We start from the raw sequence: 144,179 nt of genomic DNA, 5'->3' as shown, positions 1-144,179 counted from the left end.
GTGATGAAATCACTGGTTTCCCATATTTTATTTCAAGAAAAGTTTTGCCACTTATTTTTGAATCACATGCACTGATTTTTTTATTTTTTTTTTAAAGATATATAGTTCAATATTTTGGTAAAGAAGTACTTACCAGTAATTTATCAAAAGTGTTTTGGTAAGACTGTATACGTTACAAATGCTAAAAATAAAAGTAATTCAAGTAGATCAAATTATAGAATTATTGTTACCATACTGTAAATGTCACTGTGACAGAATAACAAATTTTAAAATAGTGAGCCACAGACATCTGTTAGTTTCTGAATCGTTACCATTATTTTGCTGCAGTGAATAAGATTCTCATTTTTCTGTACCATTTTTAGGTTGTTTTTGTGCCATATGGGCATCTTTTGATATTTGGGAAAAACTTAGAATAGAGTCACTTTGATGCACAAACCCTGAATTTGAATAAATTCTTTGTTCTTTATTCCTAATTTGCAGGGAGTGTGGTCCATGCATACTGAGGGAGGACAGAAACTGGGCACTGCGTTTGTTTGTGCTATATAAGGCACTAGCTTCTGTTGTACCTTTGTGAAACTGTTTAAGATCTCCCTCCGAATTTCATTTGTTTGCAACCTGTCAATATTGTTGCCTTCAGATGTGACAGAGATTGTATTTTAGTGCCAGGTCACGGGCCCTCCTGTAGACTGCCTACTGCTTCTTCAGCACAGGACATAAAAGAAATTCTACAAAATAATCAAGAATCTCTGTCACCCTGGCAGTAGCGAGAGCAGGACTTTCTCCAAGCTGTACCACCACAAGGAGTGCTCCTCCTGCTATTGGGGTCTCCAGCACCCAGCACCACACCAGCACCGGTCTAAATAACGTCACTACTCCCAGTGCCACAAAGTGATGAGTACAAAAAGCTCCTTCTTTCCCGACTGATAGAAAATGTTAGACAAGACGCTCTGAGCCAGATCCTGGGCTGGTATTAGTCAGCACATATACATCAGCTGAGCTCTTCCTTCTTGTCCTCAGCAATTAGCTCTTAGAAATATCCTGCCATAAATAAAAGTGGTTGGTTCATTCTCACCTGTGCCATGACAGAATTGGCAGAGATTGTGCGTGGGGTGAAGGAGAGAGGGCTTCTGACCCCCGAGGTGTCCCCTGCGCACCCAGTCATCTTGGTATCAGCCCACGTGAACTAGGGGCATCAAACGTCAGGGACTGACGTCATGGCGATCCTCACTGGTCGCCTGGCTCTTGCAAGGTGGTCAAGCCAATGGCCTGGCCAGGGGCTCGGTGCCTGCCCTCGTGGACACATGTGCCGGGCACTGGTCCTGCTGGGGTCGGAGGGCGGGGGTAGGATCTGTGCACATGGCGGTGCCCAAAGCCAGCTCTGGCCCCTCACTGCCAGGTCTCAGCTTTTCTGCCCTGCTGCGCGCTTGCCGTGCATGTTGCACTGGTCGGGCTTACGGCTGGACTGAGAGGATCAGTGGTGCGTAAGCCCCACTGTCTAATAACTGCTAAATTGCAGTGTTTACTTTGGAAAATAATGGTAGTGTTCAGGAGTGCTCTTCTAAATACTCAGTGCAACTCTTTGCTTAAATTTAGTTGTTTCTTTTCTTGATTTTATAGTGTTAAATTCTCAGGAAGACATTTTCTCCTATATTTTAAGTCTAAGTAGAGAGCACTGGCTTATTTTTTCACACAGAAATATGCTTGTTAGAATGCTAATTTAATACACTCAGTTCATCAATGATTTCCAGTTCTCTGATTCATGTGATGGCATCACACTCCACTGGAGTAAGTGAACTGCAAAGCATAGCCTTCTTCCTACAACATGTATCTTCAGGCATTGGAAATGTACTGATACTGAAACAAAAATAAGTGTAAGCCCCCGTTGTGAACGAGGAGGAAGCCAAGCATGTTTTTGCTCAACTGACAGGCTTGGGAAGTCAAGAGACAACTTAATTGAACAATTGGTTCATCGACTGGATGAAGTCTTAAGTTACATGAATGACAAAACTATCAATTATTTTTTTAAAAATACATGGTACTTCTTGCAGCAGAAATAGCATGTAGTAATTAGGGGTTGGGTTTTCTTGCTTTCACAGCTCAAGCGAAGGACTAGACTCCAATTCCAATTGACACAGCATGAATTAATTGTGCTTTCTCACAATGCAGCTCTAGAAATCGTTTGCATCTTACATGTCACTTTGTGTTTTTCATAGGTTATAAAGAACAGTTTCAAAAGAATAGCTGCCTTACACCAGACAGAAACAATACCATCGTCCTCCCCTCCATCTCCCCTTTCCTCTTTATAGTTATTTTTCTTCTTTGCAGGCTTTCCCTGCGGCTGGTAGGCAGGTGGCTGGTGAGCAGAGCAGGTGAGTCCCCAGCAGAGCCAGCAGGCAGCAGCTGAAGCCCAGCAACGGGTGGTGGTACAAGAGCGATGGCTCCTGGGTTCCTGTGTGCTGCCTTGAAAAACGAGACTCCCAGACTTCACAGGAGAATCCGGGAAACGAAGGATTGGGGAAGTACTGAGGGATAGACTGGAAGCATGACGTCTGCTCTCAGCTCTGCCACCCCACCGACCCTCTGAGCTCCTGCAAGCTACTGCAGAACTCTGTCCCTCCCGCCTGTTTACTTGTCCCTACTGCTGCTTCTGGCAGTTCAAGCAGCGTAACCACAGAGTAGTCGTAAGCAAAATGAGAACTTTTCTTCCAAGCCACAGGTTTCTCCTTATCTACCTGAATTTATCTACTCTCTATCTACTTGGTGCTACCACCAGCTATTTCTAAGGGTGAATAGAAATCCCAGCTCTTTATTCTGCCTGCCTTCTGATTTATGCTGTACAAGGCCGCCCAAGTAGATCTATTAAATTTAGATTTATAGCCCCTTGAAATTTCCTAGTGTTGAGTCAGACTCCATAGAGTGAACTCTACTGGGAATAATCCTTTCAGATCCCTTGGCAGCAGTTTTTGAACTCCCAGGTGTTGGTGGACAGCAATTTAAAAAACCAATTGTGTTCAGTGAGTTTTCAGACTTGTTAATGCTACGAGTCCCATGGTAAGGGAAATTCCAATGTTTTTCTCTTTAAATCTTACCATAAATACAGGGAAAGCTGTCTCTTGTTTCTCTGTGTACTCTGTATTCTCGTGATAATATTTAAACAGAAGTTTGTGAACATAAATGAGACGGCGCAGAAAAGTAGTATTTTGTGAACACCCCATCTGCTTCCTGATGTATTCTTCTTGATTTCAGAACTTCACCAGTTACCATGCATTTGAGGAACAGACAGACCAAAGATGGCACCACATCTTTATCAGTTTACTAGCAATAACTTCTGGTATTCTCTTTGGTAAAAAAAAAAAAAAAAAACCACAACAAAACATTTTAAATTTGGGGTGCAGAGACTATATGTGGACAACTAGTTTATATAACTAGGACCTCAACATATTCTTAAATTTATGAGAAAATGGAGAGAATAGCAGTGATAATGGTTGCAGAAGATATAAAGTTATCCAGAATATTCTAAAAAAATATTATGAAGAGCTGCAGCACCGTCTCACAATAAGGAGTTTAAAAAAGGCAAAATACGCACATGGGGAAAAGGAATTTCAACTATACCCGTGTGTCAAACTTGCATAACCTACTAGAAACAGAGATGTTTGGGGAGCTGCTGTGATCTTGCAAAGTGTCAGCTCAGGGCTCAGTGGTGATGCAAAAGATACACAGATTATCAGGAATCCTGGAAGCACTGTCGAGAGACAGGCTCGTTTTTGTTATTATTATTAAGTTGCAGAAGTCTGTTTTGTAACAGGGAGGCAAAAAAAGTGCAGGACATTTGTGTACTCTGAAGCTCAGGAGCTCTGAAATGAGAAGACCAAAGTAAAGCATTATTGTCTTTGTCCTTTGAGATGTTATTAGAAATCTGATTTTGTTAACATATTGACTCTGAAATCTCCAGATTAAATACCAATTTATTTCAATGTTTCGTAAAATTGTAATACAGAAAAAAAAAAACCCTCTTTTTGGAATAAAGAGGTAGAGGCTTTAGGTATTTGAAGTGAATCATAGTCTTTCTCAGGAAAGACTGCAGTCCTCTTTTAAAAAAAAAAAAACCCAAGAAGAAAAAAAAGGGAGGTTTTAAACACTTGAGCCTAGTTGTGAAACCGCTTTGTTTTTTGCTGGTCTTACTGACATCTGTGGAAATTCTACTTCAGCCTTAAAAGCAATAAGCCAGTGGGATTAAGAAATAAATACAGTATTTGGCATTTGAATTATTGGTAGGAAGTTATGAGACATGAACATAATGCATTAAGAAGTGAAAGCTGAATTCAGGATGTACTCCTCATTGTTTATGTCAGAGTTGCACTGGTCTGACAGCAACATAAGAACTGAGACACTGTTTCCACATTTTTTTAAGAAACATATTAAGTGTTCTTTTTAGCTGATTAAAAAGGTTTCCTTTGAGATACACAGCCTGGGAGCTAAAAGTCTGTATTTACATTATAGAATTGCCATCCCTAGACATTCAAAATGCATGAATCAGAACATTAAAATCATGACATTTCAAAATACACTAAAATCCTGGATTTTTTTGGCTTCCTGGATTTTCTTCAGCTTGAAAATGCCATGGTTCCTGTCTTCTCTTTGTAAACACAAGAGACAACATTTTGGTTTTTTTTTTTCTTTTAATGCAATTGAGCAGCTTCAGGAGTTGAAGTCTCACTGTCTAGTGCCTAGTCCTAACAGATATGAATGAAACAGCTGTGAATATGAAACATCCCCAGACTTGCAATAGGAAAATACAAGCTGACAGCTGGATGGTTGACGTATAGGTAGTGTTAATAAAAAGGCTGGAGTCCAAAGCCTTACTCTCAGGGCTGTGCCTGGGAGGTTGACATGGGGCTTGGCAGCTGGACTTCTCCAGCCACCTCCAGGCAAGGTGCAGGGTACCACGCTCCTGAAGACACCGCGTTGATTGCCCCGCTGGTGGCCATGACCCCAGCATGCTGTCTAGCCATTCTCCTATAAGCTTGTCCCAAAAGTTCATATTTAACTCCAGAAAATTGTGCCTACAATAGTAATCAAGAATGAGGATTTGTATCCTAAATGTTGGGGTTTTTTTCAACCTCTGTGGTCAGGGGAAACCCATGGTTTACATTTCACTGTGGATGGACACTTCTAGAGAGATTAACAGTGTTTAACCACAAACTTGTGGGAGAGATGCATCTGGAGAGCGTTTCACCCCAATCTGAGAAAGGTGGTTTGAATTCTTAGAATGAGTTGTCTGATGGAGAGTCCCCTCTCTTCTCCTTCATGTCTATGGAAGGACCACTGACACCTTGCTTGGCCGTGATTGTGTGGGCTGCAGTGCTGTGGACAGCTGACCGGACCTGGAAAGGGCAGGAACTGCTCTCCCGCATAAATTCTCCCACTTTTCCCCAAGCCAAAACTAAAGCTGGTCCTGCTGTTCTCTAGTTTTTGGGATTCAAAGATGAACACATTATGCTATCACCAGGAGATTCTGCCTCTTGGAATTAGCTTGAGAAAAAGCTCCCATTTCTATGGAATTGTTCCTATTAGTTTCCAGAAAGCCGGTAGTGTAAAGACTTTTGTAGAAAGCTGGCAGTGTGCACCTAGAAATTATTCTGACATTGATTTACTTTGCCAAACAATATTCACTCTCTGTTCTTTTTTGCTTGGTGGTCTTTATTTGTGTGTTATTTCAAGAGAGTTATGAAAATCCCCTTATATGATCCTGCCAGACCCCATATATCAGCAAATGATCACACCCAGAGCGCGGAAGTGACCTGTAGTTCTGATCACAGCGCTGTAAAGCAGGAGGATGCTTATCTGCCGTCCCACTCAGAGTGTTAATTTGGTTGGGCAATGCAACTTGGTTTAATGGTTGTGTGCACACTCACACACCTGGGGTGCATCTGCGTTTTTCTCTAGGATGCCTGCCTAGTAGATATGATTGTGGTGGAGGTTTCTATTCTAGATGTAGAGGTAAATTTCTACTTTGAAACATAACATTTGCAAAGGAGACTAAAAATATATAGCTTTGAGGAACTGCTTTATTTTGAGGATGCACTATATCTTACTAGAAAAATTGTACTGCCAAAGACAGGCCTAGAAAAAGGTTCAATGCAAATACTCAGCAGAAGTCTGCCAAAGGGACTAGGTTGCTGATGCCAGTTAGCAACGCTGGCGTTGTATTAATTTCTCTGGTGCTGTTTTGAGCATGAAAGCACCAGCCTGGTAATACCAAGATTTTGATTCCTCTTGGTTCGGTGCCCTGAACTTGTGCCCCAAGGTGTGCTGCGGAACGAGGACTACGTGTTTTCGTCTAGACCAGCTGTACAGAGAGTAAAAATGTGCCGCACTTTGTGGGAAGAGCATGCCTGTGATTTGGGTGTACAAAAAGACTTCACGCTGGGCATTCAGCACTGCCCAGTTATGAGATCAATTTATTCAGATTTCTGCCTTTATTTGTCTATCCCTTACACGTATCACTTAAATACACCCACTTCCAGAAAGAAATGCATCAACAGATTGAAAGCTTGTAGCATCCTACGTAACAGTCTCTGTCAGAAAGTAACGAATATCATATTAAGTTGAAGCCGCTGTGAGACTGTCACTAATGTTACCTACAGAAAAATTTTGGCTAACATGTTTACCCTCCATTTTGGGAGCAGCATCATGAGATCTATATTGATGACAACTGTCAGACTTCAGTTAGGAGTGCCTGACACTTTGTATCTTCAGCATCTGTTCCCCTTTCTTCCTACGCAGTACTTTCATTTAAAAAAGACATGAAGATCTGAAATACTTAATAAAGTAGTTTGCTTTTTTGCATTATATAGAATAACTCAGGGGATATAGAAAGGAAATGTTAAGAAGTTGAACTCCTGATGGGAAAGTAAATTTCTTAAAGTACAAGGCCAGAATAAATCTGGATCAACTTTTTGCCAAATTTCTTTATGAGGGTCTCCATCACTAGGTACAGAAGAGATAATACACGTGACCTTTCTCTGAGAACCTCCTGATTACTGTACCATGCAACCTGCAGGAAAGCATCATCCTAAGACAGGTCTTTTTTCACCCATCTTTAGCACAGGATTGCTTATAAGAATATATCTAAACCATTTTTCATCTTGGACTGGTCATGGATTTTCAGAAACTCACTCTGCTTGAGTGTTCGCTCCAGTGAATTTGAAGTAATCTTATCTGAAATGTGTGAACAGTCATGCATTTAGACATTACAAACATATTTTTTTTCCCACATAGGACTTTCTGAGCAGGCTGCCTAAGGAGGTAGGGGAATTTGTGTCCCTGGAGAGGTTTGGGACCAGGCTGAGCAGATGCTCTGAAAGCAGCATAGGTGCTGCTGGTGCAGTGTGGCTGTAGCTGTGAGACGGGGGCATGAACCTCTTGAGCTTTCCCCTTGAGATCCTTTACAAACTGGTTTTCTGTGAGGCACCCTGATGGCATCACTCTGATGAGCTACGAGATAGTAACTTTCAGCTGAACCTGTCCTGGGTTCCTGGCAGAAATCTCCATGTTTTTGCGTGGGAGCTGAGTGTAAAGGCACCTGTGCTGGCTGGAAGTCTAATTACGTTCCATCCTGGAGTGATTTGCAGAAGAATTTGAACTACAAAATTCCTAATTCTTTGAGATAATACCATCTACCATGGATAAACCATATTGACCTGGTCATTTCTGTAGCTAGAATAAAAAAGTATTTTATTCATATAGTAGTACTTTTTTACATACTGCGGGTCAATGCAATTAAATAATATAATGTATAGAAAGATTGTATTTTTTGAGCTGAGACTGAAGAACACCCTAAAATATGTTTAGATTGATTATCTGACTCTCATTTAGGAGAAGGTCACATGGATATTAACTTAGATGCAAATAAATGTTTGATGATATGGTCACTGCCAACATGATAAGGGGTTTTACATTCATCCAGTCTTAGGATGTACATTACAGTCAATAGTCAATGAATACAGAAATATTTGGTAAGTTTTGAAGGGACTGAAAATGTATGTAGCTGTTACAGAGTGATTCTTTGCAATTTTTGCTTTCATGGCTTAACTTGCTAAATATTATTTTTAAAATGGGCTGATCTCCATTCTCTCTTCTGCCAGTAGGGTGAGCTATGTGCTTTTTTCCTGCTGAATACATGTATGAAATATCTCATTTTAAATTATCCTGATATGTTGGAAACATGTAATGCAGAGACATCAGAAAATAGCCTCTACTTTAAACACTTCTGTAAGCATTGGCAGGACTACTCAAACCTATTCAGGTATATTTAAAAATCCAGAATGTAGAGTATATAATTTGGTCTTTGAATGCTAAACTTGGTCCTTTTTTGCATGAGAAACTTAGTCCAAGTACTTACAGTAGCTTTATGGGCTTGAAAGCTTTGATTGTTAATTTGCAAGTAGGCCTTTTCAGATCTCTTCGAATTCTCTTTTCACAGCTAGATGGAGACTTGCTATGAAAAGAAGAGACCATGTCCAATCACATCAACCAGATCAGCTGATGATCCAGTTTCTCATCTCAGTAATGAGGACGCAACTTTTCTGAAGTTCTTAATAGCCTTGAGATGAAAAATTGGCTTAACAGAGCTGCCCATGGTTTGTTTGTTTTCCTGAACAGTGCTATGCTATGCTGGACCCTCAGGATGGCTTGAAGCTAACAAGTAGTACCAATAAAGTAATGATAATTACTAGCAGTGATTTGAATTCACTAATTATTCCCAGTACTAGATAACTATTTTACTGAATCAGAATGTGATCAGACCACCAAATGTTTTTTTTTCCTTCCTATTATAGCTGCGCTGATGCTAATGCAACTCCAAGCAGTGACGACTCTGAACAAGCAGAATCAAAGGTCAGACCGTACAAGCAGTGAACGTACAACTCTGGTATGGATATCCTGTCATCCTGTAGGGCCTAAGGTGGAAGATACTTTTCATGTTCCCACCACACCTGCAAAAGAATTGAATTCAATTGAAACAGGTCCTGAAATGGGACCAGGGTCTGTTTCTGAGCTGGATGCTCCCTGCCCAGCACACTCATGGGTGCACCAGGGAAGCTGCAGACAGGGGACCTGCCAGGGACACGTGTCTGCTCCCAGGTGGGAGCTCCTACAGGGTGTTTTGGGTATGCTAAGTACATTTTTCCGGACAGATAAATTTTATGGCAAAAATCTCCTGCCGCCTCCATTATTTCTAAGATGGGAAGTTGTGCTTTCAGATACCTCAATGGGACCCCTGAGTGCAGAGATTTCAGGACACCAAAGAGCTCCGATGCTAATTGCAATCTGCAGTCTTTCCGGTAGAAGAGCTTCTTGGGTTTGGAAACAATGGTGCCCGTTTGCTTAGCTCACCAGCTTTACGCTCTCCCCTCTCACTGTCTCACGGCTCCATCTGTTTCCCCGATTTCCTGCTTGTGTGCTCTTCTGGGCTGATCATTAGATCTGCCCCAGCCAGCCCCACCGGGGAGAGCTCCTTCAGATGTGTTTTCTCTAGCTCGGCCTCGCTTTGCAGTAGAGCAGGTTTTGGAGCCATTTCCCGACAGCTTCCCATCCTTCTTGCTCTTGAGGAGTTTCTAAAAGTAGGGTGGACTGACAGAGACTGCTAAATAAAACCATGAACCCTTTGTTTCTCAACTGAAAAGGAATAAAGTAAAATTACACTGGGGAAAAAAAAAAAAGTTGCATCTTCAAATAGACTCCAAATGGTGGTAACAAAGAAGTAAATATTTACTTGTAAGTTCTACAAGTGAAGTGTATGCTGTACAAAATAAAAGTATTAAGTCAGTCGCATCCAATCCCATCCCAGAGAACTTGCCTCTGCTACTGCTCTGCATGTCTGGCTGCTTAGCAGGGTCTCCGATAATAATAAATTTGTCAGCATGGTCTCCCTATTGTCATATACACCCCCCTGCCCCCCGGCACCCTGCACCTGAAAATCCGTGTTGTCTGTGCACTTTGCCAGCTTAGCAAGCAGCTGGGTGTTGTTGCTGGGTTTTAATTTTATTTTTTTTATTTGTGGTGTTAGCTGTGAGCATGTAGCCTGTCATATTTCACAGAGAACTGTACCCTTTTGTATCACTAGTTATGCATTTTCTGTGCAATCATTCGTTCACACGTATTAATCTTGTGCAAATAATATGTGACTACACTCCAAAAACATCAAAAAGAGTTAAAATACAAAACAATGTGAATTTCTATCTATCAGTATTCATCCTTCTCTTTTTAAAATTTATTTTAGGGCACAAGGGGAAAAAAATTACTGTTGTTTAGCTGGTTAGTAACAGCTGGTGATACTTTATTTAAGTTGTCCTATCATTAACACAGCAGAGAGTCACCCTAATAACATTCATCAAAATAAATTCATGAAATGTTCCCATCTTACATGCTTATCTGAATTTCATTGTAATTTAGCACAACTGATGTTCATTTGAGCCAAAGTACTGTTAATACCCGAGTTAAACGAAATAATTGTCTTTACGCCTGAGCTCTGAGATATTATTTGCACTGGTTGCTTTAAAGTTGCACGGTCCTGAACTAAATATCCAAAAATGTTGAAGAACTTCAAAGGATCATAATGCTCAAGTAATCCAACAAGTATTAACAGTCTCTCCTCCCTAAAAAGAGAATCATTTACGTAACTAATTAATTCGCCATAGTAAATAATCCACTGACATTTACAATAAGCATCCCTATTGGAGGTTGAAATAAATATTAAGTTGCACATAAAACTATAAATAGTAAGAATTTTGATGCCAGACAGTTTCAAAATACTATGGAAAATAAATGAGTGCTGGCTACGTGAAATAAATTTGTAGATCATGCGAAGAGCGCTGCTTTCTCTAGAAGTAACGACCGAGCAGACCTGCCCAGCACCCTCTTGTCCTGCCCTGCCCGTGGGGACCACTGGTCAGTGTCTCCTGTGACTGACTACAGCAAAGTGTCTGAAGTTTGTTTTTAACATCTTTAGCTTGTCTCAGCTGGAGGGACTCTCAGCATGAAGTCTCCATTTAAAGGCTGAAGCACAGTGTGTAGGGGCCTGAGTCTCCTCCCCACTGCCATGGATGATATGGACAACCCCTTGTAGGATGGAGACAGACATGAGTAGCTGGGGGAGCGTGGGACCTTCTAGGCAGGGTTGTTGTGTAATTTTGGTTGCTCTCACATCTGCTGATTTTAGCTGGTGTGTGAGGTTGCTGGCCAAAGCTGCCCATCATGCCCCCTTCCTCAGTGGAGGTTATGAACCCCTTTGACTGGTTTCATTGCACGGATGGTCTTGTTCTGTTAATGCGCTCTGGGTGCTGGACGCAGCAGCCTCTAAGCTCAGCTGCAGGTGAGTTGGCAGGACTTGCAGAGTGATTTTAAGTGCCAAGTATCAAAGCTGCAAGCGGAGAGTGCTCCTGGGTGTGGGGAGGATGCTGTGCAAACTCCAGTGCTTTGGGGTGTTGTAGTAGTATCATAGACCTCAAATTACTGCAGGTTGTGTCTAGATTTGATCAGTCCATGCTGATGTGCCTCCTGACTTGTGCGGCTTGCACTTCCAAAACACAGGCGTGACAGTCTCAACTTTCTGGAGCCCCAAGGAGAAGCATCATTCCCTGCAGCACAGAGGAAACCCCCTAGTTAATCTTTCACATCATCCTAATGCATAAAGACACTACGTGCTGCCTCACTCTCCAGCTGCCACCGTAAACCTATTTTTGTTTCTGGCAGAAGATGGGGACTAGGCAGGCCCAAGGCTTGACTGCCACAAACCAGTTCCCGAGCAGCACATGGACAAGGTCCGCAACCTTCAGGGGATCCACCTTGCCCAAAACTCAACTTGTTCTTCTTTCCCTCACAAAAATATGAGCATTTTTTTAAGCCTTGTTGCATATAATTTTCTTATGGTTTGTAATTATTCATATATGTTAGTGCTGCATATATACAGATGTAAAGATAAGTAAGAGAGAACATTATTGTACTTATTTTTTTCACAGACTTTTGGTGAAAGTTCCACATGATACCTATTCTTAGAAGACCAGCCAAAGACCAAGATGAGGACGTGTAACTGAACTCTGGTCCCACAGAGGTTTGAAGATGGAGCCCTGTGGTCCTGCAGCTCACAATGGTTTCATTGACCCAGTATGGTTTAATTGATCCAGAATGATGTCATGTCACAGCTAAAAAGGGGAAAGCCAGGAGTCAGTGCACTCAGCGTGATGTAACCGGAGCACAGGGAGCTAAGCAAGCTCTGCAGTGAGCGGCACGTGCGAAGGGCGTGTTCCTGCCGAGAAATGAAAGCTAGTGTGGAGGGCCACATTAGTATAAGAAGAATTAGAAGTCAGATCCCTGGGAGCTGTAACACAGGTCGCAAAGGAGAATGCTGTGTCACAACAAGACAGGGATAGAGAATAGTCTTGAACATGCTGGTGTTTAACTAAATAATATTTTTTATTGAATACTAAATAAAAAATGATACTGTAGGAGCAAGGGAGCTGAGGATGAATGAGAAGACTAGGAGGTATGGGACATCATATGAATATCGAACTTAAGCAATAAGACGATTTGGCACAAGCCAAAGAGTGAGACAGAAATGTACACAGCTATTTAAAAGACTGAAGAAAGTGAATTATTCTTCTAATTTACTCTTTCACTTAGTGTAAGAGCAGGCATACATATCTGATGCCTAAGATACTGACAGTTTTAAACAAAATGAGCAGTTAGAGAGCATCTGAATTCGTACAATGCTTTATAAATTAGACTCAGATCCACCGATGCATTTAAACCAGATAGGCATACCTGTAGATATAGTCTGGTTTGATACTTGGGTCTGTTAGCCTAGTCTCTTTGATTAGTTGCTACTCTTGAGCATTTTTGTCCATTGGTAGTGGCTGTGCAGGTGAAGGGGATGTGGCCACTGCAAGACAGTGATTTGAGGACTGACATTTATTGCCTTTATATCCTGCTCATGAATCAGTGAAATCTCTGACACATAAAATAAATTATATCTGAGATGTTCGGCAACTCCACTCCTTTGGGTAGGTGTGGGAAGCCAGTCATTAGATTTGGACGGGCAAATGGCTGGAGTGCTCACCACGATATGGGCTGTGGGCAGAGAAGACTGAGTCTTGCTGGCAGCATGAGCCTGAGTTCTCTGCACACAGAAAGATAGGTAGGGGAGACGTGGGACTTGGAGTCACCCAAACTCCTCGTACCGCAAGGCTGTGATTAATGGCAATATTCACAGTGTTACTCAGCAGAAAAGGGAGATCAGCACTCTCCTGCCATTGAACATACACAAGTGATTACAAGAATTAGGAAGAAATTTTTACTTTCTTGCTTCAGGATTTTGTTTGATACCTCTGGTATAGGTCACCGCGATATAATTTCCTGCTTGCTTTTGTGGCTATTTCATGTAAGATTTAAATGGTGCATATGCCCATTTTCTTGTATTGCTCTTTCTTTAAACGGTGTGTTGCGAGGGGCTGAGCTTTGGGTAGAAGTGGTACATGAAGTCCTGCTGGGTAGGACTGTTTCCATAGGTACTTTGTTAAAATGCAGGATGATGAAGGATCCCAGGCAGAAGCAGCACCCCACATACTGTCAGAAAATCAAGACATTGCCTTGAAGTTTCATGTTTGACTACACTGACATTGGCACAGATCCTGTTACTATGAAAAGGTGTAAAATATGCAGAAGTGCCTACTCAAGAATTGAAATCTCATCAGTATCATGTATTTTTAAAAGACACAAACATGTAAAAGCTCACATCCCTCTCCTTTCAGTGAAATATAGGTCCCTTTGCAAATGCTATCCCAAATTTGTTAGCAGAAAGACTTCAGTTTCGGCTTCAAGGATGAGCATCCCAATGTTTACCACGGTGTTGACCCAGAGTTGCGGATTGTTGAAAGCCCTACTTGAATTCTACTGAATGTTTAGGAACGGTTTTATTAAGGATTTATTTTCCAGAGGTAGTGAAATACCAAAATTCGGGAGGTTTCACTGAATCTTGATTGAGATCTAATCTTTAAGCAAACAAGCTGAAAAAGTCCTGTATTTGTCCCTTTGCCCTCAAAAAAGAGTGTTCCTGCATTTGGATGAATGTTTGTTTATTCATTCATTGCGGTAACACCATGATTAAGCAGATCTTAATTATATGCCTAATGCAATTGAATTAATGTAATAAATTATCATCTATCTTTTTATTAGATTCCAAGTAATTACTTATGCCCTCATCATACTCTGATTTTGTTTACATGGTATAAAAGCTTAAATTTCCTATTCTTTCTGGTGAAAACTGTAAATTTGTCAGTGGGAGAAGGTAAGTCACCTAATGTTTTGGACTACGTGAACTTTTCAAGTGGATGAGTATTCATTTTGAAGTCATATGATCCTGACAAGAATAGTGTCTGTGAAGTCAAGGAGAAACAACGTCTAGCATCTCGGTGTCCTTAAACAAGCTGTACATTTCAGTAAATATCAGAGATTTATTGGTGAGCCAGAGGAAGATGAAGGAAAGGTTAAGGTTAAGACTACCATTTGTAACTTTCAAATCACTAATGAGCGGGATGAAAATTTAGCCCTTTGAAGTCTCCCAGGCTGAATGGTGTGAATGTTTACTACCGACCCCTTTGCTGCTCCCCTGTGGAGCCGTGCCAGCGCAGCACATTTTGCACCCGTGTCCTGAGTGAAATGCGTCTCTCAGTAGTTAAAAGGAACATTAATGTAGAGTGGAACCTTTTGCATATTCAGTAATAAAATGTTACATTTTGCATTGCTGATTCACCTTTATTTTAAAGACCAAAAGACCAAATTGTGTGAATCTCTGAAGAATGTGAAAAAAACTCGGGAAACTCAGGTGAGACAGGTAGACCTTAACATGTCAGGAGAAAAGAGGCAGCTTGTGCTTCTGGTCTGGCTTTTCTACTTGTGTTATTCATCCAAAGCTGCTAGTCAACATTCTTTCAAAATCAGGTAATTTTTCCTTGTAAGAAGCAAATCAGCTTGTAAGAGCTCCTATCCAGCTACAGAGTAATTGTTTACTGCAACTGCATTTTCTAGAGTTTATAAAAGGTATTGGTTAATCACCATTACCACTGAATTAGAAAATTAATTTTCTCTCATCTTGTGTGATTTGAGTAATGCAAGAGAGGTGGGTTAAAACGGGCTCTCTGACGCGGAAGTGCCATGAGCAGCACCTGTGGCTTCCAGGAACAAAACCTCTTCTTCAGGAAAGACCCAGTGTCTTCTCTAAGAGACACGGATTGCTAAGGATCTACAGGTCGTTCTGGAGCGATGTGGGCCAGGCTGCTCTATTAGATTTGATCTTATGCTTGACTTCGATTACTTCTGACATGGTGAGTATTAAGGTTAGAAATATTGGAACGGCGTTTTAAAAAAACAAAAAAGAACTGCTAAGGGTGGAGGAGAGTAGGGCTTATCCCATTCCTAGTTCAAGTAGGTCTCTAAACAAAAGTGGTAGCTCAGGTCTGAAAAATCCATTAATCCATTTCGTAAATTCTGGAAATAACAGATTTATATCAAAGAGGTTCAAGGATTTCTGTCATGAAAAGTGACTAATGCATTTTATTTCTTATGCTCTGGTCAGTAAGAGAAATGCGGGAGGATGCAGTTGTACAGCCACCATGGACACCAGAATGCCACTTTTCACATTTTCTTACCTTAGCTTTTCTCAGCTTTTCCCTGTGTCTCCACAGCGTGTACTCCAGATGCATTTCAGGTCTCTACTGCAGTTATTATTTGGGATAATACTCCATATGTAATTCAACTGAAATACGTTAATAAAATTAATATACTGTAAATACATCTGCAACTATCCCCGCTGGAATACTTGATGTGCTCTGAAACAGGCTTGTGTTTAGTTCCCTGATACGACGAGAAGGTCTAGAAGAATAGGAAATAATAATGCAGCCTGCAAGCCCATGTCATGCCAGCTCTTTCGTGCCAAATGTTGTTCTCAAGCACCTGGCAAGCACAATTCATTCACTTTCCAAACGTCAGTGGCCAGCCAGCTCCTCAGGACATTCCCTCCCAACGCAGGGACACTCGATAGGCGCAATCGGGCAGCTTCTGGCCGCCAGCCTTGCTCCCGAGCCACGTGTGCGCACTGTAAGGACGGAAGCGCCTCTTGTTTCTGTTTCTGTCTTGCAAGCGGCAACTTTTTCTGTTATCCTTCCTGTTTATTTTACTTGGCCATCAGTATTTCGCGGTATTTCAACGGGGCTTTGACAGATGCATATTTGGAATACTGAAAATACTCCATAGGTGCCTAGATGCAACAGCTGGTTTCTGCTGTAATATGCAAAATATTAATGGTATGCCGTAAGCACCTAGCTTTCAGGGGCCAGCACAACCGTGGGAGTCGGGCACGTGTGCGGATCTGCCGTACGCGCCATTGTTCATCACTGCCCTCTCCAGGATACAGCGCTCCAGACCCAGCGATGGTGTCAGGAGGCCTCTACTCGACAGCGGCTGAGCCCAGGGCGCTGCTCCACCACCTCCTGCTTTCCAGATGTAGGTCACATCACAAGTCCTCTACCCTAAAGCTGGTACCCATGGTCAGCTGGCAGCTGTAATGTCGTCCAAATAGTGAACTGAAAGAAGCCTTGTCACCAGGCAGAGGGTGTCCTCAGTAGGGTATTTGTGTACAGCCTGTCTAGCCAGCCTTTGAGACGCTGGCTTGGCTTCAGTGGGCGTAATACGACTGTGTACAAACGGCCTTTGAGGTTCTCTGACTCACAAAGGTAACCTAAAAGCTCTGGTCATTTCCATCCAAAATAAATTCAAATAATGCTTCTTCCTATGCCTGAAAACACATTTTCTTCAGTGTTTTCAACATCTCTCATTTCAGTGTGAAGAGCACAAGATGGGTGAACACAGGGGTTTTGAAATGTCAGACAATTAGTTAGTAGTCATAAGGTGAATTGAAAATGGTTTTCCTTTTTTTTTTTTTTTTTTTCTCCATAAGAAGGCACCTCACATATCTGAACACTTAGTGGTCTGCATCTCTGGCAGCTGAAGCCATCCTTTTGTTTTTTGTGTTGATCACTACAAATTTGCAATTTAAACAACTATTAGAAACACTCTGATGCTTAAAATAAAAAAAAAAAAAATGTTTGCAAAAGTGGCCAGAAGCATTAATGATAGACTTTACATCTGGCTATATGCTGTATGCATCTGGTATTTTTACCTGTCTGGCAGTAAGGGACTATAGAAGTGCTCAGTCTCCTGGGTAAGGGATGAAGCTCACATGTCCACGCTGAGTCTCTGAAATGTCTTTGCTGCCTTCAGGCCACTTGATTGAGAGAAATGGTCACAGTTACTGGCAGGAGATAGTAAAACTGCTGTTTCTTTCTGTCTGAGAAGAAAGGACACTGGACAACAGCGTGCGTGCACATGTGTGTGTGCAAAAAAACCCAACCAATCCCCCCACCTCCATGAAGAGGTGGGGCTTGGGTGAAGCTCCAAATCCTCAAAGGCATGCAGGTGTCCACATAGCCTTTTGGGGACCTGGCATAAACTAATTAGCACTCAGGTAAATTGGAGGAGATTGAGTGAAGTCTGGTTTACTGGAAGGAATCCTTGGCTAAAGGTTGTCCTCGATCCTGCATTTGTTCACCTTTAGGGAAAAGCTCATCTTTCCTCTCGGCGTGGTCAGGCAGGAGACAGGCTGAAAGGTGCATGGTCAGAGAGGGAATGCTGATGCTTTGGAGAACTGACGTTTGTTTGGAAGGAGGGCTGTATTTATGATCGTGCCTTTTACTGGTCATGTTTTGTAGCCATTCACTCTGTTCATGTTAACATTTGTACTAGTATGCAGTGCGGAGTAGTACTCTGGATGCAATAAAACCCCCATGCAATAGATGGCTTTGTCAAGGATGAAGCGATGGCAGTACCTGAATCCCAGCACATATGGCCATTGGTGCCAACGGAGCATTATAGTTTACTCTCCAGCTGAGTCATCTCCCCCTGAGGAAGTTGCATGAAAATAACACTTAACAAGGGTGATAAAGACTGTAGAGATAAAAGAGGGTGAAGAATTTGTTAGCAATATTTCTCTAGCAAGCAGATGACTGAATGTATTTCCAAATGTTACGTAATTTCTTGCGTGACTCACAGCAACACAGTCTATAGAGCATATGCAACATTTGGTACAGCAGCGAATCAGTGTAAATACCAACATTTTGGTAGTCTTAAGAGATGTTCATGGAGAAGTAAACCTGCAAATTTGCATTAACGTTCTTTCAAATGAGGAGCTTGTATGATTATATAGTGGCTTAATTTTTTTTCTTGTTTTATCACATCTTTATTAACAGAAGGAAAATCCTGTTGTATAAGGTATTTTCCTTAGAGCAGTTTTAAGTAAAGAGTCAATAAAATGTACTGCTACCATGTCTGCATTATTGACTTCTTTCAGCGGAACTCAAGCCAGCCTGCTGTAACAGCAAGCTGTTGTTTTCTGCAGTTTTTGGACATGGATGTTTTCATTAACATTTAATAAAAGGAGGTCTCCTGATAATTTCAATTATTCCCACAATTTAAAAGCTGTATGAAAGTCCACTGAATATCTTCAGCTGAGGATGAAGGAGATGGACACCTGTGCTGTCGTTGAAGACCTGACGCTTCCTTGGTGCTGCTTCTTGGGTCTTCGGGCTCCTAAGCCATCTTTGCCGTGCTTCAGTGTGGTGTTCTTGCAGGACTGCCTGAGGCTTCCCAGCCCAATTCTTGCCTGTAATCCTTCCTGCACTACACACCCTCTTCAGCTTAGCATTTGTGGGCTTTAGCCAGTTATCGCTTCCACTCGCGTATGCCTTCAGTCAAAATCCTTGCATTCTTCTTGACTCTCTACTGCTCACGTTTTCTTCTTCCTACCATCTGTCTTGTCCTAACATCCTCCTACCTTGTTTTTGCAGTACACCCTCCGTTAAGTTTCTCTTCCTCTGTGTAATTTATGTGTTCCTGTAAAGAAGGGCTCATTCCCCAGTCCCGCAGCTCCTTCCCATCACACTCTGCCTAGTGCACAGATTCCATAATAATTAGCATAATCGCAGAAAATAGGCCGTAAAGGACACTCAGCAATCTTTCAATCTGTAATCTTGTCCAGAGTAAGAATATGAAATCCTACCATTTCCGTAGTAATCTAATTCAATGGTATTATTCTTACAATTAGAGAATTTTTCTTGATGCCTAACTTGGATCTCAATTTTCATGCAATTTAAGTCCATCCGGTTTTGCCTTAATCCCCGTGGGCCCGGGAAGCAGCTTTCTAGAGCAGCTGTTTGTGTACTGAGGACGGTTACTTAGTCTTCTACCCTCTTCATATTCCTATCTAACAAACTTCACTTTCTTCTGTGTTCGATATTGTCCATTTCCTTTGTATTTTTTGTCTCCATAAAGAGTCTTTTCCCCTCTCTTTAGCACATATTGATCCCATTGGCTTCTCCTTTCCCCTCACTTTCTTCCCTTTCCCCATACTTCCTCCTGTTTTTGATTTCAACGTGTCTATACCTCCTTGTTCCTAAACACGGGTTTCCAATCCTTCTGACAATGCCTGTTCTGCTGTATATCACGGGTGCATGTGGAGTCTTGTTGCAATCTATGCCAGGAATGTGTTGCCTTGGTATGACAGGAATGCATGGAAGCCATCCGCTGGGATGTAAATGTCTTTCAATTACCTTCTCTTTGCAGAATGTCTTTTTTAGCCCCTGTGAAATGCTGCTGGTGCTCTTCTGCTTTCACTGTTTCCATGGTAGCCGATCCCATCCTTTCATGACTTTCTCATCAGTGGCCTAAACAAAATCTAGAACTGTCAGAATTAAAATGGAAGGCAGTTTACAATATTTTTGAAGACTGGGTGGTATGTTACATGATAAAAGTACTTTGCAGCTAAAATTGGATAAGTAATTAAGCACCATTATCTTAAATTATGATACTTTTGGAGGTATTCTGTGGAACATGTCCTGAATATAGTAAAATTGCAATGTTAAATACAGTTAATGACACTGTTCCAGAAGTACAGAACGTAATGGTTTAATTAACCCAGAGTTACTGCAGCCTAGTTTTAACTAACTTTTCTCCCTCCTTTCCTTAAAAGCACTGCCGGTTCAAAGCATTTCAGCTGTGTGCCCTTGGAATCAGACCCGGATCTGGATTCTGACTGAAATCCCACACTTACAGCCTGTAGCTCCAATGGCTGATTCAAAATCCAGATCGAAATGCTTTCAACCTTTGGCATATTTGTAGGCCAGATTCAACATTTTCACAGGCTGCAGTTTTCAGTGTAATACCTGATTTCCTCTCGCCTCCCTCCTTCCCCTCCCCACAAATGTCTTTGAATAGTAACTGTGAGGTGTTCAGGAGCTGGAAAATTTTTAAACTTTGGTCATTCAGCGTAGACTAAGAACTTTAAATATAAGCAGCCATTCTCAAAAACCTTGGTCAAGATCTGTCTTTTGTGGTGGTCTAATACAGTGTCTCTGCCAAGGTGCTATTCAGTGAACCACAATTTGGAAACACGAGAAAGACATGTCTCCTCTCTCAAATTCATGTAGAGATCTCAAAGGAATTCAGGCATTGTCATGGATTACCAGACAAATTATTATTGTGAAAGAGAACACCTGGAATTCTACTCTTAACTATATTCTGTATTTGCTTCCAATTTGGATAAATCCGCATTAAAAAAAAAAAAAAAAAAAGCAGAGCTCAAAACCTATAGCTTAAAGCCTATAATTCACCTCTCTGTCATTTGTTGCTCTTTCCTTAATTAACTTTGAAGCCACTTATGGAAGTAAAACCTAGTCCTTGTCTAAATGTATGTGCCTCAATTTCCATAGAGCTATCTGATTAATCAGTGTAAGACATGGAGGAAGACATGTGAAAGCTCAGGCAAGTGAGCGAAACCAAATTTCCAACACAGAGTGTATTTTATTCCATCTAACGATTGACATGTTTGTATATCAAGTCCAGCAATCACACCATCCCAGTAAATCACAACCCTCAACAGCACTCCTTGGTCTTCTTAGTTGAGAACCAGCTTCAGCTGTATGACCAGTCATTTTCACAGTCTTACTGTGGACATTTGTAGTGGATGGAGTTCATAAACCAGTTGACACCAGATTTTTTCCTCAACGATGACATCACGTTGGTTTCCATGAATTAACGCAGCACCATTAGAAATCTCTGCGTATAGTTTTCAGTAATTTTCTTTTCTCTTCAATTCCCACATACTGTATTTAAATCATTGCCCTGATATTGGAGACGATGGACATAGATTTGAAATTAGAATACAGCTGCATAAACCAGCATCAAAAGTATGCAGAAAACTGGACCAAATGAAAATTGTGACATGACACGTGCAATTTGGTGTAGGACCAGCTGCAAGAGAGATGGCTTCCATAGCCAGTGAGCTAACCTCGCTGCTTAAATAAGTGTCCAATAGAAAAATCATGAGTTACTGGAGTAACTGGCTGAAGTTTGGGGGAAAACGGCTGTGTGTGGGGAAAAGGAGAGTAAATTGAATTTGCTAGAGTTGTGGGGCGGGTGGGCAGTGGAGGATAAAAGATAATTAAAAAAATAGTGGAAGCACAGAAAAAATACAACCAAAACCATTTCAAGGGTGATAAGGAGAATCCTGTTCTTTTCTATCACTGATAAAAATTCAAAACCTTCCTCTCGGAGAAATGGCACTCAATAGACTTCCAGTCTGCACCTAAAATCTCCGAGATAACCAGTCCCAAGTGATTGAGAAAAACATTAGCTGGAACAAACACATATTGACATGATGAAATTTATATTATCAGATTAAGAAAAAGGCTGTCTAGTCTCAGTTTCTTTTTTTTTTTTCTCTTCCTAGCAAACAAAAGGAAGCAACATGAGAGATTTTAACAAATTCTGTTACCAGCTTCATTTTTGCTATTGGGTTTTATGGGGGTGAAGGATTTGTTCAGATGTTACAGCAATGGTCACAACATAAACTCTTGTGATGAAGTTTTTGCTTTTTCCTCCTAGTCTAAAAGCCACTGACATTATAGACAATTTTTCCTAAAGATAATGTGTATGGAAATCATATTTACCTCCTACAGTGGTAGGAGGTGTAATGTCTTTTATTTTGCAGTTTCTGCATCCAGTAGGAAAAAAAAAGAAAAAAAAAATGGATACTGTAGATGGCTCAGCTACAGCATGTTGCCATACACAGCTTCTTGATCAGACTTAACATAATTTCTATTTTTTCCTGTTTCTGTGAATATTAAATGAGAGAATGAGAAGACTACTTCATTTGACAGGGTTATTTAATTTCCCTTCTCTTCATTTGCTTTGTTTACTGAATTACATTTCCATAGGAGAACGGTTTGTAGAACTGTCTCCCCTGACTAAACGGTTCAAATGAGCTATGAGTAAAACCATTTAGATAAAATCTACAGCCATGTTTTAGTAATAACAACTAACTAAGGATATGTTACTGTAGCTCAATATGCAGTGAATTTCTGCAGGCTTTTATCGTTGCATCCACATTATTGTCAGAATCTTTTAACATTGTGCAACTGTATCTTAACAGAGCTTTTAATAGCTATGTAATGTGTCATTAAAAGTTAATAACTATTTCAAGACTTTTAATCAAACGTTCGTTTTAAAGTCAGCACTCAGATGTATTAATGATTTTTTTAATGTACGTCTGTCTCCGAAAGGCAAGTTATATGTCATGAAATTTCTGCTTTCAAACCGAATCCCTCCTTTTGGAACGTAAATGGAACAGATTCCACACTGTGTTCCTTACTGCTTCTCTGATGGAAAGGTAAAGTAAGGACTATATATACATACTAAGTAAAGAAAGGACTAGACACACTAAAAAGGAATGATAGCAGAAGATTTTTTTTCTTCAGCCTTCGGCACCTCAACATCATTCATCTGCTGTTTTTCTGTGTACTATATATATATATATATAGTTTAATCAGATAAATGGAGTCGCCCAAGAAACCAGACCTCAAATTCGAAGGTGAGAGCTCGCTGCCTGCTGGCATCCGTGGGTGAACACACAACTGTGCCAGGAGAAACTACTCTGCCTGGGAAAAAATTTCCTTGCATTGAAATGGGGTAAAATTTTCCATGCTAGAGCAAATCTTGGAGCATTAAGTTGCATTGTGTGTCCATGGGGTTTTTTTACCCCCTTAGGCATAGCAGATGCATTCCCACGTAAACCCATTTGTAAGTTTACAACTGCTATAAACCACTGGTAAAAACATCTCAGGGGAGAAATGTCCATCTGCTTTCAGACACCATAGAAAAATATATTTCTATGGACACGTTGATTTTTGAGAATTATGAAACTGATGGGCAGGGAAAGCTGTCGTATTTCTCAGCTGATTACGAAAGCTTTGTTTTTCTTCTATTTCTGGGCAAATCCTTTGCTTCTTGCCATTAAGATTTATATATGCCTGAGTATATTATCACATTCATAGAACTTACATTTCCTGTCAAATTTACTTTCATTATTGAACATGTTATACAATGTAGATCACAAAATATCAGAGAAGAGCTGTCTCAGTGAACTTGACTTTAAAATTTTCTGGCATTACAGTAATTTCTGTTTATTTTTCTTGAGAATGTATTTTTCTCTACTTGCAGAACCAAAAAAATTTCTTTAGGGAGTGGGTTATTGCACAGAAAATACAAATTCTTAAATTTAAGCTTTATGTTGGTAGAATTACTTTAAAGAATAAGACAGTAACAATTACTTGCTTACTAAGAACACCTGCTTTCCTTTTCAACTAAACATTAGGATTTCAGTACAGTGGGCTAGTAATCTGAACCGGAATCACAGAAAATAAAATTCTCAGCTGATTTACTTGTTCAGCAAATGTGGTGGTTTTAATGCAGTTGTAATGGTGAATTTTCTCTGTGTAGAATATTGGTTCACAAAGTTCATGTTAATTTTGAACCTACAAAGACCTTGAGAAGGAGTGAAGTCTATAAAAGTTGTTGATTCACTTACAGGAACAGCTGTTAATGGACCAGTCACACACTGATTAAAACAAGATTGATTATACCATCCCTGTAGTGGGAGTATAATTTAACACACTAAATTTATAAAGACACAAAAATCCCATATCAGAAGATAAAAGAAGACACATAAGGAAACTTGGGGGTTTTTTGGTTGTTTTTTTTTTTCCTTTAAATTTTTTCCCAGAATCATTTTGTTGCAAACAGTAACTCACAATGATTTCAAAGGGGCCAGGACTTCACCCATTTTCCTGCTTCACTCCTCGTTATTGAATTTGTTAGAGAAATTGTTTCCAGAGAGTGAAAAAGGTAATTCATAAACAGGAAAAACTAGTCTGAAACTCTATTAATAATCAACTTATTTTTATTAGAGCAAATACAGTTGTGAAAACTGTACATTGTACATTTTGGGTCAAGAATTATAAATAGAGAAACTCATAGATAAAGAGTTCATTCTTTGACAGCAAGAAACTTTAAATAGACAAAATGACATTATTAAGTACATTGGCAGGCTTCATTGTGCTGTCCAAAATGTAGTGTACAGTATAACAACCAATTATAAATAGCCTTTCATGTAAAATACAGCTGTGCACATTTTAGAAAAATACCAACAATTTGTTTGAGCTTTGTTTTAAAAAAGCTTATAAATCATACATATTTATAAATGGTACTAACATGCTTACTTAAATTTATAAACATTTTCATAAGCTTTGTTACCCATTATTTCCAGAGCATAAAGTATTTTAAATAAACATTTAATAGGAATTAAATAAGTCAGTTACAAAATTACCTCTCCATGTAAGGAGACAGAGGGTGATTTCACTGTCGGATGGAACATTTCGTCCATTATGTCAAGGCTTACACAGTAACTTTTAAAATTTTGTTCTTATTTAAAAATTACTTTCCTAAATTTAAAACACAATTTAAACTTTTTTTTTTTAAATAAATATACAAGTTTTATTTTCATTTGCTCTCTTTCTGCTTTCTTCTTTATCCACACTGGTCAAAACACAGGATTCTCAACATACTTCTGTAAAAAACACCATGGTGTTACTGCCCTGCTCGGAGCTGCTTCGCTGCACAATATTCAGCCCACACCTACGTTACTTTACTATGCTGCATCAAAAGATAGCTACTGTACTTTGTAAGAATGTTGCCCATTAAACCATGCAAACACTTAGAAAGTTTACAAACAGGTTCCAAAACTATATTGTATGAAAGATTTTCTAATAGAGATAAAATAAACTATAATACAAGCCCTTTGCTTTCTGTAGCTTTAAATTAAAATATTTACTTGCCAAATGATCACACCACAGATTTTCAGTAAATAAGCATGCTTTTGATTAATATAGGGTACAATAATTACAGTATAATGGCACATAAAAAGAAACATGATCACATCATTTGAACAAAGGGCTGTGAAACTGCTTAAGACAAACTTCCCAAATGAAAAATTTTGAGGCTTTTTTAATGCTGAGGTAAAATTATAAATGGACTTTAAAGACACTGAAGGCATCAAATCGATAAACAATCACTTAACATTTCTAAACGCTCTACCTGAATGTATTCAACACAAATCTAGTATTTAAAGTTATGATAATTTATTATGAGCATTAACTAGCTTAACTGTCATTGGCATTAATGTGCACTCAGACAAGACTTTATTTTAACTGCTGGCGAAATACCTCAGTGTTGAAACATAGTAATTCAAATCACCAATTACCACAGCACCAGAATTAATTAAAAAAAAAAAAGAAAAGAAAAGAAAAGGAAAAAAAAAATCAACATGCAAACCCTGTATCTCGTCTTTCTTGGTTTATTCTGATATTCCGCGTCCTGTTTAGAATGTGCTGATATCAACTTAAGATTCTTATTCTTTTATTACGAAAAGTTTTGCTTGGCATAAACATTTGAGTACTTTTAGGAAGATATCAACACCTTAAAATTTTGCAGTCATGGTATATTATTTACTAAACCTTACAGCGGAACGGCTCTTCAGGTTTAGGAAAATGAATTTAAGAATTTTATCTTCGGATTAGAAAAAGATTTCTTTTTCTGCTTCTGCTGCTAGGCAGAACTGGTAGCTTTCTCCAGGTTGGACTAGACACTACGTTATGGCTATACATCAAATTTCATAAACAACGAATGAACAGAATCATGCACAGGCAAATGAAATTCGATCTCCCAGAACGCTGTGGGAGATGTTAAAAGCAGCAGGTAATGGAATAAGACTGGTGACTGATGCTGCTAGCTATTTCTTCTAATGAGATAGGAGTGAACGCTGGAATCACTTCCACAGCAACAGAATCCTCTGACCACATTCCTCTGGCAGTCGTTTTCCCATCTCCCCACTAAAAACATCAGACGGTAAAATAGTAAGGCAGCTGTTAGCTTCCATCAACAAAAAGTGCAGCTCCGTACATTTCCAGTTTAGTCACACTCTGCTGGGACAGATGGAGAAGCCAACGCACTTCACTGGCGGGGCTGCTTCAGCAGATTATTTTGTTTGTTTTCCAACATGGCTGCTTGCTTCAGCTTTCAGAGGACCCCAAAGCCACGAGCCATCAGCAGAGAAACTGATCTGGGCCCCTGGCTGAATTTTCCAAGTTTCATCTCTCTTGCGTCCCATCCTAATTCCAAGCCTCCTTCCCTGTGTCTGAGTATGACAGGTGCCATTTAAAAGGCTGATGACACAACTGCAGAGAACTGTGGGCTAACACCACTAGTTGTCATGACTTCACTGAAGGGTCAAAACAGTTACATTATTAAATAACTATGTTGAATCACATTCAGGCATAGCTAAAATTAAAGTAGGGAACGTTAAAAGTATGCAAAGAAATTAAATCTTTATCATGTCAGGTGGGGTGGATATGGTGATTTTTATATGAAAACAAGACCTTTCTTACCTTTCCTAATTCCAATCAAGTTAGAAAATGGACAAAAAGAATGGCTAAACCAATATTCAACAGCATTACCAGGGCGATCATGACTGAGTTAGGGCCCTGAAAATAAAAGACAGATATCAGAATTAATGCAATCTCCCACACAGTGCACAGCAATGAACGTGACCTGACTTTATCAGTTCCATCCGTTTTGACCTTGCTCTGAACGATGACCTAAATATTAAAGACACAGACTCTGGTCCTGAAACACAGCCATTACCTGTCATTTTCAGGTGAGCTAAATACCGTGTGTGGAAATGAGCTGGATAAATACAGCTGAGAGTATGTTATTACACTGCTCTTAATCACACTGAGATTAAACCATCTGACAAATATGACTGCATAAACAAATGAAAACAAACCCACCAACACAAACCCAGTATCAGCTTAAAATAAAGCGAAACAAAGAACTTGAATTACTTTAGGAAAGATGGACCACCGGTCCTCATCCTTACAGCAGGTTCCTTCCCTGATTCCAACCCATTTCAAAAGAGAAAAAGGGTTTTGCATGACAATGTGTTGTATGAAAAGAATTCCCTTTTTTTGATAATCAAAGGGAAAAAAAAAGTTACTTATCACTGCACTAACATACCTAGCAATGCTTCCATTACAGACTAAAACCAATTTTACACCTGCAAAATTACAAGTTTGCTTTGATTTACTCTGACATTTAGTGGTCATAAATCCTTAATTTATAGACCTATTTAGTGAAGAAATGAAAAGTCAAAATACTCCTTCCCTTCCTCGCTAGAGATAACCTTGGTTAGAAAACTTGATCATTATATAATTTTAGTCTTCCTGTGAAGCCAGAGAACAAAGTTTTTAATTCTTTTCAGCCGTTTTGGAAAACTTTTTTTAAACATGAATGCCTTCTGATGAACAATTTGAAATAATGTCCTGAATAGAAGGAAATTCTCGATTCTTCCATTTTCCTGTAGTAAACCAAACATATTTGGTTTACTACAACGTATTTTCAGAGATTTGTTTATGCTTATATATTAAGATTGCATATTTACTGTAAGTAGAAACGGAAAAACTCTTCACTCAGACAATACTTTCCTAAATCACAAGAAAGCCCACCAAAAAATCTCTGCAGAAAACTATCTTCTGAGCTACATAAGGATCACTGGCTTGCATAAGAATGTATACATTTCATTAAGAATGACATAATTTTTTTCACTTTCCACAGGAGGCATGCCTTGTAGAAGTTCATTATGCTTCATGACAATGCTAACATTAGCTATATCATTTCTGGAATGCTAAGGTGTAAGAACTTGCTATTATTAATTTGCTGCAGCAGGGTAACTGGGAAGCTATTGAAGAGTACTTGTGTCATTATTATATCATATATATATATATGCTCTCATATATATATGCATATATATATGCTCTCATCCTGAAACAGTCTCATTAAACACTACCAGAACACACCCTTACACAGCAGTTAAGATGGCAGGCCAGATGTGGACTGCTAAGTTCTTGAATAAGTCACAAAATAGGTTATATCAAGTACTCGTTAAATCTCTGGGGAGTCTCAACCCGATCAGCACCTCTATCCATAAAGCCCATGAAGTTCCCTTCACACCTACTCAGAGGCATCTGTTCGCATGCTGAGGAACTAAGTGTTCAAGTTCAAACAATGATGGAGACTATCAGGATGCTCATTAAATGTTGCCACAGGGGTAATAGTATTGGCAGCAACATTCACATTTTTCTTAATGTCAGAATGTCTAAAATATACACTAGGAAACTGAAGACTAGGTTTAAGGTCAGCTTAGTCAAAGGGATTTTGAATAGCAAGTTCCCACTTACCAGGGGTATGTTTTAACCATCGGGTCACAGAGCAGAAGTGGCACCATGTTCCTTCCTTTGTTCTTACTGGAAGTGAGCCACTATGTGCCAAATAATACGAGACACTTGATGACAGAGAATAGGCATAAAAGGAAAGCATGACTCCAGGTATGGTTACGTTTCTGATCACAGCACTGTAAGCAGCCTTGCCGTAGTAGTGTACAACTCAAAGTTAATTTCTTCTTTCTCTTTCTGGCATGGTCAAAATTGTGCTAGTTTGGGAACTTCTATGCTTTTCTACTGTGAAGGAAACCCAAGTCCCCACCAAATGCAGTTGGTAATCATGAGATTTATGCATGAAAGCCATATTGGAAGACTGTGAGCAATAAAACACATTTTACTTGAAAAAACAGCTACTTTGAGAATCCCTCAGTTTTGCTGTCTTGGAATGTCAGTGTCAACACTCTTAGAATGAACCTTCCATTTAATGGTTTCCTCATTTGCCAAAAAAACAAACTAGGATCTCATGACAAACAAGAATAGTACATACATGCTAATGTTACATATCTCTCATCAGGAAGTGTGATTACACTATGAATTTCCACTAAGATTTGGATTTAGCATCTTTCTCTCTGGTGGTGAGACACTGGAACAGGTTGCCCTGAGAAGTTGTGGATGCCTCATCATTGGAAGGGTTCACAGTCAGGTTGGATGGGGCTTTGGGCAACCTGGTCTAGTGAAAGATGTCCCTGTCCATGGCAGACAGGATGGACTAGATGACCTTTAAAGGTCCCTTCCAACCCAAACCATTCTATGATTCTGTTAGGGACTTTATGTGACCAAAATCAGGTCAATAGTTCCTTTATAGTTTGGGATCCCACCTAAATATTTTACAGTTTTACTGCACCAGGAATTGCAAGGAACGGTAAAGGAGATCATTGCCTAACACCATTAAAATTCACTGGGATTTTGCTGTCTAATGCTTTGCATATTTGAAAATAACATCCATGGAAATCAAGTGGATTTACTACTATTGAAGAAAAATTAGGACCTATGGGGACTTCATGGGAGCCTGGAATTCATTCATTAGCTGAAATATATCCTGAAAGAAGCATCCTGATAGCTGCAAGACAGCTTTTGGCTGAATGGCAAGTTGGGACTGCAGCTCAAACAGCAACTCGGTATCATCAGTGTACATTCTTACAGAATTAAGCTTGGTGGAGGCGAAGGGATTCTGTATTGATGCATCTGTCAGGTTAGATAGAAGAATCTCACCACAATAACATAACATAAATTAGGCTAACAATCCTAGGGGCTACAGTGTGAATCAAAAGATCTCATCTACAAAGACAGGACACCTTAAGAACTGGGTTGCTGATTTTATTTGAAGATCAAAGAAAAATGTGTTATCTGTTTATGGTAATGGGTCTATGCTTTATACGAAGAAGTAAATCCCATCTCCTTTGGCCTGCTATGTGCATTTTGTTTCCTCTTCTGATAACTACATCTTTCAGCCCAAAGCAGAATTTCCTGATATACTAAAAATGATCAAACAATATTTGCGGAGCATGTGGTTATTATGCAATAAACTACTACCTGCTTTGTAGACACCTATGGAATGAGCATTTAATGCTTTAAGACAAATACCGTAAATAAGACTTCAGTGTCCTGCGTGGGCTTAAAATAGCAAAAGCCAAAATTAGTCTGAAGAGTCCGAGAGTGACTAGAACAGGTGCACTAAAGAAGCTGTAGCAGAAAAACTTGCAGTCCTGCTTAAAAACTGCCCTTTCAACTTCTTGTAAGTCAGACATTTACGTAGTTTAGTTAAAAATATAAACATATGATTAGCTTTCATTTGAGGAGGGAAGACAGTTATTTTCCTAAAATATAGTGCCAGGAAGCATTAAGACTAGGCTTGTAATCCCACTGCATTAGGAATGTCCATTAAATTTAGCATAAAGTTGTTGCTCAGAGGGTTTTTTAGGATCCAGCAAATACTGATCTATTTTTTCTAACATCATGGTAGTTATATCCCTTCCTAACCGGATGATAAGTGAACAAAGAGATGAGAGTAGAAGCACACTGGGTAACATTCAGGAAAATGTAATGATTTTAGATACAGGTAAAAACCAGGCTAAACACTCTGTGTGGCTTAAAAATCCTTATCAAGAAAACAAAATAATGTTGATATAGTAGAATACTTGTGCCTGGGCTTGTACGTCAGCTAGGGCAACACATGTCAGGCAAATCAAACGTGTATTCATGAACTACACCACAACAGTATTTTTTGGAGTTCAATTCTACCTTTTACTCAAGTCCAAGACAATCTCAAATTAGCTCACGTTCAAGGTGGGATAGGAGCTTGCAAGCTGATACTGGGGTAGAGGCTACTAAGGAGCAATTAGCAACAACAGTTAGTACTGGTTTGTGGTCAAGTGTCTCTGTGGACACGTCACACTGTGGTAAAGAGAAGATAATTTGAAGGTGCCTAATGCTTAGTGGAAAAAAGCATGTTTTACCTCTCACTAGAGTACATGCCTGCAAACAGGCAGCTACTCTGGAGCAGCTGATGAACAGTGACTTTGTCATGCTGTTTTATGCATGTTTTCACCGTGATAAAACTATGCCAGAGAAGCATGTTTTCTCATTCTCTTTTCATTAACGTTTCTTTTCTCTTTATATTTCTTAACAAATATATTTTTAAACTTTTATGGAAGACCTAAGGCAGACTTACTTTCAAACCACAACAAAATAATTTGTCAGGATGACTATAAAGCAATTGCAATTACTGATTTAAAAAAAAAATAAAAATTCCCCAATGCAGCCCTAGAATTCTGAAGTCTCTCAACATTCACAAGTGCTGGGGATAAAGAGAAGTACACTAATCTGACCTCTCATCAGTAACTGTGCGCTGTGTAACTCCAGCACACTATTCAGCTCAGTCCAGGAGCACCGCTGAACAGGCTACTGGTTTTCTGAAGTAGAAAGGTGATACTGAAAATTAAAAAGAAAAGTCTCCAGGCAGTGTTAACAGTCATTCTGTATTAAGTCTCTCCCTCAGCCTGCTAGGCCAGGAGGCTACTCCTTTCTGATTTAATTGTCTTAGGATTTTCACTCATTTCAGCATTTTAAAGAAATAAGCATGTAGGAAATTTATTCTGTAAGGGCAAATTTATAGACAAATATGGAAGGCATCTTTGGAAAAAACACATACATCGACATATATGCTAAAATGCCGTTACATTAAAAATGAGTTCCTAAACTGTACCTGCCTTCTTTATTGAAATGCTGATAATAAGAATAATGCAATTAGTGTGTTCCAAATGAAGCAGAGGGATAGTTCCCAGAAGACCTGTAATATCAGTAAACAAACAGTAGCTAACGTACAAAATCTCATCACTCTTCCACCTTTCCTGATAACAGGCTATAGGTTCACAGTCCTGATCAATAAAGTGCTGTTTAGGTGCCCTACTTGGTTTCTTAAGGTGAAGACTCGCTCAGCTCCAAAGCATACATTGGTTTGGATGGAATGTAGGAAAAACAAGGGCAACTTCTAGCCACTTATTTTCACCAGAGCCAAAAAAAAAAATCCAACTCAGCCTAAAATTCTGTGCATGCTCACTCAACATTTACAAGCCTGACAGCTTGGTGTTACCCTACATAGGAGTCATATCTGTGAGATTTGAAAGGTTAAAGGGTTGATATCAGCTGTAATACAGATTTTCAGATTACAAAACCACTGTGAACATCTACTTTGATCCCCACGAAACAGAATATAAGCTTCCTGCTGAACCAGAGGATATCATCTTGGCAAAATGCTCATTATCCAACTATTCAGTGACGGCTCCGAAAACTCGGCATCTGAAAACTGATGTTACATTTAATTAATCTCATTAAAAGCAACTTAAAACAAGACTTTTATCTAAATCTGTCCAGCTGCTGGATCTTCTTATACATTTGCCTGTTAGCTTAGGAAACTATTTTATAAAGTATACTTACAGAAAGGGATTTAATGTGTCAGATATTTTTTGCCTTGAATCTTTCATTGTAAGATATGTTTTAATCATTCTTGCAGCTCTTCATGGGACTTTTCCTTAAGGTTTTTTTTTATTTTAAATCCCTGATTTATGGACACTGTATTTTATTCCAGAAGTGGTTGCACCAGTGCCAAAACCAGATAAAACAGACTCCCATGTACTCTTGCTTAATCTTTCCTGTTGATAAATCTAAGGATTATATTAACATCTCTGAACAACAGCAGCAGACAGGGAGCTCATGCTCAGTTGCCTCTCTTGCTCCTGATCCACCAGCCTTTTCCAGTTCTGATCCTACACGGCCAGGCTCTATTAGCTGTCTTTCAGTGTATATGAACTTACATTTTGCTGTACTGCATACGGATAATTATTCTTGCACCTTTCTTATCAAGTGATTTGGATCAGTTTGTATTGGTGATCTGTTATCTTCATTATTTATCAGTTTCCTGGTCTCTGTGTTTTCTGCAAACTTTATGGGTAACACTTTTATGTCCTCTTCCATGTCATTAATAAGAATGTTAATAAAATAGAGCAGAAGAATTAATCCAAGAATGGTCTCACCAGAATAATACCAAATTACCAATGTTTTCCTAATTAGTTTTAGAGAACCATCAGTCAGTTTTTAAAAAAATATTTTAATGTGACATTTAGCCTTTCCATTACTCTGACTTCCTTGTCAGAATAAATAACTGCGTAAAAGCAAATCAAGTGACCTTCTTGATTGAGGATATGATTCTGCTGTCACACCTGAAGATGCCAAGCTTGTTTGACAAGATCTTTAACAATGCATGTTGGTTGGAAATTCTTACACCCCTTTATTTTTGAATTCTTTATTAATGAAGTCTAGTGTCGATTATTCAGCTGTTTTACCTGAGATCAGTGCTAGGCTATCTGGATCTCATTAAATGGGTCATTTTGTTTATGCCATCTAAATAATGACACAGTTTTTTTTTCTCCTGGAGTACCAAAAATGATTCAAAGAAACAATGCTCATTAAAAAAGAAACATCACAATGATCTAGACCTCCTGTTCACTAAAGGTTAACTTTAGGATCTACAACTAACATTTTCCTGAGTTCTTCTTGGCCCACAAATAATTTTACCATCATCATAGGTTCTGAATTCAATAACCTGGCTTTTTCTTCTAATATGGAATAGAAAAGCTATCTCTCCTTTCTGCATCTCTCCTTTTCTGCATAAGTATTGATACTTCTATTATTTCTAAATAATAATGAGACTCAGATTCACAGTGATGTGAATGTATAGTTTTAAATTTCCTTCTCCATTTTCTGATGAAACAGAAAGTAAAATTTTTCATGTCACTGTAAAACACAAGCATTGTTAGAAGTTTGCATTTAAAACATTTGTATTTTGATGCAAAATTGCCTGTTTTCAGAGCCTAACATCAACAGAAAGAAGAAAATGAAAATGGGAAATTGTATGGGCTGGGTCAGATCGCAGGCCAGCATCCTGTCTCCAACAGTAGTCAAAAGAAAACCTTTGGGGAAGAGAATGAGTGTAACTCCCGTTACTGACCAATTATACACTGAAGTACAAGGAAAACTGGGGGTTTTTGGGGGGAAAGATATATATACATGTATATCTGTAAAAACATATCTACGCACACACAAAACACACATATATATATACATACATACACTAACACACTTTTGTATTTATGGATGCAATAGGGATTCATGTTTCAAAATTCTGTCAGTATCTGGCTATGAGCTATCCCTTCCCAGGATAAGATAAAGGACTGGAATATTTGTTCCTCACTCCCGTCTGGTGTAGTGGGTTCTGGCTAGCAGACTGTATTCAGATGAAGCTTTGGCATAGGTTGCAAAGCTCAGTACTAGGAGGCAAAAGGGCAATGAAAGTGAAAATGTTTCTTGCAGTACTTACCGAGCTGTTTTCTACTTCTTTTTCCACTGCTGAATGTGACTCATTATTAGCTGGGTTCTTTGGTGCAGCAAATTCTGGTTTCTTAATTTTTGTGTCAGGTTTGTTTTCTTTGGCATCTGGCTTACCCCCAGATCTAGCAGGACTTGGCTTCTGTGAGGGTGGTATCCGTGCAAGTGTTGATGGTGATGGATTGACATATTCATCTTCTTCCCTGAGCTCCTGTGGAAGCACTGGTGGATTCACTTTTACATAATAACCATGGTAGTGACCATGCAGCTCCCCATTCTCTGTGCTGATGGGATTGTGATGGGCTGAAAACTTTGGCTGGTGTTTCACAGCTACTTCCTCCTTCATTGGTGCTTTTGAATATAAAGGCTTGTTAATTGTGGGTGTTATATTCTCAGTGGCTAAAAGCTTTTTTTCTTGACTGAGTCTTGCCCCAGAAGTGGAGCTTTGCCTTTTCAGTTGTTTTGAAGGAGAAGGCTCAGAAGAAAGAGGAGGACTATGCCTTGGACTTGCTTCTGGGGTTCGAGGGGGTGTAGTACCTTTTCGATAAAAGTGAGGTGACTCTTTTGGGGTAGGTGGTTTTTCCTGAACTTTTTCTTCAGATTTCTCTTTCACCTCCATTCCTTCTTGAAATTTTTGTTTGATATAATCAGGGCCTGAAAAATAGTGTAATAGAAATACTATGATTAAAACAAAAATAAGACTTCACAGTAAAACTATTGCATTGGCATGTCAGACTGGACTGCCTTGCTAAAATTCTGGCAGGGGCATGTGTTACCAAAAATTCACTAACATTGGTAGTGTTTTACTCTAAATCACTCAGTAGTTGAAGTTACTGTATTTTTTGATAATTGTTGTGATTACTTACTGATTTGGTTCAGTCACTTTATGTCTTCAGCTTTGCAAAGGGTCATGGGACATAAATTGTGTCTGAGTGAAGTCTGAGGGACTGAAGACTGACTTACCTTACATATCTGTTATTCTTTCTTTCTCTGAGAGGCATGTTTTGAGGTATGTTTTGCTTAATTACTCTAACCTATTTAACTTCTACCCTCATGATCATGGTATCTGTTTGACATGGAAGTATTTAACAATCAGAATGGAACGTCTCTTCTGCCCTTATTACCTACAGGAAATAGGGCTTGAATCACTTTTTTTCCCTTTGTGTGCATGTTAGCTTGTCTTATATACAGATATATGTGCCTTGAACTCTCACACATTAGCTTTGTCTTCCTAATCCGGTCACTTACCATATGAAGACCTAGGTTAACCACTCTAGTCCATAACAAAACTCTGATTAGAAGCTAAGAAGACAAATTCTCTCACATTCAGTAGGGAAACACTTATAGAGCCGCCAGTATGAAGAATATCCTCCCCCCAAATCCTACCTAACACCCATGACCACCCATTCATCATTAGGACTAAATTATCAAGGTGCATTTCTATGCAGCTGTTTACATAAAGACGAGCTGGCTGAGATGCTTTGCTCCAGGTTTTGATTGTCTGATTTAACAGTTCAATGCTAAGACTTGAGTAAACACTCTGACGAAGAAACAAAATTGCTGTAAAACTGTCTGTATTGTGGGCGGCGTTTTCTATTTTTCTTCCTGGAGGCTACATCCCAGATTCCAGGATCAGGTCCTGTAAGAAGTCAGAAGCTGGGGAGCTCTGTTAACAAAGAACTGCAATGATCTTTCTGTATGTTCAGTAATGGCTTCTGCCAAATACATTGCAACTGTTTCTCCACTTCTATCTTTGCTAGCGTCACTACTTTCCTTTGATTTTTTTATCTTCTCTAAGTGAAGTTTATCTGTGTTTTATGTCATAGAGAAATTCTGTGCGCAGAGAAGGTCTGCACAGATTTTTCTGCTTTTGAGTTTATAGAAGGCTCTAGCTGTGTTAGGCAGATACAGTCTTTTTACAGATGCCAGAAGCATATGCATCACTACACAGCGCTGAGATGAGAGGAAGGAAGGAAGGAAGAGCAGCATGAAGTTTTTGGAAGTTACTGAGTCATCTGGTAAGCAAGCATTGCTAAGAAGGAGAATTGCTCGGCATGCAATCTCCTTTGAGCAGTAGAATCACAATGTTTTTGGCACTCTGAAAACCAGGGGTGGAAACAGGGAGCTGTTGAGAAAGAAGGCTGGACGTAGACAAGTCAGGATTTGTTCTCAAATGACGTTTGAGGAGGAAGCTTTCAGGAGTTAAGCCTGCACAGAGGGAGAGGACTACAGGCTTGGTTCTTATGGCTTTTTATAATCTTCCTGGTAAAAGGGAAAGGCAGCATAACACAAATTAAAAGTTGCCATATATAAAATTACAGTTATGATCACCATTCACAAAATTATCCATCATGTAGGGGATTTCCTTCCATCTTTGTTGAGATGCATAAGGTAACACTGAGGTTTTTAAAATGCATAAACTTTGGTTTTCTTCTCTTTTCACATGGGATATAATTAGGGGTATAAAGGGAAACAGATAGGTAAAAGAGCTCTGCCTAACCTTTAAGGCCAAGGCACGGAGCTGTCAAATTGCAATGATTATTTATTATGGACGCTTCTACACTCACGGTAGCTTGCTCCTTATGACTGCTATGATGAGAGCATCCCAATTGGAATACCCTCTCTTCAGTCTTGCAATGCTGCTCAAATGCCACCTGCTCTGCTCCTGGCCTATCTAGAAAATCACAACCTGTGACAAGTCTCCACTGCCCAACATACATAAAGATATGACTTTTCCCAATATCTGACAGTGCTTGATGGACTGAAGGCACTTTCGTAAGGAACACATCTGAGACTCAGAAATGTCATCCCTCTCCACTGTTTCTTATGATCAACTAAAAGCCTCCCAAGGCTGGCTAGAGGGACTCTCACTCTTCCCAAGACCTCTGAACTGTGTTGGAGTTTCTGAAAAAAGAAAGGAGCTGCTCATGTCTCCACAAGAGACTGGTAGAGTGAAAATAAAAAAACTTAAACCAAAACAAAAATGTCATCTTTAACTGAAAGTCTCCAAATAAGTTAACTGTCCATAGGCTAACAATGCCATATTTTTACTGAGTATTCCACAGTATTTGATGCTAAGTGACCTTGAGCCCCACCAGAGAAGGCTGTAGCCATCTGCATCCAAGTAAAGTCTGAAGGTGTCTGACCAGACATTCAGCAATTGCCTTAACATAGCACAGCAGCCCTCCCTCCCACCCCTCAGTACATCACATATGGCTATTAGAGATACATCCCTTGCCTCCAGCCTTGCCAGGCGGGTCTTTCCAACACTCAAATTCTTGGCTCTATGCTGAAGTTAGCTTTGGAGATTGTCCAAGGACTTTTTTTACGTCTGTTCACTGTATTCAGTACAATCAGCTTATGCACCTGTCTGAACCACTGACTCCAAGCAGCAAGAACACAGTTCCTGCTCTCTTCTGGGGACTAAGAATAGTTGTCACGACCTACCTTGCCCCCTTCATTAAAGGCATTATCTAACAATACAGACATGGGCATCAGATTTTTCTGCAGCCATAAGTGCACTCTATGGCATGAGTTTAAAGGAACCAGGGCCAAGGGAATTTGAAAAGTCAGTCACTAACATCTGATCCTACAAGATTTCTCAGCTGCCTGATCTTAATGAGGAAGAGAATAGGATATGAGGGTGGAAAGAAGGTAAGGTGGGATTATCTATCTAGGAAATAAACACGGAGTTCAGTTCTTCAGTTTGCAGTTCAAGCAGTCAGTAGATATATTCCTAGACATGATATGTCTGAGTGCCTAAGGAAAACCTGGTCTGCAAAGCAGAACCAAGAAACATTTTCTAACCAAGTAACGATAAGCTTTCTTCGTGGATAAACCTGTGTGTTTTCTTATGGTGACATGCAGGCCCCGCTACCGCTGGTTCAAATTGATGCAACTTTGCTGGCTGAAGGTCAGCCATGGGGCGGTTTTGGCTCACACAGCCAGCAGCTGGATGGCACCATTAAAGCCTGAGTTAGCCAATATTTGGGGGGAATAGCCTCTGAAACCCAAAGGACTGTGTGGATGTGTGGGATGTATGTACATAAAGTCTCATACTGTCTGCTGGTCTGCTTGAACAGCATTTCATTGATGGCTGTGGGGTGAGGGAATCTTTGGTTTGGTTGCAAACACATTCAGTTGTTCTAAATCTAGAATTTCTTGTGGAGTTCTTGTGTAACATGTCCTTCCTCCTGGAAGGGCTCCAGTAAGTGACATGACAGCATGGTCAGCCCTGTAAATGAGAAGAGAACGGAGCCCTGGTTTTGCCACAGCATTTTTAGAGAGGTGACAGCCGCATGCTTTCCCCCATGGCCTAGTGAGGTACACACATTGGCAGCATGGGGCTGTTTCAGGATTGTGACTCAAGCAGTGCTTGAAAATGTCATCTTGCAGGACAGTGTGAAAGCAGCCAGTATTTCTCAAGAAGGCTAAGAAGAAACCTTGTGCCTTATCAGCTCGGGATGAAATCTGAAGCCTGAGAGGGATTGCAGAATGCACCTAGGGTGGTGAGGAAAAAGGCGTGGATATATATTTATATATACAAGCTTCAAGTCATACTCCTGTCTATTCCATCTAACCACTTCCACTGATTTTGGGCTCTTTGCAAAAGAGAAAATATGAGGATATGGGAAAAGGGTGGGACTGAAGGAGGATGAGTTCAGAAGGTGCCAAAGGCAGTAGGATACCTTATAGCAGGGCTGGTGATCTTTCAGGAGAAATTCTGAATTCCACAGTCAATACGCATAACTGAGTAACCTGCTGTAAATCTCATTTCCATAATTTAATGACCTTTTGCTTCATTTTAGTATAATGATTTCTATATTCTCAAAATTATTAAGTTAATAGTTCTTTTAACTGGCAAAAAGGACTTCTGTAGTAACATATCAACCGACTAAAAAATTTTGATGTTTTGTGGCCAGACTTTAAGGTCCCTTCCAACCCAAACCATTCTATGATTCTATGACTGCAGGACAATGCATTTTCAAGTAATCCAAGAACACTTCTGTAGTTTTCTAGTACCATAAAGTAATAGAGTAGTTAGTCATTTACAAAATTAAAATATACTAGAATATGGAATTAAAAATAGTACTATGTAAACTAAAATATACCATATTCTAGTTCTATATAGCACTATTTTCTTTATGATTTAATCCACTGTATCTTACTCTTTTGCAACTTTCCATGTACTCCTGTATGACCTTGGACACATTATAACGCCTTACTTGGTCCACGTGTGAAAAGGAAATATGCAGTGGACACTCAGGTTTAAAAGCTTTTCCCTGAACCAAAATTATTTAAGACAGGGAATTCTGCTCATATCAACAAGCAATTTCCACAGGAAATATTTTCATAGTGCCAGATGCATTCTTTCTTAGAGGGAATGTTGTGAAAAACTCCACTAGAACTCCACTAGAAAATCCACTCTCTGAGAGCAGCAAAAAGGTTTTCGGAGAGTAGCCAGACTCTTCTCAACGGTGCCCAGTGACAGGACAAGGGGCAACGGGCACAAACTGGAACACAGGAAGTTCCATCTCAATATGAGGAAAAACTTTGAGGGTGACTGAGCACTGGAACAGGCTGCCCAGAGAGGTTGTGGAGTCTCCTTCTTTGGAGATATTCAAAACCCGCCTGGACGCGATCCTGTGCAACCTGCTCTAGGTGATCCTGCTCTAGCAGGGGGGTTGGACTACATGATCTCCAGAGGTCTCTTCCAACCCTTACCGTTCTGTGATTCTGTGATTCTGTTTCTCTGAGCTAAGCTTGAGACACTACGCAATACAGATGACAGCCTCTCACCATGCTGTAACAGAGGATGCCTAGTCCTGCAACCCTGGACTCTACATGACTGAAGCAGGTTCCTGTAAGACCCTATAGATGAGCACAGGCTATAGGACTCTAGCAGCCTTGTCACCTGGGTGTCTCTGGTCCCCATGGTGTTATATACCCTATGAAAAATGCTAATTTGGGAATTACCTGGCATTACCAATGAGACTATACTTAATTAGGTCATCATAACCTGCAAAACTATATTTAAAACCTACAGGTTGATGTGTTCTTTACTGTAGAGACTGATTTTGTTCTTCAGACATGTCCTCCCTATTTGTTTTTCAGAGGAAAAGAAAAAAATGGCAAACCCACATTCTTAATATATGGAAATAGCATTTAGGCTCTTACTCTGTGCAATTTTACAGTAAAAAAGAAAAAAACAGGAAAAAAAAGGAAAAAAGAGAGACAGCTTCTCCTTAAGAAAAAACCTCCAACTTTATCAATAATTTTATAAACTTCTTATAATTTCTTCATACTACTTCTACTCTTTTGTCCCCTTAGCCTTACCATTCTTACAACTCAGGAAAACAAGCATTTCATATTACAATTTTATTAGTCTTTAGAAAGCAAAACCAGATTGCAGTGCCACTAATGCAGGCTCCAGAATATAATATTTACAGAATATAATATTTAAAGTACTGTTGATGCTCAAATGATGTGATTCAATTTCAAGGTATAGTAGAAGTAATTATTAGGTAAGCATGCGCTTATTTCTGCTTTTTAAGCTAGAGTACACATTATGGGATGTAACCTATCTATCTTTAGTGCTACATAAAGAGTTAACAAATATATAGTGCTATATAAAGAGTAACCCAGGTAACAAATCGCATTATAAATTCATGATTACAAGAAAATGTATGTTGTGCTTATAGATAAATTCCACCCATGAAGCTGATTCTTCACTCCCTAATTTTGTTTACACGTATGCATTGTTAGACGAAAGACTCAATTTTCACTGCAAGGTTTACGGATTGTCTGTGGGGTCATGGTGACACAATTAAAGCTATTTGCTCAATCAGGACACTGCAGTCTATATGCAAACCTTCCAAGATTAAAGGCCCCTTTTTACCAGACTACTGAACACTTCTATAAAAAAACCCAGAGCATTTCTGCTCTAAAAAGTTCACAATCTATAAGTACAATAGAAAAGACAGCAGAAAGGTTATACCAATAGCCCATTTTACAGATGGGAGAGCTAAACCAAAGGGAAATCATGACCCAAAGCACATGCTTCATCTGAAAAATCTCTCTGAATTCAGTGGTCAGTTGTCAATAGAGCACTGTCATGCTCAAAGCTTTGCTAAATCTTTGGTAAAGTGATAGCCTAAAGTTGCACAGGAAGCTTTTGTCAAAACTAGGAATGGAGTGCAAGTCTTCTGAGTAATCAAAAGCCAACACAGCACTTTGGCCATAAGTTTGTTACATATCTTCATAAACGTGATCTTCCTTGAGAAGCTGAGAACTGTCTACTGAATCAGAATTCAAAGATCGGGAGAAGGAAATAGTAAGTGATGAATAAGTTTCTTACTGCACATTATACCCTAGTACAAATCCAGGGCACAATATTATTCAAGCAAAAGCTGAAGTCTTTTGTGTTTAAATGCACTGTACTAAAAAAAGGGAAATAGATAGTTCGCTGTTGGTGCTACAGGTTGCTATGCACTGTTCAAGAAATAAGCCAGTGAAAACCATCTCGTTTGTTATCTTCTGATGTGATCAGTGGTTTTCTAAAGTATCACTGTTGGCAACAATATCTGTCTTCTCATAATAAGATTTATTTGCTACTCTGACGAATATTAATACAACTTGGAAAGCCTGGTGACCCATCAGAGGATCAGTTAATATAGGATCTTTTTTCCTGCAACCATCCAAAATGCTCTTATGTTAGGATTTTTCAGGATAGAACATCTATTTTATAATAATTCCTTAGTATTCAGGATGGTAACTGTAGGTGAAGGAAATAATAAAAATAATCATTTAAAAGTCTGCTAAAACAAGTCATTCGATGAGTCATTAGAAAACTGCAAATAACTATATTCAGTAAATTTTAGAAAGACAGGGTTTTTTTATTATTGCTTCATTGTGGAGATGTGTGTAGGGGGAGAACTATAATTAATGTCATTAGTACTTCCTCTGTTTTATTCTTATTTTTCTGAAGGTTATACTGGTAATAGGAAAAAAAAAAAGCTTTTAACTGCTAGGCTGCTGGCTTGAATTCAGCCCAAATGAATGGAGGGCTGTGCAATGTCATGTGTAAAATGTGTTGATGAACTCAGCGGAGCAGAGATATGGTTATAGTTTTAGTAATGTTTGGCAGCCCGGTCTGTGATCTTGGCAAATTGACCTGGGACTGAATGGGGCTGGAAATTAAGGTTTTAGGATTATAGCCATAGAGAAATTGATGGATATAATGCAAGACAGGGCTCTGAGAGATCATTTCTGCCTGACTTAGATATGGTAGTTTAAGAGGTCATCACCCCAGATGTCTGCAGTATCCTTCTGATGGACATAGTGCCCCAGCCATAGGGCATGGAATGGTGCAGCTCCTTCATGGTTGGGCCAATGTGCAGCAAGGTATGCAAGATTTCTAGTCCCCAGACAGTAAGCGGGCACCTGACTTGACTGCCAAGTTGGAGGTGGGATTTCCCTAGAAAGAAATGGCCTACTCCTAGTGATGCATATATATGTTATTTAATAATTACTTAATTCAAAATGACATATGTAGGCCCTGTTGGTCTGCTCTGGCTGGATCTAAAGATGGTTATGCCAGCTGGAATAATGGCTCTCCTTAACTGTGCTTGAGAATGCTTTACAGAAAAAAAATAACACATTTGCTAAAGCTTAAAAATAAAGCATGTCACAAAAGTGAAAGAAGAATTGAAATGGGATTGTTGACACTGACTGTTGAGATTTACAAGAAACCCAAATCTGGATGCCTGCTTTAACTTTCAGCCTCTAATGGCAACTGCATTTTGGTGAGTATGATCAGCACTTTAAACACTAGTAAGCAGCTTCCCTGGCAAGGGACAAATCAAAAATCTTGCCTGGATTAATTTTTAGACTCCATTTGGCTGCCTTACAATATCTCTTTTTTCCCCTGGATTTACTATCAGTAATATGGAAGTACTATGGCTGCCTAGGAACGCAAACTACGAGGTAAACATGAGGGAGAAGACTGCATGCTTTGCATAATCAAAAAATACCCTGAAATATAATGTTTACTATTTGAGGTGATTTGTAATCTTTCTTGATTCACTCTCACTCCCAACTCCTCATTTTCTCCTCCTTCCCCTTTGAAAATACCTTCCCTTTGTTGACATTTTCTCCAGCTTAAGACTTCTAGAGCTTCTCAATCCATTGTTGCTTCCTTAAGTACTACTCCTGGTGGCCTTTCTTGTCCTAATGCACTGGAGGCAACACTGAAACTAGCATGTGCCGACAGTTACTCACGCACTAGATCCATGAACGTCATGGAGAATTATGCCTACGTTTATTTATTTTATGGAGCTGTTGTGATTTGATCTGGCAGCCTGCTGTCCTTCAAACTGTATACTACCGACGTGGCCTAAAAATAAAATAGGAAGACAGTACATAATGTGATATTATGTTATTGCCATAACCTGACAAAGCCACATCATCATTTAGCAATGTAGAAGTTAGAATACACAAATCTTCCACCTAAGACTAACTTTCTGTGTTTCACACAGGTATTTGTTGGAAAGTATATGGCACTATGTTATTTCACAGTGCTGTAAGAAACTTCTTGAAACTCTTAAAACACCTATTCAAGCTCATGGACTTGAGTTGCTCACAACAGCAGTGACAACAAAAAAGGAAATGGACTTCCACCAAACGATCCAAATCATATGAGACATCACAAACTTGTTGAGTCCAGCACTAGGATGATAAAACAGAGATGTTAATGCAATTCCTATCTGTATGAAACCCAGACTGCTTCTTTTCTCCCCTCCTATCAGTTTCTCCAAATCTTGAATTAACTTGAGTTGTTCTGTTATTAACATATCTGAATATAATACATAAACAGTATTTTTGTATTCTCCAATAAATAATAAAAAAGTAATTAAGGATAGAAGAATCCCTAAAAGTCAGATTTTCTTTCTCAGAAGGTTTCTGAATGCATTGTTATGGAGTAGACATACACAAACTGAAGGATCTGAAGGCAGGAAAGAATAGACTAATGAATCTCAAAAACTGCCTGCAGTCAGCATTAAGTAAGAACAGTATATTTATTCTGACTGTAAATCCAATCTCTGCTCCACTTCTGTGACTGCTTTAGTAGGTGACTAAAGTAGCTGTGACATTTGTAAAACAGGGCACAAAATTCATCATTGTATCTGCATAGTAAATTACAGTGTGCAGGCCCTTATACTTTTGGATTCATTACCATCAGAAAAGTGTAACAGATTTATCCTACCTGATAGACGGCACTATGAGTGCTGTGCAGCTCTCTAACACCTCACTGGGACGTCAGCTTATGGACATGGATATTGCTCATGACCAGCAATCTTAATTAAAGCTTGCTTTACTTACCCTAACTCTCTGTTGATGAATGCTGACAGAACTTCAAAAAATATTTGACAAGATTATATGGTGTTGGCATATGGCTCCTGTATATAGGACAGGATTCATTTCTCCAGGCTAGATAATATACACACATTGCATTCAATGTGAATGCTCCCGGCTAAATAACACACGTACTATAATCTACTTGAACATTTCTGAGCCTGCAGGCTGCTTAACATGAGATAACTGAGAAGGTAAGTTAGCTTTTTCACAGAAAACCTAGAGCCTACTTTACTTCAGCCAAGCTGCACTGGGGCATGACAGAGACTGAAGCCCAGTGTCAGTGTATGTTTTACTGCTGTTATTAAGAACGGTACATGAGCCTCTGATCATGGGGACCTTTTTCTGAAAACTGGAAAAAAAATCCACTGGAAAATTTAGCAAATGTTAACGGCAGCAGTAGTGTTCTTTAAGCTCCTTTATATCTATCATAAAAGATGGGCAGAAGTTAAAGGCTGTAATTCTGTTCTCATCACAACTGCATATTCTCTGAAGTGACAAATTGTATATATATATATATATAAAGAGACTGTTCATGTGGCATAATAGCTGCCTTTACCCAGTAGAATCCCACTTCTTTATCTTTCTCCCAGCATGTCCACACCTTTCTTGTATCACGATGACCAAAGTTATAACACAATATTCCAAATTCAGCATCACAGGGCTCATGCAGGGAAGGGACCATTACCCTTCTTCTCCATGACGTGCTTCTTCTGTATATACGGCCTGGAACAGTATTAGCTGCTTCTCCTGCGTATCACATTTCAAGTGCGTGGCTATCATCCTGCTCCATGGGAGTTTGGCAACTGATCTCAACAGAAGCAGGTTCACGTCTCGTCTCCAACTGCCTGAGTCTGTCAGCACTTAAGGACTTCTCATAGCATTTCTGAGGAGCAAGTCTCTGCCTTCAGTTTAAATACTAGGTCTGATAATTGTGAGAACTAGCTTGCATTAGGTGAGTGATCACTGCTGTGAATGGTAGCACTCACTTTCAGCTATATGTGGAATGTTACTGAGAACTTTGTTTCTCTCTGTTCTGGCTTGTGTTTGCAACATACCGCTTCACTATTACCTGCTGATTTAAATAATATGCTGCTCACCATATCATACAAATACACAACATATCCATGATATTTGGCTAGTCATTAATGAAGACTCATCTGAGATGACTACCAAATTCCTTGTCATTTCATTAGGCTGCTCTCTCCCTGCTATTTTCCACTTCCTTTTTTTTTTTTTTCTTCTCATCAACAATCTCCAGTATTCCTATTGGAATTAGGCAGGAAAACTATCTAAACACATTTGATTCTCCTTTTGAAAACATCATAGATTAGTAACTGTCATGACTTGTCTTTTAGCTAAACAGAAAATACACTGTATTTGATGAAGTTCAGGATCAAAACTGAAACCAGTTTGGCAGTCACGCTTTACATTAAAACCAGAATATTTACGGCCCTTAATATTTATTGTTCATCGTTCTTTTAGTTTATTCTCTCCTCTTGCATATCAGTCATGGGTTTGCCTTTCTATTCCACATCAAAACGTCTAACATAAGCATCCCAGTTCCCAGTGAGAGACTGGTAATAGACTGTCAAAGTTGTATCAGACACATGGCCTCTTGTGCCACACACAACTATGGAGCAAGCAGTAGGTTTTTCTTCCTTGCATTTGATTGTCTTTGCAGAATTTGATATCATATATTGAGAACAATTTTAAACAAAATTTCTTACACAAACCAACCCTCAAGCTCCATCTGTCCGCATATGCAGGTTTACATAGATACTAGAAATTACTGAAATAATAGTAGTTGCTCTGCTTATATGGATCGAACATCTTCAGATTAAAACTGCATCCACTTCCACAAGCAACTTGAAACAACCATAAAATTACATGATTTAGAGATTTTAGGAGCAGCAGAAAAATATCATTCATAGCTGTCAGATGCTTATCAATACAAAGGTCTTGCTCTTCAGTAAATTTAATAACTGAGTGAAATTTTTGCCAAAGCCCTCTAACTTTTGGCTCTTTTAAAATCCTTATTTGTCAAAGCAACAGTGCCTGCACTGTTTTTCTCTGAGCACCTTTCCACTCTTCCACTAAAAACAAGCAGACCCTAGGATATGCACCCAAGGCTTGGGTTCCCGATGTCAGCACTTCTTATGCCTGTGGAATATGTGCTAATAAGGCTCAGTACTGGGAAGACATGAAATACATGTATGTCACCAAACAACTGAAATTACATTTGGATGATTTAGATGGGCAAAGTAACATGGAAATAACTAGACAGTTTTAGACCCCACTGATTCTAGTCTCAGATTTATACATGCATTATGGCTTTACTTAAACTCTAGATATTTCAAAGGGATTCATCATTATATGATAACATTAGACTTCCCTTTTCTTTTAGAAGTTTCCTTTATCTCTTTGTGTTTATAGGAAAATTATGAACTTGAAAGATGCAAAAGCATTTTTTTCAGATCTCTCTCTAAGTAAGTCTTGAGTCTTGCAGACTTTCTTTGAATAAAATGTCATGTATATTAGCCATCTATTTCTCTGGCCTTGACAAATGTAAAATGCAGCTGCAAAGTTTATTTTTCTGTAATGTTCTACCCTTCCCTCTGAAGTACATCTCTTGTTCCCCATTTCCTATAAAACCAACAGCAAAACAACAGCAAAAAAAGCCACAGCAAGTGTTAACTGCTTATGGTCGGGAAGTACAAGACACTCTATCCAGCACAGCTGTAGAGACGTCTAATGTAACCCATATCACATGTTAAAAAAATAACATGAGAAAGTTAACCTTTTTCAACATATTTTGAACCTTCACTACTATAATAAAATCCTTTCAAAATAAATCACCATACTCTAGTAAAAAATTAGCACTATAAGGAAAGTTCTCACAGTACAGACCTTGTTAGCTGAATTTCAACATGGAACATATATTTATGACGCAGTTATAAATAGGATTTATAATGGAAATGTTGACACTGTGATAATGCTCCCATGTGATAGACCCTACTTCATCTTGTCCTTGGCTGATGGACACTGCGACAGACCAATATAGAAATTTACTGGAGCAGGCCAACAGTGGGCAGGACCTGTGTCCTGAAAGGAATGATTCTTTTTGGAGCAAATGAATAATTTTGAACAGGAGAAAGGAGGCAATTAAAACTCTAAGGTAGCACTGACCTCTTTCTCTCAGATTATACCTGTAATTAACAATCCCATGGTGGCAGCTCAGATAGGTGTACCTATGCTAGAATTCAACAAGCCACTTCAAGATACCAACATAGCTGAGAAAGCACTGAAGCTAGTCCAGGCTAGTTGCATGACTATCTAGCTAGCTTCGTAGTCAGATCCTCTAGCCTTTACTAGTCAACCACAACTTGTATCTAGATGCAAATTAATTAGCTCAGTACTTAATGGAAACCTGTGGAAATTACAGTGATTGTAATGGCTTTATCTCTCTACAGGAAACTGGTTCTCTGTGATTAGTTTTAAAAGTTAATTTGCTCAAAACTAATTACGTGCATTTTTTTCTAAGCAAATAATTTGATCATGTGACTCAAAAGTATCTTGGAGAGATTGAGAAAGCATCCTGAAGAATTAAGGCTACTCCTTTGCAACCTCTCATTCCTTTGCCTTCTCCCAAGCACACACTCTTGTCCCAGAGGCATTCAGGAACGCTGGGGAGTGGGTTGAGCCAGCACGCGTGGATGGCAGTGGGGCAGGATGGGTGCAGGCTGCCAGCAAGCTGGATGGGCAAAAGGAAAGATGTGGAAGAGTTGGGACATCTGTACCTAGGGCTTGGTGAGAGTGGTGATAAATTTGGAAGTCAAGTTGTGAAGACTGGTATGACAAGAGTTATTAAAAGAAAGAGGAGAACAAGAATAAAGCTTGAAACTGATACCTTTTCTTTTAATGCACCTACTTTCTTTGATTACCAGATATAACAGAAGTGCCTTAGGATACTTCTATAGGCTCTGGCTTCTCCAGAGTTGAGTAGGAAGAGGACAGAAGCAATAAATTGTAGAGAAAAGATGCCATAGCAAGAATCCTGACAACAGTTGTGTGAGGATGATAAAGCCGTATGTCGAATAATTTCAGAAAATGAACGGGCTCTTGTATGACTAAGAATAACTAGTGAGCTTCCGTATGCTTTAAGGCACAAACTGATGGCATGGCTGGCAACTCTAATCAGGCAAAATGCTCACTGTAATTGGCTTTTTAAATAAAAATATCTGGCCTGGTCCACATGCATTTAGCCAGTACATTCCAGTTAATTAGCATCAGGCAGAAATCTCTCTTTCCTGTCCATATGGAGTTTGCATTTTGTGAACTGGAGGAGGTGGAGATGGCAGAGAGGGGGAAGATGGGAAGGATGTTTTTTCTTCCGAGGCTACAGACATCCACCACTGGTCAAATGAGAATGTAAAACACAGTTGCTCTTTAAGGCATTAGAGGCCATTAGAAATTGCCTTATCATAAGCTCAAAATGCTTATTTCTGAAACTAGTGAGGTTCGGCATGTTAATACTGATGCCGTAACAGGAACCAAACATTACAGGAAAAAATACTAGTAAAATCCAACAAATTCTTATTCTTTTCATTAGAAAATCCTTGTTCTCTGCTCATATATTTACTCTAAAGAAATTCCGTCCATCTCTTTAGAGAGTGTTAATTGATAAACTGCTCCTTGATTTCTCTCATGTTTTGTTCAGGATGTCAAAGGCTGGATGAATTGTTCTGGTGAGCCATGTATGTTCATCTGGCAGCTGGTTGGCCTGACAAATAATCTGCCATAAAGCAATTCAGATCTGAATTTCCAGACCTTAATTGTTCCATGGTAAAGTGCCCAGACTGCTCTTACCCTGCAGCAAAGTCGTTTTACCCCTCTTTCATTTAATCAAATGTTATTCATTCAAACTGAATGAAAGAGCAGTATCCATTTGCTGCAGGATATATATGCACACAGACAGTTATGGCTTAGCTGTCCAGTCTGTGCAAGTTCATACTTTAGCTTACCTCCTGATAGTGTGTTTACAAGACTATATCCTAGAGATGGCCTGTGGAATTTAGAATGAATGGGTAAGTCAAAGCATCCATTAACCTTGTGCAAAACTAGAACAATATTCCCCTTTTCTACTCCGTGTCAAAAGCCTTTCTTTTCTGTTACACCTTTGATAGAGCACTCCCATTAGTCATTTGCTCTTCTCTAGGTTTTAACAAGAGACACAAACCAGTGTTTATTGTTTTTCTTTACGCAAAGACAATCTCAAACTGTCCCTGGATGACTCCCTTGAATGAGGATATGACTCAGGTTTCATTTGTTTCCTGTCCTGGTATGCTCTCTTTTGACACATCTACATGTTTAGTGATGCCTGGAGGAAACAAACAGGTCAGAGCTGGGATTTCTCAAAATTCAATTTGTTTAGTGATAAAAGGGCCTGTAAAGTCTGACCTCTATAAAGACTGCAACATTTGTTAAATCTACAAAACATATAGCCTTGTGGGTTGGGCTCTGCAAAGATATACCATCCTCATGGCTATTAATCACTAGCCAAATCTCTGCTACAGCAAAAGTAGCAGCAGGGTCTTACCTGAGACCAGCATGAAGCAGCTTAGAGAAAACAGCTCCCTGTAACCTTTTAAGTCCTTACACCACGGCACGGACCTTTTCAATCATAGTTGCTTTCCTTACATGCAAACATTAAGGTAATAATTACTAGGAAAGCTAAATCTCAAGATTTCTAAGGTACCTCAATATTCATGATTCAGATTGGCACTATTATTCCTACCCGCTGGATGCTACTTTGCTTTGTTCTCCTTTCAATCTCCTTTTAAACTACATTACAAAGCTAGAACCTCTTGGCAGCTTCTGATGAATGTCTTAATGAACATAAAATTTAAACATGAGAGAAAGTAATTGGGAAGTAAGAACTGTCAGGGTACAATGAGTGATGAATATGCACTGTAATTATAAATTGTGTATAATACTAGGATATGTGGCCCAGAAGGTTGCTTTTTAAGAATCTGAAATTTAAGAGCTTTATCAAAATATTTTCAAATATTTAAACGGACTTAGGCTACAGGTAATGCAGATCAGTCATTAAGACAGAAAAAATGCTTAACTGTTGTTTACAGAGAAGTATTTGTATTTCACTTTTCCCCTCTCTCTTTCTTTCAAGAGGCTCGTTGATATGCTACATACATTTAATCGTTGCTGACAGCATGCTTGCCTACTGTACAAAGCAGTTCAAGCAATGAGAGAAAAATTACACTTTCCTACAATAACCTATTTTCAAGACAATTTAGCACAATTGAAAGCTTTCTCTTAACTATAGTTTCAGAGACTGAGATACAATACTTATCATTACCTTTTAGTAGCACTAACAGAAACTTATAAAGGTACTGTAAAAATAAAAAGCTCAAGCAGCAGAAGAAAACTAAGAAGTTGCTATTAGGAAGCAATAATGGTTACCTTGTTTTCATTCAAACATACGAAAAATGCTGTTTGAATAGCAGATACTTACTGCTGTTTGTGTGAGTGAATGTAAATATTTAAAAATATTTATCTATTTTATTACCATAAATGACAAAAGCTAATGCTAACATTGTCCAGTAACTCATAGTATGACACTTGGGAAACATATAAATAAGCAAGTATGTGTATAGGTGAGTCTCAGGGTCAGCTGGTACCAGAAAGAATGTATCTGAAAAAGGCATCATGAACACTGAGGATGGAAAGTATCTCTGACATGATAGTATTTGAAAGGGTCACAATGATGTATGCATCTGGTGTTTTTTTGTAGCTTATTTGGGATAACTGAAATTTAGTTAACATGTTGGCATCTTAAAGTTACTTAAGCAATGGGAATAGCAATTTTTTTCAAAAGTGTACAAATATGCTGTATTGGGCCATCTTGAAAATAACGAGGGAATTTAAAATTTAGATTCCAAAAGAGATATTTATCTTTTGATAGGTAGCTAGCTAACTGACAGACATTTCCACACAAAGAATAGAGTAAGTAGACTTTAGAGAAATGTTTTGTTACATCACTGTACGCATATACAGCTGGGTATGGTGAAAAGATACAAACTCTTCCCTTCTGCAATTGGAATAAAAGTTTTAAATGAAAGGAAAAGAAGATTCCTGCACCTCCTCTCCCCAAATCTCAGCCAATTTCTCAGCAATGCTACTTCACATCCTGTGGCAGGAAGTAAAAAAAGACACCTAACAAATTCTTGATCTGGGGGATTTCTTGGTGTCAAACTTCACACCATCAGATGTTTCAATTTTCTTTTGAGTACTCTAGCCATTTCTTTATTTCAAGGGTTTGGCAGCTTTGAAATACTTTCATTCCAAATGCTTTAATTCCCTCTCACTTCTATTCTCAATCAAGCTTTCCTTTGACAGGGTCCCTGTTACCAGTTCTTTGTGTGCCTAAGCTTATGACTTCTTAACTTATAACTGATAAGATCAACTGCTGATATAAATTGGGTGTTCATCAGTTAGCGGAAGAATGAAATAATGAAAAAAGAAAAAGACTTGGCTATCATAGGAGTAAGTATGGGCCCCTACTATAAGTCCACAGGAGAGGTTGTATTAAGGTAATTTCCAGGAGTGAAAGGTACATATTGATACCATTGTAAAGCCAGTAAAGTCTTACTACTGGAAATAGTTCTGTTGAGCTTTACCTACAGTTCTGGACAGCCGTGTTCACGAAAGATGAATTTAAATCAGGATGGCTACAAAGAAAGGTTACAAGACTAAGAAGGGAAATGGAGATTCTAACCTTCACGAGGTGACCAGCCCTTGACTTGTGCACTAAGCAAATAAAAAAGAGCACCCCAATCCTTCCAACCACAAAATACACAGATTGCTCTCTACAACTAAACACTTAGGAATAAAGAAGAAAATGCGTTCTTTTCTGTCAGCTAACTGATAGTAATAGTTTAGTAACAAGTTATAGATAGTGGACATTTATACTAAAAATTGAAGGAAATAGGTGGATTGTTAGAAAATGTTGAAGAATGTTGTTCTTTGATTTTGTGGTCATGATATTAGCCTGCATCCACCATATGAGTACATTTAAGGATAAAGGCATTTGTGGCTGAAACAAGGATGTGCAGAAGATGAAGGCAAGTGAAAATGAATCTCAGAGCTATAAACTATATTAGCATACAAGTGCAAGCAAGTTCTTGAAAAGTAATAACAAGATATGACTCAACTCATTTGACAGGTGAAAGAAAGGACAGACTAATGAAAATACATTAAAATGGCAAGTGGAGTTCCATTTTATCTATTCAACTTAAGCTAAAGAGTAGTACACAAGAATATTAGCCTCGTGGAAAGACATTAGAAAAACAAAGCAAAACCCACTCTGCTTCTTTTTATATAGCAACTTTCCAAACCACATTACAGGTGAAAATGGGTTGCAATGTTGATATAGGTGACACAGACTTAATTCTATGATATCTTGAGTATGGGACTAATGTTCCACAGAGCATCACAGGCATAATAGAGGAAGATTCCCTCACAGGTTATATATGTGTAATTCTCCAGAACTAACCAAGCTAACCAAGACTGCCAAGAATTCCCTTCGTCAGTAAAAAAGCTAAGGATCTTTCTTGTAATCAACACACTAAAATAACCCAAATTTCTGTTGATTTAAGTTCTCTGAAGTCTGTCTTTAACACTGTCCTGAAGAAGCTATTAATTTGAGGCAAAGTTGTATGGTTGATACTGACTTTTCAACACTCAACTGTTTTCATAAAAAGCAACAGTCATGAAATGATTAAAAAATGAAAACAAAATCTCCTTGAGCAATGTACACTCTTCATTACGTACACATGACTATTGTTTCTGTACAAATGACAACATTCAAAATGAAATCAACTTTTTAATTTAACAGAGAATCCTTTCACTGCAAGAAAAAAAAATTAGCCAGAAAAACCCCAGCGTATAATTAATTACCTGGTTGGTAGAAATTTGGTGAAAGTTCTCTGGCAACTGCTCTTGCAATATCACATTCCTGGCGAGCAGCCTGAGCAGCCTGATCCGCAGCATCAGCTTTAGCTCTTGCATGTGCAGTTCTGTACAGAGTAGAAAACAGTTTATATGCAGAGGAGTCTTTTATGAGTTGCACCAATAATGTGAGAGCAAAGGACTACTGCCCCCAGCTACCATACACTATACTGTATAGTGCACTCTTATGCCAACTTGCTGTGAGTAACTGCAAATCAGTCAAAGTATTTCAGAATCAACACATTATTCTACTCAGTTCTTCAGTCCCGTTCATCCTTGTATCACATCTACTTGTACGTATAAAATTTACAGTCCAACCTTAGAATTAAAATTTCTAAATAGAAAAAAAAAATAGTATCTGATCAAAACCTGGGATTACAATTTTAATATATGTCACCAGAACGTGTACAGAAGTGTACAGAAGGTCAGACTGGGCCACCACACTGACTCCTAAACAGGGGGCTGTGAGACCAGGATACACAGTGTTCAAGGGGACTGTGGAATGCTATTACCTTTACAACATTACAAAGTTAATGCCCAGTGATGGGTGCCACGTAAAATTTTTGAAGAGCAAAACTGAGGTAAGTTGGCCCAAAAATCTGAGAAATGTCTTCCACAATCAGACTGTGTTGGAAAGGAACAGGATGGAAAATGCATTTAACGCTTCAGTAGGCACTTGTATAAATGGAGACTTTCAAATTCTTGTAACTCACTGAATTTCAAATCCAAACCAAGGTAACTTTTCTGAAGTTAAAACAACAGTTTGGAATACTTTTGTAAAGTAATCTGCCCTCTGCTTCCACTTTTTCCTTCTGCTATTTCTTGAAAAGCCTCAAGAACAGCTTGTGCAAGTGCCTCTGATTCCAAACTGTGTAAATCGATACTTGTGTTACTGCAAGATTGCATCACTGTTTGTCCCATCTTCCCCCTCCCCCCAACTTCATTTTTTAAACAGACATCTGTTTAAAAATTCCTGATGGCAGTCGTGTCTCTGTGCCTCTACAGCATTAGCACATAGCCTAGAGCTACGAAATGGTTCATTAGAACGGAGGGGAAGCTAAACATGGCAAACTGGCATAGTGTTTTGAGCCTCTAGAGATATTAATAACATTTCTAAACCAGATATATTAAATTTCATGATCTCAGGAATTTTCTCATAACATTCTAGTAGAAAACTGACACTGAAGTAAGAAAAAAATTAGTTGAAGACAACAGCAGCAGCATCTTTGAGCTAAAGAAGAGTTCCATGTCTTTTAGATGAAGCAAGAATTAAATGTTAGCATTAACCAGAATGAGCACCAAGAGATTAACAGTATGGCAGACTTTGCATTTCTAAAAGGATGCTTAATCCCGTTGGGTACTAGTATAAACACAGACATAAAAAAACCACATAGACAGTTTCATTTGTGGTGCCTGGAGAAGATTTAAGTTACTTCCTCCCTAAAATGTGTGTGGGGATAAATGTTGAATTTTATTGCAAAGCTTAGCTTGTCATAATTTACTGGATAAATAGCAGTTCATGCTGCCTTCTCGCAGGTCCCTCTAGGTCACTGAGAGAAAAAAGATTAATGAGCAAAGAAGCAGCAACACCTTTAACTTGTACCCAGGATGGGGGAAAGAAACTGTTAATCAAAACAAATACATTGTATAATCCCATATGTGTTCCGAGCGGTTCATGAATGGTTGGACGGTATGTGCTCGCTTAGTAAGAGTAATCAAACCCGTTCTTTCTCTATAATCATTATTTTCAATTAGATGAGCTATTCTTAGCTCCTGCATAATTATGTCTATGTAGCATAAACTTAATGAAGCAATCCTAGCACATTGTTTTGTGAGACAATAATGTAGTCTGCACATAGATAAACTAGACACTGATCATCCTTTTGTGATGATAGAACAACCAGACTATTCCCATATAAAAATAGACTAATACTATTGCCACCGCTACAACAGACATTCTAAAAGCTAATATACTAAGTGACCAGCATCAGGAAAATATACTGCCAGGACAGTACAGTTATTTATTGATGCCTGTGAATTTTGTATGGTACTATATCCAAGAAGCAAATCACACATGTAGTCTAAACATACAGTATCAAAGAAGTGAGGGAACTAAATGGAGACATGAGTAATAAGCTAGTGAAACTTTGTCACATGGAGCTGGGCAGAAGCAAGCCACCGCAGGAAGAAGCTAATGGAACAGAAGGTAAGTGAACGCTGCTTTCCTTGGCTGCCTTATCTCCCACCTTTTTTTTTTTTTTTTTAAACTCACACTTCCTGCTATTCTGCCCTTTTTGTGCTCACAGTCAGGAGTTCCAGCAGCCCAGAACAGGAGCGAATGTTCAGACGCAAACGCTGCCAAGGCATGTCTCAGTGACACACTTAAGTGGAGCCTCAGTGCTGTACTGTCGCTGAGAGACAATGCAGCAAGAGGAACTCAACAGGCGCGGGAGGTTGAGGCGCAAGAACAGCGTTTATGCTCCTGAGCAGGCCTTCAACCAGCCAGCCACAAGTGTGTGCACGTGGCTGTGCTGAGACACTTCCCTAATGGCCTGTGCTGGTTTTGGCTGGGATAGAGTTAATTTTCTTCACAGTAGCTAGTATGGGGCTGTGTTTTGGATTTGTGCTGGAAACAGTGTTGTTAACACAAGGATGTTTTCTTTACTGCTGAGCAGTGCTTGCACAGAGCCAAGGCCTTTTCTGCTTCTCACCCCACCCCACCAGTGAGTAGGCTGGAGGTCCACAAGGAGTTGGGAGGGGACACAGCTGGGACAGCTGACCCCAACTGACCAAAGGGATATTCCATACCATATGACATCATGCTCAGCATATAAAGCTGGAGAAAGAAGGAAGAGGAGGATGTTTGGAGTGATGGTGTTTGTCTTCCCAAGTAACCATCACACGTGATGGAGCCCTGCTTTCCTGGAGATAGCTGAACACCGGCCTGCCCATGGGAAGTGGTGAATGAATTCCTTGTCTTGTTTTGCCTGTATGCGTGGCTTTTGCTTTACTTATTAAACTGTCTTTATCTCAACCCATAAGTTTTCTTACTTTTACACTTCCGATTCTCTCCCTTATCCCACTGTGAGGGAGTGAGCGAGCAGCTGCGTGGTGCTCAGCTGCCGGCTGCGGTTAAACCACGACAGTCTTTTTTGGCGCCCAACGTGGGACTCGAAGGGTTGGAGATAACAACAGATTTGATTGGAATGTGCTAGATCGAATTTATAGCTGTTATTGCTGTTTAGCTATTAATTGGCAGGCTCCTGTGCTTGCCATGGGGCTTGCTTGCCTTACTGTACAGTAGAGTCTAGTGCTCGTTAGTGGCTGCTTTTTGCTTTCACTGCTTGCTGTACTGCTGTACTGCTTATCGTCTTACTGCGCTGTGCCTGGGAACAATTTGACAACAGCGATGGCGATGCGCCTGGGCTGGCAGATGGCCAGGGCATCACTGCTGTTTCTGTTCTGCTGTACTGGACAGGCTGGAACTCCAGTGTGAACTTGAGGGGAAGGGACTGTGACCTGTGGATGAGCCCTTGCAGGAATAGGGCACACTAAAGCCTCTATGGCCGTGAATAAGTCCACACCAGAGCAGGTATATCTCAAAGTGTCTGGGGCCATGGTTATATCTGTGCCACAGCGGGCATATCTCTCAAGGGATTGTGGCCCAAGGATAAGTCCATACTGCAGCATGTACACCTTGAAGCATCATGGCTGTGCATGAGGTCATGCTGGAGCACCTCAAAGTGTGTGGCCATGGATAAGCTCATGACAGAGCAGGTACACCCCCGGAGGGACTACAGCCATGGGTAAGGCCATGCTGGAGCAGGTTTACTTCTGAAGGAATTGTGGCTGTGTGTATTGCCATGCTGGAGCAGGTATATCTCTGAAGGCATTATGGCCCATGGAGAAGGCCACACTGGAACAGATGCACCTCAAAGTGACTGTGGCTGTGGATAAGTCTATGCTGCAGCAGGTATACCTCTGGAGAGACTGTGGCTTATAGATAAGGCTCCACTTGGAGCAGGTACACCCCTAAGGAACTGCAGTCTGTGGATAAGTCCAAGCTGGAGCAGGAGCAAGGGAAGGAGTTCATTGCAATGTTAAACCCAATGGTCTGGTCCAAACTGACCAGTGGTGGAGATTGTAATGGAAATACCTTTAAATTGTTGTAACCCATAATTTGAGTTGCATGTTACAGGAATTACTACAGCAGGAACCACCTGAACCAGTGAAGGACAAGCCTTATAAGAAGCAGTGTAAGTGCAGCAGTGACACGACCTGAGCTGGCTTTGGTGTCCAGTAATTCCATACAAGACATCACCTCTCGCGTGCTGAGTGACCACCATAAGAGATGGGGCCCAAAGTCACGGGCTAAATGAACTCAGTGGACATTTACGGACATTTGAAAGACATTTTATAGGGGTGGTCCACAGACTAAAGGAATTATATCTGTGTATTATATCAAAGGATGGGAAGGGGGGTGGTGGGTAATGAGGTTGTATTGGATAATGTGGGACCTCAGCATGATGTGAATAGTATGGAATAAGGGGTGGAAAATGTGCTGGTTTTGGCTGGGATAGAGTCAATTTTTTTCATAATACATAGTACAGGGCTATGTTTTGGATTTGTACTGAAAACAGGGATGTTTTTGTTACTGCTGAGCAGTGCCTACACAGAGCCAAGGCCTTTTCTGCTTCTCACCCCACCCCACCAGCGAGTAGGCTGGAGGTGCACAAGGAGTTGGGAGGGGACACAGCTGGGACAGCTGACCCCAACTGACCAAAGGGATATTCCATACCGTATGAGATCATGCTCAGCATATAAAGCTGGGGGAAGAAGGAAGAGGAGGATGTTTGGAGTGATGGTGTCCTGCTTTCCTGGAGATGGCTGAACACCTGCCTGCCCATGGGAAGTGGTGAATGAATTCCTTGTCTTGTTTTGCCTGTATGCGTGGCTTTTACTTTACTTATTAAACTGTCTTTATCTCAACCCATAAGTTTTCTTACTTTTACCCTTCTGATTTTCTCCCCCATCCTGCCGTGGGGTAAGTGAGTGAGTGGCTGTGTAGTGCTTAGCTGCTGGCTGGGGTTGAACCACGACACGGCCTCTTCAGCAAATATCACTGACAACATATAGCAAATGTGAAAAGAACAGGAGAAACCGGCAGAGCCGGCCCTTCTGTACAGAATAGAAGTACTGTGCATTGCCTGTGAACACAGGCTTTTCATTATTTGCATTATTTGCTGTTTATCACCTTGGCATTCGGATGCTTAACTGGCTAACTTCAGCAGTGTGTACTTTATTATCTCAATTTGCAACTGTATATTCAGACATTTCTTTCACGTCCTGCACACTTAGTCATAAGTGTTAGAATCAAATAATTTTTCTGTTGCTATTTAATTTCCTTTTTTACTATTTTTATTCTGACTTCCACACTTGATTTGTGTCTAAGTTTTCCAAATTACCTGCTTACAGTTACTGCTGCTTGGTACTACATTTTGTTTGTACTTGTTTTACTCTGCCTTGCACTGACCCCCACACTATTGAAGTGTATCAGAGACTATATAGAAATATGTTTTTAATGACAATGTTTATAAGGGAGAGCTATCAAAGCAGGGTAGCCCCACTGAAATAGAATCCATTTGCTCCATTTATGTTTTACACAGTTTGGGAAAGCCTTTTTTACCTTTTGTTCCTGGAGTAATTTTGTCACTGTAAATTCTTGAAGTTTTGTTTATTATCAGTATTTACTCATGGCAATTTAAGTCTATGATATATCAAGTCAAAATGACCCACATTTGAATGACCACCATCTACTTGAGAATTGCTTTTTTTCCCAGAGAGCTCTACATCTTTTGCTGTGACAAGAAATCTTTATAAGAACTTTTGAAAGAGAAAACTAAAAAAAAAAAAGTCTCATTTCCTCTCCCCCAGCCAAGAAAAAGACTGCAGCAGGCTTTGCATGCTGTTGCACACATTCTCCAGGTAGGGTCAATCTGAAGTTTCAGCAGCAAAATAGAAACTATGCAGGAAAGTAGGCAACAATCCACAGAGTGCAAAACAGTATGGGAAAATGACAAGTGACCTGCTTTGCAATGCTACATTCAGATTCTTACCCACAGCAGAGGACCCTTAATGATTTTTCTTTTAGGTGAACAGGCAGTCCTTTGTAAAAATTCATTCTCAGCAACTGTAACACGTAATACACATTATTAGCTTTCAAACTGCCATGTGTTTTTACATGTATATCTACTTGAAAGTATTATCCTACCAGTAATATTCCACATGATGTCTCAAACACGTGCTTGAAAACCTTCAAACCAATATAAAATTAAAGTGTTTAAACTAAAACCAATTCATATCTAGAGGGACAGAATACACTTAACTAATTGAGTCCACAGTTGTGGTAAATGTAATCAAGACAGGGACAAAATTAAGTTGTATCTGTGGCAGGAATCAAACTGTAGTTGCATTAAAAAGGAACACGCAGCTGCAGCTCATGGAGAGTGGTAGTATCAGGTAACTGTATGTGGGGTCCTTATATCTCCAGTGAGCAAGGGCTGACTATATCTAGTGATATAGTCCCTGTATCAGTCTCTGTCATCAGTAAGCAAGGGCTGGAGGACCAATGGCTAACTGAATAACTTTGCTATTGTTAGAAATTTTATTTGGACTCATATCAGGGTGTGATTTTGAAAGAAGCCTGAGCTTTCTAGACTGTGGAACAACTGATATCACTACTGATATCTTCCCTTTTTGTGTTTGGTTGAGTAGGTAAACATATAGACATCATTTTAGCTACACTCAAGAGATTATGAGCACAGAGTTAGGGGCTTCTTACAAGCAGTATCCCCTTCCAGCAATACTACAATCAGATTTCTATCTACTTATGTCCAAAAAATGACTTGAAGGAAGAATATAGAGAGCTGAAGAGCTTAAACAACATTATCTAGCATTCTTCAGCAACAATGCTTGTATATAATGCCATGTGTCTAGAATGCATTATGTAATATATATCTAAATTTAAACCCTATTTAGAACTGTCTGTTACCCTCCAGATTATTTTGTATTGCCATGGTATCCTTCAATTCACCTGTAACGCTGCCTTGTTCAGAGTCAACTAAAAATGTAAGCAACATATGTTTATTTCATTTTCCAGCTTTTATTAAACATAGTGATTTCAGCATAAAGCTTTCCAGGAGTTTGCCTTCTATTTCTTAAAATGATACAAATAATTTTCTCTGTTTTCTATTTGCCAAATAGAAGAAACACAATTATGTTCCTATCAAATTATCCTAATATTAATCCTATTATATATATATAATAAATATCCTATTAATAATCTTAACAATGTTACTTATTAACAGATTTCCATATTGAAAAAAAAAAATCAGTAAAGGCTAAACCTACCTGAAGTTCTCAGAGATATATTTAATTAATGACAGCTCAGACAGGTTTGTCTGAGTAACATTAAATATGGTTCTTTTTGAATCTAGAATTCTCTAAAAACCAATTCCATCTTCCTAAATTCTAAAATTCAGTGTTTTTTCTAGAAAGCAAAGAATATTCTATTGGTTTTTACCAGGTATGAAACTTTCCAACATTTTTACATTTCTTTTTATCTATTGCAGGCTAAATTCTGCATAACCAAGCTCCGATAAAATCACTACAGAGATCAATAGCACTTCCAGGAAAAGAGGAGGTGGAGAGAAAGAGGAAAACTTTAAGGAATGATTCTTTGGTAGTTTAATTTTCTCCTTGTCCCCATTTTATTTCCATATTCTTCTGATACTATATGTCAGTAATGAATGCTAGATTATCTAGCATCTATGTGTTTTTTAACATTGCAAGTGAAAGACTGGCATTTATCAAGTGTGCTAGTCATCCTCCTCAACTTCTTTCAGTGATAATACTGGGTGAAAAGCAATATTCTGCTATAGTAGGAGTAAAAATACATACGTGCACAACTATGTAGAGCTACCTAAGAACTCTTGGCTTCATCACTCTCAGCAACTCATTGCTGTAATATACCTCAGAAGTCAGGGTAGGTCAGTGAATACCAGCAAGAAATGGGAGTCTCAGAGAGAAATGAAGAGAGGAAAAAGTCTGCCTTACAGATACTGTAATACCAGAGCCTCATGTCAGTGAGAAACTTAAAGTGTTCCTAAACTACAGATTGAACTGACCAAATGACATATATGTCCTCAATCAAGCAGTCTGAACTTAAAAACTCTTCATAGAATCATAGAATGGTTTGGGTTGGAAGGGACCTCAAAGATCATCTAGTTCCAACCCCCCTGCCATGGGTAGGGACACCCTCCACTAGACCAGGTTGCCCAAAGCCTCATCCAACCTGGTCTTGAACACTTCCAGGCATGGGGCATCCACAACCTCTCTGGGCAACCTGTGCCAGTGCCTCACCACTCTAACAATAAAGAATTTCTTTCTAACATCTAATCTAAATCGACCCTCCTTCAGCTTAAACCCATTACCCCTTGTCCTGTCACTACACTCCCTGATAAACAGTCCCTCACCAGCCTTCCTGTAGGCCCCCTTCAGATACTGATAAGCCGCAATTAGATCTCCATGGAGCCTTCTTTTCTCCAGGCTGAACAACCCCAACTCTCTCAGCCTGTCTTCATAGGAGAGGTGCTCCAGCCCTCTGATCAGCTTTGTGGCCCTCCTCTGGACTCGCTCCAACAGCTCCATGTTTTTCTTGTACTGGGGATCCCCAGAGCTGGACGCAGTACTCCAGGTGGGGTCTCACAAGAGCAGAGTAGAGGGGCAGGATCACCTCCTTTGACCTGCTGGTCATGCCTCTTTTGATGCAGCCCAGGACACGGTTGGCTTTCTGGGCTGCAAGCGCACACTGCCGGCTCATGTTGAGCTTCTCATCAATCAATACCCCCAAGTCCTTCTCCTCGGGGCTGCTTTCAATCCATTCCTCACCCAGCCTATAGTTGTGCTTGGGATTGCCCTGACCCATGTGCAGGACCTTGCACTTGGCCTCATTGAACTTCATGAGGTTTACACGATCCCACCTCTCCAGCCTGTCAAGGTCCCTCTGGATGGCATCCCTTCCCTCCAGTGTGTCGACCACACCACACAGCTTGGTGTCATCGGCAAACTTGCCGAGGGTGCACTTGATCCCATTGTCCATGTCGCTGACAAAGATGTTGAACAGTGCCGGTCCCCATGCTGACCCCTGAGGAACGCCACTTGTCACTGGTCTCCACTTGGACATTGAGCCATTGACCACAACTCTTTGTGACCATCCATTGAATCCATGTCTCTCCAATTTAGAGACAAGGATGTCGTGTGGGACAGTGTCAAATGCCTTGCACAAGTCCAGGTAGATGATGTCAGTTGCCCTTCCCTTGTCCACCAACGCTGTAAGCCCATCACAGAAGGCCACCAAGTTTGTCAGGCACGATTTGCCCTTAGTGAAACCATGTTGGCTGTCACCAATCACCTCCTTATTTTCCATGTGCCTGAGCATAGTCTCCAGGAGGGTCTGCTCCATGATCTTGCCAGGCACGGAGGTGCTTTACTTGATGAATTCCCTTTGTGCTTTGTTAGATTTTAGTTTCAACCAGCCACTCCTTCTTCATGAACTGACTTCACTCAGGAACTGGACTACCTTGGTACTACCAGTAAAATCTCATGTAGTGAAGCATAAGCAGATCTGTTATGTACACACTGCTAGCACATTGCTCTGTATCACCTTACCTAATGAAAACTCCTTCCCAGCCTAAATCCATTTCTTAGGTTTTTTTCAGTCCTAACACATATTAGAGGAACTGAAAAAATACTAACTTTCAGTTAACAGCTCCGGAAAAACTGAGGAAATTCCTTACAATTGGCAAACAGCCAACCTGATTTCAGTACTTGAAAAAATAAGCTGGGGGTAATGACTGGTTAGCCAGATGTCAGTCTTGCGCATAAATAACAGCATAAATAAACTGGGTCTACATCCATAAAGATTTACAATCGAATAGTATATTGTGCCAGACATCATGCTTTAACATAAGAGTATTTTGCCAAACACTTCATACACATGTAAAGACTGTATGTCCTGTACCTTATCTAGATTGCCTTGATTTAACATACTTGAATTGTTGTCAAGGTTTCTGATTTTGTGCCCTATGGCAACATAATTAAACAACAGCATAAATTACATGGAATTAACAAGGCACATCAAAATGGATTAAAAGCTAGCTCTCTGACACATCTCAAAACTTAATGGAGAAGACATCAAAGAAAAGGGTTGATATGCAAATTTTACCTTAGGACTTGTTTTTTGCTCCAGAGTTGTTTAGTATTTTACTTTTATAATGTCTCCATACAAGCTAAACCATACTATGGTAGACTTAGCAGATTACACAACTTCTGGATTCAAAAAAAACCCAAGAGGGTTTTTTGAACCTAAAATTCAATGATAACAACTCCAAAACCCATTGCATTTAACTGTACTGAAACAGAACACTGGGAAACAAGAAAATCTAGCCAGTGTGGGAGACTGTCATGGAAAGTAGCACAGAAGGATTATGTGGCTAGCTCCACATTACTGTGGCAAAAGGGAGGGTTAATGTGGACTTTATGCACATAGAGATGAAAATCAAGTATAAACAGGACTTTGTTCTTGCTGTACTACATAATCCAGAATCCATAAAACCACTAATGGAACAATGCCCACCTTATCTACATCTCAAGAAGGAAAAAGAAATCAGGACGGAGAATAATTGAGGTTCTAAAGAGATAAGCTTTTTAACTTAAACTTCTTGAGCCTCATGTCTACTCATTATTGAAGAAACACTTAGAAGCCACTTATGGAGTACACATGGGTATCTGACAGTGGAAAATGGGGAAGACAAAATGGGGAAGACAAGTGTTTCAGATAAAGATATAACAGATCCAATGATTAGAAGCTGAATTTGGGTGTAGTCAATCTTGAAATGTTTTGGGTATATTTTACAGAGAAAAAGATAGATCTTTCTCAGTCTTTAAAATGATATTATGCAGTGTACTAAAAGTCCTCTTTAATCCATTTTCTGAGAAAAAAAATGACATGGACTTTTGTTTACAGGAAGTGAGATTAGATGATTTAGGCACTGTTTACATTAGGTATTTCAGACATCTGATGTAAGTTCTGTCATCATCTCACTGGAGGCTGCCCTCTTACTCCATTAAAAATAAGAAACTTGAAATATTTAGTTTCGTCCTCTGAACTGCGTGGATGTTAGACTCCCGCAGTGGTCAGCATGAACATGCCTACAAATATATGAATAGTCTTATGGCAAACACCAATCTACGTGTTTGTTGAGGAATCAGCTGCCACCTTATGCGAAGATTCAGAACCTGTTGGCATTCTCCTTTAGACCTCTATGGTCCACATCAATAAAACCAGAACCGCTCAGCAACCCAGGGGTGCCAAGGTACATGTTTCTGTAACTTATACTAGTCACATGTGTACTCAGCAATTCAGAAAGATTTTAGGTGAATGAAGGACAGCATCCCCAAAAAAAGAGGGCATTTCTGAAAACTCACTTAAAATTGAGATAAGCAGTTCAATTTCCCTAGTCTGTCTTTCAGGCCCTCACTCTTGCTCACCTGTTTGGAAAAACACTCACACACAGACGTCTTAATTTAAAAAGTGTTTTAAATTCCTATTAAGCATCACTAGAGTAGTTGCATTTACACACTACTCTCTCTAACCTGAGGTGTCCCACTAACCTGGCATTATTTATGTGCACGTCAGATAATCTGCCCCTGGATAATGGAGCTGGCTCTCCATGTGATATATTCAGTTTTATCCATCATTCTGTCAGGAGCTTGAATGAATGAAGTTTTGCTTTCATATTGATTGTACTTGACCCTAGCACTGGCACAGAATTCTCGAAGATGGCACAGTCTTCAATTTCAGCAAGATGAGCAGCATCATTTCAAGCAGAAAGCAAGTTTTCCTGTGGGGAAATTTACACCTTGGGCAAGGTACCCTTCTGTATACTATGCTCACAGGGGGTTTTCCACTTTTTTGCTAATGGTGATTCACTGCCAGTATCTTTTCGTGTCACTAAGTGCCAAGTACATCTTGAGAAAAGTATAAATCTTGATGTGCATTTGTCTATCCTACTTTATAGGACAGACTATATCCTCTCCTACTTTACAGGATAGATTATATCCTATCCAATTTTATTACTAAGTCTCCTTAGTGAGCAGTATTTTCCTCCTGCAGACAGGAGGTTTTTTGGAAAGGGGTGAAGGAATATTTGCAAACAATTTGTTGTTTCCGATCACCAAAGCCAATTATATTGGTTGACTGAAGAGAGCTTCTGAATCTAGCTGGAAGCATAAAAAAAATAGATGCACACTTGAGCTTCAGCTGCTCTTGTTGACGTAGTCAAGTGAAGAAAAAAAAGGAGGTAAATAAATTTGAACCCCATATAGTAAGGACTGTGCGCAGAGAAGGCAAGTCTGCTCAAGGAAATGGGAACACATGGACTGTTGTGATCATTTGCTTAGAGAATTTCTAAGGTACATTTAATGCATTGGATTTCATCCCTGCCACACTTTTTTTTTTTTAAACTTTTCTCTACCTGGGACAAATGAAATAAAATAGTAGGTATTACGACTGCTATCAACAAAACTAGTATCTGGCAGCTATTCTAGACTCTGTGTGTAAGAAAGCAACAACAAATCATCATCACAGGGGTACAGCTAGATGAAAAATAAGAACAGCTTAGAGGAAGAGACTAGGAATTATTTTTGTATCAAAATGGACTTTTTTTTCAATTTAAAATATTATCTTAATATTTTTCAGTGTTATACTGATTTTTACCACTTTCAATTACTTGTAAAAATAAAAAAAAATCAGAAAATATGAAATCAAATGCTATTTTTTAGAAAACAATACATTTTTATGGTTTTTTTTGTTAGATTAAATCTAGTTAGAAAACTTTTGGACACTCTATTAATCAGTACACCTATTCAGGAAACCTATGTCAAAAGTCATCCCAGACAATGTCTATCTGTCTTAACTTCTCCTGTATACAGAGTTGAAGGGGTTTTTTAAAGATAAGGGGTTTTTTTTTAATTTTAGGGCAAAAAATGTACACAGCGTTACAGATATTTTAGCAAGGAATACCAAAGCATTTGTAGAGCAAAATACATAATATAAAAACAGTATCTGATCTCTCTTCACATTATAATATATATAGCTTGCAACACGCTAGTTGTATGAAAATTACATTACAGGAAAAATGTGAAAATTTATTTAAAATTCTGGGGGATTTGCTGGCTTCAAAAAATCTAAGATAAACTCCCCAATCATAAATTCTTCTAGGAGTATGCTTCATGCTTTTCCTAAGGGACTTTGGCAGTCTGTAATTTATTAGATTATAGTTCTAGTATCTGAATCCAAAGACTTCATTACTGTGATGGATGGAAGAAAATATACTAAGAAAAAAATCACAACTACAGGCTTAGTGGCTCAGTGCTTATTTGTCTTTCTCTCTTCCAAAAGCTGTAGCACACACATATTTATTTCTGCCATTTAATAATAATAACAACAATAACAACAACAACAATGACGACGAATTGAAATCTTCATAACGAATGAGAACAGAAAGGATACATTGACCATGGAATAAAGTTTTAATCTGAAATAGTTTTGAGGAGGCTTGAAAAAATATCTAGAACATAATGGCAAACAAAATAATTCTTTATGAGCTGTAATAGTGCAATTTATGCATTTATAACTAAAAAAAATATGGTGTAATTAAGCTGTTTAAATAACATACATATTGACATGAATTCAAATAATCTGTGGCAATGTTAGTTTTTTTAACAGTCCTTTAAATATCTTCAGGCATTAAAATCCAGTGGGGAAACAAAACTGCAGTATTTTCATCCTTTTAAAGGCATTAACTGTATGTGTTTAAATTTAATCTTTGTGCCCTTCACAGTCTGACAGCCAAAACTGAATTGGGCTTATCTTTCTTTGCATGGTTCATTTCTGTTCCCTGATCAAGTGTCAGATGTCTAAAACCCAGTATTGATAGAAAAATGTCTAGCAAACCATTCTGGGATTAGTTCTTCCGTTTTCAGTTGTTACAAATTCTCTGACATGTTTAAAGATAACTGTTAAAAAAAAAATCACAGAAATACTTGAATAACAGAAAAAACTGATATGTTATGTCTGAACAGCTTAATTAGTAAAAGACCTAAGCTCTCCATGAAAGACAAGTGTTCAAGTGTAGGGATGGTTGTATGTGATTTGACTTTTCTCCAGGCTGGCAGATACAAATCAAGCTGCTCCTATTACACATTAAACATCAAGGGACTGAACAGTATAAACAAGCAAAGGAAAGACTTTGATGATGCTTCCATCTGTAAACATGTAATTCCTCTTAACTGAAGAGCACTGCAGATTGAAAATAACATCAGATCATTTCAGACATAGAGCAGGTGACAGCTATTTCACAGGTTTTGTTGTCTCCAGCATGAAGGAAATGCAAAATCTGGGTTTATGACGAATGCAGTTAACAGCTTTAAAATAATCTTCTCTCATATATATACCTCCCCAAATACACATATATGTTTATATTTGCCCTCTGTAGCTACCTACAACTCTGCTAGCACACAATTTGAATAAATAACCAGTACGTCATGTCGGCTATCAGAAAATTTGAAAAACCAAGAACATTGCTCTCTGCTGGTTCCCATAGGACTGATGATCTTGCTTAGATGCCCAAAAGGCTTTTGTGGCATCCAAAGACTGCTGAGAGTTCACAGCAGCCTATTTATTTCTGTTTAGATCCATCCTTGACTGCTTTGTTCAGCTGAAGTCATGCAGATCTGCACAGTAAGGCTTAGGAGTCGTTGTATTCTTACATATTTAGCAGTAACCACTAGTGAGAGCAACAAATTATTGCAGACTCATGAAGTCTACTGTTTTGAGACCCTCTGAACAGAGCTAGTCATGGTCTATTTACTCCTTTCTTTTCCTTACTACAGTCCTTATCTGGAGCTCTGACATTCTTCCCCAGCCTCTTCTAGAAAGCAAGTATTGTCTTTTCTGAGTCACTAATAGCAGAATTTTAGTGTAAATACTACTGTGTGCCACGAAGGAGGAAGCAAGTCCCAAAATAATCAATCCTAATGTCTTCTTGTCTCTTCACATAAACACAGATTTATCAGACTTTCTGATCCATCTAAACGTTGACGGGTTTTACTGACCCTCATGACTGTGACACTGGAACACACAGTAAGACAAAAATCTCCTATTAGGCAATACTCTGCCCTCCCCCTCCCACCAAAGAGCTGTTCCTACAAAGGCCCAATCTTGAGATCTGGTGCCCTGATAGGCAATTCCTGAGCCTCAAAAATTACTCTCCCAGTAAAGTATCTTAAATAAGTTACTGTGTTGGGTTACCTTCCTAAATTGCAGGTCTCTGAGCTTTTACTAGTCTCAGAGAAGGGCCACATGCTGAATCCTCTCCCTTTTGCAAAGCAGGACTGCCATAGCTTGCCAGAAGCACCGGATCTGCTCTGCCTGCACTGAATGATGGTGCTGCACACACACAGAAGTGCTTTCCAGAAGTGCTAGGCATTGCTACATACATATTCGACTAAGTTTTGCACTATTCGTGTCTTCCATAAATAACACTACAGGAGTGACTGCTGCCACTACAGCACTTCATGTAGCTGGCAGGCAGTGGTAACTGCATGGGTCTGAACACCGAGTGACAGGAAAATATTTTCACCTGCTATTTTTCTTGAGGGCATTAAAGGAACCTCACCATGTCAAGGGCATGTGTCATGGCAGGGAAAGGGCTGATAAATCCCAGGAAAGCAGTGTCCTGAAAAAAGCCTGTGGACTGGATGAATTATTTTAAAATCATAGAATCACAGAATGGTTTCGGTTGGAAGAGACCTCAAAGATCATCTAGTTCCAACCCCCCTGCCATGAGGGACACTCTCCAGTAGACTTGCCCAAAGCCTCATCCAACCTGGCCTTGAACACTTCCAGGGATGGGGCATCCACAACCTCTCTGGGCAACCTATGCCAGTGCCTAACCGCCCTCACAGGAAAGAATTTCTTCCTAATAACTCATCTAAATCTACCACCTTTCAGTTTAAACCCATTACCCCTTGTCCTATCACTACACTCCCTGATAAAGAGTCCCTCCCCATCTTTCCTGTAGGTGCCCTTTAAGTACTGGAAGGCCACTATAAGGTGTCCCCAGAGCCTTCTGTTCTCTTGGCTAAATAACCCCAACAACTTTTCTTGTTAGGTTGCGTGTCAAGATAAGACTATCATTCCTAGAGTCTGTACAGATCCACCTTCACCTGAATATGTACCTTATTTTATGAATCCTACGGGGAAACATGAAGGTCAGCAACAGGGAAGGCCTCAGTCCTGCTGAAGCCTACATTGCTGGGGGCTTAAAGGAGGAATGGAGGACATTCTTGAAGAGTCACTGGAAGAGCAGGGAAAGTAAACACATGCTTCCTTGAAGAATTTGATAATTCAAGATGATCAGTGCAAGGTAATTCAAAGATTATCCCATTTTACATATTTAGCAAAATAATAACAATAATAAAAATCTCTCCCCCTTCAAACGATAGTCAGAATTTCAGCTATATCTATTGATGAAGTGTATGTCTACTGAACACGGAATTTGACCTCATGTTATGTTTAGCTGACAATATTTAATAAAATGTGAGGGTCTGGCCCATATAGTAGACTTGCTGGTCTGGCATAAGCATGCTCTGGCAGCAAGTGGATGTATATGGAATAAGATTTGTCATTTGAAAAGAGAAGTCACTTGATAACAAGTAGAGACTTACTTTGCAATCCTATTATATAAATAACATTTTCACTCTCTGTGAGACAGATGTGTAGCGAAAGGCCTGCTGAGATGATGAAAACTTTTGCTACAAAGTACAGTGCTGAAAAAATGACTTGCTAAAGCATTGCAATGGGTTAGTTTGCAAGGAATTCTGTCGAGCTTCTTCAACATAACTTGAAATGTGCTTGTGGCTGTTGCTTTTTCTAACTGAGTCCAGCTACAAAGTCTTACAATTTACTCTTTTTCTTGAATGGCTAACCTGTCCAGTAGTAAAGTACTGTTTTGAGTATTCAAATTGTTGCTGAGAAAATAGGATACAAAATGATCTCTTTTTGAAGGGTCAACATGGAAACTAGATTTCTACCAGACAATCAAGGTAGAATTCCACAGAACAGGCAGAAATACAAAGAAAGCTTTTAGGATTTCTTATGTCTAGGATTTTCTTGTACTTCAGTCAGAGTTCACTTGTGCAGAAATTCAATCTGTAAGTTTGTTAAAAGAGCCATCACTGGGGAGAAGAATGATATCTTTTGCTCATATTTAATGGGTTTGAATAGCAATTGAAACTGCAAGGCTGTTCAATTCCATAATATCTGGACAGAAAGCATACAGGTCACACCATGAATCACAGCACTACAGTTCTCTCTCATCACCTAGCTGCCTAGGTAAAAACAGAAGTGGAGTTCCTTATCTTAAACATATCACACATTTTGTAAAGAGTGACAGCATTGTGGAAAAGTTCAAGATACAGCATCCTTTATTGATAATTTCAGGTATATCATGCATTATCTTTGTAAAAATGCCAGAAACAATGAATCAATCTTATACTTTAAGTATGATATGATAAAATCAAGTATTACCAGCCTACAAGTGAGATAGCATGGGGACAACTTCAGATTTTTTTAGGACAGGAAAGAAACAACCTTTCTTATCTACCTTGAAAAAATACATGGAGTTTCCAGCACCAAGAAAGCAGGAACCTCATCTATAGATCTTACATAAAGCAAGAAGGTCAATTTTGTTTGAAAAGGCTTCACAGAGAAAAAAGTCTTTGGAGAAGGAAACGAAATAAAAAGCTGTCTCTGGCATGGAAGACTGAAACTAAATGGGCTGGTCATGAAAAATTATATTTAAGGACCCAGCCATCTGAGGTCCTAACAATTAGTCTTCAGGGAACAGGGCAAGATAGAGTCTGAAGGGTCACATCTACTAGCATGGGTTAAAAAGAGATCTCTGCTTTCTCGTTAAATCCATTGGGTTGTCCCAGAAGCAAGAATATTGTCAAAGAAAAAGGAAGGCTGACTCCCATGGCAGCGTCTCAGAAGCATCTGGCATAAGACTCTGTGTGTGAAGCTGGTACAATTCTTTTGGCAATTGTACAATCTTTGTTAAGACAGCAGATGCGTCAGTCCTCCACTGCCCAGGGTAAGAGGTCCCAGTTCTTTTGGTGAATATACAGCACCAAATCTACACACTGGAGAACCATGATCTCTAGAAGGGTCCCACTTCCTCCAGAGCACCTGAAGCTACACAGCTACACACTCCTGAATGGTCAGCATATCCAATGTGTCCATTTCTTCCTGCAAAGCTATGTGGCTAACAGTGGATCCTTTTGTTTGACTAAAATCAAGCTTTTCTCTGCTGTCGTGAAAACAAGGTTTCACCCCACCCTATATGAAAAGATGATTCCTCGCCAGCAAGACCTGGCAGTCAGCCAAACAGCTGTAGCAAAGCTGAGGTACAGTTTTCTCACAGTAAGGCTGAGTTGTTTGAGATCTTTGTCCTTAGGTGTGCTTTTGCTTGACAAAATTCCTCTATAAAACTAATACCACTTAGGAGCCTCAACTGGAGTCACTGTAAAAACATTCAAGCGCTTTTTCTTGCCTCTGTCTATAAATTACTCACATCTTCCATTGGCTGGTGTCTACTACAGTATTTTCATTGAATTTAGCACTTACTCATTACTGTGGAAGATGACCCTGCATAAATAAGAAGCTGACATGACTTCCCAGATGTTAACCATCCATGTGTGCCTCAGTCTTCTGAGTGTCCAGACACATTAATAATGTACCATGCTACCTAATTCTTCCACATGCACACTACTCAATGGTAAAGCCTCAGATCATGACAGGATGAAGATTCTCGTCTCCTGTCAGTGCAGACCAGTATCTAAAAGACAGTGCCTGGAAAAAGTGTGATAGCAGTTGACTGGAGGACAGTTGAATTGCCAGTTCTCAGTCAATTCTGAGTTTCACTCACAAAACACTCCCATAAGATGCCAGATAGGCTGGTGGTGGGTGCATGGGGGAATGGCCCCCTTTTCAGTGAGGAGGGTAGACACCAGAGAACCAAACCTCTTCCATGAACATTGTATAAAGCGCATTTGATACTATAATTTGTATTTGGGCTAACTGATATCTCAAAACTAGTGATGGACCAGATTAAGTGGCTCTATCTCATTATCTCTAACTTGGATCAATATGGAGACACACACTGGAGTAACTGTGGCTACTGATGTCCAAGTTGGGAGCATCAGTGGTGCTGTCATTCCGAAATTTTTATCTCAGCGGGGTGTAAATCATCAGTATGTTGCTAACTCTTTATTATTCTGTGACATTTTGCTATGGCGGTTGGGCATTAGTCTGCTCTGTGGTGTACTTAATGGACACTAATTCCTTACAAGAAAAAAGCGGGAGCTTACTTCAAGGTTTGATGAGGCCAGGAGCTGCTGCAGAAGATAGAGTTTCAGTCGTGAATCTCACATATTGTGCATTCCAGCAGATAAGGGCAGGCATATAAAATATCTGAACATGCAGATTCCCTAGCGAAAGAATTATTGACTTTTTAATCTTGTGCATGGAAGAGTATGTTAGGTGCAAGATGGACTAAATCTATTCTTATCTGCTCAGTTTAGGAATTTCTGGGTGGGGCATCTGAACCAGAGAATACTAGATCAGGACAGAATTCTGGATATTCTGGAAGGTTTTGGAAATGTTTGAGCTGAGAACAAGTGTTTTCAATACCCACCACATTCTCTCACTGACAGTGAGAAAGAAATACGTAAGCCCCTTCTATGCTATCCTTATGACACTACATGAAAGCGTGAACAGGCTAACCTAGGTGTAGGTCCAGAAAGAATGCTGCTATTAAAAACAAACAAAACAGCCCCCTAGTCTAAGCTGCCTGAAGCATATACACAACTAGAGTGACACACACCTGAAGAAGAAATGCCATCTGGTGAGACTGGAGCATGATGTACTGCAGTGCTCCAGTTGAATGCTGCTTCTGTGTGAATGAGATTTTTGCCAGTGTATGTCAGAGCTGAATTTAGCCCTGCTGGAGATGGGATAATTAAGCAAAGAAGAGTCCACCTCCAGCTAATTACTTTTCCTCCTACAATATCTCTGCATTAAAGTGTATGAATTACATCTAACACAAGCTTTAAAAACTTTGACAATGTGAAGTTTGGAATTCAGAAACTTAAACACCCTTATTTTTTTTTTTTAATGTTGGGTTTTTTTAAGAGAGGTGCTTGGTATCCATCTGTCCTTGAAGTAAAATAAACAAAAAAAAAGTCTGTTATTTGGGTCAGTTAATATGGCATAATGTCTAATAATCAATGCAAGCTTCATTACTTTTCTCTCAGTACTGGCAATGTCACAACTAAAACTACTCAAAAGAATTCTTTGCAGGTTATACCTACTTGCTCTTAATGTCCTTTCAAGTAAATCAACGTATCTCTAAACCCTTCTACAGTCCAATGATCTACATGGTAACTACAGTACTAATGTTTTCCATCAATTCTCTTTAGTATTCTCTTTGCCCACACATAACAATGATTCAGTATTAAGATTTTACATGTAAAATGTAAGTTACTTTGGAGTAAATCCATGAAGCCAACTGCCTTCTGCGTCAAGTACCTTTCACAATTTTGCAAAATTCAATCCACTTTCAATCCACGCTAGGAAAAGGCACTATTATCCTGAAAGTACATGAGAGAGTTTTGAATAGTTAATCCAGAATATTTTACATACAGAAGATTATACACAGCTAAAATGTAATTTAGCTAAGGAGAACAATCTCTACATTGGTATTGTTCATTGATTTATTTACTACAAATTACATTTTTTTAATTAAACCACTTTTTTTTCCTTTCCCTTATTATAATGCTTTTTGGATGGAGCAAATCATGTTTCTCTCATAATTTGCTGGGATGAAAGGCTGTGAGACACAGAAGCAGTGTCACTAATCTCAGATGAAAATATTTATGAAAAGTCTGACAGTTTTTCTCTCTGTTATCCTTCTGATGACATTTTTTCAGAGTGCTTAAGAGGAACAAAGCACATGTTGTTTAAGCAAGTTCCCTGAACAATGGTATTGCCTCTTAACAGCAGCAGGCTTAGGTCAGAGAACAGAAATGTTAAAAGGCAAGAAGACAAACAGGTTAGTAAGGAAATAAAATATCCTCAGCAGCAATTAAGCTGCGAAAGCAGCTAGCTGCTACATAGTGGAAAGACATAAGAAATGAAAGTATTTGAGAGTATCTGTAGAGAAATTGAGTAAAGGTGAAAAAAAATTAGGAAAAATGTATCTTCAGATAAATTTTACCAATAAATCTAAAAAAATGAACAATCCAGCTTAGAAAATTCCTTGGTATTCATATGGTCTTTCATACGGGCCATTTTTGTCTTTTTCCTTGTGAACTATGAAAGCAAGAAAAGCATCAAGGACAGTCCCTAAAATCAGGGGTGCAACTACATTCATTCAGACGAAACGCTGCATCCTTGACACTTCGGGTAGAAGACAGAATTGCAATTCTTGACCAGGTCCAGAGGAATCCACAGGTAAAGAGATTTTGGGGTTTTTTAAAGCACTATTTATCATTTCTAGCTTAAACTGGTTTTGACATATATATTATATGTTTCAATCTATAGCAACAGATATTTCTGGCAGGCACCAACAGCTTCTTTGTCTGTCTTTGCTTATATTAGTGGCAATGAGAGAACACTGCCTCCTTGCCAGCACATTCTTACTTAAGATGATTGAAATTATGAATTTTTTAAAAAATTTGTACTTTTTTGCACAAATAATAAATTCAAATATGGAACTTATTTATCAATGTAGCTGTATTTTCTAAACTGTTCAACAGTACTAAGAAATATGTTCTAATCGCTATTTTTTACATATCATAGCCACAAAGTCTCTTTACCACTACATGCAAGAGAATTTAGTACTAGCTATTTGAACTAATGGCTAGTAAAATAAACAGAATTTTGGCTACAGAAAACAAGTAGAATTTAGCAAGATTAACCAGACCAACTTGTGCACACTTTCACACATTCAAGTGGAATAAAGAACAGTTATCTTATGGCCTTTTATGTGGCAAATGTGGTTTTGTTTTGATCTTGTTTGTCTTTTATTGAACGATTTTTGTAGTATATAAAAGCGTTCATGGTTTCAGAAACAATAGCAATTGAAGCATTAAAAAAACCCCAACTGCTATAAAGGGAAATAATACAGAAAGAAATACTAGATCCCATGTGCATGGTCCTACTGTTCAGAGGATTCTCTTCTCTGGTTGGCATTTTGCCTGAATACATTTTTTCCAGGTCATCAAATTCCCGATTACACTCATACAACAAAGGAACACACTAGATCCCTTTAAGGGACTGTGTAGGACAAAAAATCCAGGCAAAGCAAGACTATAGTTTCATGCATGTTTAAATCTGAGGAAGAGCACAGCTGAAAGGAAACATCTTCTCTTCCCCTACTCTCAGGCAGTTATTCCCGCACTCGGATCAGTCCTTGTCTCATGTTTGCAGCTGATCCCTGGTACTGGCTCACTGGTGCTACAGGCTAAAACCGTTCTTGAAATCACAGGCTTTGGGAAAGAAGTAAGGAAGTGAGAAAGTTGAGTAAGTAAAGAACTGGGTTTAAAGACTATTCAAATATTTTTTTGGCACTGAGGGCTACTGAGCCTTGGGTCACTCTGCTCCTGTTCAGTGACGAATTATTTCTGGTTTTGTAGGAAACGTCACTCAGGAAAATGCAATAACAAAACATGGAGCAGCTGCTTCTCTTTTACAAACAATTTTTGCTCCAAATGCTGGAATTGTTTGTATCCCTCCCCCAACAAAAAAGGATCAGTACATGACAACAAAGTCTTTCTGTGGTCTATTCGCGTGATTGTGAAATACGTGCAAGGACTTTGTGCTTTATATGGTTCAGTAAATTCTTTTGCAGGTGCTCAGTTTGTACTATCAGACAGATTGGGTGATGGGAAATTAAGCAACAAGATAGTTCACGAAACTAAGACGAGCAGATTCACAAATAAATAAAATACCATACCTGATAAAGTTAGGCAAAGCAAACAGATACTACAGGAACACTGTAACGGCTGTTTTGGCTCGGGCAACTTTACAATACTCTCTCTCAGTAAGTTAGTTCTCCCCCTCTGCAACTGGAAGGAAATCTGGCATTCCTCACTTTCATGGAGTAGTTTCTGCCAGGCTACTTAGTGAACTGTGTTTTGGCCAAAAGAATTAATCCTTTGGTAGTCGTGCAGTAAATACTTCCAAAAGATCTAAGCAATTCAGGAATTCAAAATACCTTCCTCTAGACTTAAATTGTGCAATGATATCCTTCTTACTTGAAATATCAATCCAATTCCTAGTTTGCCTCCATAGGTAATGCACTTACGTTTGTACTATAACTCTCACCATATGCTTTATGAGATTGCTCTACTGAGATATGATCTTTGACATTGTTTAGCAAAACATCCTTTGCTGCAAATATAGGTCAGCAACATCTAATGAGAAGTCTGCCTACGGCAGCACAATATTTTGAGACATGAAAAATACTGTTTCATATACAGAACCCAAAAAGATTACTAATAAAGAAACCAAGATTCTTACTTCCATTTTAATTTCTGGTAATTGGGATGCTTTTACATGAAATTATAGACTTGAATACAGTCTTTGAGAACACTTCTGTATTGTGCAGGTCCTCTTCTGGACCATAAAACAGGTAATAAATAGAAAACTTCATTTGAGGCAGATATGATCTTCCTCTTTCGTTGATCATGACACACAATTTAAAACAGGGACGAGTAATGCAGATGAGATGTAGGGTAAAAAGTCACCCACAAAAAAAAAAATTATACTAGATCATGAGTAAAATTAGAAACACAGAGTTGCTCATATGCTGTCTAGCAATACAGGACACAACTTAATATGGTTACATTTATAAATGCTTCAAATCTTACATGAAAAGGAAAGACTGATTGTAATGAACAATACATAAGTGAATTTAGACAAATATTATCTTTTAAAAGCATCAATTTAAGTTCAAAGAGGTTATTTAAAAAAACATGTTTCTTGTGCTACACCCACCTATGGCTCCAAGGCTTGCTGTAACATCTGGCCCATTTTCTGAAAAACCTTGTGGTGGTGCTGAGAGAGTATATCTCCTGCTTCAGGGCATTATTTTGATAGTGCACAGACTCGTTCTGCCCTTTGTCCTGACACAAATCTGTTGTGTATATGTATAGGACCACATCCAGACCACATCTCCCTGGTTTTTCCTTTGGTGACTCTACAACAGGTCACCTGGCTTACTCTCACCACAGTGCAGGCCTCTCTCTGTATTTGCACTATGCATACCGATTTACACTGCAAGAAAATAAAGTTGTCCTGGGAAATTTTACTACAACTAATCTTGTTTTTATCATCTTAGCTAACAAACAACAAATTGCTTAAATGAGACCTTATTCAGGGATTTACCAAGTTTTTCCACATATTTACTATGAAAAAAAATTTAAAATCAACTGTACACACCAAAACCAAGCTTCCTTTAAGGATTCCACTTAAAGTTCTTGGCAGTTACATGAAGATTGTTTTAATAAGTGCACAGATTCATGTACTATAAAATTAGAACTATCTATCTTGCTTATATTCACTGCATCTTGATGCTGACGTTAAGTCCCAGGACAATAACTATGTAGCAAAACAATATTAACTGATATGAAAAAAATGAATAAAGATCATGCTTTGCTTGCAGCTATTCAGTTGATGTGGAAAACCAGGTTATAGCTGATGAGATGGAAAGAACGATCACCATAGCAACAATTTACCACTTAACAATGAAGGGGGAAGGGTGCATCATCTTTTCCTACTTGCACATGTAAACAGTTTTAGTTGAAAATTCTCAAGTTCAGCTACGTGTTTTGTTCTTTCAGCCAGATATGCAGTGAAAAAATTGTATTAGTACTGCAGCATTACATTCAGCATCACGTGATAGTCCTATTGGCAATGACAAGAAATCCAGTACCAGTAAAAGAAAATAATGATGATTTTAAATAAAAATCTTCCTTAGTAGCATAAGCTATCATTGAAAAGCTTGTCTCGCTGAGGAATAAAATATCCCAGTGAAGTGGTAATGAATGAAAAATATAAATTGCTTGTTTTCAGCAACCTAATTCACTTAAATAATGAATTAAAGAATTTATTAAAAGAAAACCTAAATTATATTATCAACTTATTTTAAATAAATATTTTGGTCAAAAGAAATCAAAGATTACATATGTACCAATACAACATTATCTATTACTGCTCTGGCTAATACAAAAATATGATTTGTGTGCTTTCCTCATCTTTGGAGTTATTTGTCCTGTGTCATAGAAAGCATGCGTATAATTAAAATACACTTTAACTGTTTTTCCTGTGTCTGCTTCCCCATGCCTCGCCCCGGGCACACAAGAACACCTCAACATCTGTAACTTGCACCACCTTAAAGTTTACTTCAATTATCTTCAGTATTGTCCATACTGTTCAGATACATTAAGATGAAAAGAGCACAGGGAGGAACTAACTGTTCAGCAGCCACTAAAGAAAATTGAATGACAATGGAGTCTTCATGAGCTGTTTTGGGTACTCAGCCTTTGAGGCAGGCACTAAGCTCATCCACCCACTCATTTTACCTGAGTACTTTCACCCCATCTCTGCAGCATGTACACTTTATCCTCAAAGTGCCTTGGTAAAATAGGGAAATTTAAACTACTCACACTTTACACTACACGGGGATCAGGAGGAAAGCATTATGAAGCTCAGCAATGCTCTGTTTAGATATGAGGAGTAAAAATCCTAATGCTTAGAAATGATGCTTAGATCCTCTCATAGTGAATGGGAGAGAATCTGATGTACAGATTAGGTACTGGGCAGCACATTAAACACCAGGAAGCTTAAACGTGTCTAAAGGAAGTGCTCAGAGACATATTCAAAATACATTCTGTCGTCTGCACTTAAGTGATTCTGTGATAATGAGTTTCAGGTCATAAAAATTTTCAAGAATTTAAACTTTAAATTCATACATTTAAATATGGATGAGTGGCTTATGGTCAGTATTCAGAAAACATTTGCCAAAGGCAGAATTTGCAATATCACATGTCTTTTGTGTCTCTATTGGTAATGGTGTTGGCACTGAACTGGGAAGCGTGAAACCTGAATTGTGGGTGCCTGCACCCCATTTGAATCTGCACTAGCCACATACCAGGAGAACAACAAACTGAAGACTTCTTTTGTAGACATCAGATACCGCGTTTTTGGTTGAAGGTGGGCCACTCTGCTGCTAGGACTACAAAAATAGTTGGGCCAAAGAGAAAGGAAGAAAGAGTGGAATGTGACTTAAGTTTATATTAATGTACATAGTTTAGGGGAAAAACAAACCAAGTAAAAAACAAAACAAAACAATGCTGCAACAGAAATATGCAAAATCTACACAAAAGCAACACTGCAGGGCACTAACAACTATATGAGTTCACAAGCTTTTTTTTCCCAGCAAATTTTTACTGCACCACATACTATATCTAGAATATGTGACTAAACTAAGAGCAGCAAAAGAAACATTCCCAACACTGCGCTTAAAATATGGTGCTGCAATAGAATGGATGGCTTTAGGTAAGTCACCAGCACAAGAGAGAGTTCAGAAGAAATGTGCGGAACAATAGAGCTTTGGACGGAAGGTTATCCACAATAGTTATACCTAAAAATGATCCAAAATCAGCAAAAGTCTTTTAACATTGCCTATGATACACAGGGAGTAAAACTTGAAATTCAGTTACAAAAGAATGCCAGTCTATGCAGACCTGGTTAATTACTCTGGAGACAGCTCAAGAGAGTCAGGAATGATGTACCCAAGTACAGCAAAAATGGCAAAGGAGTTCTCAAAGCAATCTCTCTGCAAGGAGGTGCCAGACTAGTCCTGCTGATCAAAGTGCCTTAAGAAGAAAAAAAAAAAAGCTTGCTAGCTGTACTATGACAGAAACATAAAGAGGATTTTCATGTGCAAAGGGTCTAATCACTTTCAAAAGCTAAACAAAACACTACAAAAAACACTACAGAAAAGAGATAACATAAAGCACTCATGGCTGTCAGTAGCATGGCTGCATGAAAGCACCCCAGGGGGAAAGGGATCAACTGTGCTCATGCTGTCACACAAAAAATGCATGCAAATAAAGTCATTATCTGCCACAGCACTCAGATATCCACAACACTACGGATACAGATATGGCTGCAGCATAACAGTTGAGATCTTCCAGAATAAACACAGCCACATTAGTTACGCTTAAAGCCTGTTTTTCTTTTCAGACAGATCAGCATAGGCACAGGGCAGGCACGGCTCTGCACCTGACCGAAGAACACAGCAGCACCTCATCTACTTATGCAGACATGGTTCCTTCCTGCCTGGCAACAACATGCTGTGCATCACTCAATACTCGGGAAGATGGAGAATGGAAAGGTGGAGAAAAATGCTTTTCCTGCTCTCCTAGTGCTTCTAAGTGACCATCACTGCCACAGAGCGATGGTGTCTAAATGCCTGCCATGGCAGGGCAGGGACTGTGTCACCAAGGCCTTGGAAGCAGTGGTCCCTCACTCCACTACTCCGCTGGATACACAGAGGTAGTCGGTGTGCGACGCACATGCACATCCAGTCTGATGTTTCCCATCCGCATTATTTCCATTCAGTAAATCCCTACCCACTCTCAGCTGTGTTTGAGAACCCTTGGGAGTCAGGAGTGGGCTGCTGTCAGCAAGACAATCCATCCAGCCTACTCCCAAGCCCTCTTGTTCAAGGACACTGAGGAGCCAGCTGCAGACAGGCTGAATGGTCACCCCCACTCCCGAGTATATTCTTAACAACTTCTAGCTTTTGCATTGCCAAGACTTCGGCACATGATCTTACAGCAACAAAGGTAAAAACTTGAAAGTGAAATACAACCCTGAAAGAGAAATTCCTGTGGCAGATCTTCTTTCCCTCACCCCTTCTCACCCTGCATTTTCATGAAAGGACAAGATGCAAAAGAGGAGAAAGATTTAGAGGAACAGGTGCACATCTCAGTACCAATCTTACCAGGGTCTACAAATAAGCTAACAGAAATAGCGACAGAAACATAGAACAACAATGCAACGAATCTTTCAAAATGAACAAATTTAGGACAGCATAAGCAAGTGTCTCCCCATTTCCCTTGGTTACTTAAAATTTCTACAGTGGAGAGAACTTGCAAAATAGCCAGCTACCACCCACCAAGGCTGGAAGGCACTACAATGGACAGGTGAGAAAATAAGATTCCATAAAAGAAATGTCACCCTCAGAAATGTTATCTTATAGAAAAAGCATTGGATTAAACATGGAGAAGAAATAATTAGGAACTGTTGCGTTTGTGTGACATGCCAGGACAGAGCAAGAAAAAACCCTGCAATAATTTGTCATACACTTAGCAAAGCCCAGCAGCAACAAACACAGCCACAAGCATAATTACTAGATGGTGCTGCAGCTGGTTTAAGTGCTAAAAAAGTTGCTTGGAGACACAGGGAAAGAATCAAAGCTGAGGAGCAGATTATGAATCTAATGCTCCTACTCAACAGGAATATCAGTATCTTTAATTGTGGCTGATTTATTGCAGATGGAAGCAAAGAGGGAAGGTACCGTGTTCGTGTACAATGAAGCAACTAAGGTGGTATTTGTGAGCGTGGCAGGAAGCAACTAAGCTTCCTAGTTACCCAGGATGTGTGGAGTTCAGTTGCTGACATTGCACTGTCTGAAAAGTCTGTTAATAAATATTTGCTTAGTATATTGTAACTTGAGCATAGGAGAGAAAAAGTATCCCTCCGTATTAGCACACTATAGGCAACCCTTACAAACTTCACATACTTTTCATAACAAAGGAGAGAAGAATATTGTTCTTTCTCTTAGGAGGAATAAGTTCTTAATAGAGAATACCTCTACTGTATACATTTAAAAGAACTATCCAAGTTTCTTAATCTTCCTTCACAGCCCCTACTGAAAATACCCCACAACATAAACTACTCCAAGGAAGCCAATTATTTATATAAGTTTATGTTTTCTATCACAAAAGCAATGAGATTTCTTCTGGTAAATTCAGCATTACCAGAAACAGAGGAAATATTTCAAATAAAGGCAACTTGTATGAGAAAGCCAGTCACTATACATCTGGAGTAATTTCATCTTCAGAAAAGTACAGATATGCACAAAGACAACAGTCCTTGGCCTCTTTATTACACAGGCTATGCACGCAGGACCTGTCCCTCTCATTTACAACAAGATGTAGTTTGCAATATATGCAGCAGAATATTCCACTTCCAGGTCTCAGGCTTAGTTACACAAAGTAGCACTTGGGCACCTTAAAGAAATGCTTTGGTGCCCCAAAGCAGAATTCGTGTTTACAACCTAAAAATTGCATCCACCAAAAGGTTAAAAGTTTCATCAGAGACAATAATGTGCCTGAGCAGGTCATAAAGTGTATTGAAAGGGATTCTTTTCCCGCCAGATTTATTTGTTCTATGCAAAAAGATAAAGGAATATGAACTACAGTTTTGGAAGTAAAAATCTATTTTTTTAATAGATTTCAGTATGAAAGCTTTCAAATTGGTTCATTTTAAAAAGATGAAGTCACATCTGCACATCACGAACTCTCTGCTTCTGGAGTTGTAGGATGAGCAGTAAACATTGGAACTCAATGAAGCAAATTCTGAATGGATTAACTACCACACATGTGGGACTTCATTAACATATAATATGATCCAAAAGATAAATCATAGCTAATGAACAGTAATGTTAAAATCACCTAAGAAAAGTTTGAATTTAAAAGTCATTAGAAGCATGAACTGCATAAAAGTACAGAATAAACTTTAAAGAGATGCTGAAAATATAGCCTCATCATGGCAAAGTTAGGTGTTTCACCTCAGCATAAAAATGTCTTCCCATGATTAACAACTGCCATTTTTTCTTATTATTATGGGCATCATACTCTGCCAATAACTTTCAAATTCTAATCTTCCCAGCAAAGGGAAAGTTGGGGTTTTTTTGAAGATTAAATCATTCTTTATATTTTCAAATATACTTGTTTGCCTTTTTAGTCAAAACATTTATATGTAATTCTGAAGTGATTATTAAAAAGAAAATATGATAGTGTGGGTGGGGTCAGGTAGAACATCTCAGATGACTAAACTCCCTTCTCAGAAGCATTTATTTTTTAGTTAGTGTTCAACACAAAACTAGAGTGAATACATCTCTAACACTAAAGTTAAGCTCTTTATCAGTCCTTGATGTATGACAAACACATCTGCCACAAAATGTGTTGAAAGTTGACACAGGATAAAAATTTGTAACTAAGTACAGCCTCTAAGCCAAGATAATGCGTTTCTTAAACTTCAGTGTAGACATGATTAACCAAACTACTACAAAACTAGTCATGTCTCATTTAGCAATTACAAAGCCAGCTATTGAATGGGTTATTCTTTAAAGTTCAAGTACTATTGATCAAGGTTTAGTTTCCATGATAATATACAATTAATAATGCATAATATGATAATATAGTTTGCCAAACTCTTGCTATTATATATGAATACATATTCAGGTATTACAAGGCAGATTTTGCAGAGCCCTGAACTGCCTTCAAACTTTTTTTAAAAAAAAACCAAAAACAAAAAAACAAGTGAAACAGCTTTCATTACAGAGCCAGTAAATTTGTGCAATGTGAAAACAACATAATAAAATATTTATAAAGACAATATCTTTAAAATAACCAGAAAATGTGAAATCATAAGTTTGCATAATTAATATGGTTACAACAACTAAAACATTTTCAAAATGTGTTTTCAGAAATTAAAAGTATAGAATTCATTAATAAAATTCCTCAAAATAAAGCATCTCTGAATGACTAAAGAATTTTAATGGCTTTACCATGCTTTCCTGCATAGTCACTGCACTTAAATTCAGGGCTACACCACTTCTGTATCTCTATGGACACATCATATTGCTTTCCATGCAGATCACACAGGTATATGACATTGCATCCAGCTCAGTACTGGGGGTTTGCAGACACATTCTAGAAAACTTAGAGAGTATTTTGGGCACAGCAGCAAAGTGTTAAAAAGGCAGCCTGGAAGTGTCCTTATTTGCTCTGTAAAAGTGCTCTTATTTTGGAGGGGAGTTAGATATAAAGCCATACGCAAGAGCTATTACACACATGGTAAACAGTCCATTACACTGTGCAGCTACTGCAAACCCTTCGCACGTGCTCTAATGGCAAGCATCCCAATCAACTGTGTATTCTCTCAGTACCATTATCTGAGACGGATTCAGAGGACAGAAAGACATCTCTGTCAAATATATTGCACACAACAATGCTACTGAATTGTGAATTCACATTAGGACAGTTAAGCCAGGCTCCTGAATTGAAGATGATGGATCTCCTAACTAAAATTGCAGGATTTGTTTTTTTTAAGCGCTGCACTGGGTATGATGAAAAGACATTTTGAAAACAACCAACTCTGGGAAGGAATTATAAGAATTTAATGTCTGATATTTTTCAGATATCCCTTAAAAAAGGCCACACATGCACGGACATTTACATTCATTCCCAGCATCAAAAAATATTTGTAGGTCATCAGTTTGATTGTTCTGGGACATTCTGTAGCAGGTTAGGTGCCATCAGATCTTAAAGATTATTTATTAGCCTAATAACTTTATTCATAAAATCTTCAAATCCCAAACTCTTGCACAACACAGGGACAAAATCTGACAACCAAACTCAGTTTAACAGGAAAACTGATACTGAAACAACGTTAAGGGTATTTTACTTTGGATTCTTTTAAAAGCACCTACAAACATGCAAGGAGTAATACTATTCCCAGAAAGGTCACTGGGAGCTTAGCCACTCATTTAAGCGGTATCAGTCCCTCAGAGTGAGAAGACAAAATCTGTCAGGACTTGCTTTTATAATGTTATGGATACTTTTTACAAGAATTTTTTAGTGCACAGCAGTACCATAACAGCACCCATGTGCATGAAGTTTCTTATTTATTTATATTATCAAACAATATTCACTCACTCTAGACTATTTGGTGGGAGAAGAAACAGAAAGGACAGTACATTTCTTCCCTAAACTTTGAAAGCTGATGACTCCATATACATTTTTACATAAATACAAATATAAATACATTTGGCTTGCTAAGGGTGTCAGCTCACTTGTATGACTTCCGATATAAACTAACTGAAAAGAAAAGGTGGAGGGCACAATCAGCAACCAAGCAGACAATAAACATACATCTATGTGCAGCATAGAGAGCCAATGATAGCACAGAAAAGATGGGCTACTGTATCAGCTGTTAGTGGACTATATTCCTGTCAAATGCTGATAAGCTCTACTCATGCATTGCCTTATTTAGTCAGACTTCTCTGCTGACACACCAATGCACAGTAACAACTGCGTATGATGTTTCCAACACAGAGAGGCTTCAGCTCCTTCTTTTACTAAAAGCACCACAAATATTAAATGGCTCAGTGTCATTTTCTGAGGCATACTGGAGGAGTCTTATTTGCCCATTTAAAAACACACTGACAGTAATGAAACTGCATTCTTAAAATTACTTAACATGGAAACACAATGTAGACCAAAAAAAAACCTGGTCATGAAAAACCTGCAGACTTTTCCATAATGGAGATACTTACTCTCTATTTTGAAAACTAAGGAATTTACTGGAACATATGAAAATATGTTCAATGACCCTGTAGCTTGAGAATTACTTCTTTAAGAATGAGCATAAATTAGCAGTTTAGCTTTCTAGAAGTAATTCAACCTGAAGATAAAACTTTTCATGCACTTTTTACCTACGTATATGCCTGCATACTACTACTATGCTAGTCAGGATAACTCTTTTCCCAAGTACCTTTAGATACATTTAGTGTATGATATGACACATATGCGAACAGAACATTTTTACTAATGCTAAAAACCAACATCTGTTACCTTCAAAACCACTTTACTGGTCTCATACTCTAATAACTAGTAGATTCATCCTGTTTCTTTAAGCTGTTTAATAATAGGCTGCTGCACGGAAGTAATTTCAGGAAATCATCATTGCTTTCATTAATGATATTAGTGTCCATTAACTCATATATTGCAAATATATTTACAACTAAATTGCTACTATCAAGATAAATTAGCAGAGAACATACTGTTAAAGTGTGCATATCTGAAGTTTTGTCATCGTGTTTCACTTACTCGCTAAGTTGTAAAATCAAGTAATCCGTAATAGGTCTCTTAAGTCATTAGCATGAATTAACAAGATTCTGCTGTATATTATTTCACAGCTACTGCCAAAAGGTCAGCTCTTGCATGCAAAAGATCCACTGAATGTCACATATTTAGTTTCCTTTGGAACTATAATAATATATTCTATTATAACTCACTCTGTATTGCACAATGCCTTTAGTCATGTTAGCTAAAGCACTCTGTTCATATCCTACTTTTTTTAGTAGAGGCTATATAGCCTTCACCGCTGCAGATGTATACCATTATTCTTCCTTACAGCAGACCAGCCAGATTAGGCCGTACTTTCCTTTGTACACATGGCGAGTCTGCACACAAGCTTGATTGAAGAATATATACCACATACTATGAAACACCCAACAAGTCTGCTCCAGAGCTGGAAGCTGTGTAGTTGTATGAGCACAGTCTCCGGCCTGAGCTAGTTAGCTCAGCTGGGAAAAGCCGTGAGAAGTAAGGCTGGTTTTCCACGATATAGTGAATTGCGACAGGGTCACAGCCTCAGACAGAACCCGAGCTTGTACGCTCCACGCATACCCCTGCTCTCATATAAACCTAATGGAGTACTCATAGCCAGGTCACACATCTCTAACATGGAGCCTCACCATAACTGATTCGCTCAATGAGCACACTGAAGTTTGTGGCATGCTTGGAAAGTAAAGTCACCTAACCAAGTTCTGCTGTACACCAGATCCACTGGACTAATGTGCAGCCTGCGGCCTGAGAGTGCACGCAGTTCACTAGGCCAGTTCACCAAACCCAGGGCTGGCTCTTGGCTGGATGAATACCCAGGGAAGAGCAGCACACAGGCAGACTGCTGACTGAATTATTCTGGAAGTAATAGCAGCCCACTCCTGATCGTCATCTTTCCCAGAGCTGCTACCTCTATCACAAGGCTGTCTGACTGCCACCACCAGAATTTCACAGCACATTCCATGCCCGCTCCTAAAGATCCTTTGGGAAAAAGCACAGCCGGGAGCCAGCTGTCTGAATGGCTCCGGTACCCTCTGTTCCTTGGAAGCCTCTGTCATATTGCACATGCAATAAGCCACCTAGCATTCCCTGTTGCTAAGTAAGTGGCATATGCATATAGCCAGGGAAGTTTGGCACCATGATCTAGATGACCTTCCAGAAACATGTGCTGAACAAGCTAAGCTGAGGAAAACAAATCATGCTTGATAAAATGCTTTTATCTGGTTAACTAGTACACTAAGGATCTTTGCAATACAAAAGCAGCTGCACTGCAGAAAGAACTAAGCAGCAGCAACCTGTATAATCAACTATTTCCATTGCAAACCCATGTAATCTGTTAATAATTTTTCTCACATATATGTAAATCCAGAAACCAGATTCTCTAGTGGAGCAATAACACACGAAACTGTTCTCTTCAGTTAAGCTTTTCAAAGCAACATCCCTGCCTCAATTTCCAGAAATATGGATATCCTCAGCAACTGAGCTGACCTATCTTTCTAGAATAAATTCTGTCTGTCACCCTTACTCATACTAAGCTGTACTATACTTAAATCTCAGAGTTTTTTGGGACAGCGTGTAGAATGGCATAGCATTCAGCATGAGTAACGGCAGACAGAATGTGACATACAGATTAATTACAGAAGCTTCATTGTTTGCAATGGAAAGGACTAAATCTCAGCAAGTTCTGTAGTTCCTTTGCAATTCATAAAATAAGCTCAGAATTTTAGTTTTTCTGGGAATTATGAAGAGTGGACACCTAAGACAGCATATGGAGAACCTAAAGGTTTCCTTCAGTGCTAACTGGACTACCTCTGTACTTGATTATCCCTTATGGTCCAGCTGGGAACTTCTAGTATCTCAGCTTTGGCCTTTTAACTACCTGTGACTCCCAGAAAACACGTAACTCACAAAGAACGCTGTTGCATCAGTGGTATCCTGCTATCACTGGAACCAGTGGGAGTTTTGCTGTTCATGTCAGCATGGCCAACATTTAATATTTCACCAATGGATTATGTGAAGAATAAAGTAAAAACCTGCCAGGTTCAGCTCACACTTTTATCCTCCAAAACTACAAGGTAAACTGACTATAAACCATTTATCTGTTCTTTGATAAGACTTTGGAAAGTGATGTTTTGTCTGCTCCTAAAGAGAGTAACATCACAGCAAGTATTTTAATAGTATGGTGATTTTTTTAAAAAACATTTGACCAATTTTTTTCCCCTTCATCTGCTGAGCAGCAAGCTGTATGCTCCTTTCCAGCTTCTCTTTACCTCAGAATTAGCTGAGTAATAGCAATGAGTTGCTGACCAGAGCATGTAAAGTCAGCTCATTGCTTCAGAATGAAAGGTACAATAAAAAGCAGCAAAACAGACACCTTACATTACTACCATAGTCTCATTATAATTTTTTGCATAATTGACCTCTAGGATTAAAATAGTACACTTTAAGGTGTCCTTCAAGGTCATGAAAGGGCAGGTTATTTCAAATGATAATATGGAAGCATTTGAGTGTTTTCATACTAAAATTCCACAAATTCTCTCCATTCTGATAGGAATTTTTACATGAATTTAATAAGAATTTTCTCATATTAATAATATTAATACACTCCTATGCATGACAAGGATCCCCTCCTACTGAAACTCTCATGCTTTCACTTAGAAATACCAGAATCTGAATCATGCCAATCTTTCCTTATTCTTGCTATTGAAGAACATAGGTCTTCTACTTTAAAATGTTTATGCTTGAACTCACTGCTTTATTCACTAGGTTCAACATAATCCTGTTATCTAAGGTTTTTTTTTATTTTAATTATAAAAAACTGTGACTATTTCCATTGGCATAAATATTAAATCATATTTCAGCAGTAGAAGGGCATAAAAGACAGCCATAATGCCTGATACTATTGTCTGTAGTGGCTAGCAGCAATTGCATACACCCCAACGTCCATGGGCAGAGACTAGTTATTTCCTTTTGAGAAGAAACTAGAGACTTGAAGCCTGTGATTTCTTTCCTGGTAAGTCACAGGGAAAAGAGAGAGTGAGCAAGAGAGTAACCCTTGTTTATTCTTACCAGCACAGTGCTTTTGAAGACTGTATTCTTGGATTTAAACAAAACAACAGAGTTCTAAAAAACCCCCACAGGAAATCATCTTCTCTTTGCTCCTGTTGTTGTTAGTGCATATATTTTGCTAACACTTGCAAGGTGACAAGCAGACTAGGTTCCACCATTTCAGTCATTTAAAACATATATAGTGCATAGGCCCCAGAGTCCACACAACTTAAAAATGAGACAGAACATGTGGAGACAAATGTTCCAGACAGAATGGAGTGAGAGTAAATAGATGAGCAATAGTATTTTGTTCAATCAGAAACAAATAGTAGCAACTTCAGCTCTCTAATCCTACTCTACAAGACACATGACTGCAGAGATGAACTCTGAGAAGGGTCTGAAAAAAAGATAGGCTTGTCCCACTCACTTGTAAAGAAAATAATGGGTAAAAGCACAAAAAAGCTTGCTGAGGAAAGTTTGAATCCTTTGTGTGCATACTCCTTCAGAAGCAGTACGTAAAAAATACTAGCTTTAAGATGATGCTGTATACTATGATAACCATTGGGGTTTTGGCACTGAATAAAGGGAAAAAGGCCCAGTATTGTGCCTCTGTCTATAGGCATTGTTTCTGAGCAACACTGAACAAGTTAATGGGATATATCAGGGTATTTCAACAAAAGGTGCCCAATTACCTTTCAGGATGTTCTCATGCCCTTTAGCCAGCTGATTATATGTAGAGTCTTTTCCCTTGCATGCAAAGGGATTGCTCTGATGGCATCATTTCCTTTTTTCATGCATTCAGGTTTTTTTCTTTTTCATTGCAGCTACACAATAGAAAAACAAACAGCAGGAAAGGATGTAACTGCAGACTAAGGTGACACTTGGTTGACCTTAGGATACAAGTGGACTTGTCTTGTCACATTCACAAAGAACAAAATCTTGCAGCCCTATCGCAGGCAATCTGATCACAGACAACAGTTCCAATGCAATACAACATGAGTTTTTTACTGTAAAGAAATTTTAAAAAGCCAGCAGTCTGCAAAGTCACTTCATCACAAACATTTTTGATGTGCATTTCAGTCAAACGTCTACATGTTTAAACTGAGACTTTTTTCTTCATTCACCAATGCAAAGAGAATTCTTTGGATTATAGCATCAACTTACTACTAGTCCTATTTATGCAGTCCAGTACTGCAATAGCGTCCCGAGAGATCACATTAGATCTTTAAGATAAATTTAGAGAAAAATCTTGAAATTACAAAGATTTAATTAATCTAAGGGAAGATAAACAATTTTCCTCTTGTTCTCAACTTACAGATGCCTCTGGAATAGATTAACTCCAGAAAAGCCTTTATTTCAAATGATACAGAAAGTGCAGAAAAAAGACAACACTTAGCTCTACAGCTGGTTATTGTGACCAAATCTTCTCTTGCATACGTAAAGAGCTTTCTAGATATATGACTCATCTTATTTCAGCCTACCATGGTCCTCAGCAGTGGTTCTGATCTAAATTACTATTCATTAAAAAATACTCCCCTGCCAAAACAAATCACAAACCAAAGAAAACATCAGACGTACTGCCCCTGAGTGACCAAAAAAAAGGAGGAATATATTGTATAAAAGCAGCAGCGTTTTCAGATTTTGAAGTGAAAATAGTTATCAGAAGTTTTCAGTAAATCCTACCTTTAACCTTTAGGGTGAAAAATGACATTAGTAAAAAAAAAAAAAAAATTGAAACTCTGAAAGAAAATCTGATATAAACCAAACACTTTTTTCACTTGATGTGCTGTAAAATGCTGATTTCTAAACCGCACCACAGTATGAGACCAGCAGCCAACAGAAATCGGATGGTTATATAATTTGGTGGTTAAGCAAAGATATTTTTAGTGCTTTGCTAATCCATCTAATGCATTTCTTTCCAAGAGAAGAAAACGCATTACGCTGACAGCAATAACAGGGTCAAAACATGGGAATATTGACAAGAAATTTACATTTTATAGAAAATAAAAAAGTATCTGAAATTATTCTTAATGGTATCCATTCCTAAGCAAGGCTTACTAGTGATTGGGAAGTGGGTGACACATATATATAAAAAAATTGAACAGAAGAACTAAAACAAAGAAGGAAAACTTTCACAAAAATGCTTCAAACAGCAATCTCATAATGCAAAATAAGATGACGACACCTCAAGACAATCAAGCAAATAGAAAATTAAGTGTGTAGGCAATTTCTGAGTGGCATATGAAGTTTATGCTACATGGGAATCCTGTAGCAACTCCTACTTTTTCTGAAAAAAGCCCACAGTACTTTTTGGAAAACAGACAGTAAAGCAACCATTAAGGGATACTAATACAATTTTATAATAGCTCTAAAATTCAAGACTTCCATTTTTTCTCTCAGCTCCTTTTTACTACACTGTTGCTGCATTAATAAATGCTTATTAAATAATAAATTCTTGATATCATTTAAAATCTTTCACAGAAAAATATGACTATGAAAACTCAGAAAAGGTAGGTTTACAATGCTTACTATTGGGGATACTAACAGAATGTTGCTATTCATTTCCCCTTATATTCTACTTCATATTCATCTCAGAAGGAACAAAACATATTTAAACCAAAACCATGGGAATAGGAGGGGCAAAACACGCCAAAAATATTTTTGGAAAAAAGTAACCTGAGTTAAAACACTCCTTACTGTAATCTGAAACAAAATACAGTGGACTTAACTGTTAAAAGGTCTTAATCTGCTTTAAAGTTTTATTTACTAATAGAGGGAAATGTCAAAGTTGCCTACAAAAAGCTTGTCTCAGCTGATTTGCACCTAAGCAAGTTCAATTTCCATCTCCCTTGAAACTTTTACTTGCCGAATGAGACAATTAAGTGTCAAAGAACAGAGGAAAAGATCAGAATCTCTTGAATATGCAGGTTAGTTTTATGAAGGAAAAATGAGAAATGGTTTCAGAGTCAGACAGATGATATCAAATGGTTTTAAGTTTAACAGTGAGCATTTATAAAAGCAGTATAAAAGCAGACAATCCAAGAGGAAACTGTCATCATAATTCTGCAAAGTGAATTTCTATGCAAAACCAGAACTAGTTTTTGAATGGATTAAGCAGTGCTAGGTTATACATCCAGTCGAATATGCATTTTCATATATCAGCAAAATTCAAGGCAAATTAATTATCTTTTTTTAGAGAAAACTATCTTTTTAAGTATCAGATTAGATATACTGAAAGCAGAACAGAGTTCCTTAGATTGTCAGGGGCCTTGAACAAGCAGGCAAGGTTTCTGAAGATAGTTTAAGCTGACTTTTCTCAGACTTGCCTATGAAGACTCAGTCAGGATGTTCTTTGAACTGTCAACCAAAAATGCCTGCATTATTGCAAACAGCTGATTAAGTATGTTGTGAAATAGCAAATAAATGAAAGGACTTTTGGTGTGAGGAAGCCAGCTCACAGGTTTTGCCAGACCAACACTTGTACAGCCCCTACTCAAACACTGGAGCACAATTCAAAATTTCTGAGGACTTCTGTTATACTAGTCCAAAATTTAACAGTGTTCTACACCGAAAGGATTCCAGTCTGGCTTTACCCTTGCTGGAAACAGCAAAAATCTTGGTGTGCAACAAAGTAACAGAGGTTTCTGATAGCTTACCTATCTGTACTGTATTCCAAGCTTCTTGCAAGAGACATCAGCTCTTTCACAGTGTTCACTCACCACTAAGGTCCATGGCCAAAGTTCATCATGTTACGCAGGGACTATGTCTGTCTGCAGTTAACTCACAACTATTATACAGACCTCAAGACCACTTTCATAGCTTTTTAATCATCATAAGTGCAAGGAGCAGATGAATTCAAATCAAGTATCAATTATATCTCAAAGGTGGAACTTACAAGTGAACTGTTGAAAGCCATTTAGAGCATATTTTGATCAACCAAACTTTGAAGAAAACATTAAATCAAATTTAGGACAACCCCTTGGTGAACTTAATCAGAACCATCATTTTGACTAGTTGCTCTCTGTGTCCAGACACCCAGCATGGCTAAAAGCTACCCACTTTTCTAATCCTTCTGCTAACACAGGTTCATCCCAGGAGCTTCACTAAGCAGTTTTTCCATCAGAAATGCATCACATCTGTGCATATCACAGATACAGGCTTTGACATGAAAACGCTGTGTCTTTTCTTCATAACAAGTAGTAGTATAGTAAAACATATTTTTTTTAAAGTTCAGTTATGAACAAGTAATATGACTATATTTTTTGCAGGTGATCTAAATTTTGAGCATAAAAAGTACACAGTATTTTTTTTTTCTGGTCCCATTTCAGTCTTTAAACAAAACCTGTTTCTGAAAGAGGTATCAACTCTGCATTAGAAAAAAGCAAACTCTTCATTGATGTGGTATACCCTGACAAACATTGCTTGGGATTGTGAAACATCTAATATGATTTTTTTTCTGATAATTCAATATCAGTTGAGAATATAACCCAATCAATATTCCTACTTGTACACTACACTGTTAAGAAACTCTGAATGACTGGCAACATTAGACCTCCCAAGACAAATTAGTTTTGCACAAATAATCTAGCCACCATGAGAAGAAAGGGAAAGCCTCTTCACCAAAACCTATCAACTATTACTTCAACAGATCTGTACAAATCAAACATTTTTGAACATTGGAAAAGTTCATCAACTTATCTATTCTGTTGATATTTATAGAACAATTCCCACCTTTGATGCTAATCCATAATTTCCAGAAACATACTGTTCTCTGAAGCACAAAACAATTCTATAAATGGTAATACATATATGAACATTCCAGAATGTGCATAATTATTGTATTTTTAATAAAATTTAAATTAAGCTTTTGGTCAACATATGTTAAGGTAAAAGCAGGACTCTGGAAAGTAGACATAAAAAAAAGTCTAAATGCTTAAGATGGTTCACCGCTACATCTGCACAAAGCATTCTGACCACTGGCATCTGCTTACTCACACTCTTAACTTTTAGTTTCCTTATTATTCCTGAAATACATTTTGTATCTTACTGCTTGTCAATATGTTCTTTGTCTTCAAGATATTCCTAAGATGCTTATACAATTAACATCATAAATTCCTGTAAGTGAATGAGCTTAAAAAGTGAAATTGGGCTGAATACACAGAGCCAGTTCCTATGAAGTCACTTCGGCTTAGTCATAACGAAGATTTATTGGTTTTATTTCTTTTCCCTATGGAAGTCAAGTTTCTAACCATGAACCTAAGGTATTAAACCTTAGCTCCAAATAGGTGCAAATCAGGGCTATGATGCATGCCCGCACCTGCCAAACGACCACCTCAACAGTGAAAATCTTTGTCTCTTGCCTGTTTCCACATTTGGATTTTAAGTCTTTTTGCATAGCTGTAAGACTGACATAATCCAACATACTTATTTCTGAAGCAGTCTAAAAAATTCAGAAAAAGAAATATCATTGAAGTGACTCACCCCACAACCAGAAACCAAATTAAAAGTAGCAGCAAAATGACCTCTCCCTCATTTATATTTGTCAGTAAACTGAGGCAAGCACAAAGTGGAGGTGCTACATTATAGCACTAAGGTAACTAAACAAGCCTTAACAGCAGCCTACCAGATTCAGAGTGGTAAGAGAAATAAATGCCTTTCTTCTTAAAGTCCTAGAACAAAAAACCTGAGAACTCACATTTAACTGACTTCCTATTAGATGCATAAAATAGAAAAATGTATTAATTGCCAGAAAACTGAACAGAAGTCATAATATGTGTCACTGATCAACTGGTATTCAAACAAACAGCATTATTCATTGGACTACACCAGTTTACATAAAATTAATCAATTATTATTTGGGAAATATACAATTAGATCAACATAGGGGGCATTAACTAAATAATTTAAATGAGCATTTTTCTGCTGTAGTTGTTCACTGAAAAACATCCTACTCTGTAAAATACTGATCAACAATGTTACAGTTAGGTCACAACACGTTTTCTTATTTCTTTGAAGAAAGAAGCTGGGAAGGTTCTGTATCAATTGGTTTAGTCTTTGAGCAAAACATAAAATAAATTACTCAAGCTCTGACTAGTACTACTAGCCATATGCATGTAGCTGTACTACATACAGTAGAAATATAAAATATCTTTTTGAGAATATTTTTAGAGCAATCAATAACATAAGTCTAATGGCTGTACACTATGGTTCATATGTGACTAACCAGTACAAATGACACAGATTTTGTTTTTTACACAGAGATTTATTTTCATTGCAGAAACTATCCTGAAAGTCAGTAGAGACAGATGCTGTTTGTGGCTTAGCTTTGGAACAATTGTTGTAATACAGATCAAAACTGAGTTGCTGTGTAAAAACTAAGGCAAGAATCTACATAACAGCTCGTCTTCCTTGGCTACAAAGAAATATTAGTCTTTCTTACTCTTGCTAGTGTATCTCAGTATCATCAAAAAAAGCATTAGTGTTTTCACATATATCTGCTGGGCTGCCACTGTAAAGATTCTTTCAGCTCCTAAATTAAGTATTCTGGAAACTGGGCAAGAAATCCTTACCCATCTGAACAAAGAAACATTTAAAAAAGGTTTGTATATTAAAAAAAAAAAAAGAAAGGTTTTCTTACATGGTTATTTTAAAAGCAGTGGTGCACAGTGTTGGTTCATTTATGTTTTGAGAGTAGAGAATATTTTCAATTGTAAACCAGCAGTCTCCTGATTTTAAACAAGTTAGAAAAGCAACTCTGGGGTAACAATTCTATGTCTAAGACAAACACAAAGTAAGATTGGCTATACTCCAGAACTGTCTTTTTTTTTTCTTTTCTTTTTTTTTTTTTTAATATCCCTATTCAGACTTGTAACTGTAGGTAGGTGGATTTAGATATAGGTAATTTGATCAAAGAGTTAAATACTTGAGGCTTTCTGAAATTTCCAGCTAAGGGACAGTACAGGAGTAATTTTGCTTATTTTCAGTCATGTAATCTTACTGCATTAAATACTAAGAAAAGAAATCAAATCTGTGTAGTGATGTTTATACAATTTGTATATTTCAAACAGATGTATTATTCATTCCCCAGCAAATAACAGAGGAACAGTCCAAGACTATATTCTTTTACCAAAAAGTTGTTTGTGAAATCTGAGTGAAAATGTGCCCCACTGAAGTTAGTGGTGTAACTCCCACAGGATTCAAGGAACATATGGTTTCTGCTAAAGAATGCAGAATTAACATTAAAATTACTATCCATAGTAGCTGAAGACTTATTTTAAGTTTTACCACAGCATTTTATTTGTTATCTTCAAATAGACTATGTAGTAAAATGATTAAAACTGATTTTGTTTTGAACCTAAGGCAGCTCTTTGTACTAAAGCAAGCAGTCTTATATAAATACCTTTGGTATTTGTTGGATCCTATTCCTAAACACAATGTTCATATTTCAGCTATAATAAGTAAAGCATCTCAAAGACGTATGAGGCACTAGTCTTGCAAGTGTTCAGTTTAGTTTCTTGAGTAAAGTGAGATTGGTAGAGTCACCTAAATCCATCATGCAAAGCTGTGTGTGGTGCACATAATTCAGTGCCGTTTGAAATGATTGGCAGCTGCCATCTAGTGTGGACACAAACTATACTACCACACTCATATAATTCGAGCTCTCCCTAGAAATCAGTTTGTTCAGGTCAAGCTGAGAGCACTGGTCACACAAGGCAACGAATGTAACAAAGGAACTGGCTACTAAACCATTCAGTATTCTTTCCCGATGGTTCCACACACTTCACATAAACCCACCACATGCAGCACAGCATACTGAAACTTACTTATGAAAGGTTATGAAAAATATAAGCACTGGTTTCTTATATAACCGCTGTACTGTGAACACTAGCGCTCTGGGGTGGACAACTGAGCTGCACTGTTCAGAAGCTCAGGTGCTGCCCAGTGACTTGAAGCCAACGCTAAGCACCCAGGCCTCAGGGTAAATCAGAGCTCTCTAAATCATCCTCAGCATGGAATGCTACACAAGCCAGCTACTGGCCCGGGGAGGCCACTATGACAGCGAGGGAGAGCAAGGACCCAAGAAAATCCAGGTTGTGGCAGCAGGCTCACTCCCAAACAAAATAAAAATTGTTATACTGGGTTTCCACTACCAAGTCAATGCTCCTGCGCCTCCCTCCACCAACTCGAGGCTCCTTTGCAGCCATGCAGAACAAAGCAGGCTGCTCATGACACAGGATCACAACCAAAGTTTTTGTAGTTTCTATTAAAAAAAAAAAAGAAAAAAGACTGAAACTAAGCCATAGCATCTGTGGACTTGGACACAAACATGTTAAAAATAAAATTGAGCTGTCTGAAAAAGCTACTCTGAAAAAGAAATCACTGCAGAAAAGGTAATGTCCCTTCAGTGCTCCCTTTAAAAGGTCTTCCCGACGAGAGGCTTGCTAGTCACTGCCATCTGAGCACAGACAGCTCATTAACAAGGAGGAACCGCTCTATGTTATTAGCTAGAAGATATTAATTTTACTGTTATCTTGATCTTGGGTCTTTTCACAGTCTTTTGCCAGTTTCTTTCCATTTGTTGTGCACTGCCATTTTCCCATACTGCAAGGTCTGTAGGCAGGGTAATTTGTACAGTGCCTAACACAAAGGCACCATTATCCTTCACCAAACCTCAGGCACTCGTGTAATGAAAATCCATTACAATATTGCTCTTAAGGTGGTCAAAAGTTCTCACAGCATATTATGACAGTAACCTTACTTAGAACTCACTCCCAACTTTGGAGTAATTAAAAGTATTCAGCTTATGTGGAAAAGAGAATAAAAAAGAAGGTACAATTCTTTAACCTGCTTGTTTTATAACCTGAAAGATCAATGGAGTATGACAAAAACACAAGGAAACATTTTTTCATTTGATTTCTTTCTCTCTTTTCCTCTACACAATATTTTCTGATTCATATTTCTTACTCAAATGTACTTTTATCTTGTCCCTCTGTGTCCCTGCAGTTTTCTTTCTTGGAGAGTCAACACTTAGAGGAGAATTTCTAGGTGCGCATTAACTAGAAAAAATCTGAAGGGAGAAAAAAACAAAAAGGTCTAGCTCTGAGAGCTCAATTCTGAACCCATAATACTGACTTTTCTAGAAAGAATCTGGTACATGAAGGGTTACATGTAAACAAACATGATTCCTTCTGTTTCCAGTGCTACATGTTTACTTACAGGACTGATACATTTTAAAACTCCCGATGATACTGTGTATTAGAAAGTAAGTTTATTCCAAAAATGTTACAGCTTATACTAGCATAAGTATTGATAAGGCAAAGTTAATGTAATACACTCCTCCAATGAGAACTTAAGTGATTTTCATACTAGGAAAGAAGTGCTTTAATATAATTCCAGTTCATATTGAACTGCAGAGGGGTATCTCCTTTGAATAAGACACATGACAGCAATGAAAATGAAGTTCAAAATCCCTACAGTGAGAATTATTTGATATCCTCAAAACAAGTTTCTATTCGACACTTGATTGAGTGGACATTTGGGGCTTTTTAACATCTTCCAAAGGGCTCTTCCAAATGTACACCTTCCAGCATTTGAAGCATTTCACATGTGCTTGAAATAACATAGAAAAGAATTTATTAAAAAATTCTTGCACGCAGCTTTTCCTTTTAGACACCAAGACCCAAAAAACCTGGCTGCTTTTAGCACAGATGGGTTAAAGATGGATTTGAACTAATTACTGCCTATAATAATGATTTAAAAACACAACTTTTAATATTTTAAAAGGGAAAAATATTGAACCTACTGAAATTCCTCAAATTCTGGGATTTATAGTTATGCCTTAATATTTTATCTCAAATATAGCTAGTAAAACTGTAATACAAAATCAAGACTTAAGCTGTGCTATCATTTTAAAAGCAGTTTTTATTCATTGCTAATATATAATCTATTTTGGATACAGATCTGTGTAGCAGAGGCTGGCAACTATTTCCCTGATACAGCAGCTTTCTATACATCACACTATTTTGTGATCTGATATCTTTTGAGAAATGCTGCTATTATATCTAAAACACCTCGGTACAAATGCCTCAAAACCCCAAAGGCTGAGTTAGGAGAGCCAATGTAAATTCAGGTTCAGAGAAGCACCATTTACTCCAACTTTTAGATTTTCCTTTGCACACCAAACTGCCATTTTAGATAAAAGAATACTACACAGATTATTAAGGAGAACTTTTAGACATAAAAAGACATCAGAAATATAAGCAAAACAGTGGTTGGTCTTGTTGATGACTGTGTGGACATCTGTCACAGGTCAAACTACCAGCCAAACCTGTCATGACCAGCAGGGAGCTATGAAGAGGAGTATGGTCTGGTTTCATTTGGCTGAGCAAACATTTTGGGAACAAACAATAAAGGAAAGAACAGCATACAACTCAAAGCTGTGTTGAAAAGGAAGGTATCTGGCTGAGAGTCAGGGTTTCTAGCTCTTTGGAATGGAAACCTGGACGTTCGATGTTTTCTGGAGTGAGAAAAGGTCTATCTAGAGAGTTCTTCCACTAACGGAATGGAAATCTATAGTAAGCACGCATTGTTGGTGACATCTGCCAGGTCTGAAACACAGAAGGTTTTACAGGACAGTGTGTGGTGAGGTTATGCCACATGGGCAGAACCACCTTTTGTATTACACATTGGAGAAATGAAAAAAGGCACTCCTCCTGGACTGTTTTGTGTAGTGGTGCTCATTAGGAAACAGACAAGACCACCATCCCCACATTCACCTAAGACATTGCAGGAATGTTACTGTCTGAAGGATTAATATATTGTTAATATATCAGTTTGGTAAAAAAGCAGTCACAAATCAATACCTCAAGTTTCAGCGGGACAGAAGCAAGTTCTTTCATCCTGAAACCATACCACTCTGGTCAACCTAGAGTTTAGCAACTGTTCGAAGCAGGAGTCTCTTCCTCAATGCTCTTCTAGGATCTCTTCCAGATGATCTCAGTCAGCGCTACTGACTCTGCCAGTATGACAGTCCCTTAGTTGACATAATGCCATGGACTTGCTCCCACTGGTTAATACTAATGGCAATTCTGAAAACTAGAGAGATGGGAAGTGTCGTGTCATCCTTACTAGGTGGGTCCAACATGCAATCACAAATGAAGTTAATGTAATCTTTATGCCTGATGGTGCCTGACTAGGTGTCAGGTCTCTTTGCCTTTGACTGAGTGTCAGTACAGTTAGTGCAAAGGCTACTAAAAGAGAGGAAATCTGAATCTGCAATCTTGCTAGCCATACTGGTAGTCATGGGACTGTTTCAGAGGGATTCTCAGCTGAAAAACCAAAGGAATAGCCCACGGTCACAGCTGCACTACAACTGATGCCTTTTGTAGTTGCACTTTCAGAAACATCTTTTCAAGAAATAAACATTGTTTTCATGAACTGCTCCAAAAGAATCAATTTGAACTCTGTACTTCACCTAAAATTGAAAGGAAGAAGCAGCAAAAGAAAACACTTCAGAGACATATCTCAAAGAGGAAGTGCATACGCTGTGCCTTGTAATGTAATGGTCTCGGACTACAGCTTTTCAATAGCTTTATATGGACTCAAAGTGGTGACTCCCCCTATCCACACATCCCATCACCTCAATTTTTTCAAAACTTGGGCTTATTATGTACTGACAGAACATGAACGGGATCCAGTAATTTCTTAAAGTTAGCTATTACTGATCTGTTTTTCTAATACGGTATGCTGTCATATAATGCCTTACATATATTTATAGAAGTAATTGAGTATATGCTACCCTCAAATTACTTAGGTGACATATGCTCAGAAAGGTTCTTTAACAGTATGCTAAATTTTTCATGTTTGTATCTCAACTACTTTTTGCTATGAGCTATCCATGTGTTCAAGCTTTCCCACTTACACAGCTTTTGGTCTTTTCTGTATTCTTTATGATGATCAGAAAAAGGATAGTCACTAAGCACACACTACTGACCACACTAAACCAGGAACCAGTTGTTCAGCTCTAAGTGACATCCTCTTTCTAAAATTGCATGAAGATTTTCTTTCACGCACGTTTCTGGGCTCTTTATTTGGTCCACAGCATATTTCAAGAAAAGCCTGCCTGAGGAAACAAACTAAAACCAACAATAGAGGAACTGCCACAGAAACTTATTGGAAGGCATTAAAAATTAAATAGCTTTTTAAAGAGCTCTCAGACTTAATAGCAAAACCTATTAAAATTGTCTGTATTGATTTAATTTGTAACAGTTCCATTTCAGATGACTTTGCTTGGTTGTTGTTTAGGAGTTCAAAGTGAAAATGACATTTTCTCCCACTACTAATACCTGTACACTTCTCCCATTTCAAACACTTGGCAAGGGGGTGGGGAGAAGATGACCACCACTATTTGAAGTGGTGGTCATAAGTTCCAGACAAATTCAGACTGCAGGAGAAGCATACTCCAAAACAAAGAGTCCTCATACAGAGCTCTTTTGGCAGATACTGCCCCGGCAACTGAATCAAGTCTCTAAGCACAAGAGTCTTGACCATTATTCTTACACTGTTCATACCACGGTCTCTCAGATAAACAGATGCATCTTAAGATGCTCAATGTCAAACGGGCAACTTCAGTGAGTCTCAGATGCTACCCAAAAAATCATCAAGACAATAAGTATAACTGGAGCATGCTTATGGGAAGATATTCAATCTTCATCTCACATCCCACAAATCATTCTCCAGCGTTCCTCATTAGCTTTATTTTCCAAACAGGTTTAAAGGCATAATGCAGGAGCTCTTGAGTGAAAGCAAAAACGTATGAGAATGGAAATTTACTTTCACAATGTATTATGGAACATATATGAACATTTTTACTCAAATGAGTTGAAGCTCTGAGTTTCATATGTGTAATGCCACTAAAGACAATGGAGTTACACATGTGAAACTGAAAGGTGAGCAAGTACTCACTAAAGACAACATTTACACCCTTCCACTTTTGAGTCTTTTGTCAACAATAAGAGCTCACATATTGTAACATATTTTTGTTTCTGAAAATTCAGTGATGAACAAATATCTTTTGTGATAACATACCTTGAAGTTGCAATTTCCACTTTGGTTCTTGCCATGGCAGCTGCTCGCTGTGCACCCTCTATTGCTCTATCCACCTTTTCTCTAGTTTTTGTGTTTCGTATTGGTATAAGTTGCTTTCTTATTCCACGGACCAAAACGTTATTTTTATATTTTCCCTCTTCTTTGGTACCATCTGGAAACATGGTACATCCATATCCATGCCTCCTGTTATTTAGCCATTCTCCTTCATATTTCATACCATTTGAACGCTCACTAACACCAAAACCACTGCGCTTGTCATTCTTCCATTCTCCCATGTAGGTTTCTGTAGTGGTGGCATCAACATGGTCTTCCATAGGGCAATAATCACAGTCACCGTCTCCAAAACTAATTGTAGAGTTGGCATCACTAGAACTAATTCTGCTCATAGCAGCATCACTCCTGACAGAGCTCCGTTTGCTAGATATCGATGACCTAGATTCAGATTTTCTAAGTTTTATACTACCAAGAAGGGATCCTCTTCTGAACAAGCCTCCTTTTTTCTTAATGCCCATGGCTTCTGGATCACTGTGAAAATTGAGCACAAAACCTCCTCTTGTTCCAGCCGGACTGTCTGAAGTGACATCATGCAGAACAGTGCCGTTGCTCTGCTCACTTCGAAGTGAAGCTAGAGACGTTCGGAGGGGTGAACGGATCACAGTTGCCATGCCATAGGGTACACTCTGACGTACACCGTATCCATGTCGCATCCCTCCTGTCCATTGCCCCTGGTATGTACCTTTTAAAGCAATAAGGAGAAATTAAATTCAGGAAGCTATAGAAGACCTAGCAATCTCCATCCAGTATGCTACAGGTAATACTATGTTGTCAGCTCCAGTTTTTGGTACAAAGAAATGCAGAAAAATCACAGCACACAAGACAGTAGATAAACTACTTTTGTTACTCATAAATTATTTTTCCGTTTAAGAAATCTTCACTTTCCCAGCTGAAGTAATTTATTTTGGCAACTAAGACACAGTAGCTATAATCATAAGCATTTTTTTTAATGGATCTGTCCGGGGGGGGGGGGGGGAGATCAAGAAGAATTTCTAAAGCAGGACTCCCTCAACATTTTTTTTTTTGAAGTGGTCAGATGGGGAGGTGATCAGCAGAAGCAGAGCCACATTATATACAGTCAGCTGGGGAGAGAGACAGGGACAGAGGGAAGGGACACTCATGGCTCTTGCCTCCAGCGGCTCACAGAAAGAGCAAGTAGGAGTAGTAAATGTTCTGTTATCCTGAATTTAAGGTGACTACAGACCTCTCCTTGTCAGGACATATTTGACAATCCACTAAATTGTCTTGCCTTCAGATGGGCCTTTGGATCCACTGTTATAAATGTCTATCGTAAAATTAAATATTTCAAAATTTTTGCATGTACTTGAAGGGAAGAACAAAACCTTCATATATCTTACTCTTTATGAACTCCTGATATCAATACTTTTTGGTATCCCCAGTATTGCAAACATGGCACTGCATTCAGCATTACATGATGACAGAACAATCAGAAACATGAATCCTTTAGCATTTTTTTGACTTTCATTTGTTCTGCAGTACATAAGACAGACAAGACGGTAATAAACAGAATATTGCACACACCACTATCATAAACACATTTCATCATTGCAATCATAACTATTTTTTAATTTTTTTTTTTTTAAACAGCAATATAAGGAAAGAGCAAGATATGAGAAGTCATGGATATCCATGTAAAGCTGCATCTGAGCCAAAACCTGGCACTATCAGATTACTATTGCAGACAATTTTTTTCTTGTATTCTCGAAAGGCATTTTTGTTTTGACGAGATACATACTCCAGTGTCTGGTCTCTGAAAGCCATTTGTTCCAGATGTTCCAACAGAAGGTGCCATGAACCCCACAACCGGCAAATACAAGATAATTTGCTTTCTAAGATCATTTCAGTCTAATTCCCATTAAACTGCTTTAAGCTCCTCAAAATGAAGTCTCTCGCCCACCTAGAGCTGCTTCTTGTTTTTTAAAAAAGCTATTTTGAGTCTGAATATTCTTACAGAGGGATGAATAAGCAATCTTTAAAATATCTTTCTTTGATTTTGATGTACTTTAATTGGAGCACCTATTAAAAACTATTCTTCAGAGAACTAAATATCAAATGTCAAATTCGGTGATTGACTAACTTTTTATGAAAATATTTGTGAAATACCTGCAGTTTTAGGTGTAGCTCAAAGCTTCAATTGCTTTGAGATTCAATCTCCTTTGTATAAGCATACTATTTTGGTCATGTACATGTCAATTATCTATCAATTACTGCTTTACTGTATTACCTCTTCTGCTAAGTTATATTTCAATGTCAACATGCAATTAAAATTGCCAAGTGTGCTTTCTTTATTATATAACACTAGATAGGTTCCATAACATAACTATTTTGTGTTGGTAGAAAATTCTACCAAGTGGAAGGTTTTTGTTTTAACAGATGGCTGCTGACACAAACAAACAACTTTCTTAGTTTCTTTCTCATTCTCTGTATCCTGGATACCTAGCGCTGCACTGGTTGTAAGGGTGCTGAATCTAGAAACATGATTATTTTAAAAAACTCAGCATATGGAGAAGAACAAATAGAAACATTAGCACAAAGCACTGGTATGACGTATTCTGTAAATATTTAAAAAATACAGCCACATTGTAATTTTTATCTCTATTAAACAGACATTTCCCAGAAATATATTAATATTTTATGAGCATAAATGACTACATTTTGTCCATAATTATATCTGGGATCCCCCTAGTATCGTAATGATATGCTGGAGCTAAGAATCTGGCTACGTATACGTACTGCTCCATACAACAATCTGCCTAACATTCTGCAGCAGTTAATTTCATTTAAAAATAATAAATCTAATTCTAATTTTGATTATATCACAATATTACATTAGAGCAGCAACTCGTAATTATGGCTCTCCACGTTGTTATTGGAGTAACAGACTCAAAGCAGAATCAACTTATTTCAGTATGGAATTTTATAAAAATACAAAAGCTCAGCCTTTTTTCTTACTAATATTTTGTTTTAATCAATAAACATAGAAAGCTCAAAAATACTTAATTCATTTAGGACTTATATTTTTCACTACTCTGTAGGAAGAAGTGGAAGTGGTCACTGTTGTCCATAAGGGCATTAAAATAAGGACAATTGATGTGCTGCTATTTACTTGCCTGATTTTTCTTTCTACTGGGGAAATAAAATCAATGCCAGCTTCTTCTAAAGAGAAAATAGTCCATGAGGAAATGGAATATTCGTACTGAATTGGTCCTTAGAAAGTACCAAAGATATTTAGTTGGAATTTTGTGCAATCTTGTAGGTAACAATTGTCTCTTCTATCGTTACAAATCCATTAAGGCAAAGGCTTCTGATACTAGTGCTAGAGAGTTGACTCATTTTCCTTGATTTTCAACTTACATTTTAAAGGAAAAATATTTTAATGGCATATGGAGGGCAGTGTCCAAAATGCAGATACAAGAGACTTGTACAGTAATTTGACTGACTGTATCAGACTATCTGTATCATCATCTTCAACAAAAGAAATTTTAGAAAACTTTAAATGAGCAAGATAAGGTATGTTAATATTGCAATATAATTAAATACTAAAGCATACGACATAAGACATGACAAAAAAGCTTTTCCCATATATGAAGATACAAACGTATGCAATATTTACCTATCTCTCTATATAGATATAAATATGAATGATTTATCAACAAGCACACCTTATCCTGCTTCACCTTATTCTGTAGTTGACCGTTCAAAGCAGTTCCTGTAATGGTCAACTGTTAAAATTTTAATTAACACTGTAATTACCAAGCTAGTTTAAAACTGTATTTGACCATAAAACAATAATGTTTTTCAGCATTAATTTTGCAAAAGCTAGGCTTGGTATCCTTTGTAACTGAAGAAACATTCAGCCACAACTTCTACTGACAATCCTTCTGGTGTTTAATTGGTTCCCTTGAAAAGGTGTTCATATTTTGAGCCTGAAACTGTTAGAAAGTGTATTTTTTCCTTTTATTTTAGTTGGCAAGTTGCTGTAAGGTATAATTTCACGACCTGTCTCCTTAGAGTTACATTGCACCATCCCTCCCAAAAAACCCTTGGTGTATCTTACAGCTGTAAATGTCATTGCCTACTTGCAGCTAAAATTTAAAACTACACTGTGTGAAAAAAATGAGAGGCCAAGGACCTATTTAACTACTCCACTTGCTCTTATCCTTTACTTACATCTTCTGTGGTTTAACAAATTCCTTGCCACATCAAGATTTTTGCATTGCAGACTCAAACGTTAGATAAGCATACATCTAGAAAGATTACTTAGAAATCAACTAACTTAAATACTATCAATGACCTTTGCTTAGGATACATTTGCCACTGACCTCTGTGGAACGACAACACACAACCTTACAGCAAGATGCCTGTTATTACTATTGTTGGCAGGACCATAAACTGCTAACTAATTTACACATACTGAAGTTTCAAATTAGGCCTTAGTCACCCTATAAAAAAAAGCTCCAGTAGCAGCATTCACACAGATTCAACAAAACCTAGGGAGTTTAAAGGAGGGACAGAAGTCCAGATTGTTGTAGGAAACAACCTGATGGGCCACTTGAAGGCACAGCATAAGCACATGCAATGAATGGAGGATCATGGTTTATAATTCACAGTGTTTTCCTCAGAGATTTGACTGAGTGACAATTTTAAGCATCTAAACACAGCATGACATACATTACTCATGTCGTGCAAAGTGGTACGTGCAGAAACACTGAGGAACGCTGTCAATGCTTATGTTCCTTTTCCCTCCCTCAACTACATCTCCTAATACCACCAATACATTTTAAAACCACATACTGAGGAAAGAAAAAAAAGAAGAAAAAAAATAGCACCAGAGAGGTCTGGATTTTAGTGAGTTTGAAAACAAATTGGCAATTGGCATAGTCTAAACAGGTATTTCCCTGTGCTAGTATTCTCAGGTCATAATAAAGGAAGAGCTTTCCTGCAAATATTTCACAGTATGTTAAAAACACATATGTAAATTTGGTTTCCTTGTAAAAACATTTCAGACATTCTTCTGGTGTACAAATACGGCTACTGTTCCCAGAGCATGAAAACAAAAACACATCTGCAAACATCTATGACGTACTGCTTTGCTTCATTCATGAGTACTTTCATTAAAATCAATGGGACTTCACACCCTCTGTTCATATGAACTGCAACACATAAAAGACTGAGGCCGTGGTAACAGATTTCAGTTAATAGGACTAAAAATTTCACTGCGTAAAATGCACACTTCCTATGTTGTTTTGAACAAAGGATTCCCTGTGGGGTCCAAGTCTAAAAATTTAGTAAATTTACCTCCAATTATCAACATTATACTATTTTAAAGTTTCCACAGGAAGCCTAAAGGAAAAGATATAAGGAACTTTAGTTTGAGAAAAATCACTCCTAAAAGATTTACTGTAATGGCAATTTGCTTTTCTGGCAAGGAAAAAAAAAAAAAAAAAAGATGACCACTGCAAATCCAGCTATTCTTTAGCTTCTGATTTACTAGCCAAAACAAATATAATAAAAATTGAAGAGTCTATCACGTGGTGAAATGAAAAACTAAAATTTGGATCTCTTTCACGCTTTAAAAAAAAAAAAAAGAAAAATCACCAAACACGTATCTCCACTGACTTTGAGCATCAGAACTTTCCACACCAGGAAACAATTTTCAGACAGCTACAAATATGTATAAACAAGGGGATTAAAAGAGTTTAAGGTACAAAAACCACAGTACATTTTGTTTTCTGAAGGAAATTAATCTTACCCAACTCACTACATTTTGTCTTTCGGAAAGGAAAAAAAAGACTTCCAACTGTAAACATCTCTGCTTCTGCTTCATAAAAAAAATACCTATTCTCTGACATGATCCTGAAAGTTTGACCACACATCTCTTAACAAAATTCCTTGAAGAAACCAGCAACAGCATCAATCAAGAGATCTGATACATGGCTTAGTCCTTTAGTTGCATCATGTGAACATTATATCTGATTTTGGCAAATTCTATTTCTTGCATGTTACTGAAGCACATTGCTCAAAGCTATAGCGAGCAGCATTTCTGTAAAAAACCCCCCCAACTCTCTAGTCCTAAAACTGAGACAAGGTTTTCCTATTACAATGGAACAAACCAAGTTGAAGAGCAACTCCACAGAAGTTGCAGGTGGCACTTCCACTAATGCCAATGCCGTTACAGCAGCAAAGGATGAATTAAAACTTATCAGGTGTATTTTTAGTCCAGTGCATGAAACGACAGAGGTACAATAACTGTAACTGACCATTCAAATAAGCTCCAGTCTTGAGTGACCTTATTGTACCTTGACTTCTTGACTGCTCTGAAGTTAAAGGCAGAGTGCCCAGTCCTCTCCGCACACTTACTAGGAGCTCAGCCCTAGAAACGTTTTCTTTTTTATGCTGAAGGGCGAGAGGCAAGGCCTGCGTAATTTCACAACACACCTTGTACTTACAGCAGTGTGTTATAAACTACACCATGTTTTAATAAAATATGAGTTATGACATGAGGGTGGACCCAAGTTTCATTGATTTTTTGCAAGTTGCATACCCACTTCGTTACCTTCAGCGCCCTGTTGACAAGCCGAGTGTATAAAGCTGCCCCTGCTAGCAAACTGACAAGGCACAGGGGCTCGCTTATTAAGTTCTTGCCGTTTCACCACGAAAACAGTGCAAAGGGTGCGAGGCGGCGAGCTCGCTTGCCTGCTCTCTGTCCGAGACAGGCGCTGCCGGCCCCGGTTATCGTTATCGCGGGCGGGGAGCCCGGCAGCCGCCTCAGCAGAGAAAAGGAAAGCTGTCTGTCTGCCCGCAGCCAGTCGTAATGCCGATTTATACCAGCTGGCCGAGAGTAAGCGACGAGTGCGGCAACGCAGCCCTCTCCAGAGCCCAGCCCGCGTCCCACCGCGGCCGTTCCCGCTCGGCCGGGGCCGGGCGGCTCCTCACGGAGCAGGGCGGGGCGGGCGCCGAGCACCTGTGGTGCTCCCGGCCCGCCAGCGGGGCCTCCGGGGCGGCGAGGCCGTACGCTGAGGAACGCACTCTCCCCGCCGGGAACGGCGCCCGGACCCGGGCAGGGGAGAAGGAGAGACCCGGCCGCGCCGAGGGGTGCCGGGCAAACGGCGCCCGGGCCGGTGTGAGGGCGGCGGTTGGCCACGGGGGGTGGGGGGAGGGGCCCTGCCCGCGGCGCGCGCGCCCACGCAGGCGCGCCCCCCCTCCTCCGCCGCCGCGCGCGGGGCGCCCCCCGCCGGCGCCCACCTCCGTCCCCGTAGGTCTCGACGCCGTATCCGTCCTGCAGCCCGTTGCTCCAGGTGCCCTCGTAGCGGGCCGGCGTGCTGAGGCTCTGCCGCACCCCGTAGCGCCCCTTGAAGCCGTGGGACCACTCTCCGCGGTACATCCACCTGCCCTTCGTCTCCACGCCCAGCCCGTGGCGCTTGCCCTGCGCCCAGTAGCCCAGGTAGGTGTTGCCGCTGGGCCAGGTGTAGCCGCCCGCCACCTCGAAGCCGTGGGACCACGAGCCGGCGTACTCGCCCTGCCCCTTGGGCCCGGTGCAGATGCCGTGCCCGTGGGCTTTCCCGTCTTCCCAGCCGCCGCAGTAGGTGCCGCCATCGTCGAAGTCGAACCGGCCGCCCGTCATCCAGGGCAGCGGGGCGAGCGCGGCGCCGCCGCCGCCTGCCTCCCGCCCGCCTTCCCTTCCCTGTCTGCCCTGCCTTCCCTTCCCGCCCGCCGACCGACCGCCCCGGCGCTTCCCGCGACTGCGAGCGCTCCGCCGGCCGCTCGCCCGCGCCCAGCCCAGCCGCAGCCCCGCAGCGGCAAGCGGCGCCCGCCCCCCGCTCCTCCCTGCCCGCCCCTCCGCCCCCCGCCCGGGACCGCCCCCGGCCGGGCCGCCGCTGCGGAGCAGGTGTGCGCCGCGCGGGCTGGCCTGGGGACGCGCCCGCTACCGCCGCTGCCGCGCCTGGGTGGGCTTGGTGCCCGGGAGGGACTGGGAGCAGGCAGGTGCCCCCGAGGGGGAGGTCTCCGTGTGCCCTCCCTCCCGGGGAGAGGTGCCCCCCCCCCCCCCCGTGCTCGGGGACGCGCGTGTCTCAGGGCGGGGAAAGGCCGGGGTGCGCGCAAGCCGCGCCGGGGCCCACGCGGCGTGCGGTGCCGGGAGGCGGTGGGGCACGGTCCGGTCCGGCCCGGCCCGGCGGGGCTGGCGGCTCCGTGCTGCGGCTCCGCTGCCTTGCCCTGCGTCAGCGCTGCCCATCCCGCGGGTTCCCGGACGGGTGGCTGCTGCCTCTGCGCACCTGCCAGCGCCTGCAACAAGTAGGCAAAAGGAGAGCGTTTTCACGTGGTACCTGTGATTTTTATTTTTTTTTTTTTTTTAGTTTTACTTTCTCTGAGCTTTAAAACTAGTTTTAAGCCGAAGTTGTTGCTGCAGAGCACAGCCGAGTTGCGCTTCGTCCCTTTTTCCAAACCCCAAACAGAGCCCACCTTCCCGAAGGGGCAAACCAGGTTGACAAACACGGGGCGCAAGGGACGTGAGTGCTATCAAGGCCTTTCAAGGACAGCGCTGCTGGGAACTTAGGGAGCTCTCATTATGCCTTCAGCCCCATGGCCGTTGGGTGACTGAATAGCTCTAAATCCTGCCAAGTACTCCTTTGCCAGATACTTGATAATCAGATAAAAATATAAGGGCAAATGACAGGAAAAACATGGAAGCATAGAAATAGCAGAGAAAATAGTGGAGAAGGGATTGAAAGCTATTGTCACTGAAGCCGTGGCTTTTTGTTCTTCTGCAGTTATAGACCAGGACTGGAAGAAAATCTGAAAGAAAATGTTCCTCTTCAATGGGGATTTTGTTAAAAGTGTGTTATGAATCATGGGGCATGGTACTATCTGGACACAGATGGTTTGGAAAAGTGGGGAAATAGCAATGGTTATGTTAATGAGTAAAAGCAGAAACTTAATTGCAAATGAAATATTTCAACACAAGCCGTCAGAAGTTGAAGCAGTTAAGCTTTAGAAATGTATGCCAAATTCAGCCCAGTTATAAGCTGTTTTGACTTAAACCTAAATGAAATTAAAATATTGCACATATTAAACATACCCATGTAACTTGGGTGAGTTTTCAAGCTTTGTGCTTCACAGGATCCCAGTCTGTGTACATTTTTATGCCATGCTCACACAGCTCAGTGCCGAAGTTTCTCTGCTCTTTCCAGGAGTGAGTTGAGCACTATAACTAATACATGCCCTGTTGTCTCCTCTCCCATCAGAGGAAGTGTGTGCTGTGAAGTCTTCTTTCTGTTCCAACAAGGGACTTTGGGATTTCTTGTTCTGCTTGAAAACGCGTAGGTAAAAGACTGTGCACACCTCTGGAGACACACATGCAAAGAGAAAAAGACAAGATCAAAGACATGTGGCTTGTCCATGAGAAGATGGGGGAAGCTTTCTCTGCCCCTTTGTGCCCTGGGAATTTTGTTCCATAGTTCTGGAGTGTGGAAAACCAGACAAGAATGTTGTTTCTGTAGCATAGACATTATGCAGTCTTTCATGCGTGTTTGGACAAGGCTATATATTGTGCTGAAGTTAGGAACCGAGACCTTCATTGCAATGTGAGCTTTTGTAGAAAGCCACTACTAAGACTGGAGGAGAAGTCTGAAAAGGTTGCAGTAGGTGGGGTTGATGAAGAAGATGCAGTTCAGTATCCTCTGAGTATTTCTTGAGCTCATCAGGTTTTATGCCCTCCATATAGTGCATTTCTTAGTCAAGAAAAATATTGGAAACAGTAGTGATGATGCTATGTATGCTTTGAGGAGTTAACTATTCTCACTCTATATTAAACTCTTTTCTATTTTTTTTTCCTGACACAAGATAAAGCCCTGTCATGTTTTAGCATAAAATTTCAGAAGAGTGAAATGTTTTATGTGGGTGCGGGGAACTACCTGTCAGAAATCAGCATGCCTATAGCTCATACTGGTATACAGTTAAACTAGTAATTGAGGTCCCTCGTTTATAATTGTGTGTTATTCTACGAGCAGATTTTTACATAGCACACGTAACTGGAGCTGCTGAACATTGGTTTTATCTGCTGTGGGGCTAGTATTGCCTTACGTGGCGTTTCTGGGTCCTGTGCGCACGACAGAGGTGTAAGGCCAGTATTGTCTTATGCGACAGAGCTGCGCCCCGTGCACACCAGGGACAGGACCGTAGGAGCAGAGGTGGGCTAGGATGACTGGTTAGCAAGTCCAGACAGTGGTTCCACAACTCAGCAATAGAAGGAGTGGGTCAGCTGAGGAAGTGTGAGACTCCCACAGACCCTCTGCAGGTCTGAGCCGCTCCTCTGAAGAAGCAGCTGTGCCCAGCTTCCTGCTGGCCTGGCTGATAACCGTGGCTGTGCAAGTCCTCACCTGCCTGAGTATTATGTTTGGCTCAGTATTGGTGAATTACTGGTTTTGCTGTCGTTTCCACCTGAATAATGGTACTACTGAATAACTGGATTTGCCGTTGTAATGTCCTGGGTAATTGCACTACTGATCTATATATGTTACTGTACTGTTACTTAGAGATAAATTGTTTATCCCTAAAGCTGTTGGTCTGATGTCTGTTATCATATCCCAAAACTATAACTAATTGAGGCTGCCTTAAGTTTTTACATCTGTATGCTAGAAGATGTTGTACCATTGCATTAATGAAATAAGTATCTGCCTGTGAGTCCTTTTTTTTTTTACCCCTTTGATTTAAATTTTATAGGTTTAATATTTGATCAGATGAACCAACAAGATTGGATGGGCCAGAGGTAAACAATGGAAATTTTAGGAAGGAATCATATAAATTTTCTTCTGTTATCACAAACGTGCCGGTGGGTCTTCTTTTAGTGACCTGCAAATAATGTTAAAATGCATGGTAATTTTGCATGTGGTTTATATTTCCAGGTCTATTCATTTAAATGAAGTGATCAATTTAAATGAAGTTGACGCTTGATGACAAGATGAATTCATCACTGCCAGCCTTCTCTTATTATATTTTCAGCAGTAGATAAATTTTGATAGATGTGAGGATAGAAGTGCTTTGCAGAGAACTCTTAGCATCACTCAGCCAGGTCTTGATGATGTAAGAAATCATGAGTTTCTTACTGTGGATGAGGTTGTAGATTTCCCCTCCTGCCCTGACAGATTTTACATTGAGGAGTCTCAACTTCAGTTCATGCCACTTAGTGTTTGCTTCTGGCCAGGGGGGTAGGTAATGATCACATGCAATATGTAGCACGTATGTGTTAAATACCTTAGATCCACAGATTTTGTTTCCTTGGACACTTCCACCCAGTATCAAATTGAAAATAGTTCTAAAACTCCATTGTATGCAGGAAGCAAGCAGTTACAGGTAGATGAATGAGTTTACCTGTTGTGTCCAAAATAAATGTAATTGCTTCCGCTATTTTCTTATCTGCCTTACAACAGTTATTTTCTGAAGTCTTTGATACATGTAGCATTCAGAAAATACAAGGTCCAGATGCAGTTTATTTATAATTTACAAATAATTAATACAATTTTTGTTCTATATTGGCAAAATAGAGAAAGTTTGCCTTGAGTAGTTGTGTTGCTGTGTAAGTCATCACAGCACTAGGTCTGATGATATTGTATGTATCCAAAACATGAGTGTCTGATGTATGCAAAAACTATCCTGCAGGGTTATATTTTAAAAAGTCCTTGGTGCAGGGATGGTAGATGCAGCAGGTGAAGATATTAAACTCTAGAGATTTAATAATAACTAGATACAAAACTGCTGAGTTTAAACTATTAGTCTATAGATATCTGATGCATGAATAAAAATTAGGCACATTTATTCTTACTCTTAAAAGCCTGATTCAGCAGGGAATTACTTTAAGTACTTTAGTAATCCCATTTACTTCAGTGGGACTACACATGAGCTTTAAATTAAACATCTGCAAGATATCTGTGCTCAAATAAAGAAAAGCTCCGAAGAATGTTCTCAAGTGCTTTGCAGAACAGAGGCAGGATGCTTAACCGATGAGCTCCATGAGCTGCACACATTGTATTGGATGAATTCACACACAAGACTGCTGTGTGGGAGGCAGAAATAGAAGAGTAAAGGTAGTACGAAAGCCACAGTGTAGAAATTTCAAAGACAACTAGGGTTTTCCTGGTTCCATATGAACAGTCACAACACTTACACCAATTTTTACGTCTAGAGTCTAAATTAACATTTATAAACATAGTTCTGTATAACATTAACACAAATTATGTTGCCTGACTTCTAGGACAGGAACATACCACTTTTTCTTATTATACTGTAAATTCACGAGTTACTGTGAATGCTGGAACTGTAATTCTACAGGATTTTGATTTTTTTTTCCAAAAAATTTGCTATAATATTTGAGAAACACTGTGTTATGAAACTATTCTCCTAGCTGCATCAGTGTCAGTTCCACCTTGCACTTGAAGTTGGGACCTGGCCAGTAAGATAGTATATTTAATTCCAGAGATATTATGCTTACTCAGTGAATACAGTTGTTATTTTCTTTGCAAAAGCGCTGATAAAGCTTATAAAAACAAAAATACAGATCCTTTTCTAACTTGAAAACAAGATGAGTATGTTCTGTACCCGGACTTTTATTTTCAGTGTTGTTCTAAACAACTGAGTTAGATTTTTAAATAGAAATGCAGTTTATTTTTTTTTTAAAGAAATGGAGCTTTTATGTTGATCTTCAGCGTTTCTAAAGTGATTTTAACAGTGACGAAACTCTCCATACAAGTAAGATACAGTGTATTGGAATGATATAATTTTTTTAATGTATAACGATATTTGGTTATCTTATAATGATGGTATGCAATAGTGTTATAAGTACCTATGAAATTATGGAAAAAATATGAAATACTGTTTCTGGGTCTTTTCAACATGTAGTGTTTTTGTTGTGGGTTTGTTGAGGGGGTTTTTTTATATGCCTGTAGAACAAAAATGAGTGCATCACTATATCTCCAAATGTGTTCAATTTTATAATGCTTGATTTTAAGAAAAGTGTAACATCATAGTGATTACCCTAAATTACCACCCACCCACATTATAGAGGTGGAAAAGATCTACAAAATCAGGTTTATGCCTGGCAAGTTTTTCCTAAATGTTGATCTGAATCCTGCAGCTGCTGCAGTTCAGGTCTTGGTTCCTCAGGGAAGATAGAAACCGTTTATTGCGTTCCTCTCTGCAGCAAATTCAGAAGTGTTTGAAGATGGCTCGTCATGGCTTGCTTCAGCCCCTTTCTTTAGCCTTAGCAGGCTGTATCTTTCATTATTTCCTCCTCGATCTCTGACTGTCACTGTTGCTCCTATCTGGACTTTCTCCAATTATGCTAGGTATTTGTTAAAGTCCGGTTTTGAAAACAAAACACATTATTTGGCTAATATTGTGCCGTATTATAGTAGCATAATTCCGTGTGACTCCCAAATGACAGTATTCTTTTACACTGGTGCCAGGATGATGTGTAACAACTTGTCTTCAGTGCGTGATTTGCTGTTGCCCTAATCCTTTCCCACAGAATATTATTTAACCAGTTGCTTCCCACTTTGTATTAGTGAAGCTGAGTTTCACTCAGCAGGTATTCACCTGAGCACCTTTTTTTCCCCTTAAGATTACTTCCCTGGGTTAAGTTCATTTTGAATTTTAATGCCATATTACAGTTCCTCCCTGGTTTCTAACAGTTTGCACATTTGCACATGCAATAACTGAACTCTTCTAAGATCAAAGTTATTAATTAATGTATTGAATGTTAGAGGATTTGGTACAGATTTAGCATTTGATACATCCTTCAGGCTCGGGACTTAATAATTAACAACCATTACTTAGTAACTGTAAACGATGTGTACTCTTTTACCACAGCTTTGCTTAGATCACCTTTAACGAATGTCAGCAGCTTTGCTGAAGTCAAAATACATAATATCTCGTTTAGTAAAGGCTGGAACAAAAAAAAAAGTGTTTGTTTTATCTCCATGGGGCATCTGAAAGCTTTCCCACTGCTGAGCAGAGGCACTGCCCTCCCTGTCGCCCTCCTCCTCCTGCTATGGGGCTGTCTCGTTTCCTTTTCTGTTCCTTCCAGGCCAGGTCTCATTCTGTAATTTGGCCTTTCTGATTTTGCCCCTACATACTTGCACTCTTCCCTAATACTCTTCCTTTAGTAATTTGACCTACTTTCTACTTGCATATACTTCCTTCTAGTGTTTCAAGATCATTGAAGAGCTCTCAATTTAGTCAAGTTTGTCTCGTGATAGTCATCTTATTTTCCCTTCACATCGGGGTAGTTTGTGTTTATGCCCTTCACATTATTTCTTTAGGAAAACATATTGCTCTTTTTGGAGTTTATACTAAAATAAAGCATAGGAGAGAGCAAATCTAAGTTTGTGGTTTTTACAAGACAGTCTTGGCTGACACTGGCTTGAGATATTCTCATGCCCCCAGCCCTCCATGCTGCCAGCACAACTGTTTCTTCAGTGAGCTGTGATTTGGATCAGGGAACCAATCCAGCTTAAAAATAATCCAGCAAAAAGACTTATTTTTATTTTGCTCTTTAAGCTGAATCGTTTGCTCTGTTTGCAGAGCATCTATACAAACAATTGCTCTAATGCAATGGAAAGCATTGGCAGTTCTACAGTTCACCTCTTTTGTTTTTAATTCCGTTTCATTTTTCCTAGGAATTACAAATCATATTTTCCCATAATCTTTCACCCAAGTTGCCTGCAGTCTTTCATTCTCAGTCACTTTACTCCCGTTGGTTAAAAGGAAAATATATTCCAGATTTGATGTAGTCACTCATCTGCTGGGTAAAAAAAAGTTTTCCCTGTAGCATGGTACTGTAATTGCCCTGTAGCACCTTCCCAGAGGGTTCCTCGGTTGTTGAAGTCCCCCATCTTCACCCTGTTCTGTGCTTTGAAGAACTAACAGCAGCACCCAAAATGCTTGAGTACTTTGATGTTGTGTCCTACAGATTTTCCATGGCCTGTTTGAAGTTCTTCCTGTTGTTTGAAGCATTTATATTAGCTCTTGTTATCAGATAAGTATTGGGATTTTTCCATGTTTTCTTAGCGATGTGCAAAGCATCTCTCTCTCCTGCCTGGATGTGCATTTTGTGGCTTTGCTTTGTTTTAAATTGTAGGAATGTCATACCTTCGAGATCTTAATTCCTCTGATAATTTTCATGTAAATTAGCTAATGAGTTAAATAGTTTTCATACAAGTTGCTTTAATACTGCAGGGGAAAAAAAGTTCAGCAGCCTTACTCACTGCTCACCATGCTGCCATTCTTCTGAATACCTCTATTGAGAGCCGCTTACATCTTCCCAGAGATCTAGGCCTTTTGCCATGCTTTAGGCCCCCTATTCATTGAAAATCCTCCTTCATTAGTTAGCAATTTCATTGCCAGTGATCACAGACTTTCCCAGAGGTTTTTGGTAAAGAGAATTTCTTCATCAGACAGACAGTCCCAGCTCTGCGGTTTCCGTCTGCTGCAGCACGACTCTGACGGGGGAGACCAGAGCTCTGTGGGTCACACCGGGCCACCTCTGCAATGGTGAGGGCACCTCGAGAAGGCACCCATCCCAGCTTTCGTAGGGGCTGCCTGCAGTTCTCCAGCCGCTCCCTGGACCTTGCAGTTCTTTATGATCTGCCTTGATTTTACCTGGCAGATTTTATCAGACACAGGGATGAGGCTGTGCGTCTGTCTGTATTCACCCCTAATTCTGTCTTAACTCAGGGTCTGTCTTGTGAATTTGTTTTTTCTTCTTATAAAAATTGAAATGCCTTTTTTTTTTCTTTAAAAGCGAATAAGTTAATGTTAAAATAGCAGTTAGAAATGTTATCTCTAATTTTAAAAGACATGCTGATGGCCACGACTATTAGCACACACTCTGGCTATGCCGTGCTGGAGCAGAACAAAACAGCTGTTGCATTTCACCAACGAACTGGTGTTGGTGCTTCTTGTACCTCAGATAGTTCATTAACTTTTTGTAAAAATCTGTTATTTTCTTCTGAGTGAATCCAAAGTGAAACAGATTGAAGATCATTGTCATTCTAACTATGAGTTATAGGTACAGCCTTGGTGGGTTTTGTTCAGGTTTGGGGTTTTTTTAAGGTGATGACAGAGAAAAGAAGGCAAATGCTACCAGAGAAGCAAAAGCTGAGCTTTTTGCTCTTTGATGATGAATATGATATGGATAATTTTATGCACAGTGTAGTCTCTTTTGAGATTTGTTTCTATTAACAAAGTCCTCAGTAAAGGAATTGAGCTCTAGAGGACACTACCACGGGGCTAAGTGGGCTGCAAAGACCTTTAATAGAAAGCCACTCCCTCAATCTGCTTAAACTTTGGTGAGGATAATACGGCTTACTCTAACTGATTTTTGATAAAACAGTAAAAGACAAACAGATGCTTGTTATGCCTGAGTTGATAAATGCACCCTGTTGATATTGTGCTTATCCAGGAATATTTGTCCTGGGGGAAAACAATGTTCACCACAGCTAACATGCAAGTTAAAACCCTAAATATATTTTGATGTTTAATTTTACATGAAGAAATACAGCAAGGGTTAGTGTATCATAATCAGCCTAACCAATGAATTAAAACTCCCAGCTGCTATGAGATTTATTTAATTTATTCTTGGTTTCGTTCTATTTCTATTTTTTTAAATGCTGGTAACATAGTGTCATGATGTTTTTGTATGATGAAGAAACCTGTTCACCATGTGGATTACATTATTAGCCCCTTTTGCATCCTCAAAACTGGCTTTCTTAGCAAATACACTTAAAGTAATATTGCATTGCTACAAAATAGTTTTCTATTTGTCCACTGAAATTTCAGCTTAAGGATTAGATTCTGCTCTTTGGAAGACATAACCAACAAGTACAATTTTGGATGGCTTGCTCTGTGTTCTGCAGGTGCAATACAGTTTTTATGCTCTTCTTTTGGTGAAGTCACATGAATTCCTGTTTGCAGCTCTGCACGTGAATACATTCTGTATATTTGTGCTTCTGGCAAGTGCAAGATGTACACTGGACAAATTAGCATTTGCTTTTTTTTTTTTCCCCCCTAAAGACAAACTGTATGATTGGGAGAGGTTTGAGCCTTAATTTTGTTTAAATTAACATTTTTTTTTTCTTTAGCAGAAAACAGCTCATGCTAGATGCGGAGTCTAAAACTGGTTTCCTAATGTTTTTTATCCAAGCATCACCCTTTAGTAACTGCAGTTGTCATAGTAAACAAAGTCCTTTTATGTAAAAGTTTATGATCTTGTTGCAATAGGTCCTTTATGAAAAAGTAGCCATTATTTGAGTTTGTGTAACCCAACTATACTGTGTATTCAGCATATAACAGTGAAGTTTAATCTAAGTTTCATACAGAATACAAAAATATCCCTTCTCTGACGATGTCTGCTCTAATCATTGAATATATATCTTCCTAATAGGACAGTGTGTTTGAAAAACAATTATATGATATTCTATTATGTCTGAATGCATAATAAATGGAATTGACTTATAATCAACTGTATTCAGTTAAGCACGTATTTATCATTAACTCTTTCACTTGTAGGTATGCCTAAAATCAGCTGTGCTATAAAGTCCATGGCAGAGATCACCTTAATTCAGGTTTTAGTTTATTAATTTTAAAATTTGGCAATGTCATTAACCTGCATGATATTTGGATATGTTAGGTACAAAGTTTATTTCAGCTGATTTGAGAACTAAAAATTAATTTTGAAATTCACTTGTTTCATATGACAACACTGCAAAATTTTTGTTAATTCACCCATGTTTAAAATTGTTGTATTTTTGTTTATATGAAGTTCTGCCACAAAACCAAAAAATGTAATAGAGCTGGAGGACTGTGGTTCTGTCATACAGCATGCTAAAGTTAGAAGTAGGGGGCTGCAGTTTTGTTTTCATGTATAAAGGGATATGGTTTTGGTTTTGTGCAAGTTTGAGACTGCAGTTTTGTCTAAGTAAAGAAACTTTTAATGAGATTTGATTTTTAACAGCTGGTTACTCAGCATTTGGAAAATTTAGCCCAACTGAATATGTAAAAAATGTCAGCCATTTTTGAAAATTCATGATATCAGGATCAAAATTTCCAAAATTACCCAAAATTTCAGTATCCAGCAGGTGAATGAATTGGGCAGTAGGCAACTTTGTGATTCTCCAGTTTTAGTGCTTAAGATTTATTTGTATAAGCTTAAGGGAAGAAAACAATTGTGATCTTTTCTGTGCCATGTCAGTGGCATGTTTCTAGAATTTTTTTTTGCTTAAATATATTAATATTGGCAAAATGATAACATTTGAAGTGTGAAAAGTGTGCGTTTCATTTTAATCTGAACTTTTGTTGGTTTTTTTTCCTCCTCTCTATTACGAAGTGTAGTACAGATCTTGCGCTAGGTTAGGTTTCATCACTCACTGGAAGTGCCTGGCTCATTCTGCTGGCTACTGAGTGAGTTTCAGTTTGTATACCTAAAAGCTACTTGCCTGAATTTGGAAGAGGTGATCCTATGTGCATGATTGCTTCCAGAAATGTGGTATTTTTTGTCCTCTGTTTTCACAGTTTTCGGAGACACGGCTGCTGTCCGCGTTTGGAGGTGTTGTGCAGAGCTGGAGCTACTGTGTTGCCACCAACCCGAGTTAAGATTTAATTTATGGGGACAAATAGGCTTGTGCCTCTATACTAATTCGAATTACTTTATATGGTAACACTTTATCTTCTTATGGTTTGATTATTTTTTTAAAATGTAACCTAAGTTTCTAATCTACCTAGACTACAAAATGTTTAACACGATTATTGAAATAAGCATGTGTGCGTGTGTATGATGAAGTTGTTAAAATGGAAGTCTTCAATATGCAAGTAAGCTTGCTACCAGTAAATTTTGTTTTATTTCATCCTGTCATGCTTGGAGTGAGTGTTGAAAGACGAACAGGCAAGCATTGCTCAGCCAGAGGGGAGAAGCATGTCATACAGCCCCCAGAATAGCATCGGCAGTAAATATGGTCATGCTGTTCTTCCCCGAGACAGACCCAGATCACATTTGTAGCACCCACCGGTTCTGCTGGTTACCAGACATTCAGGGCCTTTGATGAAACGTTTACAGATGCAGCTGCAGTTTGGAGGGACCTTCTGCCGGCAGCGAAGAAGCTGACATAAAGAAAACAGGAGGAAACGGGATCACAAGCCAGGGAGTTCAAACAAAACACAGTTTAGGGGGAATACAAATTTAATCACAGTATTAAAACACTGCTCCAAGATATGAACCATGTTCTTGTTAGATTCCCTTTTCATGTTAACTTGATTATGTTTTCCAGTGACTTAGAACCACTAAAGCGTGAAGCTTTTGTAGAGGAGGAAAGGTGTACTGAAAAAGATCTCTGTTCAACTGTCTTAGGTCGTACACAATGTCAAAACTGTTCAAAATTCAAAAGAATTAAAATGTCTTATAAAGTGAAGTCAAAGAGAGGCTGAGATTAAAAAGTTTTTTCCAGTTATTTCTCACTTTGTGCAATATATTGAAATAAAGTAAGATGGCCCTGAAGGTCTGTGGCAGTGGCCTATCTAGCATGTTAGAGGGGAAAATTTAATTATTCAAGATCAAGAAAAAAGCCCTATTAATTTCTTCATCTTGAAAAGATAGATTATTCCCTTTGGGCCAAATGGATGTTCTCACTTTCTTGTCCCTAAGCTCTGTTCGTATTGACTCTTCTGTTAATATAGCTTCTCTGTCTTTTTAATGTTTGTATTTTGCTGTGAGGACTGTAACGCACAAGTCAAATTCTGCCTTTGTGTGCCGGCCACTGGACTCGATAGGGTACTACAGGAATCGAACTGAGGCATTGAGTGTTCTTCCACCCCCTCTGTGAAATCTGAAAAGCTCGCTTCAGCTTCTGCAGCTTCTCTCCCCTGGCTTTGCCTCCCCACCCGGTGCATTAGCTAGGGTGTTAGTGGAAAGGGTTTGTTATTTCAGACACATACCATCGCCTGCTGCACTCGCTTCTCCCCTGCACTTGCACAGGGCACGGAGACAACTTCATACTTTCATTTGTATCAGTTACACACATAGGATTTAAATTCATCCCTTTCTCTGTATAGACTTTTTTTTTTCTTTTTTGTCAGATAACTCAGTAAACACTAAATAGCAAGTGTTACTGCCTTCAGCTGGCACTAATATACTACATCTATTTTTCTTAAGAAAGTCTCATTGAGCTAAGCGTGATGAGGGAGGTGTGTTTTCAGAGCAGTAGCTCTGGTATTTGTTCTCCATTTGTGAGTGACGTTATGCAGTTGAGAAAAACCCATGCCAGCGTGTTTCAGTTGGTGCCAAAAGAACATAGACAGCAACTCAGTGCCCAGATCTATTGCTGTCCAAAACCGTATCTTGTCCTATTTATACTTTCACAAACGAGGGTCTTGCTTACAAGAGGAGTTAGGTGAATATTGTGTTTGTGTGCTATTTGATAATGAGTTTGTCCAGCTGTTTTACATTCTGTTGTTCTTTTATTTCAAGCATTGAAAATTTAAGGTTTCAAGTGGCATAGATAGTTCGTAATAATCAAGTCAAAGAATCCCAGTTTCGTAAATTACTGTTACTCGTGTTGAGAGTTAACTTCACTGGAAATACCTGGCTGTCACAAAATACCTTTGTCTACAAAGCAGGAGAGCTGACCATTTCTTGCTGTTTAGTACACCTAAACCACAAATATTGATTACTAAACTCTTAAAGACTTAAACTATGTTTCAGAAATAAGACTTATCTGCAGATTAAAAGAGTAATTTAAATTAAAGTGGAATCAGTTTGGATCAGGATTCAAGTTTGGAGTTTACTAATTGGTATCAACTAACAGTCCAGTTCTTTTGCGCTTTTTCATCAACACTTGCCAAGGGGCTGAAAAACTCAAAGAACAATTATCAATCAAATATGAAGTAGCAGTTTCATTAAAGAAAAACAGGAGAAGACATTTAAATCTTTCTGAAGGCCTAACAAAATAGTATCCTGATGTCTGGCTGGAGAGAGTGGAAGTTATGTAGTGGGAGCTCTGAGATGCCCTTTGTCAAGCACAGAAATGAGAGCTGGTACTGGAAGTCGTGCACACAGAGGATCCTCCGCTGGGAAACAGCAGGAATAAAAATTCCATTTGGCTAATATGGATGTAGTGAGAAGTCGAATTAATGAACATTTGTCCAGCTTTCAAAATTCAGTAAATACAGTAACTTGATATATCATAATTGACCACCGCAATTTCCTTTTTGTTTCTGCCATACTATAATTTGAAAAGACACTGCAATACTGGTGCATAATTTATGTGCTTTAGATGGAGGGCGGGGGTGGCAGGCAAAGTGTTATTCAGTAAGAGAAAATATTCTAGCCATACTTATGGCCCGTGCCCCTCCACGAGCAATCATGAGCCAGGTTACCCAGCCGGCCCAGATGATTTTCCGGGGGGTGGTGTGGAGCCACGGATGGCGCAGGGCAGAGCAGCCTTCATCCGTGGGGCTGTGCTGTGGAGCAGAGGGAGACCTAAGCTTTTTCATACTTCCATCTAACACAGATGTCTGACTATTGCAGAAGTGAGATTTCAAGGAGGCTAACAAATATTTTGCCTGTTACCGTTTGTTTTTTAGACCAGGCTTGCACAAAGGTTATGAGCAAACAGCAAGAATTAAGGCTGAAGAAATAAGAATTTCCTTATTTAAATGAGAACTATGGTTTTCTGTTGTCTTAATGATTAATGGTCTTAAAAGTAATAGCTCTTCCTCAGTGGCAGCTCTTTTTTTACTTATCAATTTACTTCACTTGTTTGCAAGTAGACGATAACCCTTTAAAGTATTTTAAAACTATTTTTGTGAGCAGTTGGCTGAAAAAGATCAAATATTTAGTTTAAACTCATTTACAAATTAACTTATAAAAGTTTTCACAACATTTTTCAAGAAAAAGTCTAACTAAGATTTTTAGAAATTTTGGAAAATGGTTAAACTTAGGGCTTGTTTCAGGGATGGAAAGAATCTGATTGCTCTAATTTTTCAGGAAAGATCTTTTAAAATTACTTTCCAGTCAAAGAAAATACTGCATGAGACTTCAAAGGACATTTTACAAAATTGTATTTAACCCCTTAGATTTCCTTAAGGCTTTCTGTGCTCGATTGTCATGCCAGGTCCTGGATCTTTCTATTTTACAGTGTGATTACAGTAGAATTTGAACAGGCCTAAGACCTGACAGACAACCCATTGAAGTCAGTACCAATCACCCCACTAACTTTGGTGGACTTTGTTTCAGCATCTAAATAATCTATTTTACTAGCTCAAAATTGCATACTCTGTTTTTGGCCACAGGTAATAGCTGGAAGATAATATTTTTTCACATTCATTGTTTGTGCTGTGGTAATATGTGATATTTTTATTTTATTTTTTTTAATGAGCAGCCAAAACTCAAGGTGCTGGACAGTGCTGTGCAAGCATGTAACATGGTGGTGGCAGTCTTTGCTCAACAAAATGTCATGACCGTTAGATTAAAACCAGTATAAAAAAAAAAAATCAACACCTGGACGTTGTGCACAGAGGTACAGAGAGCAGGAGAACTTTTTAATAGAAATTTTACTGGTGTGAATTACACATCTAAGTTAATGTGAGGGAAGAAGAGCATGTGAAGTGATGATACAGAGTTGTTCCTAATAGCTCAGTAATGATGAAGTTCCTTAGCAAGCATATTACACACATGCATAGAGACAACAAACACAGGCAAGTACATAAAAACATGGTTTAGATCTTTTGAATTTGGCTGATATGTTGGATTTTATAGTTTGAGGATGCCATTTGTATAAAAGCTTGAGGAGTGATATACTAGATAAAGCTGTAATGATAATACCTAGATTTTAAGGTTTATAGCTAAGAGAGTGCCCTTTTTGAACCTTATGTTAATACATTAAATGTATTTCTGTGCTTGATTAAAAAGCCTGATATTTCAGGAAAATTTATTCCAATCAACAAAACTGTTGAAGTTTTTGTAGTGTTAGAACAATGAATATTTTTTGTTGTATCTCAATAACTAGAAATGTATGCAATCACTACTATTTTGAAATAGATTTATTATAAACTACTAAGAATAATTTTATACAGAAAAAATAATTATTAAGCAGTATTTCTGAAGTATTGACATATGGAACTCCTTCTGCATGGAACAGGTTGGACTATGGTATTTAGGGAAAACTTTGGCAGAATTTTGTGGGGAAATCCCTGAAGAAAACCTAGTATGATACGTTAAGTAACTTTGAAAGTGACTATATAAGTTCTATTAATAGGTGGATTTTGTTGGATGTAAAATGGTAACTCAGTAATTATATTTCTTGAGAATATGCATCAGCTATCTAGAATTACTTAGGTTGGCATCCCTCCATGGTTTTATACGTAGTTAAATTAGGGCACAGATAGTCTCAACTGTGACTGTCAAGATGTAACTTTGCTCTTACTGTTTCTAAAGAGTTGCATATCTAATTTATCATTCATATTAAAGACAGTTCTTGTGTCAATATTAAATCTCACCTGTGTATCTAAATTCAATGCTGTGGGGTTTTTTGACTCATGTCATCGCCAGTAATGCAGTGTCTGCAACTGGAATTTAGCCAATAACTATTGATGACAGAAGGTCCAGAATAGAACCCGTCTTACTTTCCCAACCAATATTAACTCCTGCACCACTGTCAATTAGGCCAATTCTGCACTTGGAACTGAACCACTGCATCTGTTAATGATGTATACACAGAATCCAGTTAATTTTCAGCTATAATGGTCCTGGCTGCATAGGAAAAAAGCAAAAGATTCCCCCCCTCCTCGTAATCTAATCAAACTTTGTTTTCAATAGGCACAAAAAAATGATCCGATAAGAAAGAAATTGTCATTTTCTACTGGCAGCAATAACTTGTATGACACATGTGGCCTAGATGTTTCCTGACAGTATCATGGAGTGAGTGGTGAAGTAAGGAAGAAAACAACCAGAATACTGATTTCCAGATCTTTGACCAAATTTATACATCAGCTTCTTAAGTTGATTTTGGTCCTGCTTATCTATTAGTAATATCTGTAAATGTTATTTTCTTTCCATTATGTACAAATATGTGCATAAAATAAAAAACTTGTAAAGGGATGTATATATATTTTAGTAAACATGTACAGGATGCTAAAAATGGCCCCAGAGAGGCCATGAAGAGAAACAGGGCAAGGATGTCAGTATGGTACGAAAAGTGATCCGTCACACGGTGCCAGCGCTCTGCTTGCACCAGCAACGTGGCAAGATTTTCAGATTTTCAGTTGTGTGGCTTTGTGCCTTGCACTGCTTTTGTATTGATGACATTTACACATTAAACAGTACCTTTACGGAGACTAACTTTCATTTCAGTTGTGTAAAACTTTGTGTCAATGCACGTGGAACGAGGTTTACCAGGATGCTGTGAGCTTTTTCATAACCCGGCCTTTTTGCTTGCTTTCCTTCCTGTACAAGAAGGTACAGGGGCTTGGGAGCAAACATAGGTGGATCGATAGGTGTTCGTCGTGAAGAAAAAGGCATCAGCCTTTTTTCTTCAGCATCTCCGGAGGGACAAGGTACTTCGCGTCCTATTTTTGGCAAAGGGAGGCCCCGTGTGGCCGGTCGTGAGAACAGCGGCTTGCCGGTGCCTGCCCTCCCTCCTTCAGCTCAACTCTTGTTTTTAGGCAAGCCAAGACGGTCAACATGGCCACGGTGGTGGGACTTCCTAGCAATATTGATGACAAGAGCAAAGGAAGAAGAAACACCCGAGTACGGTTGCAGCTGCTCTGTTATTGGAAAGGTCTGAAGTAGGAAATAACGTTCTCACTGGTCCTTTTTTCCCTTATTGCGTTAGAAGATAGATACCTTTCATTGCCTTGCTAGGCATCTAAAACAGGTAACAAAACATAACTCAAACTCAGAAATCCGTGTTTGGTATTAAATTAGTTAGTTAAACAAGAGAATTGAAATGGAGCAGTGGTCCGTCTGGTAACTGACAAAATGACAACATTTTGATTCAAAGGCAAAATTAAGAAAAAAAACTGAAAGAGCCTCTAGTCCATGTAAATTTTTAAAAATAACGTCTTAAGTATCCAATGCTCAGTTCTTTAGCTTGAGATATTGTAAGATCTAGCTGTGAGGAACTATACAGCGACCCAGGCAGAGACCTGTGAGAATACCTGTGTATCAGCGAGCCATAGGTTAAAGCCCTTGTGCATGAGGGTATTCCAGCAGTCTTACCTTAGACATATATCTTGGAGAGAAAGGAGTCCAATTGTAACGCATTTATCTCATTCCATTGACTGCATTATTATCAATTCTAAGCACATTCTCCAACTTTTCAAAGAATTACAATTAATTTAAATTCCCCAAAATGTAGGATTTACCATCAGTAGGACACTGACTACTATCAGCTGGGATTTGTGAGAAGCCTCTCATCGTGCCTGCCCCTCTGAAGAGATTATTTCTGTTTGTGACTCCAGGCTGGAGTAGTCTCTGGGGAAGGCACGGGGCTCGTGCCCACTCAAGCGAACAGTGCGGGGCTGGAAGCTGGCTTTTTGTTTCTTCCCTTTGGATTTATAAGATTTGTCCATTACCTTGTCTCTTTCAGTGACTTAAATCCATTCCCTTGCTCAACATTAGTCAAAATTTCGCTTAAAATCAAATGTACTTGTAATTGAGATGTAGCTCTCCACACACTAGGTTCAGGTCTTCACGATACTAATGGTGGGATTCATTTGGTATATACAGAAATTGCACACGGGAGTGGGTTATCAGGTTCTCCTGAAGTAGTTGCCTGTATTGCAGATTGAGCAGTCAGGATGAAGAGGACAATATTCTGGACTCTGTAATCTCACCACGGGTTTTAGTTTGCTCATCTCCCTGATGCAGCAGATATTGTCTAATGAATAAAGCACGTACTGTCAGCAATTGCATCTTCTAAAGTATCTCCCGTGTGCCTGTATTGCATGACGGAAGCTAGTGTTTGTTATCAGATGCTTTTCAGGACTCTATTTTACATAGGAAAAAAACCCCAAAACACTGCAAAAGTGTAATTTTTTCTAATTTAAACTAGAAAAAAATAATAATTGAGAAGCCTTGTTTCTTGAGATTAAAAGAACACATCTGGTGGCAAAAGAAGTGTATGTTATTCTAGAGCCTTATTTCTTCTTCTGGAACTTAAGTGTATTTTGCAGTGTTTATACCCATAGGGTCTAATTCAGGATCTCTTCTGGTAATATTTATCTTTTTTTTTTTTTTTTTCCTCAAGAGCGTGATGCCAATGTCCCTGAAATTCATAGTGCAAGTACTTGTTCAAGGAAAAAAAAAGAAAAAAAAGGAAAAGATAAAAACCAGAGGAAATCCTGCCATGTGACCTTTTTACCTGCGCATCCATCTTTCTGCGCTTCCCCAGGGGATGCTGTAGACGGTTTCGCGGGCGGTTTCCCCTCAGGAAGGGCCGTCCTCTGAGCAGTGCGGGCGGAGGCTGGGGAGGGGGGCAAGAAGGAAGTGTCCCCCGCACGCCCCGGCCACCCCCTTCTTTTCATTTCCAAGAGCAGGCCGACGCGGGGCGGGCGCGGCCGCCGCTGCGCACCCGCGCAGGCCGCCTTCCCTCCCCGCAGCGCAGCGTGCCGTGCCGCTCCGTGCCGTGCTCCGCCGGGCATGGCGCCGCTGGTGCTGTACCACTGGACGCAGTCCTTCTCCTCGCAGAAGGTGAGGGGGGCGGCGGGGGCGCGGGGCGGCGGCCTGCAGGCTCCGGGCTGCCGGCGGGTACAGGGCGGGCGGTGCCGGCAGCCCCTGCCTGCCCGCGGCGGGGGCCGCAGGAGGGAGGGCAGCGCGGGTGGCCTGCACCCGGGCGGGGAGCCGGGCCGGGCCGGCTGCACCAAGCGCGGTCAGCTCTCCGGGGAGGGCTTCTCCTGGGGTAACGCAGATGATGCCATTGCAGGTGCGCTTGGCAATAGCCGAAAAAGCCCTGAAGTGCGAAGAGCACGATGTAAACCTGCCGCTGAGCGAGCACAACGAACCATGGTTCATGCGCTTGAATTCCTCCGGAGAAGTACCTGTCCTCATCCACGGGGAAAACATCATTTGTGAGGCAACGCAGATTATCGATTACCTTGAAGCAACGTTTGTAGATGGTAATCCCATAGGCGTTTCGGTGTGAAATCCTTCCCCACGTACCCGTAGTGTGCAGCAGTGCTGGGGTCAGCTCCATATTGCTACATGTTGGTTCGTTCAGGACCAGAAAATGTGTATAGTCTCACAAGTAAATGGTCTCTCTTAATACTTAGTGTTATGGGGTAAAACCACGTTATTTTAAAATGAACTAAAGGCCTTCCAGCACCTTTACAAGCAGCTGTAGGTAGAAACCTGGCACTGACCTTACCCCTTCCGGAAGGATGGAACAGTCAGTAATGGCAGCACTGCTCTGTGCTGACCCTGGGGTGAGACTGCCGCGAAAAATTACGTGTTGAACAGAGAGCTGCACAGCTTCTGCTGTTGTGGGGCAGCTCGTGCTTCTCTGTGAGAAAAAAGATGTGCATTACACTTTAATTCTAGAATAATCTTGGAGGGAGGAAGGAAGTGGAATGAGTCTATTACTTTTGGAGCCAATACGGAGTGAAGAGGTAAAACAGTAGGAAGAAAAAACTCAGAAGTGATTACATGCAGGCTTTTGAAATTCCTTGTGTCTGCATTGCCGGAAAATAGACTGCCTCAAATTTTTGAAGAAAATGCACAGTTGGGTTTTGGTTTTTTAGGTGTGAAGAGGCAGCATTTTGTGTTTCAAGGCTTTAGTGCTGAGATCTCTAAGCCATGGAGAAAACTTCATTGTGAGGAACATAACATGTATTTAACGCTGGCAGGTTCATCAAATGAAGAGTCAGGGCCCAGACAGACTAAGGGCTGGGTAAAACTCAGTCATGTGCAGGAATACTTCTAATCGTGCTTTGAGTAGGATTTCTGTACTGTAATTCTGACAGCATTGCAGCTGTAGTAATGTTTCAGCCATAACAACTTACTAGAACCTCAGTTGTGCCCTACTATGAGAGGGCTAAAGGGTTTCATGCCGTGGTCGCCCATTTCTAGAAGTACAAAATAGATGCTGAATCTGGTTTTCTGATATGAAGGCCTCTTAAATACATGTTTATGTGGGTTGCTGCATAGGAATTGGAATTATTCAAATGTTTTAAAATGAAGTACATGTGAACAGTGAGGTGTGTTGAGAACTGGCTGAATGGTAGAGGTCAGAGGGTTGTGATAAGCGGCGCAGAGTCTTATTGGAGGCGGTGTGCCCCAGGGGTCAGTACTGGGTCCAGTCTTGTTCAACATATTCATCAATGACCTGGATGAGGGGACAGAGTGTACCCTCAGCAAGTTTGCTGATGATACAGAACTGGGAGGAGTGGCCAATACACCAGAAGGCTGCGCTGCCATTCAGCGAGATCTTGACAGACTAGAGAGTTGGGTGGAGAGGAACCATATGAAATTCAACAAGGACAAGTGTAGGGTCCTGCACCTAGGGACGAACAACCCCAAGCACTAGTACAGGTTAGGGGTTGACCTGCTGGGAAGTAGCTCTGCAGAGAAGGACCTGGGAGCCCTGGTGGACAACAAGTTAAGCATGAGCCAGCAGTGTGCCCTCGTGGCCAAGAAGGCCAATGGTATCCTGGGGTGCGTTAAGAAGAGCGTGGCCAGCAGGTTGAGGGAGGTTATCCTCCCTCTCTACTCTGCCCTGGTGAGGCCACATCTGGAGTACTGTGTCCAGTTCTGGGCTCCTCAGTTCAAGAAAGACAAGGATCTACTGGAGAGAGTCTGGGGAGGGCTACGAGGTTAATGAGGGGACTGGAGCATCTCTTGTATGAGGAAAGGCTGAGAGAGCTGGGTCTGTTTAGCCTGGAGATGACTGAGAGGGTATCTCAACAATGCTTATAAATATCTAAAGGGTGAATGTCAAGAGGAAGGTGCCAGACTCTTTTGAGTGGTGCCCAGTGACAGGACAAGGGGCAACGGGCACAAACTGGAACACAGGAAGTTCCATCTCAATATGAGGAAAAACTTCTTCACCATGAGGGTGACAGGGCACTGGCGCAGGCTGCCCAGAGAGGTTGTGGAGTCTCCTTCTCTGGAGATATTCAAAACCTGCCTGGATGCAATCCTGTGCAACGTGCTTCAGGTGATCCTGCTCTAGCAGGGGGGTTGGACTAGATGATCTCCAGAGGTCCCTTCCAACCCCTACCATTCTGTGTTTCTGTGATGTGTTTCGCTGAGCTGTGATAACACTGTTGAGTTACAGTGGGGAAGAAGCGAAGCTTTCTTAACTGAGGCTGTGTCATCTGTGCCGGTTGGATGTAGCTGAAGTAACATTGGAAATACTCCTTTTGGTCAATTACATGGTTCTTCTTAACTTTATTTGTAACTTTGTATTGCAGAGGAAGTACCAAGATTAATGCCAGAAGAAGGGAGCATGTATTATCCAAGGGTGCAACACTACAGAGAGCTTTTAGACTCCTTGCCTATGGATGCCTACACCCATGGCTGCATCCTGCACCCCGAGTTAACAGTGGACTCCATGATTCCAGCCTATGCTACCAGCAGAATTCGTAGTATGTACTCGTATAGCTCTGAATGCCTATCAGTTAATACGATGTTGCGTTACATTCATCTTGTGTCTTCAGTGCACCTTAAGCGGAATGTATTGGGCACGTATTTCCAATTTTAGTTGCAGTCCTTGGTAATTTGTGCATATACTTTTTATTGATTTTGTAGTCTGTTATGATTTGAAAACAGTAAAGAGGAAGTGACATTTTCGAGGTGTCTATGGAATTAATTTTCCTAATGACTGAAAATGTGCTTCTTGTGCATAACAGAAAATGGCAGCTGTGACAGCTGTGCATATTTTATTTTCTGATCTTGCTCTTTATGCTTATAAAGCAATTTCTAGGGAACACCTCTATTACTGCTCACATCAAACCACTACACTGAAGGAAACACATTTTTTTGTGTAAGTAAACTTGTAATAAGTTTACCTATGAAATTAAAGCAATTGCTTTTCTCTGCAAGTGGTGCAAATGCAGATTAGCCTCAATGAAACAGAGTCTGTTTATCTAATATATTACAAGAGAATCATCAGGCCCTTTTTATCTGAGGAATGTACTAGTGTCAGCTTGGTGCCAGAGGTAGGGAGAAAAAAAAAAGTGTGAAAAAGTAAGTGGCTTGGGTTCGTCTGACCAATGGAAATTGTTAAAGCACAATTTAAACTAAAATCCTGAGCGTAAATAATGCAACAATATAGAATTGGGATAAAGCATGAACTGGTGATCTGGTAGAATCAATGGTAAAATGCCCTTTGACTTCTTTGGGATCAGTATTTTACCTGATGGACTTTTATATGCATACCAGTCTCCCATGAAAAAATATGTTAAAGGAAGAGGAAATAACTGTAGGTTATATTGCCCAGTCCCCTGTATAACAGAGAACCTCCTGAAATGAACTGTTTCAAATCCAGTAGTTTGCAGAAATACTTAGTTTAAACAACATTCAGTGATACTCAGAAAAATCCTTGGCAAATTATCTTTCAGTTCTCATAGCTCTTTTTTTTCTTCTTTTTCTTCCCCCCCCCGCCCCCCCGGGTTTGGACACCAGAACTGGACAGCAGATTCTGTTCATTTTGTTATCAGATAGGGAGATAAACATTTAAATTTTTTTTTTTTTTTTTTTTTACTGTATGTATGTTCAAGGACTCCAGCGTTAATTTCAGCCACAGAACTGTACTTGGAATCCTTGTTCATCTGGTCATGGACCATGACCTCAGTCTAGTTTTTCAGAACTGCTTGCAAACTTATAGCTCTCTCGCCAAGAAATGTGGCCTGTATCTTTTCTGAACTATATCTTTTGGTTCAGTTTATATTTTAGGTTGGACTGTGTCAAAATATCGAGTGGTTGCTTAGGTCCAGTTTATCATCCAGTCCAGACTGCTGGGTATCTGTGCCATGATTTTTCTTGATTTACGTCCTTTCTAGTCTTTGTACCATGGCAAACTTTAATTCATGCTTTTATGTTTCCTTCTAAGTATTACGAAAGAGCTAAATAGTTCTAGGACAGGGATCAAATCCTGAGAACGTGGTTGGATGATGATTCCCTGTTTACAGTTATGTTCTGAGATGTCTGATTTTTTTTGTTAAAGTCAGTGCTTTATATCATGTTGATTTTTTTGGTATAGTTTAGAATGCTCCATAGAACAAAGTCAAATACTGCAGAGACTTTGAAATGGAGTGCAACTATACTATTACTAAATTCATAATATCAAAAGATGATGCTGTGTCAGTTTGAGAAGTTCTATTTCCAACAAACTGTGTTATCCTCCTCCTTAAAATTTTTGGCAAGACAGTTCTCTTATTAGCCATGTCGTTATGTTGTCAGAAGTGAAGTCAGGCAGTTAGTTTTCCTTATAGTTGCATCAGTTATCCTTTATAAAACATCAGCACAGAATTAGTTTTCTTTCTGTCTGCTGGAAACTTCTTGAGCATTGCAAAGTATTTAGAAGTCAGTGTTGGTGGTCCAATGATCAATGGTTATTTAAAAAAAAATTCTCTATAAAAACTTTCTAGAGAGATTTAGAATGGGTAATTTCAGTAAGAGTAATTAGCATTCTTTTTCTTTACTGAAGTAACATGAATTATTATCTTAAACCAGTGTACAGTCTGGTTTTTTTTCCCCAAATGTGGATGACAACTGTTTATTGAACAGGCATTATTGGTAGTTTTTCTGTTTTCACATGGTAATAGTCAGTGTTTTTATTATGGTTCACTTTACAACCTTGTGTTCTGCTGACTGTATGTGTTCTTCTTCCCCTCTAGCTTTTAGTTGGTATTAATTGTTGTCAGTTTACACACACAGATTCATATTGGTAGAGCTAAAATTACTGCTTGTCTAAATAGGGATGTTTTCTTATCTTTTTATACTTAAAGCATAGCCTGCTTTCTTGATTCAAGGCATTTTTTGAACAGCTCATGAATGTTCCTAAACAATTCCTTTGCTTGTTCAAACTTCTCCCAGATGGCTTAGTTTTCAGCTTTGAAAAGCTGATCTTTTTCAAAGTGCTAGATGTAATAAGCCACCAGCCAGTTATGTGTTATGTTTATGCATACCAAATCCAATTAAGTAATTAATTGCATATATAAGATTTCAGTTGTGTGATTATATCCCTCAATTTCTTCATATTCTACGTTGAAAGATGGCTTTCACAGTCATGTCAGCTTGAGACAAAGAATATATAAACCAGTGAGTTCATTATTCTCTAGCAAGAATTTTTTATGAGCTTAATTTATAAGACATAATTGGAACTAAACTTAATTATCAGGTACAAGTGAGAGGTAATTCATGCCCTATAATTATTCCTTTGTTCTCAGTTTATTAATAGAAATATTTATTTTTAGAAGTTAACTTATTATTCACTGTCTTTTGGTATTCTAGGTCTGTAAGTATGGCATTTTCAAGCAAAGCCCCATTTTAAGGAGATAAAAGGCTATACACATATAGTAGAAATCACTAAAATTATCTTAAATTTTTCACATAATTTCTTCTTTAAGTCATGTAATGAATGTTTTTCTAGAACATCCATATACTCCGTAATAAACATTTCTAAAAGGGATCACAGATTTTGGTGTCACATTTTAGCTAACTGAAAACACCTTGGTTCCATATTCAGTGATATTTAGGCTTTTGCTGTGGAATTATGCACATGACCTACAGTGACCTACAGAAAAACTCAGTATGGGCCTATCTGCACTTTCACAGCTTGAAAAGTGTGTTAGGAACCCGGGAACTGAGGTACAAAAATATCAGAGACCTAAGGTATTTGCAGTCAAATTTCATGATTTAGCACCGTTTTTGGCAGAAAAATGGTTTTATCTGAATAAGAGAGAAATATTAACAAGAATTCCTCTTTCTTGCCTGGCTTCATAGAGTTCATTGCAAACGGATGAGCAGAAGGTGTGGTGGGTCAATTTATGCAGCAGTTAAGTTTTCCAAAGCATGATGTTTTTGAATCCCAACTTGGTGATGATGCTTCATTGAAGTACCACTTCCCATTTCTTCGGTGCGATATTTGTACACAAGCTATTGATCAGTTCCTGTGGGTTGCATTATCGGTACATTTGGATATCTAATGTCATTCCTTTGGTGTTTTTGTATCAGGCCAAATAAGTAACACAGAATCAGAGTTGAAAAAACTTGCAGAAGAAAATCCCGACCTTCAAGATGCCTATATAGCAAAGCAGAAGCGCCTTAAAGTAAGAAAACTCTTTGTATTCTCCCCTTTTATTATAAGCTTGTTAGTGGCAGATTTTTTCTGTCATGATGTAAACATTTGTTTCACCTTTCGTTACAAGTAATGTCATGCAGTGGTTTAACCCTACAAGGCATGAAACAGTCTGTCCCCCAGATCAGCTACACACTTCAAGTGTGTGCTGAAGCATTGGACTGGTCCTGCTGACTTCAAAGGTAAGTACGTATCAGTGCTGGTTTTGGGATGTTGAGCACCCCTGCAGGGTGAGGCAAACCTCAGTACCTAGCATGTTTTTCTTCTGTTATCTGAATTGTCACCAGTATCCAAATGGTATCCAGCTGACTACATGGAGAAAATAATCACATTTTATGAATAAGCACTGTAGTATCTAAGTAAAAGTTTTTCTGATAAAAGCATAAACTCTGTACAATGATTAAAACACTAACTTGTATCTATATTTAGTCTAAACTGCTGGATCATGATAATATAAAATATCTAAAGAAAATACTGGATGAACTGGAAAAAGTTTTGGATCAGGTTGAGACTGAATTGCAGCGGCGAAATGAGGAAACGCCAGGTGAGGAAGCATTCTTGCTAAATCCTGTTGATACTTATGTTTGGGAAGACTGAGTAAACTGGTTGACAGCACCATCGCAGGATGGGTTTTAATGTGTCCGATTTGAATCTGTTAGCATATACTGGTCTAACTTCACAGAAGGAATCAAGTACTGTTTTAAATACTAGTTTAGGTTACTGCTGCTGTCAGTGAGTAGAAGTCTTATAAGAGTGCTTGATCACATTTTCAGCATAGTGAGTATAATTAGCTGCAGTTTTGCAATATTTTATTGGGGCTTAAGGGTTTAAGAAAACCCTTAACTACAGAATGTTATTCTTGATGTTGTAGCTGTAGGCCACAGTTCACTATATTGATCATGACCTTAATATTTAACACAGGTTTATTAAAAGCTTGTTTAAATACTGTGCTCATATTTGTGGTATATGCAGAATTAGCAATCTGGATAAGTGCTCTAAGTATTAAACAACCTCCCTCCCCCACCCTCTTGAAAAGCAGTGGTGTTTATGGGCTGTCCACCCAAATGAAAGTTGAATTTTGTTTAAATGGGATTAGTCTTCTGCTTATCCAGAGTCTGGTCCAACTGCCAGTGGTGCTAATAGGAATCCTTCTTCTGACTTCACTGGGAGCTGCGTGAAGCATCAGTCAATATCAACTGCATCTGCTCAGTTCAATAACTCTTTGCATTTGGCTCTGCAAATAGCTGTCCTAATAATTATCTGTTACTATCAAGGCCGTAGAGTTGAACCAGGAATTGAAAATCTAGCTTATATTTTCTACTGACTCAGCAGCAAAAGAGTTGCAGAAAATGTTTTAACTCACAAAGGATGGTGGGATTTTGATCAGGAAAGTCTGTCACCATTTCCAGCAGCCCCTTTGCTTTTTCTGCTGAAAAGCCTTTCCAAGTAGTCAACTGATACAGTATTGATGAGCTTACAGAAACCAACAGGATCACAGGATTTAGTAAAACATAGGACTATTACATGCCTCTTGGAATTTTGCCTGAGGTATTCACATTTTTTGGATTTGTGAACAATGCTTCTGCCAGGTCCTGGTCAACCTTTGAGCTTCTGCTTCTCTTGCTACTGCGCAAATCCCTCATTCACTTACTGATGCTGCCACTGCAGGCATCTTTCTTTCACACAGGTTAGCTTCTTTGGTCTTCCTTTCCATCGTCTTACTTAATGCACTGGATGAATCCCTAGGTATCCTTTCAGCAACGCAGGACAGACTCATTCTCTGCAGAGGCCTTTCTTCCAAACCTGCGTAACCAGCCGAAATGGACTGGTACCAGTGGTGTGCCAAACTATTGCTTTCCTCTGGTGGCAAGTGAGTTGAAAGGGACATTGCAAAATATCTCTGCTTCCACAGAGGTGCTGCTGAACGTTCATGCCAGCGGTTTTGTGTGCCTGTTGTGTGGGAAGAACTGCAAAAGGTTGCAAATGAGGAAGGAATGGCATAGACCTGTTTGAGATCTAGGCTAGAGCAGAGTACTCATGCTGGCAGCTATGCTAACTACCAAATTTAATATGCTGGGTTTCCAAAGCTCTTGATATCGTCAGTACAGGTCAGCCCTTTAGGTGATGGTGGTTCAGATCACTGAAGTGAGAGGTGTGATGCTGCCCAGCAGTGCCTGCTCTGAGCCATCCCAGGAAGATTCACTTCTTTCCTTTGTCTGGAGAGGGAGCCTGGGGTCTCCATCTGTGCTCCTGACTAGTGGTGGGCAAGGTGAATATCCATCACTTCTCCAGCTTCTCAGTGTGAAAGCCCCATGGTCTGGGGTTAGGAGGCACAAAGGAAGGATGCGTAGACAGACTCTGTCTTCTCACTGAGCTGGTGTGTTTGCTGCAGGTCAGTCATCTGTTCTGTATCTTTTTGACTTGAAAGTCTAGCAGTTCTTGAGTGAATGCCATAGAGCTGAGTGACACAGCAATATGATGAATTCTTCAGGCAAGTGGTAGCTTTTCAGTAAAAGCAGAACTGCCTTCCTCCTTTCCACTCCTGGTTAATTTAATCCAGATTTGAGAAATGTAGTTGAGGAAAATAAGTGTTTACTGTCAGTTAGCATAGAATCATAGAATGGTTTGGGTTGGAAGGGACCTCAAAGATCATCTAGTTCCAACCCCCCTGCTGTGGGCAGGGACACCCTTCACTAGACCACATTGCCCAAAGCAGTTCTAATGTATGAACCTGAAATGCGGTTCTTTTTCCCTTAACAAGTGTAGGCCAGGCTGCTGAGCCTAAGACTTTACAGTATTGTGTGAAGAATGGACATGGATTAGTAAAATGTTCATTGATTAAAGTCATATCTTAGCTGACGTGTTGGTGGTGTTTATTAGACAGCATTTTGAAATAGCACTAAACTAAATGTTAGGCCATGGAGGTTTCTACGTGTGCTTGTATTCTGTTAGCTCCTAATTCTTTATGTTTTATCTCTGCTTAGAAGATGAAAATCAGCCTTGGCTCTGTGGTGATTTCTTCAGTTTGGCAGATGTATCACTTGCCGTCACATTACATCGCCTGAAGTTTCTGGGATTAGCAAGAAGAAACTGGGGAAACGGAAAGCGGCCCAACTTGGAAGCCTATTATGAGCGTGTCCTGAAGAGAAAAGCATTTTACAAAGTTTTAGGACACGTCAACAATATATTAATCTCGGCCGTTCTGCCAACGGCATTCCGCGTGGCCAAGAAAAGGGCGCCCAAGGTTCTTGGCACCACCCTGCTGGTCAGCGTGCTGGCAGGAATGGGTTATATTGCTTTCATGTGTCTTCGGAAGAGGTTTACCAACATGATGTTATCAATCAGAACCAGGCAAAATTATTTTTAGACCCGTCTGTCCCTGGTGGTGAGTGAAGGGCATCTCTACCCCCCAGGAATATAGCCCCAGTAAAATATAAACGTAGAAGAAAGGTTATGTCTGTGAATTAGAACATTGTCACACAGTAATCATCTCCTGCCGTTGTATAATTGGATTGGCAATGCCAAGATATTTATGGAACATATATGTTGCGGGGACAATGAAGGAAAGAAGAGACTTTCTGTTCAGTTGAGGACCTATAAGGGCTGTGACAGTGCTTTGTTAAAGTGATTATTGTCTCCTTTACCCACTAGCTGACCTAATTATAATGCTTTTATTTAATAGATATGCCGCAATGTGACAGCTTTTCACTGTGGGTGAAATGCATTACTGTGCAGAAACCAGCATTGCTGAAATACTGAAAATAGCACTTACTTTAAATGCTTGGAGTAGGATTTAAGTGGAACATAGGCTGTGGGTCTGTCGTGTACGAGAGTGAGCGTCTCTGTACTGATTAATGTCTGTTGATTTGCAGTTGGACCTTTAGGAATGTGTTGAAAAGTAGTCTTGTGGAGCCACTTTTGTCACTGTATATTCATGCAGTGGTACAGGAAGAGACCTGAAACATATAGGAACATCAGTGATTTGCAGGCCACATGAGTGAAATTCTCCAGAGGCATCAGCAATCAACAGATGCTGGACTTCTGCTGAAATACAAATGGTACTGAAAACCCTGACATTTGTCTTTTGAAAGCCTTTTGGGTAGCCTTTGGCCCAGCCAGGTGCACAGCTCAGCTGTAAGCACTGGCTGAGTCAAACCAAACTATCTCGGTGCACATTTCCTGGTTTCATTGGGGTGGCTTGATACGGTTGTCTCCATATTAGTGTCCTAGGTACCCTTTCACGTTTCCACTCAGACTGCTACTGTTTTTTGCACACTACTTGGCTCTATTAGCAATTGCATGTGCCTCTATGAAATTTTTGCCTGCAATGTGCCACAGCCAACTAGAAAACATCTGCACAACAATGCATTTTGTAAAAGTAATTTAAAATAGGCCACTATTTTTCAGTCTGGTTAGGTACCCTATATTGAAGGTGAAACTAATTTAGCAATCTGTTTACTTTTGAAGAGGTGTCGTATTGGTGGTAAGTGAAAAATAGGTCAGTTTGGAGACATGATTTGTACTGCAGATTTTTTGCAAAGCTGCACTCTTGTAGTATGTAGGAAAGGTGTAGAAAAACATTTTGATTACTTCCCACTACTCAGCAAATGCTCAGAGTTTTACTATGTTTGAACTAAGCTCCCATTTCAATGAGAAACACAATTTACCTGAAAGCAGACTTCGAATCATTTTGCAGCAAGAAAGCATTTGGGAAGGGCTGAAAATTCTCGTGACAGTTTCGTAAGATTTTTGTATTCTTCATGAATGTCTGAAAGCCTCAGAGTTTTGTTTACAAGCTGTAGATAACTGCAACAAACAAGACATAGCTTTAAATGTTTGCCTATCAACAGCCAGCGCTAACAGGCCTAAGTACATTTTAGATCCGGTGCTGGTGGCTGTGGTCTCTGCACAATTGCTTTTGAGCTCCAAGAAGATCCCCTCTCAAGTTTGCTGGAGAGAACTGAGGCAGTTTCTGTCTGGGCAATCTCACCATCTAGCAGATATCAAAATGGATAAAATTGTTGAATACTTCTGCTTATAATTTAATATTATGTTAGTTGTCTAGCAAAAGAAGACCTAAATCTCATTGCTCCTTTTCAGTAATAAGAAACATCTTACCTAGGAAACAATGCTTTTTTTTTTTTATTTGTCAAAAAGACAGTTTTATATAATTCTATTTCATGACCCAGTTGTTCTCAAGAACTTGTTGAATTAAATGTGCTCTATTTCGGAAAGCTTTATTATCCCTATTAATGTGCTGGCAGCTTTAACTGAGTTTGTTGTCTGTATATTACAGTTCATCTGCATTTACTTGTAACGAACAAATTCCACTAAGTTAATAAACACAGAGTAGGGTTTGCAACTTAATGCTTCCCTGGCATGCATTTCTGTCAGGCCATCTGTAAAGTATAATCTGATCAAGTCACAGTAAAATGCAATATATATTACTTTTTTAGAATTAATTTATATTTTACTTTTTCCTTCCTCTTTTTTTTAATGTGCTAGTTCTAGATAAAACCACTTATATTCCCAGAGGTGCACCAGTTTAGTTCACACGAGCAGCCCTGTGGGCTGTGACACAGGCTAATTATTGATGAAGCAGTTTTACTTCCCCCAAACCCTGGTGATCTCTGCGCTTCAGCTAGCACTCATTGCCTGCCAGGAGCTGCAGGTACTGTTGGGGAGGACTGAAATGACCACCAGATGTCAGTGGTCCTCCAGGGCTGCATTTTGTTGTGCCTTGAGATGTGCAGGAGAACACTAGTTTTCACGAACAAAATGCTTGTGACCTCAGCATCAGATGGATGGAAGCATCTTCATCAGACTAGCGGTCTTTCAAGAGCTTTTGAAACAACTGCTTTGGTCTGCTACAGGTTGGTTCTCTGGTACCTCTCATTTATGTTTGTAGTTTTTACACTGGATAATTAAGAGGGCAAAGTTGAAATAATATTTCACATTAAAACGAATGTCACTGAACAGCAATTAAACTTGTCATCTGCAGGAATAAACATGGATAAAACTTTTACTGGGGAAAAGTTTGGATCCCTGGTTTCATTAATGTCTGTTAGTTCACAAATTTGATAGCCTACTTATTTTCACTGCCCTGAAGTACTCTGTGAGACATCGATTTCTGTACAGGTGGCAGCAAAAGGCTTATCCATGATTAAATTCCTCAAAATAGGATGAGATTTAGAAGCACATATGCTGTATATGTCTCTGTGCAGGATAGCTTTTGTGTGGTGCTTGTAAAGTTTCTTTTCAGCCTGGCTTATTTTCTTTGCTCTGGTACCTCTGGACGCTATTTAGATTGGAAACACAAGCAATCTTCTGGTTTTCATTTACTATTTGCTCTCGTGTCACACATCAGATATATTTCATATCATAGCTTTGTATGTGGGACATGCACAATAAACATCAATTCTAAGACCACTTTCTAGACTGGTTTATGTCTTCTGTGTCAGTAAAAAAAAGCACATTTGAGGATCAGACAGTATTGCTGTAAGGAGCCTGATGCTGTTCAAGGAGAGAAGCCTCTGGTATTTCAGTTTAGAAGGTGTTCAACAGACTGTCTTGCATCTATCTGGAAACAACAGTTACAATGATAGTTTTCTTTGGTTGTCTGTCTGACGTGTATATGCATGAGGCTCAACAGAAGCCCTTTAATAATGTTAAAAACCCATTTAAAGAAGGAGGGCAAGCAGGTTTTGTGCTTTCAATTAATCCATGCAAAAAAAAAAAAAAAGCTTCCCTTCTGAGTGTGACCCTGTTTCTTGCTTTATACTGTTGAGTTGGAGAAGCTGGGAATCCTTTCTGTAAGGTGCAGGACAAGCACATAAGCTGTGTCCACACTGATATTGTCGTTAATGAGATCAAACAGTGTGCTGGCTGTAAGGTTTTTTGGGGGCTTTTGGGTTGGGTTTTTTGATTTTTTTTTTTTTTTTTAATTTCATCTTGCACTCTAACAGTCTGCATTGGACCTTCTTTTAAGCAGAGGAAGAGACAA

General features: G+C 39.2%; 2 protein-coding genes across 7 annotated transcripts; one reads left to right on the top strand and one right to left on the bottom strand.

The window, feature by feature from the left end:
- Positions 1 to 24,386: 24,386 nt before the first annotated feature.
- JPH1 (junctophilin 1) lies at positions 24,387 to 111,612 on the bottom strand. Of its 5 annotated transcripts, none has more exons than XM_054816850.1 (6): positions 111,087 to 111,612; positions 103,746 to 104,502; positions 54,108 to 54,226; positions 34,711 to 35,372; positions 26,946 to 27,041; positions 24,387 to 26,838 (listed from the first exon to the last, which is right to left on the bottom strand). In XM_054816850.1, exons 1-5 carry the CDS (start codon positions 111,463 to 111,465, stop codon positions 26,961 to 26,963), a joined length of 1,998 nt encoding a protein of 665 aa, XP_054672825.1. In that variant the 5' UTR covers positions 111,466 to 111,612; the 3' UTR covers positions 24,387 to 26,838; positions 26,946 to 26,960. The 5 variants fall into 5 exon arrangements, with proteins under 5 accessions (XP_054672825.1, XP_054672822.1, XP_054672824.1 ...); XM_054816847.1 differs by having other exon boundaries at positions 24,387 to 26,779; XM_054816849.1 differs by having other exon boundaries at positions 24,387 to 26,390.
- On the top strand, positions 111,085 to 143,605 carry GDAP1 (ganglioside induced differentiation associated protein 1). Of its 2 annotated transcripts, XM_054816851.1 has the most exons (8): positions 111,085 to 111,285; positions 122,400 to 128,625; positions 130,127 to 130,569; positions 130,802 to 130,994; positions 133,287 to 133,460; positions 137,053 to 137,147; positions 137,606 to 137,720; positions 140,161 to 143,605. In XM_054816851.1, exons 3-8 carry the CDS (start codon positions 130,519 to 130,521, stop codon positions 140,541 to 140,543), a joined length of 1,011 nt encoding a protein of 336 aa, XP_054672826.1. In that variant the 5' UTR covers positions 111,085 to 111,285; positions 122,400 to 128,625; positions 130,127 to 130,518; the 3' UTR covers positions 140,544 to 143,605. The 2 variants fall into 2 exon arrangements, with proteins under 2 accessions (XP_054672826.1, XP_054672827.1); XM_054816852.1 differs by lacking the exons at positions 122,400 to 128,625; positions 130,127 to 130,569 and having other exon boundaries at positions 111,169 to 111,285.
- The last annotated feature ends 574 nt before the right edge of the window (positions 143,606 to 144,179 follow it).

The sequence above is a fragment of the Grus americana genome, chromosome 2, assembly GCF_028858705.1.
Source record: "Grus americana isolate bGruAme1 chromosome 2, bGruAme1.mat, whole genome shotgun sequence".
NCBI lineage: Eukaryota > Metazoa > Chordata > Aves > Gruiformes > Gruidae > Grus > Grus americana.
The sequence above is the reverse complement of the archived record's forward strand: the minus strand, read 5'-3'. Positions and strand labels throughout refer to the sequence as shown.

Bases quoted from the DNA above. Each gene is read 5' to 3' on its own strand.
- GDAP1 (XM_054816851.1), top strand. From the start codon at position 130,519: ATGGCGCCGCTGGTGCTGTACCACTGGACGCAGTCCTTCTCCTCGCAG. The intron at 130,570-130,801 runs GTGAGGGGGGCG...ATGCCATTGCAG, and splicing joins AGTCCTTCTCCTCGCAGAAG to GTGCGCTTGGCAATAGCCGA. The intron at 137,148-137,605 runs GTAAGAAAACTC...ATCTATATTTAG, and splicing joins CAAAGCAGAAGCGCCTTAAA to TCTAAACTGCTGGATCATGA.
- JPH1 (XM_054816846.1), bottom strand. From the start codon at position 111,465: ATGACGGGCGGCCGGTTCGACTTCGACGATGGCGGCACCTACTGCGGC. The intron at 54,227-103,745 runs GTATGTTATCAC...TACTCTGTACAG, and splicing joins GTGGAAATTGCAACTTCAAG to AACTGCACATGCAAGAGCTA. The intron at 35,373-54,107 runs GTAATTAATTAT...ACTATTTTTCAG, and splicing joins ACCAAATTTCTACCAACCAG to GCCCTGATTATATCAAACAA.